Genomic DNA, 121896 nt, shown 5'->3' with positions numbered 1-121896 from the left:
GATGTAAGGAAAACAGAGAATTCGTGACATGAGCACACAGAAAGCCTATTACACTAATACACAGCTTGGCTTTACATCATAAAGTGATACACCCTGTTTTACCTGTAAGGTTAATGCATTCGTCAAGGCACGCTGGTCTGAAATGATACATTCACCTTACACACTAATGCAAATATACGTCTCTCTGAATATATGAACAGTTGAAAGATGAGTTCAAAGTTCGATAAAATATGAAATCTCAAATGTTGCAGAAAGACTTCCTGCTTCTCCCATACACACGCTGAACGTACAATGCAAGACTGTCCTCTTAATCCCGTCGCCTGGATCTGGCTGGTGCAGCGGTAATCAAATACCTGTGGCCTGATTCACTACACTGTATAGACAACAAAACATATGAGGCCAGATCTTTTTAGTGGTTTACCGATTGGGGTCCAAATTCATGTCGGTAAGTCGCATAAAATATAAAATCTTTTTTTTTTCCCGAAAAATGTTAATTAGGTTAGGGGAGCTGTGGATGCGAAGGAACAGGCATTCGTCACAAATCGTTGTTTTGAAATTTGTAAGATGAATTATAAACAGGTTTTAGTTAACATTGATAGCGACCATTTTTATTTTAAAATACTTATTTCTTAGCCTGGTTCCCTGGGTATGCTGCGCAAGCGCTACATGGAGCGCCAGCGCAGCATACCCAGGGAACCAGGCTGGTTGATGTTAACACTGTCAGACATGGGAGCCATCGTGTATAGACTCGTGGGAGGTCGTGGTGGAGTCGCGGAGGTTGACTAGTTCTGTCTTCTTGCCGTTCCTGTCTGTCTGCGACAAGTCCGTAATCCCATACGAATTAAGGTCGTACTGCAACAAAACACAACCCATTACCACACGAAAAGGTATCATGTAGTTAAGAAAGCCCTGACCCATCCACATTTCAACATGTATACAATATGCGTAATTTGATAATATATCATTGGTTTCGAAATAAAATGCATATTCATATGTATGTATGTTTGTGTGTAGGGTGGGTGAGGTTAGTGTTTTTGTGTGTGAGGTTGGGGGTAGGCTTGTTTGTTTGTTTGATTGTATGTTGTCTAACGCCGTACTCAACAATATTTCAGCCATGTGACGGCGGTCTGTAAATAATCGAGTCAGAGAATCCAGTGTTTGATATCATAAGCACCGATCCACGTTATTGGGACAGATGACATGCATCTACCAGGGTCAGCGAGCCTGACCACCCGATCCCGTTAGTCGCCTCTTACGCCTTTAACGGCAAGCTTGGGTTGCAGGGGGGTAGGCGTGCCATAGTTCTACGATCAAAAAGCAAATGATATGCCTCCATCACGAGTCCTGGTATGTCAGCACCCAATCTCATTAAAATCGGACCTTAGTTCTCGCTACCGCTAAACAAAGATCTGAGGACATCCCATTAGGGGTCACGTCAGAACGACCTTTCATCCGACCAATCAGAGCCTCACTTATCAGATCATGAAAATGACAGTCGGAATGTGATTTCTAATCATACAACCTCGAAAACATTAACACGGGATATTCCGAACGATAGTCCCGGGTTTAACGACTGAATCCATACAATCTAGACCATCTATTAGCCATTCAAGAATGTTCTTTTGTTCAGGTTTCAAATTTGTAATCAAGAATTTGTCAAAAAATGTTTCGAAGCGTAGTCGCCAATTTTAAATTAGTGCCGTAAAGTACGAGAAAGCTTCCTTCTGATTGGTCATTCCATTGGTCGGTCAAAGTTCGCGCAAGGTCGGTCTGACGTGACCCGTAATGGGATGTCCTCAGATCTTTGTTTAGCGGTAGCGAGAACTAAGATCTGACTTTAATGAGATTGGTCAGCACCATAACAACGTGGATACGTTAAAGGGGGACTTTACTCTATTAGCAACACCTGTTGATTAGATTTCAATCCCTCGAACATCCCTCTAATAGGCCTAACACAGAAACAATGTCTCAATTTCACGCAGAGCACTAATTAATGACTTAAAGAAGGCAGACATTTGGCACACCATTGGGAAGAAATATTGCTACATGTACAATTATGGACCGTGGTTTTTCTAGAAGAACATCTGATTTCACAGGTATATGTTGTTCATGCATGACAACTACTCACCTTTTTATCTGTATCAGACTTACAGCAACACAGTACATCATAGTAGGTCTCTCTGTCCACGTATCGCTTCTTATTAAAACCTTAAAATTGAACAAATAGATAAAAAGTAACGTGCATAATGGATTTGGATTTACATCTACTATGCATGTGTAATAGTATGGTAGCCTTCCAGCAACGGTTGTGGCCACACTATGCCATACAATAAACTGGTCCCGCGAACAGTTCGCATAGCAAACTTACCCTTTTACCCAACAGAATCCGGCAATCAGAAGTGGGGCAAATCTGTATCATATCCGGTTTAAAGTGCGCATGCGTACGATAAGTGACGATAAAAACTATAACGCTTGGCGGATGATAAGATAGCTGCTTTACTTCACAAACAAACATCTCGTTGTTTTCTATTGTTTTCATTCGATACCGAAGACGAGTGAATGTATGGCGTCCTACGAGAAATCGACTGCTGTCTATCAACTTCTTTAGGTAGACGAGAGCCCAGTCAAGCCATACAATAGAGAGAACGTACATATTTCTGTTCGTAGAGTTTGTTGTTTAAAGAAGCACTCAGCAATATTCCAGCTAAATGACGGCTGTAAATCATAGAGTCTGGACTAGGGCCCACTTGCACAAACCGATCTTAGCGCTAGACTATTGTAAGCCTATGCTAAAGTATGGGTGTTACGATCATCTTAGCGCTAAATCGCTTTGTGCAAGTGGGCCAAGATAGTCCAGTGATTGGTATTTTAACAACCCATACTCTGGTTAGTACATTTTAAAATATCCCAGGCATTACAAACGTGTTCAGCAAAGGCGCTGATGATCCTCTGTTTTAGCCAAATCAATGGATTCAATCTAACCCGCAAATATTACATCTCAGTGTTTGTATCTGGAAAGCCTTCCCTATTATCAATATGTCAAATCTGGACATAAAGAGGTCATGCTCAAAGAAGGACGTTTTGGTTTGTTGTTTAACGCTGCACTCAGCCATATTCCAGCTATACGTCGTAGTACATAACTTGACCAATACAAAGATAGATTACATTTAGGAAGGCATGTCCGTTCACGGACATGTCAAACGTATTCCCATTATCGACTAGACAGTGCAATACGAAAATCGTACATATCTCCATTCTATTATGATAAATACCCTGACCCTTTCGCCACCATAGCCTCGTTTTGAGCCCGAATTGAAGGACGAGACGCTAAAAATAGCCGTCCAATCAAATAACTCTCATGGGCGAGAGCAATTCTGTGCTACGTTAGTGATGGAGAGAATGGCGTCACTTCCGAAAGTGATAACTGCTAATGGGTCCAGGGTACTAATGGTAAAGAAGGGAAATATAATACACTGGATAATCGAGGGTGACGTATTTCCCCACCTGTACATGCGGAGACGAGGATCCCTACGACGACTGACACGATGAGGGCCACAGTGGCGTAGTGGAGATAGGACAGGCTGTACCACTTGGACAGGAATGCATCCAGACTGTGAAAAAACAGTTCCGTTTGTTTGACAAGGGTGGATCCAGCATTATTAGTGAGTCAGTGAGTGAGTTTGGTTTAACGCCGCTTTTAACATTATTCCAGTTATATCACGGCGTGTCAGCTTAATGTGGGAGGAAACCCGAAGTGATGCAGGTCTCAGACGTTTACCGCTTCGGTGAAACCCACGAGCACGGGTATGGTGCTGACAAACAGAGAAACATAATCGGGGCGAATCGGGATACGAACCCACAAACATAGGTTCCTGGGGTGTCCAAGGGACGCAACTCTGCACAGCGAACCGCGGCGCCTTAGACGACTGGGCAACCCGTGCCCTCTCCAGCATTATTAAAATGAAATGGAGGGGTTCAAAATATCAAAATCCTCTCTCGGTCATTTATACAGCCTACAACACTAAATAACGGGGTGTGTGTGTGTGTGGGGGGGGGGGGGGGGGGGGCTCCGTGGTCCTGTGGTAGAGCGTCCGCCCGGGGTGGGGATGGGTGCAGGTGCAGTGAGTGGGTGGTGGTTGTGTTGGTGGGTGCAGCGTTTAACAGGTAAACACAACTCCACACATATTTGGAGAAAAAATAGTTAATTGGACAACATCAAAACCTGGTGAATTTTGGATCATTCCACTATGAATCCTTTTATAGCTTGTTACAGAGTCTTCTGGTGTCCCATTTAATTGAGATAAGAAAATATAACATAATTCTAAAATGTTTAAAGACCAAAAACTTTATAACAGCCATAGACTGATAATGCACAGATTCATGGATAAGTACATAACGGAACTGAGGTAAAAGATAGCCTCCATTCAGTTCAAGTCTACATTTATAATAGTGAATGTGTTTACAAAGTTTCTTGAAGATATCTCAAAAATAATTTTCCTGTTTTGCTCCGAACAAGAAACCCACAATTTTCATTTAGTTCAGTTCCAAGTCCAAATGTATAACATTAATATAAAAGAAAAGAAATAATCGGAGAATCATAAATAGCAAAAGACATATCTACATAATATGGTGAATTTGTGTACCAAGTTTTATAAAGACATCTTTAAAAGTCTTCGACTTCTGCTCCGGAAATGAAACCCACTGCTTCCATTCAGTTCAGGGACAAAGTCCAAATTTCAAAGATTTATATAAAATATATTAAAAATGGAGGGGAAACCTCAATAGCAAAAGACACATCTACACCATATGGTGAATTTATGTACCAGGTTTCGTAAAGTTTTCTCCTATAGTTTCCAAGTTCTGGGATGGAGCCCGTTTCTTTTCCCCCGTCAACTTCGTTGTGGCGGGGAATAATATAAGACTTGTTTGTTTGTTTGTATGTTGTTTAACGCCGCACTCAGCAATATACCAGCTATATGACGGTGGTCTGTAAATAATCGAGTATGGGCCAGACAATCCAGTGATTGATATCATCAGCATCGATCCACGCACTTGGGATACCATGACATGCGTCAACCAAGTCAACGAGCCTGACCACCCGATTTCCCGTTTGTCGCCTCCTACAAGCATAGTCGGCTCTTACGACAAGCATTGATCGCTGAAGACCTGTTCTAACCTGGATCTTCACGGGTCAATATATGATGCCGACTTTCTAACGGCCAACCAAGCAACCGCCCCTAATGGAACAGTAAGACGTTCCTACCAAGCCCCATACACCACATAGGGGCAGAATCACAGCCATAACGTCATAACGCCCAATACCAAAATGACACTGACCAATCGTGTTGAAAATGGCACTCCCAGTTGGTTTTTGCACAACCGCGTACAATTATATAACAGCGGGAATCAAAGCGTCGTTTTCGGTGTTGCGTGAGTGAGTGAGTGAGTTTGGTTTAACGCCGCTTTTAACAGTATTCCAGTTATATCACGGTGTGTCACCTTAATGTGGGAGGAAAGCCCGAAGTGATGCAGGTCTCAGACGTTTACCACTTCGGTGAAACCCACGAGCACGGGTATGGTGCTGACAAACCTAGAAACATAATCGGGGCGAACCGGGATTCGAACCCACAATCATAGGTTTCTGGCGTGCCCAAGGGACGCAACACTGCACAGCGAATCGCGGCGCCTTAGACGACTCGGCCACCCGTGCCCCATTTCGGCGTTGCGAGCCAATGCTTTACCCACAGGGCTACCATATTGCCCAAGTCGGGAATCTAACCCTCGACAGTTGATGGATAATAAAAACTTTGGAATCAAATGGTAGTTTTAACCTAAACCCAACCCTACCTACCTTGTCGTCGTTGCAACGTCAGTAACGTTCATAGGCGGCGGCAGCGTCGTCGTCATATCGCCGACATATCTCGCTGTTGAACTATTTGAAGTCTGATTGACATACAACGTGTTTGTGTTGATAAATTGTAAAATAGTGTGTGTTGTGTTGATGGTGGTGTTGCTGAAAGCGATGACGGTGGTGTTGTTGATGGCGCTGGCGGCGACGACGGCATTTTTGGCTCTGTGTAAGGCTCCGCCAACTCCCAGCCACATGCACATGGACAAACTGCACACCAGCCCCGCCGCGGCTCCCTGTGCAGACAAGATGGTGGACACAGTAAATGAAGTGAAAAAATGATGTCTGTACAATTCCCTATTTAGACTTGTACCATGTATTCCAGTGTATTATTATGTGAATTGACTTGCCTTTGCATGTGTTTGTGACGGGTGCCACCGGTGGGGCAGGATACATTCATCTTGTCAGGAACACCCCTTTACGGATCACGTCAGACCGACCTTGCGCGAACTTTGACAGACAAATGGAATGACTGACAAGAAATCGACATTAGCCAATCAGAAGGTAACATTTTCGTGCTTTACAACACTAATTTCAAATTGGCAACTACGCTTTGAAACATATTTTGACAAATTCTCGGTTAAAAAATTGAAACCTAAACAAAAGAACATTCTGGAATGGCTAATAGATGATCTAGATTGTGTGGATTCAGACGTTAAACCCGTAAGTATCGTCCGGAATACCCCGTGTCAAATGTTTTCGAGGTTGCATGATTAGAAATCACATACCGACTGTCACATTCATGATCTGGTAAGTGACGCTCTGATTGGTCAAATGAAAGGTCTTTGTGATGTGACCCGTAATGGGATGTCCTCGGATATTTGTTTAGCGGTTGCGAGAACTAAGATCTGATTTTAATGAGATTGAAAATGGAACCGCGTTAAGCAGATATTTTTTTATCTTTATGGAAACTTCTTGTGACTTTTATTTACAAGAACCTGGCATGATGTGTCATAACAACAGTAGATTAATCTGTTGTTGATTTTAAATGACGGGAATGGTGTCAAAATCACCATACAGTGACGGACAAGAACTGTACTTGGTTCTTTAGGTCACCAGCTAAGTCGAGTCCTTTAGGCCTTTAGCTAGTCAATTACATGGCGACCGGGCGACTAAGATGAGCTTGGTTGAGTCATACGGAATCTGGTTAATAATAGGCGATTCATACATGCATGAGCTAGGTTGACAGTCGCACGAAAGACCAGGGTCCCGTTCCACAAAGCGATCTTTGCGCTACGTAAGCTAGTGTTAAAGCATGGGAGTTACGATCACCTTAGCGCTAAGATGGCTTTGTGGCACGGGGCCCAGACCAGCTGTATGTCTGTGGGTAGGGGATGTACAGATGCAGCAGTGACAAATATGCACCAGGCGTGACTGAAACCATGTCACACTGTATAGACAGATAACTGTGGTGTGTGTGTGTGCGTGTGTGTGCGTGCGTGCGTGCGTGTGTGCGTGCGTGCGTGTGTGCGTGCGTGTGTGTGTGTTGAAGCGCTGTCAGAGGATTCTGTGGCACAAATGTACTGAAAATAAGGACCCTCCGTTAACGCTTGTCACATTTGTGGAAGACCCTCCCCATGTCCTTGTTCGTGTTTCTCATGAACCTCTCCGACAAGACATGCAAAAGCAATTTTCATATTATCATAAAATGTCCTTACTTTCATATCCCTCCCCAAATATGCGTATTATTTTGTATGACCCTCGGGGCTGTCATATGTCTCGGGGACCCTCCCCTTATTCCCTCTCACCCACCGCCCTAGTTTATGAAAGGTTCCTAACTGAACAGGGGCGGTCGGGTAGCCTAGAGGTTAAAGCGTTCGCTCGTCACGCCGAAGACCCGGGTTCGAATCCAGATGTGGGTACAATGTGTGAAGCCCATTTCTGGTGTCCCCCGCCTTGATATTGCTGGAATATTGCTAAAAGCGGCGTAAAACCAAACGCACTCACTCACTCCTAACTGAACAGCGAGTATATCACAGGGACTACAAGAACACCCAATAACACAATGAGGATTCTTTAAGTCGAGAAGGGGACAGCGATCGGCCTAATGGTTAAAGCGTTCGCTCGTCTCTCCGTAGACCCGGTTCGATTCCAGACATGGGTACAATGTGTGAAACCCATTTCTGGTGTCCCCCGTCGTGATATTGCTGGAATATTGCTAAAAGCGGCGTAAAATCATATTAAATACTCCAATTTAATTTACCAAAAGCTGAGCAGGTTCAGATTTAACATAAAAAATGTCCTAATGGTATTACATTACTGAATACACAAACTCCTCCGTAAGCTGGTGGTGGGGGAAGGGCGGTGGTGGTGGAGTGCAGTCGTCTAAACCAAACTCACTCATTGACTCAGCCGTAAACTCACCCAAGCATTGACACAGGGGACGAACATCCCGTTGACGAAGAGCCCCAGTAGAGGTCCTCCAACCATGCCGAATATGCTGAGGGCGATCTGCAACACCGTGGCGCCCAGGAGTCCGGCAAGGTAGGCCACACCCGTCGTTATCACCCCATAGCTGATAGCTGAAGAGAGAGGCCGCGCCATCAGTACAGCGCACACACACCAGACTGTCAACTCTGACAGAACATACATAGTAGGGTACCGGCTGACGACAACCACCCAGAAGGTACGAACCAACTGTGTATTTTCAAGTCGGGAAGTGATAACATTCAGTGTCATGTTGAAAATACATTTTAGTTGTAATACGATGACAAATCAAGTATATGATTTCACCCGCAAACTAAAAGTGTTGTCCAGGTAAGTCAAGAAAATCGCCGCATGTGTCCCCTACTTTTGTCCCTTGATGCACTACTCAAAAGAAGTTAAGGAACAACCGATGCTCTTGGGATGATACTTAATTTGTCATGGCTGGTTGGTACTGCAACACACAGCCTTCCAATTGTGGGTGTTTCTTAACTTGACTTGAGTAGTATATACTATATAGATGTTCGCAGTCCTACCAAACATTGCTTTTGTACTTGGATGCTCTGAACTGTATATAAAAGTGCGTTAACCTTAATGCACGCACACACGCACGCACGCACGCACGCACGTTCGGATAACAAATTTCTGGATTAACGAGTTTTTTGAAGCGATGTAGACAGCAGGTGTCTGTTAAGGGGAGTGCCCGGGCTGTATTCAATGTTCTGAAATTGAGGATGTTGACGTTCCGTATTCAACAGGTTTCCGTAAAGGGGAGTGCCCGGGCTGTATTCAATGTTCTGACATTGCGGATGTTGACGTTCCGTAATCAACAGGTGTCCGTAAAGGTGAGTGCCCGGGCTGTATTCAATGTTCTGACATTGCGGATGTTGACGTTCCGTATTCAACAGGTGTCCGTAGAGGGGAGTGCCCGGGCTGTATTCAATGTTCTGACATTGCGGATGTTGACGTTCCGTATTCAACAGGTGTCCGTAAAGGTGAGTGTCCGGGATATATTCAATGTTCTGACATTGCGGATGTTGACGTTCCGTATTCAACAGGTTTCCGTAAAGGTGAGTGCCCGGGCTGTATTCAATGTTCTGAAATTACGGATGTTGACGTTCCGTATTCAACAGGTGTCCGTAAAGGGGAGTGCCCGGGCTGTATTCAATGTTCTGAAATTGCGGATGTTGACGTTCCGTATTCAACAGGTGTCCGTAGAGGTGAGTGCCCGGGCTGTATTCAATGTTCTGACAAGTCGTACAATTGAATGACCACAACTCCATGACTCTGAAAGTTCAACAGGGAACCTGACCACCCGATCAGTCACCTCTTACAACAAGCAACCCGAAGTATTGTCCACATGGTGATTTCCCTGTCACAGATCTCAGAGGCGACTGAATGGATACGGCGGTCAGACTCTGAGACCTTCTAGAATGCGTGACAGTGTATGCCAAGGGCGTGGCATCTGACTCAAAATATTAATCACTGGATCATCTGCTCCAGACTACAGGTAACCTACAGGTAGCCGCTACAAGCTGAAATATTGCGGAGTCGTGACGTTAAACAAACCTATGACAAGAGAGGGGATGGCGAGTCGGACTGAGTTCTGACTACCACAACCTATAAACTTGTGACAAGAGAGTGTACGTCCAAGAGACCCGTGAAGATCCGGGGTAGAATAGGTCTTCAGCAACCCATGCTTGCCGTAAAAGGCGACGATGCTTGTCCTAAGTGGCGACTGACGAGATCGGGTGGTCAGGCTCACTGACTTGATTGATGCATGTCATTGTATCCTAATTGCGTGGATCGATGCTCATGATGTCAATCACTGGAATGTCTGATTATTTATAAAGACCGCGGTCATATAGCTGACTGCAGCGTTAAACAACAAACAAACAAACGTGCATGATTCTGATCGAGGTCTGACTCCCACAACTTACCTGTGGCTAGAGAGAGGACAGCGATGAGTCGGGCCGAGGTCCGGCCTGATCTGAACTTGTCCAGGGCTGGCTTGATGAAGTCGACGATGGTGACAACAGCCAGGGAGTTGATGCCTGACGACACGGTGCTGCAGGGGGCAGAAACAACCATTAATTACCTTCACCATTGGTCAGGAGGGAGGGATATCACATGCGCTTACCTTAGTCTAGAATCGTCTAGAATCTCTGTATGTCACTACTGGGGTTACAGATTGTCCTACAGATTGTCCTGTTAGAACAGTTAGCAGATTTGCGCCATGGGGTCTTACAGCGCACAACTCCATCTCCGATTGGCTACGTATAATCAAATATTTCTATGTAACAGTCTCAACCTGAATCACTTACGCAAGCTATATTTCATCGAAAGAGAACTCTGAATACGGATTTATGGTCCCTCCCCCCCTCTGGCTTCAGTCCGTAATTTGAGGGCTATGTTTGGGTCATAACAAAGTTGTATTTGTAAACGGGACATGATACAATACAGAAAATGACACTGCCCCAAAACATACATTGATAGAACCCAATAATGTTTAGGGTATTGTTCCTTATGCCCTTGTGGATAGAGTGTCTGCCTGGAGAGTGGACGGTCAGTGGTCCAATCGCCGGCAGCGTCATACCAAAATCCGTTAAAATATGGTACTTGTTGTTACCCTGCCTGGCTCTCGGCACTCAGAACTGGTCGGATCGGTATCAATATAGTATATTGTGAGTAGGGTTTCCATGTTAAGCTGAGGTATGGTTACGCACACGTACGGACATGCCCGTAGCTATGCGAGTGCAATAACCTTGAACTTACGTTAAAGTGCATTTCATCTCACCACCGACAAACACTTCCCTTTGTCCTCATTTAACTTTAAATGTGATTATACAGGTTGCATGGCGACATGAGACTGTCGAGATATGATTCAGTCCGTCTGGGATGACCTACATCTCACCTTAACGCTGCACTGAAGACACTGGCCACGAACAATCCCGTCAACCCAGGGATGAAGCCCAATGTCTCCATCATATAAAACGGCACGATCTGTAACATTCAAACACTTCACGTAAGCCACACTCAATGAGTCGGCCCTTGAGGTCATGGGGGTGCTAGTCTACCCTGGAATGATCGGAAATTCCCACGGAAGAAACAACCTCATTAAAATCAGATCTTAGTTCTCGCTATCGCTAAACAAAGATCTGAGGACATCCCATAACGGGTCACGTCAGAACGACCTTTCATCCGACCAATCAAAGCGTCGCTTACCAGATCATGAAAGTGACAGTCGGAATGTGTTTTCTAATCATTCAAACTCGAAAACTTTAACACCGGGTATTCCGAATGACAATTACGGCCAGTACGACTGATTCCGTCGAAATTCTCGTCTATTTCTTGCTACCGTGGGATAAACATTTGAACGGAGGAGGCGTTGCAAAGTACGCGGGAAGCACTGCCATACAATCTCAACTATATATTGTACATTTCGGAATGTTCGTTTGTTCACTTTTCAAAATTTTAATCGAGAACTGTGTCAACATAGTTTTCGAGGTAGTCTGAAATGGAAGTCGCCAGGTTGAAACGAGTGCCGTAAAGCTCGAGAAAGCTGCTTTCTAATTGGCTTATGTCGACTTCTTGTTTGTCATTTCAGTGGTCGGTCAAAGTTCGCGAAAGGTCGTTCTGACGTGACCCGTAATGGGTCCAAAGATCTTTGTTTAGCGGCAGTGATAATCTAGATTTGATTTTAATGAGATTGAAGGAAGAAACAAACACTGGGAATGGGAATCTGTTCTTCAGGGAATCTACAGGGAGACATGGGAAACATTGGACGTTTTTTTCTGCTTCAGAATGCACAAAGACAAAAGCATGGAGTATTTTGGACATTTCCTGCACCGGAATCTTTACGTGAGTGAGCGAGTAGGTATGGTTTTATGCCACTTTTAGAAATATCACGGCGGGGGACATTAGAAATGGGCTTCACACATTGTACCCATGGGTAATCGAACTCGGGTCTTCGGCGTGACGAGCGAACGCTTTATCCGCTAGGCTACCCCACCGCCCCCGGACGAGCGTGAAGCAATGGGGACAACCTCTACCCCTGGATCCCAGGGTGAGAGACAAACTTCGGGGGATATATCGACGGTGGTGTTCACCTGGTCGGACTTGGTGATGCTGCCGTTCTCCAGGGGGTCGTCGTTGTGGAAGCGGGCGTAGATGACGAATCCAGTGAGGCACACCAGCGCCAGAAAGATTTCCGCCAGAGGTAGATTCAGGAGCAGAGATCTGAGGACACAGAAGATATACACTACAGGAAGATATAGACCACAGGGAGATATACACTACAGGAAGATAAACACTACAGGATGATATACACTACAGGGAGATATACACTGCAGGATGATATACACCACAGGGAGATATACACTACAGGAAGATATACACTACAGGAAGATATATACCACAGGGAGATATACACTACAGGGAGATGTACACTACAGGGAGATATCCATTACAGGAAGATATACACTACAGGAGGATATACACTACAGGAAGATATACACTATAGGAAGATATACATTACAGGAAGATATACACTATAGGAAGATATACACAACAGGAAGATATACACAACAGGAAGATATACACTACAGGAAGATATACACTACAGGGAGATATACACCACAGGAAGATATACACTACAGGGAGATATACACTACAGGGAGATATACACCACAGGATGATATACACTACAGGGAGATATACACTGCAGGATGATATACACCACAGTGAGATATACACTTCAGTGAGATACACACTACAGGAAGATATACACCACGGGGAGATGTACACGACAGGGAGATATTCATTACAGGAAGATATCACTACTGCGCAGGTCTTACATATTTACAACTTTGGTGAAACAGGCAGCAATGGCGGTGAAATAAAAACAGGGCGAACCGGCATTCCAAGCTACGATCACACTGATCATAGCAAAATTCACTCCCATTCTATTTTTTATGCCTTTCCACCAGCTATCAGGGGTGGGTGAGGATTCGAACCCCGGCCTTCATCGTGACGAGCTAACACGTGAACCACTAGGATAGTTGAGGCAACCCAAGCGCCCCTACATATTAGAGATATAGTCACATATTCCAAGTGTATTTTAATACAAGGGGGAGTGTGTGGGAGGGTGACTTACAGCTTGGCTTGTCTGGTGTCGGGGAGACTCATGTAACGTTGCAGCACGGCCTGGTTGGCGGCGAACACCGTCAGTGACGTGAAGAAGCCGCCCACAGACAGCGTCCAGAACGTGTGACGTACAAACGGATCGGGGTTCCACCTGGCGGCATATAATTCCATACATAGTCATGTAGGTATCGTCGGTTCATAGGTCTTCGGACGTCATGGGTTTTCTGATTACTCACCGGAAAGGTCACCTCACCCTGTCCCACACAGGTCATCCGCGGGGAGACCTTGCACTTGTGATAACGAATTACACGCAAACTCTAAACTTGTATAATTGTTTTGACGTTTTAGTTTGGATTTTGTGTAGCGGAACTTATCACCATCAGTATATGTACCATCTCGAGATTCATAAGAATCAGAAGCAGTGTCTAACTTCATATATACTACTCAAACAAGTTAAACAACATCCACAATTGGAAGACTGTATGTTACACCACCCACGAACCATGACAGTTTAGTGAGTGAGTATTGTTTTACGCCACTTTTAGCAATATTCCAGCAATATTCCACAGCGGGGACACCAGAAATAAGCGTCACAGATTGTACCCATGTGGGGAGTCGAACCCGGGTCTTCGGCGCGACGAGTGAACACCTTAATCACTGGGCTACCCTGCCGCCCCCATGACAGATTAACTATAGTCCTGTGACAAAATCGTGTGTCCTTAACTTCTGTTGAGTGGTATACTATTATAATTGAGTTGTGTTGTTGCAATGGGCTTCGTCAGCGTCGTGTACACACTGTGTATTAATATCTGACATACGACAACACTGTCCGTGACATCGTCACACATAACTGCAATTCGATGAGGCGTTGTAAAAATATATCATTTTTCTAAATGTACGTATCATACATCGCGGTTTACTAAATGAGGTGAGGTGAAATTGGGTTTAACGTCGCGTCCAAGATTATTGCACTTATATAGCGACGTGCATGCACGTGTATGTATGTGTGTGGCTGCTTGTACTAGTCCGGACTGATGCCGATTTATAGTGCTAGCTCAATGAGATACCATGCTGCAGTTTAACATGAATACCCCACTCAGACACAGTATACTGACTCCGAGCCGACCAGTCCTTGTTTTAGCCCCTTAATGCCGAGCGCCAGACAGAGTAACAACAAGTACCATCTGTTAACGCCATTTGGTATGACGTGGTCGGGGATCGAACCCCGGACCTTCCGCTCTCCGGGCGGACGCTCTACCATTAGACCACGGAGGCGGTGTGGCTTACTAAGTACAATCAAGACTGCTGTGTCTGCACAAACTGCAGTGTATTAGTCTGAGTGTATTCGTTTCATCTTAGTGCTATTTTGTGTTTGTTAAACAGGTTAAATTGTGTTAATCAAAACTATATTATTCAAAGCATTGTTCAAACGCAGGCGTATAAACAAAGGCGCATTGGTCTAGCAGTGACGACGCAAGAAAAACGACACTGTGTGCCAAAAAATTCAAATTTTCCCAGTGGAAAAACAAATTCGTCAAACAGGAAAGGCACAATCTAAGTAAATTATTGGATTGTTTTGAAAACAAAACAGTAAAAAACGATTAGATTTGTGTAGACTGAGCGTGTAAACAGGCTTGATTGAGCAGCACAGCTTGGGGCGTCTCGTGGTGAAGGTGCACTTGCACTTCAGTCGGTCGATAGCGCTAACATCGTTGCAGTCAGGGACATGTTCTTGGTGAATATTTGCTTCACATTTCAAATTCTCATGACCTGATATTGCTGACCTGCTGCGAAATGGGGATTTCTAGTGTGACGAGGTTTTATCGTCCGGGACCCGTTCCACAAAACGATCTTAGCTACGACGATCGTAAGCCTATGTTGAAGTGTGGGAGTCACGTTCTTACGGGCTAAGATCCCTTTGTGGAAGTAGCCCTGGACAAGAGCATACCAAAGTGAATATTGTTATACCCCCGACCTGATAGGGCGGAGTAACATAGTTATACCAAAGAATTCCGTCCGTCCGTCCAAGGACATTTTGTTTGTGTGACCTATAACTTAACAAACTACTACATGTATTCTTTACCAACTTGGTGAACACTTTGTATACCTATAGGAGAGGTTCAGTGCGAGTTTTGATTTCCCTATTTGTATTTATTGAAAAAAAAACTGGGCCAGCTTTCTTTCATTCTTTACAGAGAATTTTTTTACTTAAATATTTGTGTGACCTATAACTTGAAAATTATAGTGGATTCTTTTCGAATTTAGGGAACAGTTTCCATACTATTAGAAGAGATGCAGTGCAAAGATTGAGTTTGATATGTGTATTTTCTGGGGGAAAATATAATGTGGTGAACACTTTTTTTCACTTCAACATTTGTGCGACCTATGACTTAAAACTACTTCATGGATTCTTTTCCAACAGGAGGTACAGTTTCTATACTAACAAAGGAGATGTAATGCAAAGTTTGATTACGATAAGTTGATTTTCTGTGATTTTTTTTTTTTTAATGTTTTAGAAATTTGTTGGCGTGCCCAAGGGACGCAACTCTGCACAGCGAATCGCGGCGCCTTAGACGACTGGGCCACCCGTGCCCCCGTCTATATAGAGAAAATTACTATGTGTCAGATTCATTAACAACACATAAACCTACTCAAAGTACGGCAGCTTTCCTCCCTCCCGGACTCGATCCAGCACCACTTGCCATCCCCCCACACTCATCGCCCCCTGGATCATCAGTGCCAGCAACCCCGCCGTGATGATGCACATCTGGAAGACGTCCGTCCAGATCACTGCCTTGATGCCTCCCTAGAACACACAGACACATTACTGAAAAATAATATTTGGTTTGGTTTGGTTTGTTGTTAAACGCCGCACTCAGCAATATTCCGGCTATATGACGGCGGTCTGTAAATAATCGAGTCTAGACCAGACAATCCAGTGATTGATATCGTGAATAATAATAATAATAATAATAATTATTATTATTATTACTATGCGACAAAACCCTTTCCATATCCAATAGAAATATCTGCAAAAAGCAGAGTCGATGGTAGGATTCCAACTAAATCATGATCATGAGTTTATGAATCACTATCAAATAGTTGCTTGGTTTGTTGTTTAACGCCGCACTCAGCAATATTCCAGCTATATGACGGCGGTTTGTAAATAATCGAGTCTGGACCAGACAATCCAGTGATTAATATCATGAGCATCGATCCACGCAATTAGGATACGATGACATGCATCAATCAAGTCAGTGAGCCTGATTGGGATCGATGACCTGCATCAACCAAGTCAGCGAGCCAGACCACCCGATCCCGTTAGTCGCCTTTTACGACAAGCATAGTCACCTTTTACGGCAAACATGGGTTGCTGAAGACCTATTCTACCCCGGAATCTTCAAGTCCAATAGTGGTGATACAAGGTATTCGCGATAAGGTGAGCGTATCCTGCCCCACCGGTGGCACCCGTCGGAAAACACATGCAAAGGCATGTCAATTGTTAGTCTTAAAAATCCGGGAACACGTGGTACAAGTCAAAATATGGAATTGCATCGGACATCATTTTTGTCCCTGATGCGTCACATTGGAAATGTCCTCCACATGTCTACCATAAGACTTTGTGAAAACTTTACTGAGGCCTTGAATCATCCCAGGCAAACACCAACTGATCATGCAAAGTCGTCGTGGTCTAGCGCCAAGGACAACCGAGAGGTATTACTGTTTATAGTATTTTCACTGTTTTTGTGTGAAGACGCCAAGGTCAGATCTGAAGTCAACAATACAAAGACGTTAAAGGAACTCCGATCACATGAACTCAGCGAGGGTCCGACAGATTATTGATTAACGCCTCGTCAGCTATTGGGGAGGGGGGGGGGATATCACGCGAAACATTGCAACCAATATGTAGCGATTAACCTGCATAAGGATATTCACTTCATAATCGAGTCTGGACCAGACAATCCAGTGATTGACAACATGAGCATCGATCCACGCAATTGGGATCGATGTCATGCATCAACCAAGTCAGCGAGCCTGACCAGCCGATCCCGTTAGTCACCTTTTATGGCAAGCATGGGTTGCTGAAGACCTATTCTACCCCGGATCTTCACGGGCCTTGTACATAGTCTGGATGGCATCGTCCCCGCTGAAATCGCCCGGATTGACCTAACATTGACCTTTCAAACAGTGAGGCGAGGTGAGGCAAGGTGAGGTGAGGTGAAATGGGGCTTAACGTCGCGTTCACGTTTATTGCACTTACATAGAGACGCTTGACTCACTGCACCAAGGAGGCGGTGATTTCCAACAGTGCGAGAGTGAGTTGCACCCCCCCCCCCCCCCCCGACCTGTGAATGAGTGAGTGAGTATGGTTCTACGCCTCTTTTAGAAATATTCCAGCTATATCACACATTGTACCCATGTCGGGAATCGAACCCGGTCTTCAGCGTGACGAGCGAACGCTTTAAAGGGGAAGTGTACACGCAAAAAACACTTTCTTTCTTTTTCTAAACAAAACGCAGTTTTAGAATTAGTTAGTATCTGTGTTTGAAAATATACACTCATTTTTTTTCACAGTGAAAGTAGGAAGCTCACAATAGTGTGAAAGTGATATGCCGTTATGAGGCCTTCGTTTTACGAGCGAAATGGGCCTGAGTTATCCCCCTTAGATTATGACGTAATTGGTGCCAATTCAACTGGGTCCCTGTCTATTCTCAACGCAAAAGATATCAAGGACCAGTTTGCGGTAAAACAACATGGTCTACGACACACTCCGGCGCAGTGGTGACTCAGCATAACACAATTCTGGCTGGCATCTGAGATGCTAGAATCACAAAACTGTACCTACACCACGTGAAGCGGCTCTATCAAAGCATGATGACGTCATAATGTTTATCAATTGGCACCAATGACGTCATATTGCAAGGGACATAAGCCATGGTGTTTTTGTTATGGAAATAGAACACTTGGTAAATGTGAAAAATATAAATCATTTAAGTGCAAAAAATATGTTAATTAAATATGATGTTTTTTATATTTTTGTCTATGACACTTCTATGTTAACACTTTTAATGTGGAAAAAGTACAAGAAAAAAAGGTTCATTTCCGTGTGAACTTGCCCTTTAACCACTTTATGTAAATTTATCTCTATGCTCATGAAAGAGTTCTAAAACCCTTCATCACGATGTTAATGTAAACATGTATGTATACAATGTTTTAAATTGTCCATGTGTATTTATCTAATGTCAATTATACTGTAATCTTCTACCACAGTGGGTGGCTGGAGTAAGTAAATGAACCTGAATCTGACACAACGCGATCTCACTGGGCCGTGTTAGGACAGTCGTATAGCGACATCTGTATAACAAGGCCCTGTCCGTACCGACTGAATGTATACCGATCACTCTAGGCTCAAACGAAGCCAGCAAAAAAGGACCCTCATTTGTGATTGTCAAACACGTTCAAGACAAGGCTACAATAGTTTCGTTTCGTAGAGCGTCTGGCATGTCCGGCTGAAACACCAACTAGAATTCCCATGCTTCACCCAAAATCAACACCAAAACGTGTCATCGTTGTCCCGTGTAACGCTTTGTTCGTCACTGACGATATATTGGCATCTGCATCGTACATCAGTACTTGGTGAGGTACATCAGTACTTGGTGAGGTACATCAGTACTTGGTGAGGCACAGCAGCTGACTTGAGTGAGAACAAGGTGAACATACGGCCATAACGACAAGTGCTGTAATCTTGGACGCGACGTCAAACCCCATTTCACCTCACCCAAGGCAAGCGTGTCCACTAGATTATACCAAAGTCTGGTTTGCACTGCGAACTGGACTTCTCTATATAGGCTGGTAGATACTCCTGTCTCGGGAAGATGTAAGATAGGAGGCGTATTGTGAATACCTATCCCAGTTTTCCGAAAGGCCCCATATCAACAAGCAATCCTGGGAGAGAAGGTCTTACGCCGCGCTTTGCGTGGATCGATGTGCATGACGTCAATCACTGGATTGTCTGGTCCAGACTCGATTATTTTACAGACCGCCGTCATATAACTGGAATATTGCTGAGTGCGGTGTTAAACAACAAACAAACAAACAAACAAACAAACAAACGTTATTGATCTCAGATCTCAGAGAGTACGTATAGGAGGCTCTACACGGTAGTCATGGAGTTTAAAACTTTTGAGGGTATAGATTTACTCAATGACGGCGAACAAATTAAGTATTAATTTTGATACCACTTCTTTGTTAAAAATTCTACCATGACATTGATGAATGCTTGATTCTGATTGGTTAAAAAGAGCTTTCCTTTTTGCTACGGAAACCCCTTTCAAATATATTAAGCCTTTTCACAAAAAAACGAGCGCATGATTACATAGAAAGCCTACACATCGATTCATAAAAATGGCTGCCGATCGATCACCCCCATATAAACTGTAAAACGAATCTTTATTTCCTCTAATACACGCTGGGTCTCTAATACCAGCCAGGTCTCTAATACACGCCTGGTCAAGGGCTCTCGCGAAATTAATAGACGGCGTAAAATAAATCAAATCAAAGAATATTATATATAGAATCAAATAAAGAGGTATCCATTCTACAGTGAGACTACATCAAATTTCAAAACACAGTGGGTTTATCTCCTAATTCGATTTCAATTTCCTCTGAAACGTTCTTACTTGAAGACAAACTTCCATTCCGGATATTACTATAATTACCATGCAAACATGTCGCCCTAAATACGCGGTCTCATCACATTCTGTGGCGTAGAAATACCTGGGGGCCTAGTGTCTATACTTCTGTCTCCCGCTGTGTATACATGGGAATCGATTAACCCAACAGGTGAGAGGCTACTGTCTACACGACCCCTCTCTCTCACCTCAACCTGTCCCCCAGTCGAGACGCGGCTTAATTAGCAGGGAGACACAGGTAAGAACTGTCTTGTTTCACACAGTCTGAACTGTGACTTTAGATGCATCTAAGCTTAATCCCAATATATTCATGTTCATATCAAAAATAATTCTAAACAGAAGACTAAATATGCAAGTGCAGTCGCTGAATCGTGACTGAACTAAATCGACGTTCATCAATTTATCTACGGTCACGCATATTCTTAAGCTCTGCCCCAGGGTAATCACATTGGGCTGTGATGGGGCAAGGCATCGCCAGTCCAGGGTTCAACAGCCCCGAGACGTGACTTGCTTATTCGAACCGAATTTCAGTCTTATAAGGCTGTATGATGTTGGGATGATTAAATCCGTTCATTAATGAGAAATGTCGAACTGACATTGAGGTTAGAGAATGACGTGGCGTCGTGACGTCTCGATGTACGTATGTTGGGATTCAGACATCAGCGATTTGTCCCTCGCCCAGCTCTAACCACACTAAAATGTGTTGAAAGAAGGCAATTTCTGCCATCGAGCGTTTGTTTGTGGTTTAACACCGCACTCCGCTATATTCCAGCTAAATGACGGCGGTCTGTGAATAATCGAGTCTGGACTCGACAATCCAGTGATTGACATCATGAACATTGATCCGATTGGATACAATGACATGCATCAACCAATTCAGCGAGCCTGACCCTCCGATCTCTTTAGTCGCCTCTTTCTACCCCGGATCTTCACGGGTCCCATCGAGTGAGAGAGTGAGTTAGGTTTGGACGTTATTTCAGCTATACTACTCCATTATTGATAGGGATATTTTTTTTCTTTCTTTTATATTGGTATGTGTGGCTGCTTATACTACTCAATCTCAATTTTATAGTGCTGGCTCATTGAGATACAATGCCGCAGTTTAACATGGATACCCCACTCATACACAGTATACTGACTCCGAGCCGACCAGTCATTGTGTTGGCCTTAGCGCCAGGCAGGGTAACAACAAGTACCATCCGTTGACGTCTTTTGGTATGACGCGGTCGGGGATAGAACCCCGGACCTTCCTCTATACGGGCGGACGCTCTACCACTAGACCACAGTGGCGGTCTGGGAAATGAAAAGTAATGCATGCAGGTCAAACCCCTTTTTTGACATCCAGGAACACGATTTGGTTCTGACAAACTTAGAAACATAATCAGGAAGAAAGTGGTATTCGAACCACGATATAGGTTTCTGTCACGCCCATGGGACGCAACTCTGCACATCAACCGCGCACCTCTTGTCATTGAAATGTTGGACTATTCATACAGAGACATTCTGCGACGATCAACTGCGAGCCCAAGACGAGGCTAGACTTACTATAGAAGTGTAGAAGGTGCACACGACACCCATGATGAGGCTAGACTTACTATAGAAGTGTAGAAGGTGCACACGACACCTATGATGAGGCTAGACTTACTATAGAAGTGTAGAAGGTGCACACGACACCTATGATGAGACTAGACTTACTATTGAAGTGTAGAAGGTGCACACGACACCTATGATGAGGCTAGACTTACTATAGAAGTGTAGAAAGTGCACACGACACCCATGATGAGACTAGACTTACTACAGAAGTGTAGAAGGTGCACACGACACCCATGATGAAGCTAGACTTACTATAGAAGTGTAGAAGGTGCACACGACACCCATGATGAGACTAGACATAAGACTTACTATAGAAGTGTAGAAGGTGCACACGACACCCATGATGAGACTAGACTTACTACAGAAGTGTAGAAAGTGCACACGACACCCATGATGAGACTAGACTTACTACAGAAGTGTAGAAGGTGCACACGACACCCATGATGAAGCTAGACTTACTATAGAAGAGTAGAAGGTGCACACGACACCCATGATGAGACTAGACTTACTATAGAAGAGTAGAAGGTGCACACGACACCCATGATGAGACTAGACTTACTATAGAAGAGTAGAAGGTGCACACGACACCCATGATGAGACTAGACATAAGACTTACTATAGAAGTGTAGAAGGTGCACACGACACCCATGATGAGGATTGACATTTCAGTGGAGAATGACGTCACTGAAACAGAAAGTTCATGTTTCTAATATCGTTACCATCATGTGAGTTCAAAACGCCAAAGCCGGAGTGAAATCAGTCTCGAATATTAACTAAACGGATCTATTGTACAATAATTTATTTTTAATAAATATACGAGGTTCCCCGAACAAATTACAAAATAAAGGTTTATACTGCTGATTGCAAAATTGTGATTTCACATAGAGAGGAATGTTACCCTTAGGGAGGATAAAGTGTGAGGGTGGAGAGTTGACTGAGGCTAGTGCCGGGCAATACATCAAATGGGAAGGGGAATTCAGTGTGTGGGTGGGCGAATTCTTTGTGAGGATGGGGAAATTCAGTGTGACAGGGGTGGGGTGGGGGTGTTATTGTGAGGGGGGGAATTCAGAGTGTGGGGGAATTCTGTGTGAGGGTGGAGAGATTCAGTGTGTGTGTGGGGGTGTGGGTGAATTGTGAGGGTAGGGTGGGGGTGGGGATTCAGTGTAAAGGTGGGGTGTGGGGGGAATTCAGCGTATGGGTGGAGATATTCAGCGTGTGGGGGGATTCATTGTGAGGGGAGGGATTCATTGTGAGGGTGGGTGAATTCAATGTGTGGGTGGGTGGATTCAGTGTGAGGGGGAGGGATTCATTGTGAGGGCAGGGGGGATTCAGTGTGGGGTAGGAGGGATTCAGTGTGAGGGTGGGGGATCACTGTATGGGTAGGGGGTGGGGGGATTCAGTGTGAGGGTGGAGGGATTTAGTATGTGGGTTGGGAGTTACCTTGACTGAGCGCTAGTGCCTGGGCATACATCAGGGGTGGGGGGATTTAGTATATGGGTGGGGGGATTCAGTGGAAGGGGGTGGGGGGTGGGGTGGGGATTCAGTGTGAGTGTGGGGGATCACTGTATGGGTTGGGGGTGGGGGGATTCAGTGTGAGGGTGGGGGATCACTGTATGGGTTGGGGGTGGGGGGATTCAGTGTGAGGGTAGAGGGATTTAGTATGTGGGTGGGGTGTTACCTTGACTGAGCGCTAGTGCCTGGGCATACATCAGGGGTGGGGGGATTTAGTATATGGGTGGGGGGATTCAGTGGAAGGGGGTGGGGGGTGGGGTGGGGATTCAGTGTGAGTGTGGGGGATCACTGTATGGGTTGGGGGTGGGGGGATTCAGTGTGAGGGTGGGGGATCACTGTATGGGTTGGGGGTGGGGGGATTCAGTGTGAGGGTAGAGGGATTTAGTATGTGGGTGGGGTGTTACCTTGACTGAGCGCTAGTGCCGGGGCATACATCACAACCCCCATGTAGATCACCTGAAATATACACAGTATTATTATCATCCAAATCTGAGACTCATGGGACTGAAATTTAATCTGAAAAAATCAACGTAAACATGTCTCAAAATCACTAATCATGCACATAAGCTGATATTATATTATTTTAAACAAATGATTTACACAAAATAATTAACATCTTCAATGTTACCGGTAGCTCTTCAAAAGCCAGTTACATCCCTCGTGCATGCAGTGCCTTACGTCGCATCTCACCATTTCAATTGTAAAGGTGGCTGAACCGAGAACCCGGATGTAACCGTTGAAACGTCGCTCCAAGTACTGAAAACAGAGAACCAAATGACCAGTCTGCGTAACATATCTGATGGTAGCAGTCTACAACTGAGGGGAGGCATGCTTCCCATTGGTTTCCTGTTTTCCTCCCCAATGCAGGGATTACCTGACCCCCTGTGACGAAGTTGATTACAGGTGTGTCATGCAGAGCTCGAGATAGCTGCGTATTTGCGTAAAATATCTTTAAATAAACTGGAATACGTAGACAAATCAAATTCTAGCGATTCAAATACGCAGGACAAATTATAAATATCATATTGAAATAAAATTATTGTGTATTCTACGACTGTTATATAAAATGATTGTGTATCAACCGCTCGCCAAATTCATTTTCCGACTGTTACATTCGGGAAAGTTTGTCCGACAAACAAACTGATAGATGCCAATTTAAAAGCACATCGCCTTGTCAATGTACATGTTGTATCTTAAACAGTCGCTGATTAGTGATACAAAAAGTAACAACTTTATCACAATGCTAGGTTTTGCAAACAAAACCAGCTTCCCGGAGATGGAGCCGCAGGCAGACGGAATTACTACATATAGTTCTAAATGATTTACAGGGATTGTTACGAAACAGGTTTCAAGTTGAGATACCCAAATGTCAAGAAACAGATGGGTAAAATTTTACCCTCATAAAGTTGTGGATACCCAATCAAAATCAAACCCCTGAAGTGTGAGTGAGTGAGTGAGTGAGTTGGGTTTAACGCCGCTTTTCAGACGTTTAACACTTCGGTAAAACCCACGAGCACGGGTATGGTGCTGACAGACCTAGAAACATAATCGGGGTGAACCGAGCTTCGAACCCACAATCAAAGGTTTCTGGCGTGCCCAAGGGACGCAACTCTGCACAGCGAATCGCGGCGCCTCAGACGACTGGGCCACTCGTGCCCCCCAAACCCCTGGGTAAACAAATAGCTGATAATAGCTGTAATATACGCATTAATTTATTTTCAATAGCGTATTTATAGTTTTTCTTGCGTATTTTATACACTTGGATTTGATTTGTCTGCGTATTTCAGTTTATTTAATGCGCATTTTACGCAAATACAAGCTCTGACATCGGAACATGAAATACTGAATGTTTAAAGAAATAACGTGTTTTGAACTTTTGTTACTTCAAAAAATAACTTTGAAAGCTGAACTGTATTTTAGCTTTAAAAACAAAGATAGCTTAATTTAGTATAAGCACCAGGTCCATGTTGAGTTTTCGAGCGCCCTAACTTATCCACGATTAAGCTGGAAAGACAAGGAGGCGGGAGATCTGATAGTACCACTCAAAGTATGTGTGATATCGCCCTGCCTGTACGCCCCCTATTTTATTATAGAAAATCCAGCGTTGTGATAGAACACTGCATCGGTGTTGATATGTTCACTGTTCCTCTACTTCTGTCAACCACGTGTGAATATTCATTCCAGCACTGATTTTGTCACACATGCATGAGTACCGTTATGTCGTGTTTGTCGAAATAGCTGCGTAACTATTATCTTGAAGTGTATGTCATAGTAACCGGTGAGCACATTTCCGAGTTATGGTTTAAGACATATATACAATGTAGATGGTGTAAGAAAGCAGATATACAGTGTGTCACATCGCGCCTCGACATTGTGGTCAACCATTGTTTAACTAAACCAACATTCATTCCAAAGTCTCCGTTTGTAATAGTATCGAAGAAATATCCTTTATTTATAATTTTATAAACGTATGCTTAAATGTAGTATGCTTAAAGTTTATTAAGACTGTTGTGTCGCACCGATATATAACATTATCCACTATTATACTGGAAAGTGTTATCAGTGCGATACACCAATACGATAATCAGGACATCAGAATCCGATAAATATGCAAATGTTGTCACCGGGCAGGAACTACTTTTGAGCCACACGCATCGATACAATGTCTGCTTGATTACTAAAGTATTGACTAACGTTCTAAATATGATTAGGTAGGCATTTCCCGGCGTGTGATGATCCTGTTGACCCTCATGGCCGCAAATAATTTGGCACTATATTATAGATCGGGAGGTTTACTTAAACATTGTATTCATACGCGGTTTCTAAGGTTTCTTAGGGGCACGGATGGCCCAGTCGTCTAAGGCGCCGCAATTCGCTGTGCAGTTTTGCGTCCCTTGGGCACGCCAGAAACCTATGATTGTGGGTTCAAATCCCGGTTCGCCCCGATTATGTTTCTAGGTTTGTCAGCACCATACCCGTGCTCGTGGGTTTCATCGAAGTGGTAAACGTCGGAGACCTGCATCACTTCGGGCTTTCCTCTTACATTAAGCTAACACGCCGCGATATAACTGGAATACTGTTAAAAGCGGCGTTAAACCCAACTCACTCACTCTAAAGTTTCTATAGTGAAAATACGTCTTATATGACATTATATGGTGATTATAACCCTCGTGCGTTTTCGTAGATAAATATCATATATTACAAATAACCTATATTTGTCATTCCCGCCAAAAACTCCTGAATATTGCGACCAGAGAGTAATCTTGTTTCTACAGCTGAAGTAAATAAATAACAGCTAGGTCACTGTAAGTCACTGCTCACTGACATGTGATGGTATTTGTTGTGCCAGGTATTGATGACATATACTACCCAAAAGAAGTTAAAGAACACCCGATTCGTTCATATTACAATTAAGGATTCTCTGTTCTTCCATTCCATGACAGAGTATCTGTAGTAATATGAAAGAATACTTTTACTTATTTTGAGTAGAATATATCCTTATGAGGAATAGTTCAATTATGTTCTGACCGCCTCTGTGGTCTAGTGGTAGAGCGTCCGCCCGGAGAGCGGAAGGTCCGGGTTTCGATCCGCGGCCGCGTTATACCAAAAGACGTTAAAAGATGGAACTTGTTGTTACCCTGTCTGGCGTTGGCATAAAGGGGCTAAAACAAGGACTGGTAGGCTCGGAGTCAGTAGACTGTGTCTGAGTGGGGTATTCATGTTAAACTGCGGCATAGATTATAAATGGAATCCTGACCATCAACCTTCAAGATACGCTGACGTTTTGTAACGGCTTTGCTTGAAGTCAACGATTTTGATGAGAATTCTCTTTTACAAACAAATACATCTCTCCTATCCTGTACTGTCCCAAAATATAAGCCAGGGAATAAACAATTAAAGTATTCACGGAAATGAAAAAAACCCTGTTTTTCGCAATTTAAAAATCGACACAAAGTGTTACGTAGCTGTAAATACGAAATAACAAAACAACTCGAAAGTACTAGTCTGGATTTGCTAGTTTGATCTCAGTGAACAATGCAAAATGTACTTTACAGGAGGTAATTTGTCGGCACTTTCAACATTCAAAAATAAAACTAAGTCCAAATTGACATAGCAGAAACAGACTATAGGCATTACGCACCTGTTCTCGCCTGTCGTCAAGGTGTCATAGGTCACCTTGATCTACTTACACCTGGTTATGCCCTGTTTCACAATAGTCTGTTTTATTCACATTTTTACACACTTTTACGTTTTAAAAGGCATAAAAACATCTGATACGCTGTATTTGTGCTACGGCCCAATTAGTACTAATTTAGTTGTTTGAATATTTACATATTTTGTATATTAACTGCAATAAATTAAGATCTGAGGTCGAAAAAACAGTTTTTTTCATTTCCGTGAGTACTTTAGGCAAAAATCCCCACGGCTAAAAAAAAGATTAATCGCAAAGATTATGGGTTAGAATTAGTCTTCAGCAATCCATACATGTCGTAACAGGCGACTTAGGGGATCGGATGGTCAGGCTCGCTGACTTGATGCATGTCATAGTATCTCAATTGCGTAGATTGATGTCAATCATTGGATTGTCTGGTTCAGACTCGATTATTTACAGACCGACGTCATTTAGCTGGAATATTGCGGAACATGCCGTCTCTACATCCCACACTAGTGTAAGAGGCGACTAAATGGATCCGGTAGGTCAGGCTCACTGGTTTAGCTGTTACCGTTCCCTGTCAGCGGGGTTCGAGGCTCACAATATCAATCACGTGTTTGTCATGTCCAAACTCGACTGTTTACAGACCGCCGTCATATAGATGGAATATTTGTGTGGAGCGGTGCTAAACAACAAACAGCAAAGCTCAAGAAGTGTGGCTCAAAAGGACGTCCTTCTCACATTGGCTGTTTCAAGATGTGCGTTCTTTAGGCATGTGAGAAGCACAGATACCTTTTCTGACCCGGATCCACAAGCTATCAGAAGGGAATGAAATATGATTGTGAGATTATCTGCATGTGTTGTTTTACGGGGCAGTCAGCAATAACACCATGGCAACGAAGGGGATTAAAAAGATACAGCTATGAAGAAAACCAAACGAACCTGGTATTGGATGCTGAGGTTACTATGACAACGAAAGAAGATAAAAAGATACAGCTATATATAGTCACACAACCACACGAACCTGATGGATGTTGTGGTTACTATGACAACGAAAGTAAATATTTAAAAGATACAGCCATATATTGTGACACAAACTAAATGAACCTGGATTATGTTGTGGTTACTATGGATACAAACGCGCATAAAAATACATAGCAACGAAGACAGACGAACCTGGTATCCGCTACTGAGGTTGAGACTGGTGAACATTGGGACGAAGACAAGGGCACTGACGATGTAGACGGGGATGTAGCCGATGGCGTAGAGCCAGTAGATGCCGCCGTTGTTGTAGATCTCGGACGGTATGCCGAGGATGAAGACAGCAGACATGAAGCTGACGCAGATGGAGAAGGTGACGGGGATGAGGGTCATCTTCCGGTCTCCCGTCAGATGGGCGTCCATCGTTATGGCCTTCCGCCGAGCCTGGCATGCATAGAAGACACCGATGGCGGAGGACACTGCGAGCATCAGGATGAACAGGAGATAGTCCGCCCAATGGAAGGTTCGGCTTGACGCCGCCATTGTCGCGGAGGAAAGCAAAAGGGCGTGCTGGAAGAAACAATGATAACATCAATATGGCGAAGAGAAATGTGGACTTCCGGTTTGATATCGCATTAGACTGTACACTGGGACAGTGTCTTGGCGACATCACTTGAGTTTGGTTGTTGTTGCTCTCAGAAATATGCCAGCTATATGACGGCGGTCTGTAAGTGATCGAGTTTGAACCAGACAATCCAGAGATTGACATCATAAGCATGGGTCCACGCTATTGGAATACAATGACATGCATCAACCAAGTCAGCGGTCTGACCACCCAATCCTGTTAGTCGCCTCTTACGACAAGCATAGTCGCCTTTTAGGGCAAGAATGGGTTGCTGTTAGAGTAAGACATTGGGACTACAATCACAACTGCAAGCACTACAGGAGAAACAAGGTCTAGGCAAATCAAATTACGTGTACTTCTGTTTTACAACGGCAATAACCGATCCTGGCCTTCTTGATTGGCTAGGGAGATGTCTGAAGTGCATCTGATCTTTTACTGTGTACTATGTTACCAAGCTTCTGATCAGACACGAGCAAACTGATTGATTGCTGTAGCCATTGTATCTTTATCAGGTCAGGGACATTCGAAACCCTCCATTCATAACAAAAGAAAGGAGCTCGCAACCTACTCTATCTTATCAATATAGCAGACCTAGTTACAAGACTGTTCTGTCTATCTGTACCCCACATATATCAACAAGGTTGCTCGCAACGTATTCTACCTATTTGATCTGTATCTCACACGTATTCGTACAAGACTGCTCGCAACGTTCTCTATCTTTATCCCACATCTTGTTAATAGACTGCTCGACCCGTGAAGATCCGGGTTAGAATAGGTCTTCAGCAACCCATGCTTCCCTTAAAAAATGACTATGCTTGTCGTAAGAGGCGTCTAATGGATCGGGTGACTTGGTTGATGCATGTCGTCGTATCCCAAATGCGTGGATCGATGCTCATGATGTCAATTACTGGATTGTCGTTCCAGACTCGATTATTTACAGACCGCCGTCACATAGCTGGAATACAACAAACAAACAAAACAAACAATAATAGACTTCTCGCAACGTACTCCACATTCTGGTCTGCATTGCAAGACCATTACGTATTAAATACGCCATTTTACATAGTCTAGAGATACAGACCAGATACGTCAAGTACAAAACAATCTGTGAAAACGTAACAACTTACATTACGACAGGAATCCAATCACCACGTCTATCATGACGTCAGCATGGCCGTTGACCTCAAGCACGCCTCTACATCGTGCTGTGACATAAAGCGATGGGGTATTTCCCTCAGACGCTGTCTAAAGGCTCAGCTCGCTCCTACAAACACCGCAGTCCGATTATGTATTCCAAGGAATAATAATCGCCTCTTTACTCGTTGCCACGGCAGATTAATCCATATCGAACCCTGCATAGAAAACACGATGATTAAGGAGACTGGAATCAAGACTCGGCTGTGAAAGGCTGGATGGTCTGCGTGCCTTCATTGCCATCTGTCTGTGTGTGTCCGCGTTCATCTGTCATCCTGTCACTCACACGACACCAGGACTGCTATATATGCACACTGCTAAATGAGTGCAGTTGTTTGCAGCACAAGCTTCTACTTCAGTTCTAGCAACTAAACAATCCCAAGCACCACCTTCAGTATACAGTGCGGGGTGGGGTGAAATTTGGTTCATGATTATAGAACAGATATAGTGACATGCCTGCATATGTGTGTGTGTGTGTGCGTGCGTGCGTGCGCGCTTCTACTTGTTCTGAGTAAAGCCGGTTTTATAGAGCTCGCCCACTGAGATACCATGCCGCAGTATAACATGGATACCCCACTCAGACACAGTACACTGACTCCGAGCCGACAAGTCCTTGTTTCATCCCTTAATGTGGAGCGCAGGCAGGGTAACAACAAGTACCTTCTGTTAACTCTTTTGGTATGGCGCTGCCAGGGATCGAACCGCCGACCTTCCGCTCTCCGGAAAAGTGTAGACCACTAGACCACGGAGGCGGTCTACATTCAGTTCAATGTGACCAAATGTCATTCAGTATGTACCGTAGTAGGCCCCGCAAGTAGCTGAGGTGTGGTGAAATAGTACTGTTAAGGAAATGTGGAAAGATGGTGCTGACTGTCATTTGGATTGTGGAGACTATCGATACCACTCAAACTTATATGGGGATATTGACAGTTCATACATTTTTTTATTACCTACGAAGGCAAACATATCTGGGTTCATAAAAAACATACGTGCCCTAGGGTCATATCACGGAACGAGACAACAGTATATTGTTTACGTCATCCGGACGGCATTGTTGACGTGAATGGAATATTATTGTGACGTGGTGTACTTCACGCCTCTATATGCTTTTCTACACAGTGGCACCCGTGAAGAGGTCTTCAGCAACCCATGCTTGTGGCAAGAGGTGACTAACGGCATCGGGTGGTCAGGCTCGCTGACTTGGTCATCTTCATGCATGTTATCGTATCCCAGTTTCGTAGATCGAAGTAGGAGACATCACAAGAGTAGAGGGAGATTTCGCAGGTTTTAACTTTTATTCAGTCATCGCGATACAGAGGACCAGTCACTGTCGAAGTTAGATGGGGTGTACCCTGCGGTCCCTCACGCCCGTACATAATACCTTAGTCGTGATCTTGAACTTCGGGACTGACAGCGGCTATTAAAACTTGCAATATCAGCCATTGATACTGGATTGCTTGGTTTGTTGTTTAACGCCGCACTCAGCAATATTCCAGCTATATGACGGCGGTCTGTAAATAATCGAGTCTGGACAACACAATCCTGTGATTGACATCATGAGCATCGATCCACGCAATTGGGATCGATGAAATGCATCAACCAAGTCAGCGAGCCTGACCACCCGATCCCGTTAGTCGCCTTTTACGACAAGCATGGGTTGCTGAAGATCTATTCTACCCCGGATCTTCACGGGTCTATTGATTCTGGACATATTTGAGCTAGGTAATTAAAACATGCTCAGGCAGTAATCTGTTAAAATGGACGTCATAAACGTATTTACTCGCGCTACAGGCGAGGGGTTTCTTGTGTTACACACTGGATTGTCTGGTTCAGACTCGATTATTTTCAGACAGCCGTCATATAGCTCGAATATTGCTAAGTGCGGCGTTAAACAACAAACAAACAAACAAACAAACAAACAAACATAAGAAAGGCCTCTTCGCCTGATGAAGGCGGCTCCATACGGGCCACATAAATTTTCAAACACAGGTTTGCAAACTCCTCACGTGCACCATGTGACAAATATGTATTGCTGTTCCTCTTCACTTTTCTTAAATGCTGACGTCAGTAAAAATCATGTGATATCTACGCAGAATCCGATTGGTTGGTTGGTTGGTTTGTTGTTTAACGCCGCACTCTGTAAATAATCGAGTCTGGACCAGACAATCCAGTGATTGACATCATGAGCATCGATCCACGCTATTGGGATCGATGACATGCATCAACCAAGTCTGCGAGCCTGACCACCCGATCCCGTTAGTCGCCTTTTACGACAAGCATAGTCACCTTTTACGGCAAGCATGGGTTGCTGAAGACCTATTCTACCCCGGAATCTTCACGGGTCTGGGTTGTAAACGACTAACATACGTTTGACGACCGTTCACGCGCCAAAAACGAGTTTGAAAACACTAAATGTTGGCCAAAATATTGAGTGGTGAGTTGTGTTTAATGCCGCTTTTAACAGTTTTCCAGTTATATCACAGCGTGTCAGCTTCATGTGGGAGGAAAGCCCGATGTGATGCAGATCTTAGACGTTTACCACTTCGGTGAAACCCACGAGCACGGGTATGGGGCTGACAAACCTAGAAACATAATCGGGGCGAGCCGGGATTCGAACCCACAATCATAGGTTTCTTGCGCACCCAAGGGACGCAACTCCGCACAGCGAATTGCAGTGCCTTAGACGACTGGGCTACCCGTGCCCCCGGCCAAAATATTGGTGAGAATAGAGACTGATTCTATTTTTTGACAACAGTTTGTCAAACTAAACAAACCAGTTAGCAAATTCTTCACAATGTTTACACCCGGGACTGCATAGGTCCCAATCACCCCATGCTTGTAAGACCGCGCTATTACGAGGATAGAGTGGTAACGGAGGATATATATAGTCACGACCAGAACTCCGTTAGTCCGAAACTTGTAAAAATCTAAACGGGCTGGTTTTTTTCTGCCAAAATCTAGTTATTATACACAACCACTAGTCCGAAATGGTGTTGTCAGCGCCCTCTGTTGGCAGATAGTATCCATGCGCGCACTGTTTGAGCCACTGAGAATTTACTCACAAACCATTCATGTTTGGTATTGACAGTTTGACAGGTATTCAAAATATGTTTTTGACTTTTAAAAAATATATTTCCGTCTATGCTGTTTCAGGTAACCTCTTATCAACATCTGTCCGTGTGCTGCACCACGTGAGTCGCATGTCGCATTGCCCCGTAACACGGATACATGTCTTAAGTGCAATAAGCGAGATGATGCATAGCAACGAAAGCCTATTTGAGTAAAAACCGTAGCTAAAAATGTTTTTAACTCGTAATAAAGAGACTTAAGTTGTAATTACGAGTTCTTTAAAGTCGTTATACAGGAATAAAATTGTAATTACCAGTCCTTTAAAGTCGTTATTACGAGAATAAAATTGTAAATACCGGTCCTTTAAAGTCGTTATTATGAGAATAAAGTTGTAATTACGAGTTCTTTAAGGTCGTTATTTCATGAATAAAGTCGTTATTGAGAGAAAAAAAAGAGTTAAAGTGGTACTATTAAAACATCGTTTAGTAGTTATAGTGGTTATATTACTTTAATATGAAACCCTTGTACATCAGGGCCCACTTGCACAAAGCGATCTTAGCGCTAAGATGATCGTAACTCCCATACTTTAACATAGTCTTACAATAGTCGTAGCGCTAAGATCACTTTGTGCAAGTGGGCCCTGGACAGTATCTCTCGAAGCAAGGACAGTTGCAATTGGCTAAGCATGCGTTATATGTAACAGTAGCAGAGACCCCAATAAGCTTCGTACACATCTATTTATTGCTCACTGCTCTAGAGCTCTTGTAAACTTCATGTCTGCATTCAAACTGTAAGAATATACATGTAAAGACATACGTGTACTTAGGCAGAAAGGGCTACATACATTATATGTGTTGTTATAGTTGGGATATCTAATTTATTCATGCGTATTTAAACAAAGAAAATCAAAATCAATAGGTTTATGATTTTTCACTAACGACACATTCCAGCTGTATGACGGCGGACTATTATTAATCGAGTCAAAGACAGAATCCAGTGACATATTGAGCAAGGATCCACGTTGTCGGGGTACGATGACAGACAGGCAATCAAGCCAGTCACCAAGCCTGACCACCCTATCCTTTGAGTCGCCTCTTACGTGAGTGAGTGGGTTGGGGTTAAGGCTGCTTTTAACAGTATTCTAGTTATATCGCGGCGTATCAGCTTAATGTGGGATGAAAGCCCAAGTGATGCAGGTCTCCGACGTTTACCACTTCGGTGAAACTCACGAGCATGGGTATGGTGCTGACAAACCTAGAAACATAATCGGGGCGAACCGGGATTCGAACCCACAATCATAGGTTTCTGGCGTGCCCAAGGGACGCAAATCTGCACAGCGAATCGCGGCGCGTAAGACGACGGGGCCACCCATGCCCCCTGACTCTTACGACCAGCATAGGTTGCTGGTGACCTATTCTCACCCCGGTACTCCGTTGGGTTCACACGAGCTTGTACAAGACGAACTCCGTGGTTGGTTTATACGTCATCGGTGAGTGAGTGAGTTGGGTATAAAGGGCTTTTGGCAATATTCCAGCGGGGACTCCAAAAATGGGATAAACACAATGTACCCATGTGAGAACTGGAATCCGGGTTTTCGGAGTGACGAGAGGGCGCCTTAACCACTAAGCTACCCATCAGTGAAGATCCGGGTAAGAATAAGTCCCCAGCAACCCAAGCTCGTCGTAAAATGCGGTTAATGGGATCGGGTGGGCAGGCTCGCTGATTTGATTGATGCATATCATTGTATCCCAATTGCGTGGATCGATGCTCATGATGTCAATCACTGGAATATCTGATTATTTGCAGACCGCTGCCATATATAGCTGGAATAATCCTGATTACAGTATTTAACAACACACGGGCAACCATTATTCTCCCTCTAAGCCATTCTTGTGTTAAAAACAGATTATTTCTACATTCCATGTAATGCTATATGAAGGTGGGTTAGGGAATAGCAACCTTCACAGTAAAATGTCATGATGTGTGGTAATGGTCAGTGCACAGCATGTGGATCTCCTCGCCATATGTTACCAATTACCGCATCACGTGACTGACATGGCGTATGCACACTAATGATTTTTTTCGGGTAACAGTACCCAGTCATATTACTGGCGTGTTGATATTAATGTTATTTTTTGTCAATATTGCAATCTCCCGTTAACCTTTGGCAGTACATTTATGGATGTATGAAATATATTTGATATACAAATGCAGTCAACAAGGCTATTGAAATCTGTGTCATACATAAAGAGTATTTACGGTTATTGCACACGCTGTTAAATACATCATAATATTTATTATATTGTTATATACGTGCACTGTCCCGCTGGAAAATACATGAAAAAATATGTAATATATTGTAATATACGAGTGATGCTCAAAAAGTTCTTAGCCTGACTAACTTTCAACTCTGGGTCATAACAAAATGAACTGGTCAATGTAGTACATTGTTTATGTAGTTCATTGTAAGTGTGTTTGGTCTGTTGAGGCCGTTTGTATATTAGTGACAGCCAGTTGAACGTGATAGGGTCTAAATGGACACACGGAGCTCGAGATAAGCTGCGTGTTTGCGTAAAATACGCTTTTAAATAAACTGAAATACGTGGACAAATCAAATCCTAGCGTATAAAATACTAAAAATACGCTATTGAAATCAAATTAATGCGAATACTACAACTATTAGATACAATTATTGTGTATACTACAACTGTTATATAACATGATTGTGTATCAACCGATCACCAAATTCACTTATTGACAGTTACATTCGGAAAAGCTTGTGTGACAACCATACTGATAGATGCCAATTTAAAAGCACATCGCCTAGTAAATGTACATGTTGTATCTTAAACAGTCGCTGATTGGTGATTAAAAAAATAACAACTTTTTCACAATGCTAGGCTTTGCAAACAAAACCAGCTTCCCGGAGAGTGAGCCGCAAGCAGACGGAATTACTACACACACTTCTTAATGATTTACAGGAATTGTTACGAAACAGGTTTTTGAGTTAAAATACCCAAATGTCAAGAAACGGGTGGGTAAAAAAAATTGAATACCCTCTAAAAGTTGTGGATACCCAATCAAACCAAACCACTGGGTGACATACACAAATAACCAAAACCTTATCTATATCTCTGGACACAGAAATGGAGAAGAACGAGTACCGAGCAGGCATCAAGGTTTTGACTTCAGAGAAAAGTACTCCCCAAGAAATTCATGACCGCATGTTACAAGTGTATGGGGAAAAGTGCCCCAGCTATTCCACTGTTAAACGTTGGGCAGCTGTGAGAACAAGCCAAGATGACCCTAGGTCTGAACGCCCCTCAACTTCCATCAATGAAGATTCAGTCAAGGAAATAGGAAAACTGACAGATAGACATTTTACCCTGGCTGAACTTGAGGAAGCCACAGGTCTAAGCCATGGATCCATTGAAACTATATTCATGAACATTTACAGATGAATAATTTATCTTGCTCGTTGGGTGCCAAAGTTTCTAAATTCTGAACTTAAGGAAAAAAGAACTGTCATTGCCAAAGACAATTTAGAGCTAACTGAGGAGGATTTCGTCAAATTAAAAAGGATATTAGTAACGGGTGATGAAACATGGGTCTGCGACTATGATCACGAGTCAAAACATCAATCCATGGTATGGCACCATTCCACTTCTCCGGCACCAAAGAAATCACAGTCTTCAAGACCAGTGAAGAAAGTTATGACCACTGTATTCTGGGAAGGGTGTCATCCTTGTTGATTTCTTAGGAAGTCATAAGTCGATTAACGGTGCCTACTATGCTGATTTACTTCATTGCCTGAGAGATTATATCAAAGAAAAGCGGCGAGGAATGCTGACTTCTGGAGTTCTACTACTTCATGACAATGCCTCTTCTCTCGATCGCGACTTGCAAAGGCTGCTGTGCGACAAGTGGGTTTGAAGAGCTTCCTCAACCCCCACACTCGCCAGACCTGGCTCCAAGTGATATACACCTGTTTCCTTAACTGAAAAAACACCTTCGTGGATTGCGCTATGATGACAACAATGACCTCAAAACTGCCGTGAATGAGTTTTTCAGGATGACTTCAGAAAACTTCTTCCTGACTGGAATTGAAAAGCTTCACTATCAATACGAGAAATATTTTGAAAAGCAGGGAGATAATATTGAAAAATAAAATTTAAAACACTCTCGCAATTGTTGGTTTTGTTGGTTTCACTTAGACGTTTTTTTACCAGCCCTCGAACGTGCATAATCACACTGGAAAATGCATGAAAATATGTAATGATATAATATATATATATATATATATATATATATATATATATATATATATACGTGCATAGTCACTGAAAAAAACATGAAAATATGTAACATTGTAATGTATGTGCATAGTCACTGTGGTTTAGTTTAAGATCAGCCTAAGAATGTGCAAATCTGGCTGCCAAATGTATGTTTCAAGTCTTTGTCATATCGTGGCATCCATATTATCTGGATAAAGTCTCCCTGGTCATGTGGACTTGTGATAACAAGTTCATGCCCTAGCATTAATAAATGTGAGAACTATTGTTTATTCGTGTGGTGTACGCACTCTGGAGATTCAGTGGCATACCGTCGGCTTCTTGGTTTTAGGTAACCATGATGGTTATGTTAGAGTCATGACTTTTCAACATTTTTTTTACAGGCGGTTAATAGACCGTGTAATTCCGACCATACAAACGTGATCGGATTGAATGTACACTGTATGTTCATGCTGTGCAGTGTGACCTTCGCCTGAGAGTTTGGTCATGTAGTTCGTCATTCAGTAAACACGTATTTTTCATTTTTACCCCACATTCTATATACTCGTAGCTATTGTCTTTAAAGCTATTAGGTGGTTGGGTAGCTTAGTTTTGTTCGTTTGTTGTTTAACGCTGCACTCAGCATTATTCAAGTTATATGACGGCGGTCTGTAAATAATCGAGTCTGGACCAGACAATCCAGTGATTGATATTATGAGCATCATAATCGCCAAGTAAAGGTTGCCTAAGACCTATCCTTTCCCGGATCTTCAAGGAAAGGGAATAATTTAAATGTTGCGAATATGATGGGATATAATGCCAAACACATTGGCGACACAACCCCCCACATGTTCCCATGTTCAATGAATGTTTTGTTGAAAGTTTTAATACAATGAAATGACAGTTGTGGTACAAACTTGTGTATCGGATATTTTAGAATATGTCCTTGTTGATGGAAGATACACAAGAACATAATTACTCATAAATATAAACCGTTACAAGGTGTCGAGGGGATTCCAACCCCTAAAAGGACCATAGTCATCGGATGAAAGGAGGCCACTTCGTCTCAATACAATATGGTTGTCTAGATTAACTGCGATAGCCCAATTCCAGCAAGTTAATGTGGGTCTGTAGTCCAATAATTGTATTAGAAACTTAGATGACATCATCAGCATTTTGTAACAAGATGATTTCTTGAAAGGGCCGAATGCCATGCTTACTTTCGCAAACAATTTCATAACTATATTATTTAAAACAAAATAATATTGGACTATGTATACAGGGTTATAGCTGAAACGTCACCTCAGCAAAACGGGCGAAAACGTCACCGATAGGCGAAAACGTCACCTCGCCTCAAGCGAAAACGGCTACTATTGCCTGGCGAAAATGGCACCTTATTTTTTTTACCTTGGTCAAATAAGTGATAATAAACTTACATGGTAACTTGCAAACACAAATAATTGTGAGATGTTAAAACAAGTTTACTTTAGAAATTAGCCTCTACTCCAACTATGATCCCCTTATCTTATATGCAACGTACTGTGAAAACATAACATGCTTTGAAGAAAACTAATAGAAATTAAACTCACATCGTCTCTTGTAGCGACCAGAACTAGGATGCGACTGTAGCGACCAGAACTGGGATAAACAGTCCACACCTCACGAAGGTTATGATATGATAGACAATCAAATAATACATTTGGGAGTGATATCATGGTTAGAAAACAACAACATGCTGTATCATGTGATAACTGTGACCATGTATACAACCTTGTCGTAAGCCAATTGGACATTTGAAATTGCATCTTATACAAGATGTCAGGGACAAGACTGGGAGCGTTCTCTATTTCCTAAATGAATCTAAAAAAATAATATAAAAATCTGACATGTACGTTTCCTCTCTCCCCTGGTGTTCTGAATGCAGGAAAACCTTAAGAAAAAGAACAAAGGTTCACATTTTAGTTTTGTTTGGTTGCATTCTGTTTGGTTGTGTTATTTTTAACAAATTTATAGCAATAAAATGAATTAACTATATGAACGATAAAGTATCACGAGAGTTGCAATGCAAAACAGTATGAGAAGGAAACTTTTAGGAAATCTGCAAAAACCTATTAATTTCCATTTGTTTCATCAGAGACCATATAGATATCTATTATATGGTCTCTGGATTCATTGCATTCTGATTAAACTAAAAAAAGAAAAATGCTAATGCGTTTAACCACTATTAAATGCTAGCACGCCTTATCATAGATGAATTTAACATTTAAAATGAGCATACGCTGATTATTAAGTAAATAAATAGTGTCGTTAGTATTTTATAGGAATATTGTTTCTCACTGTTGGGCGCTCTACCAACAGGAGCAGTGCGTCACCCAGATGATTAAGAGTGACCTCCCTTAGATGTTATTACCAGAACGAAAACAGTGACTTTTCACTGGAAGATATGGAAAATCAGTATTTTTATCGACCTATGGTGTGAATTGTTATCCACAGTGACTGCACAGTCCGTACAAAACAGAATCGGGTTCGCTAATGTGTTGTCGACATTCAACACGCGAGGTCGGCCCGATCGGGAATGGCATGTTTTCCACCAGCATGACAACTACCGGTACGTGATCATGGTGATATAATAATTATAACACACACACACACCAGTCCATACAGTCTCTGGTCGCGTTGGGGTACAGAAATATCATCGTCACATCATCAACTGGTCAAACACATGGAATATTAACCGTATCACACACTAATGACAAAATATACTTACGCAGGTTATGGTACATCCCGGTCATCTGGTGCGGAGATTGAGAAGGTGAACCTACAAGTTCATGAGATTATTCCGCAGTGTTATTAAAAAAGGAAAAACATTTTCATTTGATCAAATATATATATGTGATAACAATATTATGATGTACATGTGTCTGGTTAGAGATTTGTCATGATTCTATCACAATATGTCCTCTAACATATGATAAATTAGGGAACTATTTTTGCCATGTGTTGAGTGGATATCACATGTACCAGCTGTGGCGTCGACTACTGATACGCGTTTACATCTCATCAGCAATTAAATAAGTTTCATGCTCAATTGATTATATTGTAACAACAATGCAAATTAATTGCCAACATTGAAATAATTTACAACAAATTTCTCCAATTTCAAACAAATCCAACTTTTATCATGCTCACAAGGTTTGTATAAAGTCCACATGTGAGTGAGTGAGTGAGTTGGGTTTAACGTCGCATGTAACACTATTCCAGTTATACCACGGCTGTGAATGAGAAAAAACAAATGCATGTTTAGTTTGACAATCTCAAAAAATAATTTTGGGTCAATATTAAGAATGCTTTGTTAGTCATACAATATATATTTTTGCACTGCCACAAACAATATTGTGAAATTTTTAATGCATATTTCCATAAATTTAATGAGTCACCCATTAAAAAAATACCTACAGATGAAAATTAATTCCTCCCCAACCACCCAACCCTGAAAAAAAGGGAAAAAAAGAGATATAAAAAAATTATCAAAATGTTTCAAACAAGCGAAAGAGAGTTATATATCTTTTGAAACAAGTTGGAAGGTAAATGGTATATGACAGGCATGAGGGCAGTAATCTTTTTCTTACACGCCCCCAAATCACAGCTGTTCAGCAACAAATTGATGGATATTTTGTCTTCCATCATGATCGCAGTGACTATACTCAGGCCTTGTTTGATCCTCAACAATATTTTCTGACATATCTGTGGATTACCAAGGTGATGATGATAATGCAACTAAATAAGTTAAAAAAAATATTCATTAACACTCTAAAACCATAAAGTTTTGACACAGACCAAAGACGTATATAGTGTATGTACGTCCGTGCACAGACGTAGGTAAATGCGACGAGTAATAGACTAACATTTAGTCTCTGAAATCTTATATTACACAATATCCTTCTTACCTCTAAAAAAATAAATCTCCCTATGGCTAGACTTGCTCTTGTATGCGTTTCTAGATTATTATTTTTTTTATAAAATAAATATATTCCACAGTCATGGTGCAGGACTAGACAAGAAACTTTTCAATGAATTACAGTCAGGAAAGTATTCTGTTGTAATTTGACCTAATGTCATCACCATGGAGTAGCCAGTCTCAGATCTGGAATTTGATCTCACACACAATGATACCAGATATCTCACCGGGTTTCTCACCCACACGTGTGTAATAAAGTTGTTACTACATAGTATGATGCATGGGTGCTAACTTCACACTGATCTAGGTTGCTGTGATTGCCTCTCCATTTGTCGAAACATGTTACATATTACATGTAAAAGTCTGTATATTGAAAATCTCTCAACCCGTGAAGATCCAGGTAGGTGAGGTGAGGTGAGGTGAGGTGAGGTGAGGTGAGGTGAGGTGAGGTGAGATTGGGTTTAACATCGCGTCCAAGATTATTGCACATATATCGCAACGTGCATGCACGTGTGTGTGGCTGCTTGTACTAGTCCGGACTGATGCCGATTTATAGTGCTAGCCCACTGAGATACCATGCCGCAGTTTAACATGAATACCCAACTCAGACACAGTATACTGACTCCGAGCCGACCAGTCCTTGTTTTAACCCCTTAATGCAGAGCGCCAGACAGGGTAACAACAAGTACCATCTTTTAACGTCTTTTGGTATGAAGCGTCCGGGGATCGAACCCCGGACCTTCCGCTCTCCAGGTGGACGCTCTACCTCTAGACCACGGAGGCTGTCTGAAGATCCGGGTAGAGAATAGGTTGAATATGCTTGTTGTAAGAGGCGACTAACCTGATGGAGTGGTCAGGCTGCTGACATGGCGGATGCATGTCATTGTATCCCAATTGCGTAGATCGATGCTCATGATATTAATCACTGGATTGTCTGGTTCATACTTGATTATTTGCAGCCTGCCATCATATGGCTGGAATATTGCTGGGTGCAGCGTTAAACAACAAACAGACTGAAACTTTGTCAGATCACAAGGAATTAATAGAAAAACCCATATTTCACCACTATATATAGACATCCTTTTACAATTGATTGTGAATTCAGTGACATATCTGACTTCTCTCGGATTTCGGGTTTAACTTTCTTTCGGGATCAGCAGTGACAGAGTGGGGGATTATGAAGAAATCTCTCGGTTTGACTTTTGGGGATATCATTCACTTATTGATGGGTCAGTTAGAGTTGCGTCCCTTGGGCACGCCAGAAACCTTTGATCGCAGGTTCAATCCTGGTTCATCCCGATTATATTTTTAGCTATGTCAGCACCATACCTGTGCTTGTGGGTTTCACCAAAGCGGTAAACGACTGAGGCCTGCATCCCTTCGGGTTTTTCTCCCACATAAAGCTGACACGCTGTGATATAACTGGAATGGTGTTTAAGTGGCATTGAACCCAACTCGCTCGCTGGCACCCTCGCACGCACGCATGCACGCACGCACGCACTCACTCACTCACTCACTCACTCACTCACTCACTCACATGCTTGCCGAAAAAGGCGACTATGCTTGTCGCAAGAGGCGACTAACGGGATCGGGTGGTCAGGCTCGCTGACTTGGTTGATGCATGTCATCGATCCCAATTGTGTAGATCGATGCTCATGTTATCAATCACTGGATTGTCTGGTCCAGACTCGATTATTTACAGACCGCTGTCATATAGCTGGAATACTGCTAAACAACAAACAAACAAAACAAAACTTACAGATTGGCCTTGAAGTTGTCAGGGGGCACTTGTTGGATCACGGTGCTTGATATGGTGAATACGGTACCTCACTTTGATGTACCAGATGAGCAAGAGAGCCATGTTATAGTTGTTAACATTATTACATAATTATTACATTTATGTAATTTCAGGTGTTGATGTTAGCCAATCAGAGCCAGAGTGGACACTTCACCTGTTCAGATATAACACAAGAATAAAGTTTAAGAGGTAGGTAAATTTTTTCTAGAATGTCTTCCACAGTTGCTGTTTAATTTTATATCTAAAATGTATGGTGCCATATTGTATAAAAGTTGATGAATAATTCATATTTGACTTTTTGTGTTTTATAGGACCCTTCTTTAACAGTTTTTATATCTGTTAAGCAAATGTGAAATAACCACAGACTAATAATTCATTGAAAAAGGACAAGCAAGAGTAAAATTATGAGGGTGTTATGCATCGGTGGATCGCTATTTTTTACTTCTCGATACAAGTATCGAACACAATCACATACAAAGTAAAAAGTATTGATTCTTACCTTAAATGTATTCTTCAATAAATGTTACACCAAACACTAATTACTAGTGAAAATGAGAAGTGAAAACGTAAATATTTTCATCCATTGTGCAATACTTGACACTGCAAACTGTAAATCGTTAGTGTGCCAGGTATTTGGCCATCCTGTTTATGAAAATAAATGGCTCACACACCACAGATAAGTGCACATGCAAGAACTGAGATATGTATCGGATTGTGAGCAAGGTATCGTGATACCTAACCTTGTTGTGATTGGTCAGCTTGCCCACACCCATGGTATACCACATATAAGTTAGAATAAATATTGGTCCGGAAGAAGTGTCAAGAGACAGACCCACATCTCAGCTTGGACACTTGACTAGACGTGTCCTCCCAAGCTCGTACCTCAATCACCTCAACCATGAGAGATTTATCCAAGTCCTTGCCGAGGGAGCTTGTCTCAATCCTGGAGCCCTTCGTGGTCTACCGGGTTGGGGACTACTCCCTCAAGACGTCCTTCAAGACAAGTACCTCCACCCTCTCCATCTCCTTTAACCTAGGTCAGAGAAAGAGGCCTCTGGGCAAAGCTACGGCAAAACCCAAACCTCAGGAGAACCCCACTCTGGCCCCAACCCTTCCTGCACCTCGCCCGGTACAGAAGGTCAGGCCTCCAAGGAGAAAGAAGTCCCCATCAGTCTCCGTCATGGGGATTGAGGAGACCGTTCCCTCTACCCCCCTCTACATCCCGTCTCCAGAGGCTTCCCCGCGACCAACACCCACCGTGACAGCTGAGTGCCAGACGTCCACACCGGCTCCGCCTGCACTCAAAGACAGCTGTGCCCAGACTACCCTACCAGAGCCTCCCTCGCTCAACGACAGCCAGACCCAGACCTCCCCGGTCAAGGTCTCCCCACGGAACAAGGACCTTCGGGCTACCTTGCTAGAGCGAGCGGAGGGCCTAATCAAGCACTACAAAGCTCACCCTGAACTCCAAGCGGAACTCAATATAAGAAATAAAGTTCCTTGGTTGCCTTATTAATGTTTTCTTGTTTATTTTCAAGATGTCTTAATTTTCTAATAAGACCACACCTATCTATTCTTTTAAATTACAAACCTCTGTCACTTTCCAGGCTTATTTCAAAACAGTTATAATCTGAAATAAAATTTAGTGATAAAATTAACAGTTACAATGACAATTTAACAATGTATGTTCTCCAACTTACTCCAGCCACACTGGGTGGGTGTGTGTATTATACACAAGGTGATAGGGTATAGTCATAATCCTGTTATACATTAGTAATTGATTGTTTATTATAAAAAGTGATAATTATTTATTTTTCCTCCCTGCCTTAAGATATATTTAGGATGAAAATCCTTTAAATGAATGTTTCCGTATTGTCAAATAATGTGTTTATTCCTTTGCAGACAATCAAAAAGGAAGAAATGCACTTCTGTAATTGCTCAAAGTGTTACCATGGTTACAACGGAATGAACAATTACACGGAAACTGAGAGGTAACACGTAATGTATTTGCTTCGACCCAAGCTGCATCGCCAAGCTTCAGTGGATGCTATGACATCACTGAAGTACCTGTCTGTGTGAGGCTGGGAGCACCATCATGAACAGCGCTGAGGCAGCAATCACCTTCCTCCTCAACGCCCAGTCGGGGGACCTGGAGGGTGTGTGTCGGTACCTGGATGCTGGCAGGGATATCAACTTCACTGCACCACCGGTAGGAGGGGGATACTTTTTATATACTTCAGTGTGAAAGACACTTGATATTTCACTGTCGCGAACACAACACTTTGACGGAACTATTGTCAAACAAGGGCTATCTCCACGGGAATTGTCTCCCTTTATCATAAGTGTCTGGCCCGTACACAAACTGTTGACTTCCTTTTTATGTTAGTTCCATGTTCACAAGGCAAAATAATGACAGATGGTCATTTATGGAGTTAACCATCCTTCTTTTACACTTTTAGCTATACTTTTACACTAGTGAGTGAGTATGGTTTTACGCCGCTTTTAGAAATAGATTACAGCAATATCACAGCAGGGGACACCAGTAATGGGCTTCACGCATTTACTTTCACACTATGGACACTGGGTGTTACTGTTTTAAAACAGAAAAAAGTCGGAAGAGTGATGTTTGATGACGAATAGAATCTCACCCTTGTGTCCTCCAATGTCAGATTCATCTTCCCGAGGCAAGAGAGTTAACTGACTTTAAAAGTCCAGTTTCCACCCTTGCCGAACTAGGCTGGTATTATGGAGTTACATTTTGGCTGGACTAACAAGTCTATGCATAGTCCAATTGAAATCCGGATTGTAAACTGTCAAGCAGATTTTGGACGATTGCAGGATTTGCAAAACATGTGCACCACTAACTCGTTGTCAACAGATATTTTCTAAATCTTTTCATGTTTTTAATCATGATGCTCACGTGATTTGATGCATTTCGCGATGTAAGATTCGTTTTATCTCAATATAGATCTTTATTATCGATCAGAATGTCTTGACTGGGCGCCGCCGTTTTGTTTGAAACAAATGCAAGTGATATGAGAGGTGGAATCTGATTGGTCCATAGGAGAGGCATAGAAGCCACATAACTCATAATAGCCACTGGTGGCGCTCCGATCGAGCCCAGGAATTCCAGCCTATTTTCGGCAAGGGTGGACACTGAACTTTCATAGTCAGTTAACTCTCTTGCCTCGGGAAGATGGTGTCAGATATATCAAGACTCTTTCCGCTCTCCGGGTGGACGCTCTACCACCAGACCACGGAGGCGGTTGTATACTGATGAAGTCTTTTGGTATCTGGTTGTAAGAGTCGAAAAACGGGTGAGGAGGCTCTGATTTGGATGATTGCGTGTCATCATGCCCCGATGGACCATTGCTCTTCTTCCTAGGCCAGACTTGAGTATTTGCAGGCTACCCTGATGTGTCTGAAATGTTTCTACTTGATAAAATGTAAACTATTTTTCAGAGAAATATGACTGCATTGTTGATGGCAGTGAAAGAAGGCCACACAGAGATTGTAAAAGAGTTGCTGAAGCGAGGAGCAGACATCAACTGTAGATCACAGGTGGGTGTGTTGAGGGAGGGGCAGACATCAACTGTAGATCACAGGCGGGTGTGTTGAGGGAGGGGGAGACATCAACTGTGGATCACAGGTGGGTGTGTTGAGGGAGGGGCAGACATCAACTGTAGATCACAGGTGGGTGTGTTGAGGATAGGGGCAGACATCAACTGTAGATCACAGGCGGGTGTGTTGAGGGAGGGGCAGACATCAACTGTTGATCACAGGCGGGTGTGTTGAGGGAGGGGCAGACATCAACTGTTGATCACAGGCGGGTGTGTTGAGGGAGGAGCAGACATCAACTGTAGATCACAGGCGGGTGTGTTGAGGGAGGGGCAGACATCAACTGTTGATCACAGGTGGGTGTGTTGAGAGAGGGGCAGACATCAACTGTAGATCACAGGCGGGTGTGTTGAGAGAGGGGCAGACATCAACTGTAGATCACAGGCGGGTGTGTTGAGGGAGGGGCAGATATTAACTGTAGATCACAGGTGGGTGTGTTGAGGCATATCTCATCACATATGTTTTCTTGTCAGCGAGGTGTGTCGTGTGTCCACACCGTGGCGATGGTCGGGGACGAGAAGATGCTAGACCTGCTGCTTGAGTATGGACTGAAGATCGACTCTGTGATGTCCATGTTGCATGTAAGTACTTCCATGAAGGGAGGGATATAGCTGAATTAGTGCTGACTGTGGCACAAATAAAATATATATGTTGAGTCCATGAAAACAATCATTGTCCCCAGACTTGGTGAAACAATTTGAAAAGAAATATCTAATAGAAAGAAGTTTACCTTCCACATCCTGCCATTGTGAGTTGGTGTCTTTTTTACCCTCCAGCTCCCTCATTGATGTACATTGTGTTTACAGACGAAGTACACTCCCCTGTACCTGGCAGCCCAGCAGAACCACCACAAGGTGATTGAGAAGCTGCTGTTGCACGGAGCTGACCCTCTCTGGGAGATGGAGGTGATGTGGTTATCTCCCCTGTTGTCCTGTATCCTGTGGTTACCTCCCCTGTTGTCCTGTATTCTGTAGTTACCTACCCTCTTGTCCTGTATCCTGTGATTACCCCCCGTTGTCCTGTATTCTGTCGCTACATCCCCTGTTGTCCTGCATACTATAGTTAGCTCCCCTGTATAATGTGTCATGTAGTTACCTCCCCTCTTGTCCTGTATCCTGAAGTTAGCTCCCCTGTATAATGTGTTATGTAGTTACCTCCCCTGTTGTCCTGTATCCTGTAGTTAGCTCCCCTGTATAATGTGTTATGTAGTTACCTCCCCTGTTGTCCTGTATCCTGTAGTTACGTCCCCTGTATGTGTCATGTAGTTACCTCCCCTGTTGCCCTGTATCCTGTAGTTACCTCCCCTGTTGTCCTGTATCCTGTGGTTACCTCCTCTGTTGCCCTGTATCCCGTAGTTACCTACCCTGTTGTGCTGTATCCTGTAGTTACCTCTCCTGTTGTCCTGTATCCTGTGGTTACCTCACCTGTTGTCCTGTATCCCTTAGTTACCTCCCCTGTTGTCCCGTATCCTGTGGTTATCTCCCCTGTTGTCCTGTATCCCGTAGTTACCTCCCCTGTTGCCCTGTATCCTGTAGTTACCTCCCCTGTTGTCCTGTATCCTGTGGTTACCTCCCCTGTTGCCCTGTATCCCGTAGTAACCTACCCTGTTGTCCTGTATCCTGTAGTTACCTCCCCTGTTGTCCTGTATCCCTTAGTTACCTACCCTGTTGTCCTGTATCCCGTAGTTACCTACCCTGTTGTGCTGTATCCTATAGTTACCTCCCCTGTATAATGTGTCATGTAGTTAACTCCCCTGTTGTTCTGTATCCTTTAGTTACCTCCCCTGTATAATGTGTCGTGTAGTTACCTCCCCTGTTGTCCTGTATCCTTTAGTTACCACCTACTGTATAATGTCTCTTGTAGTTACCTCCCCTGTTGCCCTGTATCCTATAGTTACCTCCCCTGTATAATGCCTCATGTAGTTACCTCCCCTGTTGTCCTGTATCCTATAGTTACCTCCCCTGTATAATGCCTCATGTAGTTACCCCCCCTCTTGTCCTGTATCCTATAGTCTTCTCCCCTGTATCATGTCTCATGTAGTTACCTCCCCTGTTGTCCTGTATCCTATAGTTACCACCTACTGTATAATGTCTCATGTAGTTACCTCCCCTGTTGTCCTGTATCCTATAGTTAACCCCCTTGTATAATGTGTCATGTAGTTACCTCACCTGTTGTCCTGTATCCTATAGTTACCACCCTGTATAATGTCTCATGTAGTTACCTCCCCTGTTGTCCTGTATCCTATAGTTACCTCCCATGTATAATGTGTCATGTAGTTACCTCCCTTGTATAATGTGTCATGTAGTTACCTCCCCTGTATAATGTGTCGTGTAGTTGCCTCCCCTGTATAATGTGTCATGTAGTTACCTCCCCTGTATAATGTATCCTATAGTTACCTCCCCTCTATAATGTGTCATGTAGTTACCTCCCCTGTATAATGTGTCGTGTAGTTACCTCCCCTGTATGTGTCGTGTAGTTGCCTCCTATATGCGTGATATCCCAGTGTACACTAGTGTATCATGTATTGCAGGTCCCCATAGACGATGCATCACCATGTTTGGCACAGTGTGTAAGTATGTATTGAGAAAAGTCCTATTTTGATAATAAATATACTGACACACATGGGACATAATCAAATTGTTATATTTGACAAAATATCCACAAACATCGAACTAAGTCCTTCTGTGTATTTAGACATGAGATAATCATACACATCAATGTGATGTTGTCTGACAGTCATCATTCTCAGTCATGCAAGTAAATATCTACTGCTTGGACTGTTTTCTTGTCCTTCGAGGTAAAGTTGAGTTTTCATTGTGTGTCAGTATAAAATGCTCTTCTGCACTGTTTAGTCTCTGCCTGGCGACCACTGTTGCGACATGAAGATAAAGTTGACTGTGGTAATCTTAATATATCAACTATAATAAGCTACCATCAAGTAGTGTTTATGTTCCAGAGGATGAAGGCATCTGACGTAGCAATGGTGTTGGGCAACGCAGAGGCTCTCAGTGTGTTCATCTTGTGGTGTCATCGTCTAGGCCCCTTCACACATGACAAGGTGGACAGGGTAATAACAGAGAGGGACAGTTAGATAGTACAAATATCCACATTCAATTGTAGTATTCAAAGAGGTATGTCTTGAGTCCAGACTTAAACACAGTGATACGAGGTACACTTTTGATGCTGAAGGGAAGGGAGTTCCATAGAGAGGCACCAGCATGAGAGAAGGATCGAGCACCGATGGACTTTAGTCTGTATTTTGGTACACCAGGAGAAGTTGGTCATTGATCGGAGATTTCTGGTAGATTTTCACTAGAGAAACATTACTTGAAGATAGGCAGGTAGGGACACACACAACACATGTTCAGATGATGAGTGCTGTGCAAAGTCCAGATGATGTTGTTGCCTCCTTAACAGATACATGTTACTCATGGGCAATGACATCATACCGGTTCATTGTCATAAAGATGATGACATGGTACCAGTGCATTGTCATAAAGATGATGACATCGTACTAGTTCATTGTCATATAGATGATGACATCATACCGCTGCATTGTCATATAGATGACATCATACCAGTGCATTGTCTTATAGATGATGACATCATACCAGTGCATTGTCATATAGATGACATCATACCAGTGCATTGTCTTATAGATGATGAAATCATACCGGTTCATTGTCATGAAGATTATGACACAAGTGCATTGTCATATAGATGATGATATCATACCAGTGCATTGTCATATATATGTTGACATAATACCAGTGGATTGTCATATAGATGTTGACATAATACCAGTGCATTGTCATTAAGATGATGACACTATACCAGTTCATTGTCATATAGATGATTACATAATACCGGTTCATTGTCATATAGATGATGACATCATACCAGTGTATTGTCATATGGATGATGACATCATAGCGGTTCATTGTCATATAGAGGATGACATGTTACCAGTGCATTGTCATATAGAGGATGACATCATACCAGTGCATTGTCATATAGAGGATGACATGGTACCAGTGCATTGTCATATAGAGGATGACATGGTACCAGTGAATTGTCATATAGAGGATGACATCATACCAGTGCATTGTCATATAGATGATGACATCATACCAGTGTATTGTCATATAGATGATGACATCATACCAGTGCATTGTCATATAGATGATGACATGGTACCAGTGCATTGTCATACAGAGGATGACATCATACCAGTGCATTATCATATGGATGATGACATCATATCAGTTCATTGTCATATAGATGATGACATCATACCAGTGTATTGTCATATGGATGATGACATCATACCAGTGTATTGTCATATAGATGATGACATACCAGTGCATTGTCATATTGATGATTACATCATACCAGTGCAAATCATATAGATGATGACATCATACCAGTGCAAATCAATTGCCACAAAAGATTCTGGTTGACTGAAAAAATAATATACAACAAATGAATGTGGCAAAGAAAGAAAATAGTATTAAAGGTGCCCAAATAAATAAATTAAGCTGTCCATCTCCATTCTGGCCTTCCAGCTGCCAAACCACACGCCCAGTACGGCCGCCACACTCCGTAGCAGCATCATGGACAAGCTGGAGAACCTGGCCACGATGGCGCAGAAGAAGGAAATGGACAGCTTCACTGAGGTACGGCCTTGCAGCCGGGGAACACCATGGCGGGGAAGTCGTTGTGACTGACAGAAGACCCAGTATTCAAATTGTAGCTGACTTGTTGCTTTGTTTTTTATGTCTTCTTTTTATTCCGGGTTGGAACAGGTCCCCAGCATCCCATGCTTGTTATACGAGGCAACTTTTGTGGATCAGCTGGTCAGGATCATTGGTTTGGTTTGTGTTGTATTTATGAATACACAATGACATTTAGAAAGTGGTCAAATGTAACAAATGTTATACTTGGGATAACAATTTCTTTGTAAAGTACAAATTCTAGTACTTTTCTGGGCCGAGTCCCCTCTCTTGTGTTGTATTTTTGTCATCCGGGAATACACTACTGTTAGGAAGAGGATTAATGAGAAATTTATTTCATTAGGTGTCATCATCAGTAATACTTAGTTGAAATTGAATACCCTGATGTGATCCAGTTGCCAGATTTACCTCTCAAAGACTTCATCAAGGCTGCAGAGGCTGGCAAAACGGACAGGATGACATCCTTCTCCAGCTGTCAAGATGTCAACGCTACTACGCCAGTAAGTGGGACACACGCGCATTTTCATTCAGATTTCCGTTTCAAACACTTTTTCTGCAAACGATTTTTTTATGTCATTTTGTGGTAACTTATTCCACAAATGATAGAAACCAATATTCTTGTTTCAGTGTTTAAAGTTTCATAGTGAATGCCAGTACACATATAGAGGAGTCAAAAGATGGATAGGTCATGCTAGTGTGTAGTCAGTGTTCTCATATCAGAATGTTCAAAAAGGGAGATTATTCATGTAAACAACTACAGTAAACATTTATAATGAACACACTTATAACGAACTGACGAATAAAAGAAATTATTTTGGTCCCAACAATTTGCTGTATATATGCTGTATATATGTTCATAATGAACTTCCCGATAATGTTTCTAGGTTTGTCAGCACCATACCCGTGCTCGTGGGTTTCACCGAAGTGGTAAATGTCTGAGACCTGCATCACTTGGGGCTTTCCTCCCACATTAAGCTAACAAGCCGTAATATGACTGGAATACTGTTAAAAGCGGCGTTAAACCCAACTCACTCACTCATAATGAACTTTGGTTATAACGAACTAAAAATAGTGGTCCCTTTGAGTTTGTTATAACCGTAGTCTACTGTACATGTATTTTTGTCTTTTCCATTGTTAAATAGTGGTTTGTGTTTTGTACATTGTCAAAGTCCATACAGATTTTTCTTCTGCTCATCCTCTGAAACCACGATGCTTGCGATGCTGAAAGTTTTCATGAATTATCCCAGTATATTTGCCCACTGAAACCCTTTTTAAATATGTCTGCCATGGCAATGTTTGCATCTCCTTATGACCCGTGATGTAGGTCTTCCTCAAATTGCAAGCATAGGCATATCTGCAAAAGGCCAACTTGTGAGGCAGACCTGTGAAGACCTGGGGTAGAACAGGTCTTCAGCAACCCATGCTTGCCGTAAAAGGCGACTATGCTTGTCATAAGAGGTGACTAATGGGATCGGGTGGTCAGGCTCGCTGACTTGTTGATGCATGTCATCATATCCCAATTGCGTAGAACGATACTCATGATGTCAATCACTGGATTGTCTGGTCCAGACTCGATTAGTTACGGACCACCATCATACAGCTGGAATATTGCTGGCATGAACAACAAACAAACAAACAAACAAAAACATCTCCTTACAACCACTGAAATTTTGTGTATATCCAGCATTGTGTCTCTGAATAGTGCTACAGAATTCTAATCTGATTCGGGGCGGTCGGGGAGCCTAGTGGTTAAAGCGTTTGCTCGTCACGCCGAAGACCCGGGTTCGATTCCCGACATGGGTACAATGTTTGAAGCCAATTTCTGGTGTCCCCCGCCGTAATATTGCTGGAATATTGCTAGAATATTGCTAAACCATACTCACTCACTCACTCTGATCTGGTACTAAATATGGCCACAATTGCAGCCATATTGAAAATATCATTTTCACCCACTTCTCAATTATGCTCACCAAGTTAGTGTTTAACCAAACCTGTTAACAATGTATTCTCTGAAGGATTGATTCAAACAGTAAAAAAATTGCTTTCCTTAAAAAGAGGTCCTTCTGTATCTCTGTTGTATAAAAACTTAAGTTACATGTTTTGCATACTTAAGATCCTTATTCATAATAAAATTTGAATATATGATGTTGCAAATATTCCATAATATGCAGGTGAACAACAGAACCTTGAGACTCTTTTATCTAAGTCACTATGCTGCTGATACATCTGTGGCTGCTATTTAGGGGGGTCTGTCAGCACTGCACATGGCTTGTCTCCGTGGAAATATGAACAGCGTCAACTTCCTCCTCACCCACGGCGCTCGCGTCAACCTCAAGACAGAGGTGAGGCAGTCATCACTTGAACGTTGAACAAATTAGTCCTCAAGTACCTTTGGACAATCTGCATCCAAAACACCTGTCTGCTCTGATAGAAAATATTCTTACGCCTATATCTCACACTATATGACACTATATCTCAGGTGTCAAATGTTTCAAAAGAGAGTGTCTGAATATTAATTGTTTTGTCCGAATCTCAGTGGAAAGGTGTCAATAGGTTATCCATTGCCTAAACTAAATATTTTTTTCTTTGTAAGACAATATTTTCATCAGGTATTAGTACATTTTATTTATGGGGCACGGTTGGCCCAGTCTTATAAGGCACCGCGATGGGTTGCCTCCCTTGGGCACGCGAGAAACCTATGATTATGGTTTCGAATCGAAATCGAATCGGTTCACCCCGATTATGTTTCTAGGTTTGTCAGCACCATACTCATGCTTGTGGGTTTCATCGACGTGGTAAACGTCTGAGACCTGCATCACTTCAGGCTATCCACCCACATTAAACTGACACGCCGTGATGTAACTGAAATACTGTTAAAAGCGGCGTTAAACCCAACTCACTCACTCACGCACTCATTTTATTTATGCTTGAGCATGGTAATCTGTCGTTCGCCAGCTGGATTGGAGGCATTGTATCTCCTAATGATATTTTTTAATTATTTTGAAGTAAACAATATGTGTATTTTGCTGAACAGGCAGGTTTCACCCCCTTGTATTTCGCTGCCCAGGAGGGCTATGATGACATTGTCAAGCTGCTGCTGAAGGCCGGCGCAGATCCATGTCTGTCAGTGAAGGTGGGTAGTCTAGTCTTATAGCTGCACCCATGGGGATTCTGGGCAGATCCATGTCTGTCAGTGAAGGTGGGTAGTCAAGTCTAATAGCTGCCCCCATGGGGATTCTGGACAGATCCGTGTCTGTCAGTGAAGGTGGCTAGTCAAGTCTAATGGCTGCCTCCATGGGGATTCTGGGCAGATCCATGTCTGTCAGTGAAGGTGGGTAGTCAAGTCTAATGGCTGCACCCATGGGGATTCTGGGCAGATCCATGTCTGTCAGTGAAGGTTGGTAGTCAAGTCTAATGGTTGCCCCCATGGGGATACCTGGGCAGATCCATGTTTGTCAGTGAAGGTGGGTAGTCAAGTCTAATGGCTGCCCCTATGGGGATTTTGGGCAGATCCATGTTTGTCAGTGAAGGTGGGTAGTCTAGTCTTATAGCTGCACCCATGGGGATTCTGGGCAGATCCATGTCTGTCAGTGAAGGTTGGTAGTCAAGTCTAATGGCTGCCCCCATGGGGATTCTGGACAGATCCATGTCTGTCAGTGAAGGTGGGTAGTCAAGTCTTATAGCTGCACCCATGGGGATTCTGAGCAGATCCATTTTTGTCAGTGAAGGTGACTAGTCAAGTCTAATGGCTGCCCCCATGGGGATACCTGGGCAGATCCATGTTTGTCAGTGAAGGTGGGTAGTCAAGTCTAATAGCTGCCCCCATTGGGATTCTGGGCAGATCCATGTTTGTCAGTGAAGGTGGCTAGTCAAGTCTAATGGCTGCCCCCATGGGGATTCTGGGCAGATCCATGTCTGTCAGTGAAGGTGGGTAGTCAAGTCTAATGGCTGCCCCCATGGGGATTCTGGGCAGATCCATGTTTGTCAGTGAAGGTGGCTAGTCAAGTCTAATGGCTGCCCCCATGGGGATTCTGGGCAGATCCATGTCTGTCAGTGAAGGTGGGTAGTCAAGTCTAATGGCTGCCCCCATGGGGATTCTGGGCAGATCCATGTTTGTCAGTGAAGGTGGCTAGTCAAGTCTAATGGCTGCCCCCATGGGGATACCTGGGCAGATCCATGTTTGTCAGTGAAAGTGGGTAGTCAAGTCTAATGGTTGCCCCCATGGGTATTCTGGGCAGATCCATGTTTGTCAGTGAAGGTGGCTAGTCAAGTCTAATGGCTGCCCCCATGGGGATTCTGGGCAGATCCGTGTCTGTCAGTGAAGGTTGGTAGTCAAGTCTAATGGCTGCCCCCATGGGGATACCTGGGCAAATCCATGTTTGTCAGTGAAGGTGGGTAGTCAAGTCTAATGGTTGCCCCCATGGGGATTCTGGGCAGATCCGTGTCTGTCAGTGAAGGTTGGTAGTCAAGTCTAATGGCTGCCCCCATGCGCAGATCCATGTTTGTCAGTGAAGGTGGGTAGTCAAGTCTAATGGCTGCCCCCATGGGGATTCTGGGCAGATCCGTGTCTGTCAGTGAAGGTGGGTAGTCAAGTCTAATGGCTGCCCCCATGGGGATTCTGGGCAGATCCATGTCTGTCAGTGAAGGTGGGTAGTCAAGTCTAATGGCTGCCCCCATGGGGATTCTGGGCAGATCCATGTCTGTCAATGAGCAGTCAATTCTAATGCTTGTCTCCATGGAGATTCTGGGCATATCAGTGTCCTCCAGTTAAGGTGAGAAGTAAAGTCTAATCATTGCCTGCAGAGGGATTCCAGTTAGTGTGCAAGGGCGGATCCAGCATTTTTAAAAGGGATAGGTCCCACATCCTCCAATCCTTTCTCAGATTAGGTTACTGCCTATAACATACTACATTTGTTTTTCAAAAGTGGGGGTCTGGCCTGTTGTGTCTGTCAGTGGGTACTCAAATCAACGTCTTCCCGAGGCAAGGGAGTAAGTTGACTATAAAAGGCTAGTTTCCACCCTTGTCAAACTGGGCTGCAATTATGGAGCTATTTTGGCTGGACTAACGAGCTATGCACAGTGTCAAATCACAATCATATAGCGATATCCAGTTTGTAAACTGTCATGCAGAATTTGATCGATTGAAGGATTTGCAAAGCATGTGTACCGCCAATTTGGTGTCAACAGATATTTTCCAAATCTTTTCGGGTTTTTAATTAAGGTGCTCAAGTGATTTGATGCACTTTGTGAAGTAAGACCCGTATTATCACAATATATATTTTGATTATCGATCAGATCATCTTGACTGGTTGCCGCCATTTTATTTCAAGCAAACGCAAGTGATATAACAGATGGAATCTGATTGGTCAGTAGAACGAAAATAGCAGGGACATAACTCACAATAGCTACTGGTACACTTCGAATGAGCCCAGAAATTCCAGACTAGTTCAGCAATTGTGGAAACTGGACTTTACTTTTTTTGTCTCGGGAAGATGTCAAATCAGTTTCTAGAGATATCTTGATCTAATTGCTGATTGGTCTCATCACTGCCCCCCCTCATGACTGGAGCCAGACTGTTTCCTGATTCGTTGATTTATATATCAGCTATAGTCTGGAAGGTAAATTAAGGTACCGACGTTTACTACAATATCTGAAAAACTATCGGACCTACTCCAGTCAAAGTTGCTATGAGATTATTAAACAGTCATACATAACTGGATATTACATTTAAATATATTGGTGCATGAATAAAAAATCTGTCTATTTAGCTATCACTATATTTCCTCAACAACCAGACTTGTTCTTCACGGGTGGAACGAGCATTCATTGAAACAGCCATCTGCATAATGCTACTCTTGCGTCACAGGGCCATATGACACAGTTGAACCAATCAACAGCACGGGAATCACGCACGCACAAATACGGTGTTAGCGTTTGGCGTCTTGACGTGCGTGATTCCCATGCACCCTTTCGAGTTGAGTTGATAGTTTTTCAGATATTGTAGTAAACGTCGGTACCTGAAATTACCTTCCAGACTATACACAGTAAAATGGTCATACGTATTCATAGATGAAGAACCCTGGATGAACTGACAATGTCCCCCCTTTGTCTCATAATGATACTCGCCACTTACAGCTGCCATTTTGTATGAATTTTATCAATCTTGTTTTCGTGTGTAAGCTGTCATTATCATACTTTATCATATTATAGAAATGGATGTGAAGTTCTTGAACAACAGGTGGAGCAGTAACCATTGTAACATGACACTAGGACTCTGTTGCAGTGTGGGATGACTCCCCTCGGCATTGCGCTGAGCATGGAACACAGCATCGTTGTAGCAACCATCTTGTCACTGTGCCCGGCAGCGCCTCCTTTAGCCAGCATCGACAGTGACTACCTGGATGAGAAGCCAGACGAGATGCTGCTGCGGGCAGCCTACAGTGGGGACTTGGATCAAGTGAAGATGTGCATCGATGAGCTGGGCTTCGACCCCAACAAAGTCACCAGTATTGTGAGTTATGACCTTCGGGGTCACTTGTGAAGATCTGGGTGAGGAATGGTCTTCAGCAACCCATGCTTGTCGTAAGACGTGACTAATGGTATGGGTGGTCTTGACAGTTACATGGATCGATGCTCATGATGTCAATCATTGGTTTGTCTTGTCCAGACTCAATTATTTCCAGACCGCCGTCCTATAGAGTGCTGAGTGCAGTGTTAAACAACAAACAAACAAACAAACAAACAAAACCTTCAGGGGTGACTCCACAGTTTTCTGTTGTTCCCGATTATGAGTTTTGAATTCGTTGGGTGCTGTTTTATTGATCATTGATAGAGTAAATGTTCTTGTGTTTGTACATGACTTTTTTGCTTTATTCATGCAGGTTGAAAAATGTCAGTTCAATAATCATTCTGTTTCTTTAAAGGAGGAGCAACCTGCATCACACTGACCTGTAGTTCTGTGTTACACTGACCTGTAGATCTGTGTTCCACTGACCTGTAGTTCTGTGTTCCATTGACCTGTAATTCTGTGTTCCACTGACCTGTAATTCTGTGTTCCACTGACCTGTAATACTGTGTTCCACTGACCTGTAGTTCAGTGTTCCACTGACCTGTAGTTCAGTGTTCCACTGACCTGTAGATCTGTGTTCCACTGACCTGTAGTTCTGCAAGGGGGCACGGGTGGCCCAGTCGTTTAAGGCGCCGAAATTCCCTGTGCAGAGTTGCATCCCTTGGGCACGCCAGAAACCTATGATTGTGGATTCGAATCCCGGTTCGCCCCGATAATGTTTCTAGGTTTGTCAGCACCATACCCGTGCTCGTGGGTTTCACCGAAGTGGTAAACGTCTGAGACCTGCATCACTTGGGGCTTTCCTCCCACATTAAGCTGACACACTGTGATATAACTGGAATACTGTTAAAAGCGGCGTTAAACCCAACTCACTTACTCACTCACTCACTGTAGTTCTGCATCACACTGACCTGTAGTTCTGCATCATACTGACCTGTAGTTCTGCATCACACTGACCTGTAGTTCTGCGTCACACTGACCTGTAGTTCTGTGTTATACTGACCTGTAGTTCTGTGTTCCACTGACTTGTAATTCTGTGTTCCACTGACCTGTAGATCTGTGTTCCACTGACCTGTAGATCTGTGTTCCACTGACCTGTAGTTCTGCATCACACTGACATGTAGTTCTGCGTCACACTGACCTGTAGTTCTGCATCACACTGACATGTAGTTCTGCATTACACTGACCTGTAGTTCTGCATCACACTGACCTGTAGTTCTGCATCACACTGACCTGTAGTTCTGCATTCCACTGACCTGTAGTTCTGCATCACACTGACCTGTAGCTCTGTGTTACAGCAAGGAGCCAAGGCTATTCACCTGGTGTGCATGAGAGGACACACGTCCATCTTGAACGAACTGCTCAGTCGGAATGCCAGCATTCACTACAAGTCAAAGGTAAGGAACCTCAAGGTCATGACCCCTGTGTACAGCCTGGGTCTGATGATAACATATACACAGTTTGGAGTTCCAAGCCCAAATTTGTCTGTCAGCAACCTTTTCTTTACTCTTCAACATACAGACAATGTTAGCTGAGCTTTGTATACCAAAAGATATTTTAACATTGACAGCTGTCATGGGTTGAGAGATATGAAGTAGTGGCTAAAGAGCAGACAGGTTAGTGCTGTTTATTTTCTATGTGATTGTTTTAATGGAGGAGGAGTGCATAGGATTCACCATCTTCCTGAGGCAAGGGAGTTAACTAACTATAAAAGACCAGTTTCCACCCTTGCCGAACTAGGCTGGAATTTCTGGGCTCAATCGTAGCGCCACCAGTGGTTATTACGAGTTGTGTCCCTTCTATGCCTCTCCTATGAACCAATCAGATTCCATCTCTTGCATTTGCTTGCAAAATGGCAGCGCCCAGTCAAGATGATGTGATCAAAAATCAAGATCTATATTGTGATAAAACGTGTCTTACATCGCAAAGTGCGTCAAATCATGTGGGCAGGTTGATTAAAAACATGAAAAGATTTGGAAAGTATCAGCTGACGCCGAGTTGGTGGTGCACATGTTTTGCAAATCCTGCAATTGACCGAAATCTGCACAACAGTTTACAAACCAGATTTCGATTTCGTTACGTGATTTTGATTGGACGATGCATAGATTCGTTAGTCCAGTCTAAATATAGCTCCATAATACCAGCCTAGTTCAGCAAGGGTGGAAACTGGACTTTTAAAGTCAGTTAACTCACTTGCCTTGGGAAGAGGCATATGACACTGTATGTGTGAACCTGACACCACACAAACACCACCCATTTACAAAATCCTGCATCTGTCTCTGGGGTTATGTTAAATATCTTGGGTTGTCAAAACCTTTTGAAATGTTGAGAAATGCTTTTTCTTCAGTTTAGCATTGGAAATAACCTGCCATTAGTATTGTGTTGATTGTTGAGTTAATTCTACCAACTGCTGTCTTCCCCAGCGTGGCATTGACCCAGTGCACTGTGCAGCGAGGCATGGCCATGTTGATATCCTCGGGATTCTGTTGAATCATGGCGCCTGCGTCAACAACCAGACTGAGGTAGGTTTGCAGAAGGGGCAGACAACTCCTGTCTCCTTCCTGCTGGTATGGTTACGGTGGGTTAGGCCCTTGACTGGCCTCGAGTTTAAACCTGTCTCACTGGTTATCAAGATCGGAGGTGCAGTGGTTCTCAACCCATTTGTGTCTGTTTTTTCAACTCATTTGGTAGTCATCCTCTGTGATATTGCTGGAATATTACTGTCACTCACTCACTCACTCACTCTCACTCACTCACTCACTCACTCACTCACTCACTCACTCACTCACTCACTCACCATAGCCTGTGTAGAATGGGATAATCTGGCTGATTATGTGTCATTGAGCCATCATGGTATCGACTATTGCTCATTGGATCAACCACTGGTGGCCAAGTGTCACATGTAGTATGGCTGATTGTCATAAAACAACATCAACAAGGTACCTCAAAATTCAAAGTGCAATGTCTAGTATTTGACTGATTTATATATTGAACTTATTCACCTTTATCTTTTTGTCCTTATTATTGGTAGCTTAAATATATACATGTATCTATATGGTAAAAAAATAGACAACTTGAAGAAGAAAGGATGTATATAATTGTGTGTATATATATATGTGTTGAAGTGTTTGTTTACAGAAATGAAAATAGAAAGTTTAAACAATGAAAATGAAGATGAATTCAGAAGGATGTTCATTACCAGATTCGTGGATTCAGTGATAACCTGCCTGTTTTGTGTTGACGTACAGGATGGCATGACTCCGCTATACATCGCCTGTCTGGAGAACCAGGCAGCGTTCGTTGAAACGCTGCTCCTTCATGGAGCAGACCCAGACATAGCTGCCAAAGTGAGTACATGTAGCACCCCCATGAGTTACAGTTGATCTTCAGCATCCCATGATGGTGTCCCCCCTGAAGATCTGGGTTAGAATCGATCTTCAGCATGCTATGATTGTCTCCCCCCATGAAGATGCGGGTTAGAATTGATCTTCAGCATGCTATGATTGTCTCCCCCCATGAAGATCTGGGTTAGAATCGATCTTCAGCGTGCTATGATTGTCTCACCCCCTGAAGATCCGGGTTAGAATTGATCTTCAGCATGCCATGATGGTCTCCCCCTTGAGGATCCGGGTTAGAATTGATCTTCAGCATGCTATGATTGTCTCCCCCCATGAAGATCTGGGTTAGAATCGATCTTCAGCGTGCTATGATTGTCTCACCCCCTGAAGATCCGGGTTAGAATTGATCTTCAGCATGCTATGATTGTCTCCCCCCATGAAGATCTGGGTTAGAATCGATCTTCAGCATGCTATGATTGTCTCCCCCCCTGAAGATCCGGGTTAGAATTGATCTTCAGCATGCTATGATTGTCTCCCCCCATGAAGATCTGGGTTAGAATCGATCTTCAGCGTGCTATGATTGTCTCACCCCATGAAGATCCGGGTTAGAATTGATCTCCAGCATGCTATGATTGTCTCACCCCATGAAGATCCGGGTTAGAATCGATCTTCAGCGTGCTATGATTGTCTCACCCCATGAAGATCCGGGTTAGAATTGATCTTCAGCATGCTATGATTGTCTCCCCCCCTGAAGATCTGGGTTAGAATCGATCTTCAGCATGCTATGATTGTCTCACCCCATGAAGATCCGGGTTAGAATTGATCTTCAGCATGCTATGATTGTCTCCCCCCTGAAGATCTGGGTTAGAATCGATCTTCAGCGTGCTATGATTGTCTCACCCCATGAAGATCCGGGTTAGAATTGATCTTCAGCATGCTATGATTGTCTCCCCCCCTGAAGATCCGGGTTAGAATCGATCTTCAGCGTGCTATGATTGTCTCACCCCATGAAGATCCGGGTTAGAATTGATCTTCAGCATGCTATGATTGTCTCCCCCCTGAAGATCTGGGTTAGAATCGATCTTCAGCGTGCTATGATTGTCTCCCCCCATGAAGATCCGGGTTAGAATTGATCTTCAGCATGCTATGATTGTCTCCCCCCATGAAGATCTGGGTTAGAATCGATCTTCAGCGTGCTATGATTGTCTCACCCCCTGAAGATCCGGGTTAGAATTGATCTTCAGCATGCCATGATGGTCTCCCCCTTGAGGATCCGGGTTAGAATTGATCTTCAGCATGCTATGATTGTCTCCCCCCATGAAGATCTGGGTTAGAATCGATCTTCAGCGTGCTATGATTGTCTCACCCCCTGAAGATCCGGGTTAGAATTGATCTTCAGCATGCTATGATTGTCTCCCCCCATGAAGATCTGGGTTAGAATCGATCTTCAGCATGCTATGATTGTCTCCCCCCCTGAAGATCCGGGTTAGAATTGATCTTCAGCATGCTATGATTGTCTCCCCCAATGAAGATCCGGGTTAGAATTGATCTTCAGCATGCTATGATTGTCTCCCCCCATGAAGATGCGGGTTAGAATTGATCTTCAGCATGCTATGATTGTCTCCCTCCTGAAGATCCGGGTTAGAATTGATCTTCAGCATGCTATGATTGTCTCCCCCCATGAAGATCCGGGTTAGAATTGATCTCCAGCATCTCATGATGGTCTCCCCCTTGAGGATCCGGGTTAGAATTGATCTTCAGCATGCTATGATTGTCTCCCTCCATGAAGATCCGGGTTAGAATTGATCTTCAGCATGCTATGATTGTCTCCCCCCTGAAGATCTGGGTTAGAATTGATCTTCAGCATGCTATGATTGTCTCCCCCAATGAAGATCTGGGTTAGAATTGATCTTCAGCATGCTATGATTGTCTCCCCCCATGAAGATGCGGGTTAGAATTGATCTTCAGCATGCTATGATTGTCTCCCTCCTGAAGATCCGGGTTAGAACTGGTCTTCAGCATGCTATGATTGTCTCCCCGCTGAAGATTCGGCTTAGAATGGATCTTCAGCATGCTATGATTGTCTCCCCCCTGAAGATCTGGGTTAGAATTGATCTTCAGCATGCTATGATTGTCTCCCCCCTGAAGATCCGGGTTAGAATTGATCTTCAGCATGCTATGATTGTCTCCCTCCTGAAGATCCGGGTTAGAATGGATCTTCAGCATGCTATGATTGTCTCCCCCCTGAAGATCCGGGTTAGAATTGATCTTCAGCATGCTATGATTGTCTCCCCCCATGAAGATGCGGGTTAGAATTGATCTTCAGCATGCTATGATTGTCTCCCTCCTGAAGATCCGGGTTAGAATTGATCTTCAGCATGCTATGATTGTCTCCCCCCATGAAGATCCGGGTTAGAATTGATCTCCAGCATCTCATGATGGTCTCCCCCTTGAGGATCCGGGTTAGAATTGATCTTCAGCATGCTATGATTGTCTCCCTCCATGAAGATCCGGGTTAGAATTGATCTTCAGCATGCTATGATTGTCTCCCCCCTGAAGATCTGGGTTAGAATTGATCTTCAGCATGCTATGATTGTCTCCCCCAATGAAGATCTGGGTTAGAATTGATCTTCAGCATGCTATGATTGTCTCCCCCCATGAAGATGCGGGTTAGAATTGATCTTCAGCATGCTATGATTGTCTCCCTCCTGAAGATCCGGGTTAGAACTGGTCTTCAGCATGCTATGATTGTCTCCCCGCTGAAGATTCGGCTTAGAATGGATCTTCAGCATGCTATGATTGTCTCCCCCCTGAAGATCTGGGTTAGAATTGATCTTCAGCATGCTATGATTGTCTCCCCCCTGAAGATCCGGGTTAGAATTGATCTTCAGCATGCTATGATTGTCTCCCTCCTGAAGATCCGGGTTAGAATGGATCTTCAGCATGCTATGATTGTCTCCCCCCTGAAGATCCGGGTTAGAATTGATCTTCAGCATGCTATGATTGTCTCCCTCCTGAAGATCTGGGTTAGAATCGATCTTCAGCATGCTATGATTGTCTCCCCCCATGAAGATCCGGGTTAGAATTGATCTTCAACATGCTATGATTGTCTCCCTCCTGAAGATCCGGGTTAGAATGGATCTTCAGCATGCTATGATTGTCTCCCCCCATGAAGATGCGGGTTAGAATTGATCTTCAGCATGCTATGATTGTCTCCCTCCTGAAGATTCGGGTTAGAATTGATCTTCAGCATCCTATGATTGTCTCCCCTTGTGAAGATCCGGGTTAGAATTGATCTTCAGCATCCTATGATTGTCTCCCCTTGTGAAGATCCAGGTTAGAATTGATCTTCAGCATCCTATGATTGTCTCCCCCCGTGAAGATCCGGGCGAGAATTGATGTTCAGCATCCTATGATCGTCTCCCCTTGTGAAGATCCAGGCTAGAATTGATCCTCAGTATCCAATGATTGTCTCCCCCCATGAAGATCCGGGCTAGAATTGATCTTCAGCATCCTATAATCGTCTCCCCTTGTGAAGATCCGGGCTAGAATTGATCTTCAGCATTCTATGATCGTCTCCCCCCCCCATGAAGAGTCGGGTTAGATTTGATCTTCAGCATGCTTTGATTGTCTCCCCCCTGAAGATGCGGGTCAGAATTGATCTTCAGCATGCTATGATTGTCTTCTCCCTGAAGATTTGCGTTAGAATTGATCTTGAGCATCCTATGATTGTCTCCGCCCCCATGAAGATGCGGGTTAGAATTGATCTTCAACATCCTATGACTGTCTCCCCCCTGAAGATCCGGGTTAGAATTGATCTTCAGCATGCTTTGATTGGCTCCCCCCATGAAGATCCTGGTTAGAATTGATCTTCAGCATCCTATGATTGTCTCCGCCCGTGAAGATTCGGGTTAGAACTGGTCTTCAGCATGCTTTGATTGTCTCCCCCATGAAGATCCGGCTTAGAACTAGTCTTCAGCAATTGGTCTTAAGCCGGGCTCTCCGGGCGGACTCTCTACCACTAGACCACAGAGGCAGTCTCTTCCCCTGTGAAGATCCGGGTTAAAATTGTTCCCTTGCAAACCATGATTGTCTACCCACCATTAAGATTTGGGTTTGAATTGTTCCCTTGCAATCTATGATTGTCTCACCCCATGAAGATCTGAGTTAGAATTGTTCCCTTGCAATCTATGATTGTCTCCCCTATGAAGATCTGGGTTTGAATTGTTCCCTTGCAAACCATGATTGTCTCACCCCATGAAGATCTGGGTTAGAACTGTTCCCTTGCAAACCATGATTGTCTCCCCACCATTAAGATCTGGGTTAGAACTGTTCCCTTGCAATCTATGATTGTCTCACCCCATGAAGATCTGAGTTAGAACTGTTCCCTTGCAATCTATGATTGTCTTCCCTATGAAGATCTGGGTTAGAACTGTTCCCTTGCAAACCATGATTGTCTCCCCACCATTAAGATCTGGGTTTGAATTATTCCCTTGCAATCCATGATTGTCATAAGAGGCATGTGGTCAGACTCGCTGACATAGTTGATGCATGTCATTGTTTACCAATTGTATAAATTGATGCTCATGATGTCAATCACTGGATTGTCTGATCAAGATTTAATTATTTACAGCCAGCCGTCATATAGATGGAATATTGCTGAGTGTGGCGCTAAACAACAAACAATCTGGCAGTGTGCAATGTAAACCAGATCTCACTTCTCAAGTCCAAGCTACCATCATGTGTTTAAACGATTGTCCCCTCAATATAATAATGAAGAAGAAAAGAGAGCCATGAAGGTTTATGTTATAATAATCAGATGAATTAATTAACTTTGTCTGGAAGGATGTTTTCTCCGAAACTTGTATGGAAAACACCTGACACTACAAGTACCATACATCAGTTATGACTTCTGTTTTGAGGGTGACTTCATCTGTGCCGATGTTGCTGTGCAGGAGCGGTGTGTTGCCGCCCTCAACACACTGCTGATGTGGTGTAACAGACTGGGACCCTTCACACCGTCAGCACAGGTAGGCCAGTGGTCTGGCACTAACAGGAAGTTATTTAACTGGTCGGTCTAGATGAACCTGTTCTAGATTTTCCATAATTACAAAAATACCATAAAATATAAAATGAAGTTTGCTTGAAAACATGTTTATTTTGAACATGTTTTGCTTTGTATCTTTTTAAATGTATAAGGCTTAAAAAAATATAACAACTGGTTCTAAGGCAATGACTTTTGAAAATATAGTGGTATGGTATTTTTTTTCTTGTTCAAACTAGTATGTAACCAAATAAACAGTTGTGTACCTTGGAAAGGGCGTCCCAACATAAACAAGCATACAAACTTCTATTGCCACCATTACCATAACACGAGATGCGCAGTAAAGCAGTAACTGCAGGCTATATTGATCGCATTGTTGTTAAGTATTAGGATTTTATATTTTTTTGGAAAGTGGAAATAAAAATTAAACGTGTGACAGATGATTTTGGCCTAAGGTCATATTTTTTATGAGTTATAAAAAATATCCTAAAGTATCATTTTTTATTTTGACTCCTCCATCTTGGTGTGTTGACTGATAAAACTCAGCTGTTGTAAAAATATAATGTGTTTGGCATTTTCTTGTATTTTTCTGTGTTTTTCTTAGACTGGAATGTGTTTGTTGTTTTTGTGAAGATGCTCTTCTTGAATCAATACTTATATTCCAGAAAATAAATTATGTGGAAGAGTCAGCAGAGAAGGTCCAGTCGAAGATATTGACTGCTATTGGTGAGGTGTCCCTTTCGCAACAGATCGAGGAGTTTGACAGCATCAGAAGAGTATGGTGCTATATAATTGTACTTGCCTGTTTGTTGGTATTTTTGAAGAGGTTCAGTTGGTTTGGATGTTGTGTGTAACTTTCTGAGTTCATTTTTGCATTACTTGTTAACCTTGTATTATGACCTATATCATCAAATACTACACATACTCCAGACACTTACATAACACATGGCTCTACTGGATCTGTTTGGTATGATCATGTTGATGGTTTTGCCCTCCTGTTGCATGTATGGACCAGCTGAGCTCAGATGGCAGCAGGCTCGTCCTAGAGGAGGCTCGCAAGGGCAACACTGACTTCCTCCACACACAGCTCTTGCTGCTCAACACTGCCATACCAGCTGCAGTAAGTAGATGCCTCTTGCAGCTCAACACTGCCATACCAGCTGCAGTAAGTAGATCCCTCTTGTTGGTTAGCACACCCATACCAGCTGCAGTAAGTAGATCCCTCTTGTTGGTCAACACGCCCATACCAGCTGCAGTAAGTAGACCCCTCTTGCAGCTCAACACTGCCATACCAGCTGCAGTAAGTAGATCCCTCTTGCTGCTCAACACTGCCATACCAGCTGCAGTAAGTAGATCCCTCTTGCAGCTCAACACTGCCATACCAGCTGCAGTAAGTAGATCCCTCTTGCAGCTCAACACTGCCATACCAGCTGCAGTAAGTAGATCCCTCTTGCAGCTCAACACTGCCATACCAGCTGCAGTAAGTAGATCCCTCTTGCAGCTCAACACTGCCATACCAGCTGCATAAAGTAAATCCCTCTTGTTGGTCAGCACACCCATACCAGCTGCAGTAAGTAGACCCCTCTTGTTGGTCAGCACACCCATACCAGATGCAGTAAGTAGACCCCTCTTGTTGGTCAACACACCCATACCAGCTGCAGTGAGTAGACCCCTCTTGTTGGTCAACACGCCCATACCAGCTGCAGTAAGTAGACCCCTCTTGTTGGTAAGCACACCCATACCAGCTGCAGTAAATAGACCCCTCTTGTTGGTCAGCACTCCCATACCAGCTGCAGTAAATAGACCCCTCTTGTTGGTCAGCACTCCCATACCAGCTGCAGTAAGTAGATGCCTCTTGTTGGTTAGCACACCCATACCAGCTGCAGTAAATAGACCCCTCTTGTTGGTCAGCACTCCCATACCAGCTGCAGTAAGTAGATGCCTCTTGTTGGTTAGCACACCCATACCAGCTGCAGTAAATAGACCCCTCTTGTTGGTCAGCACTCCCATACCAGCTGCAGTAAGTAGATGCCTCTTGTTGGTTAGCACACCCATACCAGCTGTAGTAAGTAGACCCCTCTTGTTGGTAAGCAAACCAATATAAGCTGCAGTAAGTAGACCACTCTTGTTGGTAAGCACACCCATACCAGCTGCAGTAAATAGACCCCTCTTGTTGGTCAGCACACCCATACCAGCTGCAGTAAGTAGATCCCTCTTGTTGGTAAGCACACCCATACCAGCTGCAGTAAGTAGGCCACTCTTGTTGGTCAACACCCCTCTACCAGCTGCAGTAAGTAGACCCCTCTTGTTGGTCAACACACCCATACCAGCTGCAGTAAGTAGGCCGCTCTTGTTGGTAAGCACACCCATACCAGCTGCAGTAAATAGACAGGTCTTTCTGCTGAACATTTCTTTTATCTTTGGGTGTTGCTCTGATAATAGACATGCTGACTACAGTGAATACATCCACCTCTGATCTCATGTCTGTTTTCCACAGAGACAGCTGACCCCACTCCACTGTGCCTGCTTCGGAGGTCACACGGACACGGTCCACTTCCTGGTTAATGCTGGTGTTGACATTGACAAACAAACCAAGGTGAGGAGGCTGTCAGGGCTGGCTGCCACGTGGTTTTCTCTAGAAGTCAATGGGCCTGTTAGAAACAGAGCCTTTTTTCACTTGATGTAGTGTAAGACAAGGCCTGTTTTCACTTGATGTATTGGAAGACTAGGTCTGTTTTCACTTGATGTATTGGAAGACTAGGTCTGTTTTCACTTGATGTAGTGTAAGACAAGGCCTGGTTTCACTTGATGTAGTGTAAGACAAGGCCTGTTTTCACTTGATGTAGTGGAAGACAAGGCCTGGTTTCACTTGATGTAGTGTAAGACAAGGCCTGTTTTCACTTGATGTATTTCATGACTAGGTCTGTTTTCACTTGATGTATTTCATGCCTAGGTCTGTTTTAACTTGATGTATTTGATAGCAGACTCTTGTCAACATTGGCTATGTTTCTAGGTGTGTCAGCACCATACCCAAGCTCATGGGTTTCAGTGGTAAACGTCTGAGACCTGCATCACTTTGTGCATTTCTCACTCACTAAGCCGACTCGCTGTTCTATGGCTGGAATACTGTTCAAACCCAACTCACTCACTCACTCACTCACTCAACATCCTCTTTTATGGAAGAGTGAGGTGAGATTCTTATTCATCCAAAATCATTCTTCAAGCATTTTCAGTTTGTAAATAGTAATAACCAGTGCCTTGAGTATAAAAAATATAGCAAACCAGGTTCTGCTGCAGAAAGATTAGTGATGTCATTTCATTGAGACGTCATGGTAACTGAATGACGTCACAATGGTCTGCAAAGGTCTGTGATGCAATTTCATTGCTTCCAAGTCACAATTTTCTGCAAAAATCGGTGATGCAGTTTCATTGCTTTGATATCTATAGTGTCCAGGATGGTAAATATTTAAAATGGTTTCATCTGACCATATTGAAGGTGTTGAAATGTCTTTGTGTCTGTGCTGCAGGCAGGATTCTCTGCCCTGTACCTGGCTGGCCAACAGGGACATCTAGATGTCGTAGAGATGCTGTTGAACGCGGGGGCGGACCCAACACTACACTCACAGGTGATCCGCCATTGTGCTGTATTCTGATTGGTTGAACAACATTGTTGTATGGATTGTATCATTGTTCTGCGTATGAATACTTTTCTTGATAAGTATCTTCCTTTTCTCAAGACCTGTGAATATCCGGGTAGAGAACATGTCTTCAGCAGCCCATGCTTGCCATAAGAGGCGACTATTCTTCTTGTAAGAGGCGACTTTTGAAATTTGAGGTAGTCTAACTGTAGATTAGATACCCCTTACTTACATTTTGAACATTTTAGCAAGAGTATATGCTTCTAGGCTATTGATAGGTCGTTTTCATATCTAAATTTTTGTGTGAGGTATCGAATGGAATTAGATACCTGATTTTAATCATATTTTGACCAATGAGAATCAAGCAAAATTGATTGTCATGGTAGAATAATTCTGCCTCAGTGGCTGAGTAATAATCTGTGGTCTCATTGTCAGATGTACTTCTTATATTGATGCAATGTTATCTGGGGAAGTTCAAGGTTTTATTCTCGTAGTTATTTTTTGTTTTCTCTTCTGTTTGTTTCAACTATTAGACAAGTTTTGTCTTGGGTTGTTATATTTTGTACAAATTATGTGTTCATTTTCCCATAAGTGAGGATGCCATCAGAAGAACTTTATTAGATCTGAGTGTCCATGTCTTTCCATGTATACAAGTCTTGCATGTATTATGTAGGAAATAAACATAGTTTGATTTCAATGTAGATTTACTCAGCTAAATTGAATTTGGAATAATAAAAATATAAATAATGACACCAGAGAGTGGCCCTATGTGGGCAGATAGTCAGGGGTGATGGCATCTACCGAGGCAAGGGAGTTAACAGACTTTAAAAGTCCAGTTTCCACTCTTGCTGAACTAGGCTGGTATTATGGACTTACATTTTGGCTGGATTAACGAGTCTATGCATAGTCCAATCAAAATTGCGCAACGAAAACTTTTGTGCAGATTTCAGTCGACTTGAGGATTTGCAAAGCATGTGCACAGCCAACTCGCTGTCAACAGATATTTTCCAAATCTTTCCATGTTTGTAATAAAGTTGCTCACGTGATTTGGTATTGCAAGACCCGTTTTATCACAACATAGATCTTGATTATCATTCAGATCGTTTTGACTTGGCGCCGCCTTTTTGTTTGAAGAAAATACAAGTGATACTTGAGGTGGAATCTGATTGGTCCATAACTCGTAATAGCCATTGGTGGCACTACGGTTGAGTCTAGGAATTCCAGCATAGCTCGGCAAGGGTGGAAACTGGACTTTAAAAGTCAGTTAAGTCTCTTGCCTCGGGAAGTTGGGTTGATGGAGGAACGTAGTGTAGACAGTGAGAATGACAAAGACTGACACCACAGAGCGGCTCTATGTGATCAGATAGTCAGGGGTGATGGAGGAACAAAGTGTAGACAGTGAGAATGACAAAGACTGACACCACTGCTGTTGTATTTCCAGCTGGGACTGACGCCCCTGGGCATCTGCATGTACACCAAACAACACAACGTGATGGTAGCCATCTTGTCCAACACCCCTGGCACCCAGCCCATCAGCATCAAGGGGACCTTCTTCCAGAAGAGGGAGCGTGTCAAGAGGGAGAAGAGGACTGTCTGTGTTATCACCTAATTCTTGCACGTCTATGTCAGCTCTTGCGATGAAGGATTCTATTTGAATATATACTGAGATATATCAGTAATGCCAAATGTTCTGCGTGCACAAACGAAGCCAGGGACAAGAGTCAGAATATACACCAGCTCCCTATTGCTTGTAAGAGGCGACGTAATTCAAGGGCGGATCAAGCATTTTTGAAAGGGAGGGGTAAAAAATATCAAAATCCTCTGTCAATTTTCCTGCATACAACATACTACATTTGGTTTTTAAAAGACAGGGTAACCGGACGCCCTGCCCCCCCCTCCCTATCGATCGGCCAAAGTCATTGGACCAGCTGTTCAGGCTCTGTGACTTGGTGTCATCGTGACCCGATGGTCTGGAGCGTTGCTCATGTTTTCAGTCACTGGTTTCACTGGTTCAGAACTTCAGACTCAAGGATCTAACGGCCACCCTGCTGGAATACCTGTGAGGGCTATACAACACTCACGCATTCACTCCTTGCACAAGCATCCTCATTGCAAATATGCTGATACACTTGCAAATAATGTTTGAATTAGAAATAAGAGTAGGGAACACCCGGTTGTATTTATTCGAAAATAATCTGCCATCAAATCTTGAATGAGGTGTCGACCCCTTTTGGAACACAGATGCCGAACCCGGTTACCGTATTCAACGTAATAAGCGCCTAGGGCGCTCTCAAAATTAGAAATAGGGGGCTCTTATTAGAATATTATTTTGGTGAAAAAAAACCAGCTGAAAGATAAATTTCGTGGCCTGAAATGTTTAAGTACGACAGATATATTATACGCGAATAAATAAGTCTTGTGTACATTGATCAATCGGAAGGGGTGCTAATTGGGATTGTTCACTAGCCAATATCTTAGCAAATGTCGCCATGGGCGCTTATTACAGCGGGGCGCTTATTACGTCGAATACAGTATGTTTTATTCAGATGATTCACTGCAGTACGAGGATGCCAAGAACTGTGTGATTGGTACAGGGATATTTCAATGTTTAAATTAATTTTCATCTGTTTTTGTGGCAAAGAGTGACTAATCAATAAAATATTCAGCTCTAAACTTTTCAGCACACGTGGTCATGCTTTCTATGTGAATGTTCCAGTCTAATTTACTACTACCAGCTGTGTGTACACTGATATGACTGAAGAGTTCTCAAATTGAGGCAGAGGCAAATTGAGCTGTATGTGTAGAGGGCAATCTTATTAAAATCAGATCATAGTTCTTGCTGCCGCCAAACAAAGATCTGTGGACGTACCCCGTTTTAAAGTTTTCGAGGCTGCATGATTAGAAATCACATTCCGAGTGTCACTTTCATGATCTGGTAAGCGCTCTGATTGGTTGGATGAAAGGTCATTCTGACGTGAACCCTACTGGGATGTCCTTTAGATCTTTGTTTAGCGGTAGCGAGATCTGATTTTAATGAAATTGGTGTAGAGGGGGGTGTATGCACCCCCTTGAATATTATGAAACTTGGTAAATTTTGATAAATATGTTACATGTACTTCATGCGCATGCTCTGTATTGGCAGTGCTCACATTTCAGTAGACCTACACTAACCCCTGGATTCATACCTGTGGTTCTTATGATTACCTGCCCTTGATATTCATTGGCATTTTAGGAATCAAACGACGACATAACGAAAAAGCTAATGGATAAGGGCGGTGGACATGAAGACATCCTTTCCGTCAAGATCTTTGAGGGCTTTCTTTTGGGTGTCAGTCGGTTTTTCAATGTTAAATTTCCCCAACAAACTCTTTCATCCGCCATGTTGATATCAGCAACCCAGCATTGAGGCTGGTTTAAAACTCGCATTCTGATTGGTCTGTTAGACTGAAGTGTAGCAAATCAAATTGGCTAATGAAGATCAAGGGCGGGTTATTCGAGATCGCGAAATCCAGGGAATGGATGCAGGGGTTAGTGTAGGTTGCTGGCACTGGAGATATGGAGGATGCACACACTTCTGTTGGTCTATTCTCTTTAGGATTATTTCCACACTGTTGTGGTATGAAGGCAGGGTTGATCAGACTCCGTGACTTGATTGTTTTGGTGTCATCGTATCCTGCAGCGTTCCATGTTGCTCATACTATCGACCACTAGTTTGTCTGTCCCATATTCAGCCATACCTAATTATTTACACCCCATGTGATACAATTGGAATGTTGCCAACTAGAGTGTGAAACAATAAAAGAGCTTTAGGATCATCATTATGATAATTATTATGATTTTAGCCAGGTGTATGCTTTCAAACAGCCAATCAAAACACACCAGCATGGAGGCATCTTGCGTCTGCTCAAACAGAAAGCCTAATAAAGATGATACCAAGGTTGCTCACGTTTTTGTTGTACAGAGAATATCACAAGAATATATGCATCAATACCTGGTACAGTTGACCTTGCGCTGCAGTTAACTCAGCACATTTATCTCCCTTTGTTTTCCAGGATCTGGTGAACATGGATCCAAATCCCTGACCTGCTCTGATTATTAACTGGGTCGTATGGGATTTCTCGCACATTATGCCGTGCCAGATATTCCCCAACTACTGTTCAAAACCTCTTTAACCAACTCGCCCACACTATGGTAAAGATCATATCTACCTAGGTCCTCACACTGTCAAGTACGATACAGACAAAAACTGAAAACTAAGAGTTGATGAAAGCTTAGTCACATTAATTTTATGAAATCCATACGTCCCTGTGCTAATATTGATATTTGATCAATCTGTTTCGCAATTTGTCTGTTTGTGCACGAATCTCAACATTTGGGAAATCAACCCTTTTCGGGCAATATTTAAAAAAATATATGCCTAGAACCTTTAAACAATGTGAAGAAAATATCTGCCTTGCAAACACCTCATTGAACTACAGTAGACTACGGTTAAAACGAACACGCTTATAACGAACTGACGGATACAACGAACTTACTTTTTGGTCCCGATTGTTTTCTGTAGTTATGCTGTATATATATGCTTATAACGAATTACGGTTATAACTAAGTAAATTAGTAGTCCCTTTGAGTTCGTTATAACCGTAGTTTACTGTAGTTAAATGAATGGGGTCAGAAAGCCATGCTTTAAGAGTTCGTGAAACGATACATATTTTTTTCTTTGTCGTAATATCCATCCCTTTTACCCTTTGGGTCCGGGACTATTAGACACCTCCCATAATAATTGCTTCCATTTATTGATGTTTCTGAAGACTGCACTGTTTTCTCTGAGCAAAAGCTTCTGTAACGATGCAATAAATTGGCATTCCAACCAACGGTTTCTGTATTTATTGGCGATTAATTACGACATGAGCACAGAAGAGATTGATCTGAATATTTGATAGCACATCGAGGACTATGACAGCCACTACTTTAAACAGTGATGTCGAAATTCATTTAAATTTGACCAGTCATACCGTTTCTACGATAAAACTGAAAATATGATCTTGACAATAAATGTGAATCTCCGTGTTTGAATAGGCCCTAAGCGCGTTATTGTTTGTCCCAAGATGTTTGCAAATACTATCAATCACAGGTTTTTTCAGGCCTGGTTGTTTACAGGTCATCGTGACATAGCTGGAATGATCCCACTGAGACGTTAAACAACGCTCATTCGCTCACGATGTTTTACAAACAACGTCAACAAACTAAAAGAAACGCCCGTAAAATAACGAGTTACAACCAGGGATCTTCGCACGCGTGACGTCAAATTCCCGCAGCCCTCTTCCGTGAGAGTGGTTATCACTGCCGAAATGTCTAAGAGAGATGATATTTAAGTAAATCAGTATGATTTTGAATATCACGTTACTAACAGAAGAGATGTTATAATCATAGTTACGGCAATATCCTTCTTTATCAAGAGCAGGTGGTGCGCCTGACGTGTTCCATACATAAATCAATTAAACGGGTGTGAAACTTATTTATTTATTGAGTAGTATTTTCAGATATTTATTGATATAACGAAAAAATGTCAGGAAAATTACTTTTGCTACACAACAATAACAGTTGAGAACCTTCAGAATCGTGAAACTTGTCAGGGATCGTATTTATATGTTAGAAACGGAAGAGTTCAATGTCCTTTGTCTTGGATATAAACAAACTGCTACAGCATAATTATGGTTGACAAGTCACAAACACTAAGCGTAGTGAGTGAGTATGGTTTTACGCCGCCTTTACCAATATTCCAGCAATATCACGGCGGGGGACACCAGAAATGGGCTTCACACATTGTACCCATGTGGGGAATCGAACCCGGGTCTTTTGGCGTGAGGAGCGAACGCTTTAACCACCAGGTTTCCCAACAAGCTTCGACACACATACACGGTATAAATACATTAAGGAGGGAACGGGTGGCTAGGTGGCTTAAGACAGCGATATTCGCTGTGCAGCCGGTCAGCTCCTCTCGGGTTTGCTTGCACCCGCCTGGTCGTGGGTTTGAATCCGAGATTTACCCCGACTATGACCACTGATCATCACGAGTATCAATGTTCGTCGGATTTCACCAAAGTCTCATTAAAGTCTACGACCTTCTTCAAAGTGACGTTAAACCCATCCACTCACCTATATACACAGTTAACATAACTGTAAATTAGGATCATCTTCCCGAGGCAAGAGAGTCGACTGACTATGAAAGTCCAGTTTCCACCCTTACCGAACTAGGCTGGTATTATGGAGTTACATTTTGGCTGTACTAACGAGTCTATGCATCGTCCAATCAAAATCACGCAACGAAATCAAAACCCGGTTCGTAAACTGTCACAGATTTCGGTGTATTGGAGGATTTGCTTAGCATGTGCACCACCAACTCGTTGTCAACAGATATCTTCCAAATCTTTTCATGTTTTAAATCAAGGTGCTCAAGTGATTTGATGCACTTTGCAATGTAAGAGCCGTTTTATCACAATATAGATCTTGATTAGCGATCAGATCGTCTTGACTGGGCGCCGCCATTTCGTTGAAAGAAAATGCAAGTGATACGAGAGATGGCATCTGATTGGTCCATAGGAGAGGCATAGAAGGGACATAACTCAAATAACCACTGGTTGCGCTACAATCAAGCCCACGAATTCCAGTCAAGTTCGGCAAGGGTGGAAACTGGACTTTTAATGTCAGTTAACTCTCTTGCCTCGGGAAGATGAGAAGGATGAAATAGGTCTCAAAAGGAACATGCTTCATGGAAAAAGACAGTTATTTAAAAGAAGGATTAAAAAACTAGGAATCAACAGGAATCAGGTAGTCCTAAAACGGAAAAAGAATCAAGGCGCTTCAAACACTTACTCACAATAACGAAATTCACGCGATCAGTGAATCAGAACATATATGACTCTGGTACTTCAAATACATCCGTTATAGCCGGACTACGGCTTTGATATGTCTGATTGTGATTTCTGGTCAGTCGGTCTGATGCAAGTGCTATATCAAAGCCCACTCGCGCCGTTCTAGCTAGGAACAAACTCATCAGTAACAGCCAGGAAGGTTGACAACTTGTCAATGACCTTTAACGATGTGTGAATAATGTGCTTTGAACAGCACCACAGACCCTATACAGTACGTTCTCTGGGTCATGTGAGTGATTCTTCACCCGGTTCATCTCGTTATGCGCATGTCTGTGGTGAAGGATTACACCTCGCAATGTTGACGTCTCCCAAACTTCCGCCCTCATCGGTGACCACAGCCTGCGCCGTCAGCACCGTTCACGACTGTTCTGTGTTGTTAGACTAGAGTCTGGCAATGATTAGCCACGATCGTGATTTATTTCGACCGTTGTCCGTTTATCATCGCCCATGTGGAAAATATACAATTACGAGTTCACAATGGGTGCTTCGTGAGTCCAATGGAGCCCCGAAGACTGGATTCAACTCTGATCTTTACCGTGACATTTTGCACATGCATTTCTGAAACGAAATGTGAATATTGACAGCAACCTCCAAGCACCGCCTGTTCCGCTGACTTGTCCAGATGATCTGTACCTGAATACATTTCATTAAAGAGGGGCTTACATCTCGTGTCGTGGTGCAGACGTTGTAAATTGCGTCCTTTGTGAATCCAACATTGACTCTCATTAGCGCAGTCGTTAAGTGTCGGGGTTAAATGGGGTTTATCTTTGCGATCAAGATTATTGCACTTCAATAGCGACGTGCGTGCGCGCATGCATGTTCTTACTAGTTGACTAATGCCAGTTTCATAATGCATAGGTTCTTATGCCAACCTACTGAGATACTATGCTGCAGTTTAACGGCCAGTCAGTGTTTTACCCTTTTTTAACCAAAAGCCAGGCAGGGTAACAACAAGTTTGTGTGTTCTTTAACGCCGCACTCAGCAATATTCCCGCTACATGACGGCGGTCTGTAAATAATCGCTTCCGTCGGGACCAGACGATCCAGTGATTGATATCATTGATCATCGATCCTAGCAATTGGGTAACGATGACATGCATCAACCAAGTCAGCGAGTTTGACCACCCGATCCCGTTAGTCGCCTCTCACGACAAGCATAGTCGCCTTTTACGGCAAGCATGGGTTGCTGAAGACCTCGTCTACCCCGGATCTTCGCGGGTTGTGTAACAACAAGTAACATATTTTAAATCTATTGGTATGACGCGGCCGGGGATCGAACCACCAACCTTTACTCACCGGACAGACGCTCTATCTACTAAACCACACCGACGGTCTATCGGCCATGTCAATTCTTATAAATAAGTCAAGAATAGCAACTTCACAGACCACTTACTTAACCATTCACACAACAACGATCTGTGACATTTCAGAACAATAATGCAAACCATACCCCGCCCACCCTATTAGCCAACCAGAAAACAGTAGCCGCTAGTGGGCGTGGCCAAATTGTGTTCACTCATGGAAATACAGACGCAAAATCATTGTTTGGTTAGCAAATCAAATCACATGAAATCACTTGCAATTTATTCATAATGACTTAAGTCAAAGTCTCCAGGTCTATCATATTGGTCGGAGCCTAGTGCCATGTTAAGGGAAGACAATTAAGAATTGACCTTCACTTCGTGTGAGTTCATTGGAGTATGAACCTTCATAGAGTGAGGACCAAACTGTATGAACGTCGGAGCTTGCGACGACTTTCATACAGTGTTTGGCCCTCATTTGATGGTAACCAGTGACGTCACAATGGTCTGCAAAGCATCGTGATGTAATTTCATTGCAGCGATATCTACACTGTAGATATCGCTTGATCTCATCCCAGCGATATCTCCTGTGGGAGCCAGTTTTGGATGATAAAGATAGATAGATAGATAGATAGAAAGATAGATAGTAATCATCAAACGCTAGATTGATAGATTGGATTTGAATCACATTTGGTGGGACTGTGACTGGTGCCACCCTTTAATGACTGGCCAAAGAATACACGGATGCTTGTTTATTGGAGTGACAGGCATATGACTATCATTAAAAAGATGGACCTTGATGTCGGACACCGCTGACACGGCGCATCTGACATTCTGTCGAGCTGAGGAGAAGCTAGCGCGTATATAGTAACTTATATATGTCAATCGACCTTATTTGGCTTTGTAATTTCCATTGCAAAACTATCTTTTTTTCTGAGAATAACCTAATTAGATGCTTCAGGAGGCGGGCTTGAGATTAATGGTGTGTAGATAAAGGTTACTCGTTACCATGGTGATAGTATGATTGAAATGTGATTATTCCGGTATGGAACCCACAAAGTAGAGAGGGTATACGATAAACGGAAAGTAGGTAATAGGAATAAGTAGATTATTGCCCTCTTCCATTTTTAATTTATTTGCTTTTCATCACACTCGCCTCTCGAGAGTCACTCACGGTTATTCAACTGCCTTCGGCTGACAATTCCGTCTATACAGTGAGCGCTTAACACGACACTAACAGACTCTCCACATGCACGTGACTCCAACCAACACACGCTGCAAATGTACGTGACTCTTACCAACACACGAACCACATGTACGTGACTCTAACCAACACATGATCCACATGTTCGTGACTCTCACTAACACACGATGCACATGTACGTGACTCTAACCAACACACGATGCACATGTACGTGACTCTAACCAACACACGAACCACATGTACGTGACTCTAACCAACACATGATCCACATGTTCGTGACTCTCACCAACACACGATGCACATGTACGTGACTCTAACCAACACACCAACCACATGTACGTGACTCTAACCAACACATGATCCACATGTTCGTGACTCTAACCAAAACACGAACCACATGTACGTGACTCTAACCAACACACGATCCACATGTACGTTACTAACAACATATGACCCACATGAACGTGACTCTAACCAACACACACTCCACATATTCATGACACCAACCAACCATCCGTACGGATTACCATCTACTATCTGGGCGACACCATCTCGACCATCGCAGTAGGCAAAGCTGGAGTACTAACATACCTGCTGCTGTGGTCTGGGCAGCCATGTCTCAACCTCCTGAAGCTCTAGTCGATCACATTCGCCTTCAGGGAGCAGGGGACGAAGTAGAAGAGAGACCGCTGTGACAAGGGGTTAACTGTTGGCACGACACCAGCTGCAGCGACATCCATCACGCCATCGTCCCACTCCCCCATTTTTCACAAGGAACTATTTCGTGACTGCGGGCAAAGCCTTCCCCGATGTCATTTACCAAGAGATATTACTGGTGCTGACGTCTCATTATCAATGTTAAGACCATGGTGTTGCTACTGTCAACTTGACCTGAGTGTGTGCATGATGTTCCGGTGTCCCCCAAAGGCTTTTTAACCCTTTGTCTTCTGTATTTTTGCAACTTGCTGAAGGATATATCAACATGACAGTCATGATTTTACAAATAAGAGCATGCAATGTCACTGAACATCTTAATTGTGATTGTCTGGTCCAGACAGATCGTCGTTATATGGTTGGAATGCTTGTGATGCGGTGTTAAACAACAAGCAAAAAAAACAAACAAACATCAAAGTCAAAATTACCAATATCATAACGCAAAACCACTAAAACCGTATGTCCGCATACGAAATGAAACCGCAATGAAACATTCCACTCTCTTGAAAGTAGAATATGTGAAGTTTGTTAATGGAAGAATTAACGACCAAACTATACCCTCAGTGCATAATCATACAATCTCGAAAATGTTTCTCGAACCATTTATCTTTATTTTAAATCTGGTATTCTGCCAGACTCGTTGTGCAGCTGTAAGTTTTTGTAAATACACCCCAGGGAAAAGGGTTTGAATTCTCTTCAACCACAAGTTTAGTAAACTTCTCCACAAATAGCCTCCCTTGAGGACACGGAGTGTGAAAAACGTGAACATAGATCAAACAGTTTTTGTTGTGATGTTAGCGTCTGTCGCCTGAGCCACCATCGCTCGTCCCTCTCCATCAATCACCGGCCTGCAACATTCACTGGGGCCTGATGAAACACTGGTGGAAGTCATATCTTCTCGAGAACTGTAAGATGTCCCATACAGGTCTACCAAGTCATTTGAGAAGCGCTCTGGTGAGTAAGCCTTCAAATACAGGTCTACCAAATCATTTGAGAAGCGCTCTGGTGCATAAGCCTTTACACACAGGTCTAGCCATTTGAGAAGAACTCTCAGGTGCGTAAGCCTTCAAATACAGGTCTACCAAGTCATTTGAAAACCCCTCTGGTGTGTAAGCCTTCAAATACAGGTCTACCAAGTCATTTGAAAACCCCTCTGGTGTGTAAGCCTTTAAATACAGGTCTACCAAGTCATTTGAAAACCCCTCTGGTGTGTAAGCCTTTAAATACAGGTCTACCAAGTCATTTGATAAGCGCCCTGGTGGGTAAGCCTTCAAATACAGGTCTACCAAGTCATTTGAAAACCCCTCTGGTGTGTAAGCCTTTAAATACAGGTCTACCAAGTCATTTGATAAGCGCCCTGGTGGGTAAGCCTTCAAATACAGCTCTACCAAGTCATTTGAGAAGCGCACTGGTGTGTAAGCCTTCAAATACAGGTCTACCAAATCATTTGAGAAGCGCTCTGGTGTGCAAGCCTTTACATACAGTTCTACCAAGTCATTTGAGAAGCGCTCTGGTGTGTAAGCCTTCAAATACAGTTCTACCAAGTCATTTGAGAAGCGCCATGTTGTGTAAGCCTTCAAATACAGTTCTACCAAGTCATTCATTTGAGAAGCGCTCTGGTGTGTAAGCCTTCAAATACAGTTCTACCACGTCATTTGAGAAGCGTTCTGGTGTTTAAGCCTTCAAATACAGGTCTACCAAATCATTTGAGAAGGGCTCTGGTGCATAAGGCTTCAAATACAGGTCTACCAAGTCATTTGAGAAGCGCTCTAGTGCGTAAGCCTTCAAATACAGGTCTACCATGTCATTTGAGAACCGCTCTGGTGTGTAAGCCTTCAAATACAGCTCTACCAAGTCATTTGAGAAGCGCTCTGGTGTGTAAGCCTTCAAATACAGGTCTACCAAGTTATTTGAGAAGCGCTCTGGTGCATAAGCCTTTATACACAGGTCTACCAAGTCATTTGAGAAGCACTCTTGTGTGTAAGCCTTCAAATACAGGTCTACCAAGTCATTTGAGAAGCACTCTTGTGTGTAAGCCTTCACATATAAGTCAACCTAGTCACCCGAGAAGTGCCAGAATTGGGAACGAAAGTGACATCGTATCCCAACGGTACGGATAATTGCTCACACACGCACGCACGCACGCACGCACGCACGCACGCACGCACGCAGTCACTCACGCACACATTTAAACTTACAACAGAAATGTCAACGACCTGCACCATTTTTTGCATTTGTACCAACTGAAGTTAGTACTCCGTGAGATAGCAAGGCACTCCCCAAAACTGAGCATAATATTATTTATTTTGTCATCTGCTATCGTTGCTGACACAATTGCCCCACTTCCTCTGTAGAAGAGCCGTTATTCTGATGCTGTTATTCAGAAAACAAACCCATTGCCCCTCTGGGGGGCATCTGTTTAATGATCACAGCATGCCAAACAATTCACTCCACTCAAGGTAGAGCAAGTGCATGATTAAGCCTTGATCATTCTATTGCTCATGTAAACAGATACAGAGTATTAGCCAATGGATGATGTTGTGGATCTTGGCTTCATCAAGGTTTGCTGACGGCACTACCGTTGCACTACCCGCGGAATGGTCGACTGTCCCAGCCTGTACCTATCCTAAACCAGTTGAACAGCGATGTCGCATGTCCGTATGCACCTATCTGTATACTGGCTTGCGTTCGTCGTATCTGTACTGGACACAGACGCATGTTTTGTTTGTTTGCTTGTTTTTTTTTCAACGAAGTACTCAGCAATATAGGTTGCTAGGTGGAATACCAACGGGATCATGTAACTTTTCAGTTTGTAACCACATGTGGCGTACAAGATGTACAATTTTATCTAAACAAAATAGAAAACACAAAGGAATCGATGGCATGGGTAGTTTATGCAGTAGTTAAATGCTACAGGGGCGTACGGGTAGCTTGTGGTTAAATCTTTAAACCGACGTCTCGGTTTTGAGTCAACACATAGGTTCAATGGGTGACGCCCAATCTTCCTCGCTGTGATGTGGCTGGAAAATTGTTTACAGCGGCGTAACCCCCTGTCCAGTCAGACAAGACCCAACAACGTTGGGTTCCATGTAGCGGAAGCCTTCCTTTAACCCGAGGATACATCAAACAGAGTGGGCCAGACATTCTTTGAATTCAATAATCCATTTTGTACGGGGCATATCAACTCGCCTACAGGTGCTAGTGTGAGTCAATTGAATTATGGATTGACAGTTATTATTTTTCGGTTCATCGCGGATTGAACCAGTCAGCACTTTGCCAAGGAGTCGTGCGGCGTCATTTCCAAGAAGTGTTAACTGAATATAATGTTACATTTCTGAAGGTACATGTACGATATAAGGCTTCATTTTTGTCACATAATCAAAGACGCATTGCTAAGCTGGATATTTTAACTCAACCTTACAAGTATAAAATGAAAACACGTGGACTGACAACTGAAGGTCATTATAAAGGTCATTTTGTATTTAGGTTCAACTATTTCATTTGCTATATGACGGCGGCTGTTAAATGATTGAATCTGGATCAGACACTCCAATGGTTGATATTATGAACAACGATGCACACAGTCGGGGTACGATGAGACGCAACCAACCAAGTCACCGCGCCAGACCCACCGATCCTTTATGCCGCCACTTACGACCAGCCTAAGCTGCTGGGTATCATATTAACCCAGTATCCCTATGGGACGAGGAATGAGTGAGTGAGTGAGTGAGTAAGTATGGTTTTATGCCGCTTTTAGCTATATTACAGCAATATCACGGCGCGGCGGGGGACACCAGAAATGGGCTTCAAACATTGCACCCATGTCGGGAATCGAACCCGGGTCTTTGGCGTGAAGAGCGAACGCTTTAACCACTAGGCTACCCGACCGCCTCAAAGGGACGATGAGGCGTGGATTATGATTTTGTTGATTCAAGCGTGTTTCTTCATGAGCAATACAAGGGGATGGACATATCATTAATGTATTACTTTGATTTTTTAAGGTTCTGAGTGAACGTTACGTCGTTTTGAAGACATTTTCACTTACACTAGCTACATGTGGCGGGAACGCCAGAGTCAGTGCAGATATTTGACGTTTACTTCAACGGGAAAACACACAAACCCTGGAATGGAGCTGACAGACCAAGGACAATAATCTACCATTCGATTCCACAATATTATGATCCATGCACATCAAAGGGACGCAACTCTGCATGGAGAATTGGGGCGCCTTCGACATGTAGATCACATCATTATAAAAAATAATAATTTCAAGTTCGAATTGCTAAATTTCCCAAACAAAGCGGTATATTGAGTATTGTTCGTATGGACGACAGTGAATGTATGAGTGAGTGAATGAGGGAAGTTATACATTTAGAGATTACTCCCAATATATCACTATAGAGCATTACGACACAGTGACTATCCTTACGCAAAAAAACTAGATACTCTAACATTTTGATATATGTGAAAAGGCGACTTGAAACGCCTGCAGCATGAAATGCTCTACAGAAGAAATGTCATAAATCACTAGAAGAATACTCCTGATCTTCTTAAGGTCAGATCTGATGATCAAAGTTTCCTGATGCAGTGTTTCGACATTCATGTATTCTTCCAAGAAAACTTTCTTTCAGAAAACGTTTCAACATGATGCATTTATTAATCAGACAGCTGTACACGCACGCGGCCCAGCACAGTGTTGATAGGTATAAGATGACCGATGAACTTCTTTGACATGAAGCGAACAGACTGAACGGACGGTGTTTTGAGCCAGTTCATATGTTTATATATCTTTCCCTACTATGGGAAATGCGACATAAAACATGCAGGAACTCACATCAGCGAACACGAGCTGTATTTCAGGGGGCTGATCACGTGATTTTATTATCCCTGGAAACCTGTCTCGGAGAAATCTCTGACTTCGACTGGTCAGCACATGAGAGTGAGAGTAAATTCAACTGGCCACCTGTGTTGCGATGTTTGCGATGAAACTGTTACGTATGAAATAAATGAATAATAATAACGAAGCAAGAAATTCAGGGTATTGACAACCTCACACGATTAATCATGTCAGACAATAGATCCAACAACCCTCGCTCGTTTATATTTACCAATCATTACTGGAGTGAGTGAGGGAGTGAGGATGGCTTTACGCCGCTTTTAGCAATATTACAGCAATATCACGGCGGGGGACACCAGAAATGGGCTTCCCACATTGTACCCATGTCGGGAATCGAACACGGGTCTTTGGCGTGACGAGCGAACGCTTTAACCACTAGGCTACCCGACCGCCCCAATCGTTACTGGAGGGCGTGGCTTGATTAACGTTGGTGTTTTCATGACAGAATTTTTTGTGTGCACTTTTGCACACATTTGTTTGTCTGAAGATTCTCTTGTGAAGCATTTCAAGACTCGTCATAAAAACAAGCCATTCCACAGTTTTCGTAAACGACCCAAGGATGTGGGACATAATCTCAATGTTAATGTTGATTTTGTTGATGGTTGTGTACTGCTGGACGGTACTAGAATGAGTGTCAACCAAGAGAAGTGCCATATCAAATCGGCCCAGACTCAGTTGCTAGGAGAGGCTATCTGAACGACCACAACGTCGAGTTTATGTGCAGTGTGTTGAGAAGGTCAGCAGCCCTGCAGAGTCCTTCCCTTGGATGAAGTCGGCTGGCATAAAAAAGTGAAACAGAAGGTTTTCTGTTTGCTGCTCAGGGCCAGTCACTTCCCACTCAAAACCATCAATGTGTGATTTTGCATCAAAACGTAAGTATGAAATGTAGATTATGTAATGAATTTAATGAGACTGCCCAACACATTGTCAGTGGATGCCCAGCTTTGGCACAGACACAGTATCTTAAGAGACTGCTCGAGTGGCTCGATCCTTTTATTACCGTCTTCGCAATGTTTGTGGTTTTGACACAGAGGTCCATCCATGGTACGACCCGGAATATGTAGAGGGGGTCATGGACAATGATAAATACAAAATTCTTTGGAACAGGCCCGTATACAGCCTCAGACGTATCCAAGCCTACAAACTTGATCTTGTCCTTTTTGATAAATCCAATGAAATCATTTTTATTATTGAGTTTTCTGTCCCTTTTGACAGTAATGTGATTGAAAAAAAACCATGTCAAATATACGGACCTCGCTTTCGAAATGTCACGCTTGCATCCCAAGTACCAAGTTGTCCGACTCCCCATTGTTCTCGGTGCCTTAGATTTGGTACCTCCCAATCTGTTGACTGACATTGGGAGAGTGTCCGGGTTTGCTACCAGGAGTACAGCTCTTCTGACAAACTGGGTATTGCAGAAGGCTGTAGTGTTGGGGAGTCTTCATATTCTTCGAAAAGTTCTCAGCAGGTTCGACGAGGCAGCGCTTCCTGGGAGAATTCCCATTCGCTGTCTGGGCTGCGTGTAGAGGGGGCAAGGGCCCTGAGCTGATGATGAGCCTAACCAGCCTGACTGCCAGGCTCACCCGAACTCTCTTTGATGCATTTATGTATTTTATCTGCAATTAATAATAATGATGATGAACAACAACAAAAACAACAACCATGTTGTTCGATGCGGTTATGATGATGAAGACAACAGTGATGATATCTGTAGTGTATCTCAACACTGACATTTCAAGTCCTAAACGCGAGATTTCACATCTGCGCTGTAGTATTGATTACGTTATATGGGCTGAACGTCAATCGGTGTTTTCTGAACAGTGCCTATACTATGCAAGTGAGTGAGTTGGGTTTAACGCCGCTTTTAACAGTATTCCAGTTATATCACGGCGTTATACTATGCAAGAGTCGAATAGGAAATAAGTTTATAAATCACTTGTAGCAAATTAAGTTTTACACTATGAAATATTTATCAGGGCGATGCACCCTGCATGGAAAAACTTATGACAAAAGTCCCTAAGGAAATAAGAGATTTATTAAAAAACATTCTCCAGTACGAGAGCACAAACAAAAGCCAAAGCCAAAAGCAAAATGTGTTTGTCAGAAGATATTGCTTTCGTAAACATGTTTGTTGTTTAACGCCGCACTCAGCAATATTCCAGCCATATGACGGCGGTCTGTACATAATCGAGTCTGGACCAGACAATCCAGTGATTGATATCATGAGCATCGATCCACGCAATTGGGATCCATGACATGCATCAACCAAGTCAGCGAGCCTGACCACCCGATCCCGTAAGTCGCCTTTTACGACAAGCATAGTCGTCTTTTACGGCAAGCATGGGTTGCTGAAGACCTATTCTAGCCCGGATCTTCACGGCACATAAACATTTTCAATGAATTAGTCATAAATGTCTATTGATGAATAGAGGTGTGGTCAAATTCAGTGTTGGGAAATTCCCCAATCACTCTGACAACCTTGCGATATTACATGATTACCAGCCTGTGTAATAAACTTTACTTTTCGATACTTTTTGACGAAGGTGACAGTTTAAAACGTATTGGCAAAAGAGATCCTTTGGTACACACCACCTGGATCCGCTAGTCTAAGGTTCAAATCAGAAAATCGCCCAGATTATGACCCTTGGTCTGTCTCAACGCTACCTGTGCTTGAGGGTTTCCTCTAATTAGTAAACATCTAGGAATTGCACGTATACCTGTAAATATGTAAGAAATACTGTTCACGGTAGCTATATAAGCAATCTACTCACTCACACATTCATAACGACCATCTATTATGCTCTTTGTCGAATAATGTTTTTTCCTTTTTATGTACACCACTCAACGTTTGATTGTAAGGGAGGGTCAAGGAAGGGGTTGTTTCTCTTGTGCATAGCCATGTTGTCATAAATTATGATGTTAACTTAGTGGATTTCACAGTCCACTCAAACACTAGAATGCTTTACTAAACAGCTCGTATTTATTTACAAGGTGGCCTATCGTCACAAACTGAAAAGGGTTAACTAGTAATCAGATATGCTTTGATTGTCAGTTTCCTGAATGAGAGAGGCGTACAGCAGTGAGTGAGTGAGTGAATGAGTGAGTGAGTGAGTTGGGTTTAACACCGCTTTTAACATTATTTCAGTTATATCGCGGCGTGTCAGCTTAATGTGGGAGGAAAGCCCGAAGTGATGCAGGTCTTAGACGTTTACCACTTCGGTGAAACCCACGAGCACGGTTATGGTGCTGACAAACCTAGAAACATAATAAACCATACTCACTCACTCACTCTTGCTTTATCCAAGGGTTTGCTTGAAATTCTCAACATAAAACAACTCACATTTGTTTAGACGTAGAGTAATATTATAAACTAAGATTTTTGTTGGTAGAATACGTGAACTGATTCAACCCACCATCGGCAATGTACAAGCTGCAGTATATGTAATACTAACCGAAAGAAGTAACTGTGCTTCAAATAGACGTCAATACAAATACATTTATCCTGGAATTTGTTATTCCACATTTATCTCCCCGATTCGCAATTTGCACGGCGCACAATTTGGATGTTTGCTTGATTGTTTGGAGTAAAAAAACCCACACAGAGATTCTGCAAGTGAGCAGCACACAATAATTGTTTGCTACCAGCTATCGGGGGGCTCATATAAACACACTGCTGTTTAACCGCAAATAACGCTTACGCAATGTCACGGCTCGCTGCAAACATAAATTGCGCAAACTGATGATGCCAGGCATTTTATTGTTCATCGAAACATAATAGCATCACTTTGGAGACGTTATCAGCAGGGCAACACTCAGGGCCGGTCGTCCACGTGTGACGTCACATCAACAATACAGCCATAATCGTATGGTACATCTACTGAATCGATAGCAAACGGCCACAGCTCAGACAATTCCTGAGTTGAGACTAATTAGTGGCAGAACCGTACGCTGCCGGTTGAGGAAGCACAACATCCGGCAACCGCCAGGTACGCCTGGCTTGGTGTAGACAGCATCTGAGGTTCAGAAGACAAGACTGGGACAGTACTGTTCACAGATGTCTAGGTTTAATCTGGCCAGCTCTGATGGTGGTGCAAGGGTACATGCGTCCAGGAGAACGTCTTCGTGACGCTTGCGTTACTCAGCGTCGTCAGTTTGGGGATGGAAGTGTAATGGTATAGGGTGGCATCACTACTCATTGAGAACACAGGGCAGCATTGTTAACGGCAAGGTGAATGGGGAACGTTACCGGGACGATCATGTTCTACCTTTTGTGCAAATGCACGGTGAGGTGAAATGGGGTTTAACGTCGCGTCCAAGATTATTGCACTTATATGCATGCACGTGTATGTGTGTGTGTGTGTGGCTGCTTGTACTAGTCCAGACTGATGCCGATTTATAGTGCTAGCTCACTGAGATACCTTGCCGCAGTTTAACATGAATACCCCACTCAGACACAGTATACTGACTCCGAGCCGACCAGTTCTTGTTTTAGCCCCTTAATGCCGATCGCCAGACAGGGTAACAACAAGTACCATCTTTTAACGTCTTTTGGTATGACGCGGCTGGGGATCGAGCCCGGACCTTCCGCTCTCCGGGCGGACGCTCTACCATTAGACCACGGAGGCGGGCTGCAAATGCAGGGAGGTAACGTTCCGTTGTAGCAGGTTAATGCCCGCCCACATGTTGCACGTGTTGTAACAGACATTTTTAGGCGCCATGACATCGCTTTTTTCTCTATAAAGACGCCAATGACAAGACCAGAATTAGCCGTCACGCTAACTCAGGTGGGTCAATCTTTGGTTGACATTTAGAACAACATCAAGGCTGTTTTTAACCAAATGGTGTCTTAAATGCGCCGCCTCTGCCGCTCCTGTATCAACGCAAATAGATGTCACCACCCATATTGACATTATTAATTGAGTTTACTTGGGTGTATTGCCCTGTTACAAGGTATGGGTTTGTCAATGAATTTGTTATGATAAAACATTGATCAGACGAATAGCCAAGTATTATTTGGTTATTTGAATAACATGACATTTACACCACATTATATGAAGCACAGTTATTTTCTTCCGTTAGTATACATACACTGAATTATGCCGATGTGCCTTCAGCATATGTCGACAGCTTCGTTTGTCATTCCGACAGATCACTGACCGGATAATGGCTATAACTTATATATAGTATCTCATGAGTGTTGAAGAATTTTGCGGAACGTTTTAAAGACGTTTTAATGAAAGTTAAGGAAGCATTTTCTATAACATGTCACCTGGTCTTTGACTACATTGTGATATCGCGGTACCTTTACGCAGGTTGGTTTTAAATCACGCACGCACGAATACGGTGTTAGCGTTTAGCGTCTCAACGTGCGTGATTCCCGTGCACCCTTTCGAGTTGAGTTGATTGGTTCAACTGTGTCATATGGCCCTGTGACGCAGGGGTAGCATTTTGCAGTTGGCTGTTTCAATGAATGCTCGTTCCACCCGTGACGAACAGGTCTGGTTGTTGATGAAATATAGTGATAGCTAAATAGACAGATTTTTTATTCATGCACCGATTGTCTTTAAATGTAATATCCAGTTATGTATGACTGTTTAATAATCTCATAGCAACTTTGACTGGAGTAGGTCCGATAGTTTTTCAGATATTGTAGTAAACGTCGGTACCTTAAATTACCTTCCAGACTACTTGGCTATCAGCTAACGCCAGACGACAGGTGTCCAAGAGGTACAGGTCCCAATGTTTCAACATCACATTCACTTCCAGTCTATATGTTTCCACTCAACATATGGTGAACAAGATCACCGTCGGACTGAATATTGATACTCGCGTTTGCTGGAGTTTATGTTGTTAATCATGTCTTATGATCTCCAACCGGCGTGTGATGACAAGTATTGGGTGCACTTATGTCGTTCTTTCTCTCGTTCTCCATGATTACATTCCTTAAGAAATTAACTGCATAGCCTTAACAGGTGATTGAGGAGAAGCCAAGATAATGACTGCTTTCCTTAAAACTTATAATTAAGTTTTATTCAGACCTATACAGATAGGAAGGGGCACTTGCAAGGCGCACACAGTTGCGTCAGTACTGATGTTATAGATGATGAAATATATTGACTGAGGATTTGAAAAAAAGGCATTTGAAGTGCCCTGAGTGGTTGTGAAAAGAATGTCCGCTTTTTTAAGAATTGTAAAACAGAATAGGAATCCTTAAGAAATCGACAGCGATTGGGTTCTTGCACCATGTTGAGTCGTTGCCTCAATAGTAGAATTTAGGGAAGGCTGGATGTAATATCTTACCAAATATTTATCAAAAATTCAACCGATTTTCCTTCATTATTTGCTTTTGTCAAACAAACGCATTATAGGCACTGAGATTTCAAGATTACTCGCATTTTCTTGTGTAATATTGTAATATATCATTATATAGAATGACCGATTTGATATAGGCAAATAATAAAAAGCTCTGGGAGTAGTATTGCTAAGAATCGACTTCTTTGAAAAAAACCAAGGTACATGTTGTAAAGTAAACTGGTTGGAAAAACGTCTTGAAGAATCGATGAGTTGGAGATGCCACGGCGATGCTGTCTCCCAGCTGTGTGGACGTGGTGCACGTTCAGGTTGCAGCACTGCGGGGTCGCTTGGCTCAATGTGAGGACGCCTGGGGAAACGATCAAGGAGAATTAGTCGAGGGAAAATCTGTATGACGTAATCTGTCTGTCATCTTGTCTGGTCCTGTTTGGGGGGATGGTCAATGCATCTTGAATATGTGTGGGGCATGTATGTACATAGTAGATCCAGTAGAATTCTAGATACACTTACACATAATATAAATATAAGTATCACATGCCTGGAGAAGGTCAATACGCAGTTTTGTGTCACATGCCATGAGAAAGTCAAAACGTAGTCTTATGTCACATGTCTTGAGAAGGTCAGAAAGTAGTTTTATGTCACATGACTTTAGAGGGTCAACACGTAGTTTTATGTCACATGCCATAAGAAGGTCAAAAAGTAGTCTTATGTCACATGTCTTGAGAAAGTCAATATGTAGTTTTATGTCACATGACTTGAGAGGGTGAATACGTAGTTTTATGTCACATGAATTTAGAAGGTCAATACGTAGTTTTATGTCACATGACTTTAGAAGGTCAATACGTAGTTTTATGTCACATGCCACGAGAAGGTCAACACGTAGTCTTATGTCACATGAATTTAGAAGGTCAATACATAGTCTTATGTCACATGACTTTAGAAGGTTAATACGTAGTTTTATGTCACATGACTTTAGAAGGTCAACACGTAGTTTTATGTCACATGCCATAAGAAGGTCAAAAAGTAGTCTTATGTCACATGTCTTGAGAAAGTCAATATGTAGTTTTATGTCACATGACTTGAGAGGGTGAATACGTAGTTTTATGTCACATGAATTTAGAAGGTCAATACGTAGTTTTATGTCACATGACTTTAGAAGGTCAATACGTAGTTTTATGTCACATGCCACGAGATGGTCAACAGGTAGTCTTATGTCACATGACTTTAGAAGGTCAATACGTAGTCTTATGTCACATGAATTTAGAAGGTCAATACATAGTCTTATGTCACATGACTTTAGAAGGTTAATACGTAGTTTTATGTCACATGACTTTAGAAGGTCAACACGCAGTTTTATGTCACATGCCATAAGAAGGTCAAAAAGTAGTCTTATGTCACATGTCTTGAGAAAGTCAATATGTAGTTTTATGTCACATGACTTGAGAGGGTGAATACGTAGTTTTATGTCACATGAATTTAGAAGGTCAATACGTAGTTTTATGTCACATGACTTTAGAAGGTCAATACGTAGTTTTATGTCACATGCCACGAGAAGGTCAACACGTAGTCTTATGTCACATGAATTTAGAAGGTCAATACATAGTCTTATGTCACATGACTTTAGAAGGTTAATACGTAGTTTTATGTCACATGACTTTAGAAGGTCAACACGTAGTTTTATGTCACATGCCATAAGAAGGTCAAAAAGTAGTCTTATGTCACATGTCTTGAGAAAGTCAATATGTAGTTTTATGTCACATGACTTGAGAGGGTGAATACGTAGTTTTATGTCACATGAATTTAGAAGGTCAATACGTAGTTTTATGTCACATGACTTTAGAAGGTCAATACGTAGTTTTATGTCACATGCCACGAGATGGTCAACACGTAGTCTTATGTCACATGACTTTAGAAGGTCAATACGTAGTCTTATGTCACATGACTTTAGAAGGTCAACACGTAGTTTTATGTCACATGCCATAAGAAGGTCAAAAAGTAGTCTTATGTCACATGTCTTGAGAAAGTCAATATGTAGTTTTATTTCACATGACTTGAGAGGGTGAATACGTAGTTTTATGTCACATGAATTTAGAAGGTCAATACGTAGTTTTATGTCACATGACTTTAGAAGGTCAATACGTAGTTTTATGTCACATGCCACGAGAAGGTCAACACGTAGTCTTATGTCACATGACTTTAGAAGGTCAATACGTAGTCTTATGTCACATGACTTTAGAAGGTCAATACGTAGTTTTATGTCACATGACTTTAGAAGGTCAATACGTAGTTTTATGTCACATGACTTGAGAAGGTCAATACGTAGTTTTATGTCACATGACTTGAGAAGGTCAATACGTAGTTTTATGTTACATGTCTTGAGAAGGTCAATTCGTAGTTTTTAGGGAGTAATATCAACATTTACCCTGAAAGGTTTTATAATGAACCTCTGTATATACAGCGTTGAAAACACCTGCTTGAACCACCGCCCGAGTCAGAATCTTTTATCTCGGGCAGTTAACTTTTCGAAAATGCACGCCCGATGGTCGTGCATATTTTTCAAACCCGTATATGTAAAATATATGAATAAAATATTGTTTAAAACTCGTTTAACTGACAGGATAATCTAAGAATACAACTAAGTGACCCATTTGCAGCTGCACGGAATCGTACTAAAGTCAGTGCTAGCGTTTAGAAATGCATGCATCCTTTGTGTGTATTCCCAAGTCTACAACAGTGCACTGGGTTGTACTTAGTATACTGACCTTATTTCAGAATGTTCATTTTACAGAAGGAACTAGTTTCCATTGAAAATTGGAACCTTTCGCTCGTTGTTCTCAGCATTTTCACTTTCTATACCCTTAATTAGCACTGAGACCCATTGGACCCTGGACTCCCCTGGCTGTTGTTACCAGTAGGGTGGTAACGGGTCGATACATCGTGAGTGTAGGTACCTGTACGGAATGTCGTGTTGCTACATTAATCTAGATTGTATTGATATGAAATACATTCAAGGATCATGAAAACATGCTTCTAACTGTGAATGTGCACATCCACACGGTCAAGGCCGCAACGCGATTCATATTCGAATCTGTCAGGACAAAGAAAGAAAATTAGAGTGAAACAAGAGTGATGTGATGTGAAATTGAGTTTAAAGTCGCGTCCAAGATTATTGCACTTATATAGCAACGTGCATGCACGTATGTGTACCTGTGTGGCTGCTTGTACTAGTCCGGACTGATGCCGATTTATACTGCTAGCACACTGAGATACCATGTCCCAGTTTAACATGAATACCCCACTCAGACACAGTATACTGACTCGAACAGTCCTTGTTTTAGCCCCTTAATTGCGCCAGACAGGGAAACAACAAGTACTATCTTTTAACGTCTTTTGGTATGGCGGGGCCGGGGATCGAACCCCGGACCTTCCGCTCTCCGCGCGGGCGCTCTACGACAAGACCACCGAGGCGGTCAGTAAAACAAGAGTCCAAACCATATGAAAGTAGGAAATTCAACGATCCACACTCTCGAGCAACTATAAGGTTATTGTGATTACACCATTTGTTCGCGAAATGGTTGAACATGTCATTCTCTACTGGTCTACATCGTCAGTGAAGGCCACGTTGAACTTATACGGCAGTCTAACTTCAGAACATGGCTCTCTCAAGAGCACTGACGATTTTCAATAAGATCTAAGAATACAGTCGCGAGTGCATCATTTACGAGTGTATATGTTTATATGTGTAGATGTGTATATGTGTATATGTTTGCCGTCGAAGATAGAATGAGGTACATTCTGATAGGGAGTTATCCAGTATGTTCACGTTCTCTCTCTCTCTCTCTCTCTCTCTCTCTCTCTCTCTCTCTCTCTCTCTCTCTCTCTCTCTTCTTTTACGTACAGATTTCTCGGTTAACATATTGTTTCAATTTGGGACAGAGGATCAGGGTTGTGTTGATGGAAATGACAACATCTGGCGGGATATTCTCCAGTATCATCTCAAACACAGGTATTGATATTTGCGCCAGCCGTCTTGGCTTGTTCTCTGTAAAATATGGCTCTTCCAGATAATTGACCATAAAACAGCATCTAATCAATTAATAATTCCAGAACATCAAAGGAAAAGAGATCATTGTTTTTATGCTTACATCATATTTACCCCACCCTACATAACATATGTATGGTTGGCGTGGCGTGGCGTGGCGTGGCGTGGCGTGGCGTGGCGTGGCGTGGCGTAGCGTGGTGTGGCGTGATGTGGTGTGGTGAGGTCTGGTGCGTGCGGTGCGGTGCGGTGCGGTGCGGTGCGGGGCGGGGTGCGGTGCGGTGCGGTGCGGTGCGGTGCGGCGCGGTGCGGTGCGGTGTGGTGTTGACGGGACAGGATGCACGGGTAACATAGTCGTCGCTACGTGTACAGTTGAGTCCCATGTGATCCGCCAAAGTGATTAACGTGCAACACCTGTTTCATTACCAGGTTTCCTTCAAATTAATCCTATTAAAATTGAAATACTGTTCAAAGCGAAATAAAACAATACTGACTAACCTACTCAAACATAGCTACAAATCTCGGACCACATGTTGTGCGTTGATGTTGACATGGCTAGCTTCAGAATAAGTGGCCCCTTATGTCATGATAAGTGTCCTTCTGGTGGTGGTGTTTCCATTTTCGCAGAAGGATTAGATCCGCTGCCCCTAAGTCTACTGGAAGACAGACACAGATGCAATGTATTAAACCGATGTTAGAGGGATCAAACTCGAAAGGAAGAGAAGATATAAAAATGTCCACCTCTACAAACCATGAATGGAAATGAGATTGGAGATTGTCACCAGGAACCATCAAATTGTGTTCCTTTCAGAGAAATGGTATTTTCCACTCGGAAGACCTGCGTGGAGATCTCAGGTTCATCGTCAGACTGTTTCATGGTGGAGGTTATGACAGGAATTGATCTCCTCACACTCTCACTCCGACAATAAAGAGCAGGCCACATCGCCAACAGGGGACTTCCTTATATGTCAGTTAATAGGACCGGTGACTGGTTGCTGATAGTACACAACTTCGATATGGATTGGTTCGATAACATCAGCCGAAATATGGATGAAAATCTATTGACATTCATCTACACAATAAATTCGACAAAATTCTTTTCATGATTATAGGAAATCTCTGCCAAAAACAGAGCCGATCGTACGATTCCGGCTATATCGTGAGCATGTTTTAATGAATCACTATCAAATAGTGATGACACCAGGTGTTCACGAAAAGGTGAGCTTCGCCTGTCCGACCGCTGGCACCAATCACAAACACATGCCAGGACAAAACAGTTGTTCACCTGACAAAAACATGGAAACATATAGTACAAGTCAAAAAAATGAATTGTATCAGACATCATTCTTGTCACCGAGGCGTCAAATTTGGAAATGTCCTCTCTCTCTGTCTAATAAACTTTGTTTCTCTGTCCAATAAACTTTCTATGTATATCCAACAAGACACGTTTGTTTTACAGTCATTACCAAAGTATTCAGTACTGGCACTGTATAAAGAAAATAGTATGTCTCTCTGTAATCCAATATATGTTGTAAATAGCCCTGCGGCCCATAAACGTCTGCTGAATAAGAACATAGTTGATTGAGAGCATATCATTACAAATCTCCCATGTATATAACACATTTTCCCCGATGTATTTAATTTTCCATCTCTTATAATACGCAGGCACTGCCTCATGCGCCAGTCAAACTGTTTTAAGCAACACATTTTCTATGAATCTTAAAAGAATCGTGTTGATTTCCAACTTGTTGAGTTTGTGGCATGTGTGCTGTACAAGGCTAATCATGCCAAGCACCTACTGCCGGACTGTCTTCACAATGAAGTCACATCCTGATACAGCAATAAAATACAACCTTCCTTTCACCAGGACCTGCATCTTCGCTGGATGCATACCAGATGTTGAATTAACATCTAAATCTAACCAGAGCATCTTAATCTTCATGTCGGTAATCCAACTAGAAATTGCCCTAGTGGAACGCAAAACATCAACCCAAGAGAATAACCAGTCTCCGAATCGGATTCCATTGGGAGTAAACGGCTAAAAAGCGATGAAAATGATATGAACGGATCGCTTAAAATCAATGATGACACCAGGTGTTCGTAAAAAGAAGAACGTGTGAAATACTTTCTTTCTTATTGCAAGTACAAGCGATTGATCTGTTCAACAAAACATTCGAGGGCATAATCATTTTGCAATTTACGTTTGTGACGTTTTCTCTTTGTTCGACTGCAATGTTGCATGCTAAAGACATGCTTTATTTACGTACGTAAATCCTCAGTTCCGTCGACGATTCTTGCAATAGAAGATATATAGTTTCTGATACAAAATTCAAACCTAGTCTGGGTATTCCTTGACATTGAATTATTCCCCTTTATTTACGTTTTAAAGAAACAACTCACACGTGTTTACAGAAACAGATCCTTAAATGAATTCACGTTGCAGAGAACAGCCTTTTCATCCTGTCCCAAAGAACGGACTTACCCATTCAGGTCTTTTAGAATGGACATGGGTTTTCGTGAATAGTATTTATTAGTAGGACGGCCTATTTGTAAACTAATATATTTATCGTGCTCAAGTCGAGTTTAAGAAGGTAAAAACAAATTTGTGCAATCCTGCATTGGTCACATAGTCACACTGCACAGATAGAGGCAAGGTTAATTTCTGCTAATGCGTTTTTATGCCAACGGGATATACCAACACCAAACAGATTATACCTCAGCTCTTTGGCTTTTAGTTTTGCCGAAGAAGTGTTCGTAGAATGATAAAATCTCGTTGCCTTCCGTGACTCCGATACTCATGCTCTGAAATATTTTTCCACAGGGATTCTCAAATGATCAGCTAATCAGCTGTAAGTCGATAGCAGTTAATCCTCAAAATAATGGAAATACATTTTGTAACTGATATGTCACTTAATTAAAAGATACAGGTAGGCAGACATGATAGCCTTCATACAACCTGTATCTGTCCTCGGGTAATACACACCGATGCCATTATGATTAAGTTGAATTCAGCTGAATGTTCATAATTTTATTTGGCGATTTTAGGCCAGTGTCCTTTAAGCCATACACAGTTTGTTCTTAGTTGATGAATTAATATGCTTTCTTTAAAAGCTAAGCAAGAAAGATATGTTACAATGAACAGATTGCTATCCAAATTCAGATGGTCGGTGTGACGAAAAATACATAATGAGAACAAGATTCAATGTTTTTTCTATACAACCCTTTAATTTTATCCGAACATTGAATATAAACAAATTTGAATTGAGAATATCTTTTTAATTTGAAGTTTGCGCGATATACGGTTTTTCCATTGGACGAGAGGTCGGTGATATGACCTCGAAACTGACGTTCATAAGTGTGTGAACGACACATTTTGACGTTCATACGTTTTTCACGAGACCGTATTCTTGAAATGACGTTAACACTGACGGAATACTTCTACATTCCTGGGAAATCCATGGGAAATTCCTAGCACGAATACAAACAGAAGCGTTGTTTCTGATCATTTAGACCCTTTAATCTTAAACTGAGCGTTTTGCGTTCATTGAGAAAAGTCAGAGAGTTTGACTGCATGACCATTCACGAATATCCTCGCTACGACCCACCCTATAGATCAAAACGATGAAATGCACATCCAGCTCTCGCAAGCTCCGACGTCCATACAGCTTGACCCTCGCTCCCCTCAAACTCCAATGAACTCACACAAAGTGAAAGTTAATTCTTAAATGAGTTAAGTGTGAACTTCCTTCAAATAGGAACTGTAGTGTTTGAAGGATGGGAAATATGTTGCGTTGTCTTAGGGTGGTGAATGCGTGACTAGGAAATATATTTGCCCAAACACATTGCTATCCAACAGACATCGAAACATACAGATGACAAGGGATGACTGGTCTATACTAAAACAGGCAATATGAAAATCACGCCAATGTATATCTTGGTCATGTCTATATGTTGCACTAGGCAACACACACACACTTAACTTTTTATGCACTTTATGTGAGTCGCGGTACCTACAGGTAGGGCAGGACAGGCTTTGCCTTTTGTGAACACCTGGTGTCTTCCCTGATCTTCAGTGATTCATTCATAAAATTACCACTACTGTTTTACCTTTTACGCCCAATGGAATCTGTTTCGGCAGGTAATCGAGGCTGGTTGTTCTCCGGCGTTGACGTTTCATATTTAATGACGTAGCCTCACACTCTGACTTTAATGTGACAGCGGATTAAATATGAATCAAACTTTGGTCGACATAATATTGAGATCTTTGCGTACAGGACGGAAAATATCTTGTCGCTTGCACCCATCTCCTTCATCAGTGTGCAACAAATGTAGTCCCTACCGCTGGCTTGAGATTTTGATTTCCATCATACCAGGATACAGTCAAGGATTAGTTTGACTCGCCAAGTTTTAAGATTGTCGTCAAACAAGATTCACCCGAGAATAATTCCATAGATCTTCATAGTTGTAGATTGATCCATAGGAGGTGATTATTTACTTTGGTCTCTTACTTAGCGAATGCAGGGGCAGCACCACTCGGGACACGAGGTGAGTATTAGGTGCATTACAGTCAGCAATGTTGCAGCTTTAAGACGACGGCCTGTAATTAATCGAACCTGATTGGCCACGACATACCAAAGAATACTACAAGGTGGTACTTGTTGTTACCCTGCCTGGTGCTCGGCATTAAGGGGATAAAATGATGACTGGTGCGCGCGCGCGTACACACAAACGCGCGTCTGTATGGTGTGTCTGAGTGGGGTATCTATGTTAACCTGGGCTGGCAACACACAATCAGCTGGTACAAACAGCCAAACACACACCTGCATGCACGTCGCTATACACGAGCTATATGAAATATCCTTGAACGGCGTTAAACCCCATTTCGCTGGCACCCGTCACAAACACATGCAAGGACAAGTCAATTGTTCACCTGACAAAAACACGGGAACATATGATACAAGCAAGAGTCGTATGACGCTCTTTGAAATCTTGGTAGAAAGGGCATTCTCAGTTGTACCTTATAAGTTGTTATACAAAATGTAACGTAAGTTGATATATGCAACAACTTCTGTAAATGTCAAACGGTAGGTTCGAGTTTAAATAAGTCTTGTTCAGATATGATTATTGGATATTCTCAACATAAACCAAGTTACATATTGATGACATTTACAGTAAATATCACATAGTGTAACCTTTCAACGTGGATGTTTTTTGGTCATCTCTTAATACGAGATCTGACTCTCCTTTCAAACAACAGTGAGTGAGTGAGTATGGTTCTACGCCGCTTTTAGCAATATTACAGCAATATCACGACGGGGGACACCAGAAATGGGCTTCACACATTGTACCCATGTCGGGTATCGAACCGGGTCTTCGACGAGACGAACGAACGCTTTAACCACTAGGCTACCCGACCGCCCCCTTTCAAACAACAGCTGTGTAGAATATAATTACACCTAGAATTATTGTGCTCCACATGGGGGTTTCTTTGTGAGCATGTTGAGAACTTCAGTTGCCATAAAATCCGACAGAGGCGGTAACTTTCAGGCTGTAACCAGTGGTGAAGGGTTTCAATCGCAGCGACGAACGACGAACGATGAACACACAATGCAGCGAAGAACATTTAATTATTTTGATGCCTATCGCTTTGGTTGCCTTCAAACCCGACGATGCTATGATGAAAAAGAGGCTATAACGTCCAGATATATAGCTGCAGCTGAAGTAATTTGCCTGCACTTCTGTGGTAATTCAAGATCTAAAAATACAAACTGAAGTTGCGGAAAGCCATATTTGTGTCATGTCACCATGGATGTAACCTTTTCATGTGTGTGTGTCTTACAGCATTGTCGTAAATATAATGATGACATCAAACTTCCCAAACTGGGTTGTAAAACGGACATCTTAAACCTTTTTTCTTTACTTAGGAGCAACAGAATATCTGTACTACATAGCAGACGTAATTTGTTTTTTTTAAACAAAATCAGTAAATTTGCCATCGTATGATTGGATTTCAGGTCCTTCACTTGATTGTCTGGTTTGTTTATAAACGCCGTCACATGGAAGGAATACCAGTTAGACAACAAAGACATACTTTATTATGCAAATTATGTGAGTATTGGATGCTTCCGGTAGGACAGGAAATGCTTACCCTTTTGCCTTGTGTCATCGCTGACTTTCAGTGATTCTTTCATTTTTCACCGCATTTTGACCTTTACTCCCAATGCCATCTGTCAAACGGAAACATCGAGTCTGTTTATTCTCCGGCGCTGATGTTACATATTTATCACTGTTTTAAAATTTGCATTTCTTATATATAAAATATAAGTGAAGTTTCAATCATTAGTGGAGGAGATCAGAGATGTGCGTAAATGATTGATCACGTTATTTTCAGAGCCTTTCGCACTAAATGCACTTTAAAAAGCTTAAATATCTAATATGTACTGACGCAAAGACGCACAACGTGCTTCCAAGGAATTATTTTTTTTAAGACTGGTATTACAATGTATGGAAATTATTCTTGTTTGCTAAACACCATAACATATGAAGACGTTTCGACCGATTCACTTTAACACTATATCATGTGAGTATCTTAGTATCTAAGATCGTCAAACTGCAACTCGTGATGAAGCTTCAGAATTTGAAATACGTGCATGCTGACAATCATTTGAAGTTCTAAAGCATGTATTAGTATTGATACGTTTCTTAAAAGAAACTGCAGTAAATTCGTTTGAAATGACACCCCTTGACGACTCAAAACTTGTTTCCCTTCATAATCAGCTCTTTATATCATGTTTGGACTTCCAAGGAACTGAGGTATCAAAGCTGCATCTAGGCTTTTTGAACATTTGCTATAAAACAAATTATGTTGCTTTTAGTTTTTAAGGAATGTATTACAGTATCAAAGCACTGATACCTCTAAAAGCACGACTACAATTAAGTGACATGAATTGAAACGAGTTAGAGGATGTTCTGCAATATGATCTCAGAAGTTGGTACTGATATTTCCCCGAGTGAATACGACACTGGATGTAGGCTCTCTGGCTTCCTTCTCCTTACATGAAAGAATACCCAGGGAATTGATCACAAAATATTTCCACTTTATCGCCCATAGCATCAAAAGAAATAAGATTAATGATTGTCTTTTATATCGTACCATCTTATACATCACCACATAAGTATGAATTACTCGTGTTATTGATTCACATGCTCCGTGTCTTGGATTTATGATTCAGTGGAACATCTGATAAATGTCAGACATACTCCTCATCAATATGGATTCAGCACAGGGTAATCAAATATATTCACTGGTTCGCAGTCAGCAAAATACCACCAAATAAGGTGGTTCATGAATGTGGCAGTTTCTAATTAAGCCACGTTAGCCTGGCTGGATTCAGAATGTGAGAACTCTCCTAATGGTAAAGAGCTTCGCTGGTGTGTAACCTGAGTATTTAACTCTCTGTTCAAGATAGTTACTTTTCATACATATTTTCCAAATTTGGCATCCTTCTCTCCTCATCCAACGCTGGTTAGAATAACTTGTTAGTTACAACATCATTCTAAAGTAAACAAAACTTTTGAAAAACCGAAAATTTCATATTCAAGAACAAAAGTTGGTTTCATAGCTGTAAAAACAACTCCTAAAATGTCAGATTCTCCATGTAACTGATTAAAATTAATCATTAATGGAATGTTCATGTTCTTTAGACCAGAGACTGTGTCTTTGAAATGGTATAATTGATTGGTTCCAAAGCTGTAAAAGCACCTTCTAATCTGTCAGATTCTCCATGTAACTGATAGGCCTGTAAAAATTCGTTTGAAAGCCATGTGCAGCAAACATAATTGACTGTAATGCTTTTCACAATACATACATTATAAATGTTGCTTAGTAGGCCAACTGTCTAACACTAAGAGGCAGATGCAGGGGAATTGATAAGTATACATAATATGCCACTTTAAGGGTTGGGATAGACGAACAAAGGAATTCCGTTGCTTTAGACATTAAGGCAAGAAATAGGCTTCCCCATTGGGACAGATTGCTGAACTGTTTCTTTATGTATATGAAAAATAATTTCTGCTCGAATTAGCAAAGTCAAAACAAGGGAATTTTGCCAAGAAATTTAACTAAAGCTTGAGGTATATCGATGATCTGATATCTTTCAATAACCACCAAATACCCAATGCCCTTCCAGCGATTTACCCACCTGAACTAAAATATAGGAGACCAGTGAGACCGCTTCAGATGTTTCATATTTAGATCTATGCATTAGGATTTAGAGTGACAAAACACAAGACATAGTGCCATATGACAAGAGTGAACTTTCTAGTAGTCAACTTTACGTTGTGACGAACAATATTCCTGCAGCTCCAGCCCTTGGTGTCTACCTTTCATAACTCTATCGAGCATGCTCAGACGTTGTCTGGTCAAGGTTGCAACATTCAAATCCTCAGCAAAGGTTTCAAAACGTTTTATGGCAGACATGTGGATGACATTTCCAAATTTGACGCCTCGGTGACAAGAATGATGTCTGATACAATTCCTTTTTTTGACTTGTACTATATGTTCCCGTGTTTTTGTCATGTGAACAACTGACTTGTCCTTGCAGGTGTTTGTGATTGGTGCCAGCGGTCGGACAGGCGAAGCTCACCTTTTCGTGAACACCTGTGCCATCACTATTTGAGAGTGATTCATGAACACAACCTCACAATATATATACTGACGTCCAAAAGAAACTTTACCAACTGAAAATATAAATTTCAGACAAAGTATACATTTTGTTTCATGAAGTCTATCTAAAACACATAACCTAAATACAACAATAGTGTATGCAGAAAATGTTAATCGTCTATTACATGTTTGCGAGATAACACGCGAAAAAGTGAAAAACGCGTGCACCACGGACAACTGCAAATGCATGTGCGGGTAAGGGTATAAAACGATTGCAACGGCAAGTCAGACATCCATAGTGATATAAAAACACAAAAGAAATGCCACGACTCACAGTCGAACAACGTGAACGAGCCTTGGGTATGGTACAGATGGAAGCCACCCACGCCCATACTGCACGAACCTTCTGTTGCTCCCTTGTTGCCGTTACCAACTTGATGCAACGTTACAGACAGGGCGGACCGCTGACAGGCCAAGAACAGGCAAACCCAGGGTGACCACGCCCCATGATGACCGGTACTTGCGTACCTTGCACCTCCGAAATCGCTTCATGCATGTATGTTTTGTTGTTTTTGAGCAAGAGTGATTTCAAACTCTGGTTTCTTTTATACGTCAGTTTAGTTGGATTCGTACGATCGACTGTGTTTTGGGCAGAGATTTGTTATGAATATGGAAAGGGTTTTGTCGCTATTGTGTATATGAATGCCCATAGATTTTCATCAAAATTTAGACTGATGTTATCAAAACAATCCAAGTCGAAATAGTGTTTCATGAGCAACATAAGATTTCTTATGAATATGGATTCATTTCTAGTTGGGATCCTGGTATAGAATAGGTCAACAACCTTTGCTGGTCACAAGAAGCGACAATTGAACAGGGTTGACTTGGTTGGTTTAATGTCATCGTACCCCTACGGCGATGTATAAAATGCATCAATGGCTTCTCTGGTCGTACAAGATTATTTGCAGGCCGCCGTCACGTAGTTGGAATATTGCTGAGTGCGGCGTTAACAAAGCATATATATCGGAATAAGCGAATTATTTGTCATTTAGGTCCCTTCAAACAGCTACCTGGACAAACATCTCATCTCACCCCAAATAGAAATGGCATCTGGTTCAGCCTCAGTAGTGTTGTCCGGATTCTATTACACGCGCAATTGAAGAATCATCGATCTCCAGACCAGGTAGAATTAGAACAATAAAACATAATTATCTTCTGTTATCCCTGATGTCCATACTCTGAAATTTAATTCCTATCGGATTCTTCGTTGATGACGTTATATCGACTTGACAGCTTTATTCAAATAACAGGAATGTAAGGTAAATACATTCAGTATTTCATATGATATTGAACGTAAACATACATTGAGACAGACATGCCATGATAGCCGTTATGTCAGGAAAATCGTTGTCCAAAAGGTGAATATTTTACACGTACAACTATGTAAAATCAGTTTTTTAATTTGTCATTGCAGGCAGTATAAATGTCAGATTTATACTTACATTGACCAAAACTAATTATGGAACTGATTTCATTTTGAAATATTGCTTTCAATCAGATTGTTTTCGGTGCTACGAAAGAGTATTCGAAAAAGCATAATTGAAATTTGATATTATTTTTATTGTTTTCATTTAACAGATTGATAGCGTAATTAGAGTGTTCTGTTTTTCGATAGACTTCATTCTGAAAAGCATGATTGAAATTGGAAAATGTTTTTATATGTGTTATTGGAATTATATTCCCATTTCAGGCTTTCTTTAGAGTCACAAAACAGATTGTTATCTTTTATTAATGGGAATACAATTCAATTAAAAGATTGAACTACATTTTAAATAGATACGTGTGTGTTTGAAGAAATGTAAAATGTGTTTTGTTGAATTCTTTTTCGTGTTTGAGGGGTTGTTGAACGAAACTTAGAAGAATAATGTTTGCCGTTAATATACAAAGCGCAGTGATTTCTATAACAAAGCCTAGATGATGGAGACGAGATAACAGAATAAAAGCACTATCGTGTCACTGGATTTTCTCTTCCATCAATCACTTGATTGTCAGGTTTGTTTTTCATGCCACTGTCTTATGGCAGGAGTACTGCTGTGCCTCGTCAACCAAGAAATACTGACATGCTTACCCTTTTCGTGAACACCTGGTGTTATCACTTGTTTTCAGTGATCCATTCGCCATTTTGAAATTTGTGTCATACGGAATCTGTTTCGGCGGATTACCAGGATTCGCTTGCATGGAGGTTATTTATATTCCTAACAGTGAGTGAATGAGTTTTTACCAAATTCACAATAATGGCCTTTTATGAGGTAATGAGCGAACGTTTTAACGACGAGCTTACCCCTCCCCTTGATTTCATCAGAAGGCCAGATGCACATTCATGGGACATGACATCGATTTCCTGACATTCCAGGCAAATATAGAATATGTATTTAATTCTCATCTAGCAGATTGAGAGCTTTAGTGTAGGGAATGCTTTCATTCCATATGAAGTAAATTAAATAGGAGTCGACATTATTTAAATTACTTTTCCATTTCTGATTTATTTAACAGATTGATATAGTAAGGCATTATGTGTATACATTTCCTAGAACACGAAGTTCCAATGTTAATATTCTAATCTTTCTGTTTGAACGAAGGCAGGCAATGTGTGTTGCATAATAGTTATAAACCTTGATGACGTCCTAATATAATGTTCGTAGAAGCTTGGACTGAAATACAGTTGAACGTTGGGTTTAGATTTTAACTCACTCGCTGAACATGAATCATTGCAAAAATGTACTTCGATATCCGCTATCCTTATGCAGTTTTACTGTTGCAAGAAGCCAACTGCTCCGTCCATTTCTAACGTTCTTGTACAACGACCTCTCCTAACACGGTACTATAAGCATATACTATATAAATATACACCACGACCTCCTTCAACACAGGATTTATACATATTCAGACAATCACCATGATCACTTACAACACAGTATTCATACACTCTACATGTTACAGATAGTCACCACGACCACTTCCAACAAAACATTAATACAACTTACAGATAATCACTACAAACACCTCTAACACAGTGTTACTCATGTTATAGATATAACAAATGTTATATTTGGAATAACGCTTTCTTAGTAAAGTACAAATTCTAGTACTTTTTGGGTTGCGTCCCATCCGCGATTCGAACCCACATTGTCAAAGTGAGGCACCTTATAACAAGTCAGCGATCCAACCAACTCAGCCACCGAGGCTTCCACACAAAATGGACGTCCTACCACCAGCCTCGGTTGCTGTGTGAGTAATCTGTTCGAGGACATTGAAGGTTCATATGAAGATCACATGAGGTTCAAAGGATATGTGTCTGCATTAAATATATGTGGTAAAAGTCAGTTGGTCTATGGATTCAGGCTAGTGAGTGAATGTTCGCAGTGAATTGAATATTATGCTGCTTTTGGCATTACTCCAGACAAGTCACAGCGGGAAACACCAGAACGTGTTTCCACAGTGGAGAATCGAAACCATTATCATGCCAAGGCTACCGCCCCAAAATTCGAAACATAAACAATTTTAAAAGCTCCTATGTTTTTCAATTGATCGTCTACTTTTTATTGTAGGCAATTTTAACTTCTTTCAATGTTCCGCACAAAGAGACCTTCCACAGCGGTTCATTTCACCTCTTAATGTGGAGGGGAAGGAGGAGAAAACAAGGAGCAGAAACTAAATAGGAGAAGACAAGACAGGAATAAGAAGGAGAGGAGAAGAAAGAACGGGCGATGGAAAGAAGTCAAACCCAATCTTTTCAGTCCACAACACTGCACAGATGTCAAATGATAATGCTGAACTTACTTTACCTAAGCTTCCTTGCCTCGAAGTGTATGTTATAATTCTGTTAATGGTTCCCTGACACGTTCATGTACCAAAGTGCTTGATAAAGTGGTTGAGAACTATATAAGATATCCTGGATGACAGTTTTGTATTGAAAACGATTTCTGATCGATCAATAATCAAATCCAGAATTGTAAAACGCCAGCTTTTGTCTTTATGGGATGTTATACAGTGTTCCCTTGAGCTGGATTTGCGCGTGTGTCTGTATAATGGAATCTGTCCCCAGTGACGAATCAGAAGGTGATGTGCGCGAAGGCGTCACGACAGAAGACTCATCGTGTGAGTGCAATATGGGCGCTTGTACAATGATGAAGTGCCGTGTTTTATCATTGGATTATTTTCAGTTAGTTGTGACCTATAGTTCTATATTCCCCGACTCCAGACAAATCTATCATTACACTCGTTTATAGTCGTCTCGTCGTTGTTTAACTTAACTCATGAAATAACTCCTGCGAACACATTTGTCACATTCCACTATTAAAAATGGAAAGTGTAGTTTAATATCGCATTATTACGAAGCGAATAGCTGGTTATATTTAGAGTACACGTCGTGTGTTTTCAGATTTTCGTGAGTTATTGATTATTTGATTCGAACCGGTAGCGTTAACCAGAGCTTTCCAGAGAAACATAATATTTGACGAGACACATGGAATATACTATTTATTATATACTTTTTTTGTGTGTGGTGTCCACCGGAAAACTGTAAAACCTTGAAACGTAAATTCTCCTTAGCTTACACGCAGGGACGTTCCATCACCCCTTATAATTGCACCTTAAAAAGTAGTTCGGAGTTGGCAAAATCTTAAAAGTATTTGAGGTCACTAAAATTCTTCAGCACTCATTTGGATGTGATTATATACATAACAGCTACGCGACCGCGAGAAGCAAAGGAATACGCCCTGGTCAAATAACAAAAATGGCGCTTGCGAAACAAAGTCTCGATTGACAATTTAAATGTGAAATTTATAGTTTACAACGAAATATTTCCAAGAGAATAACAAACGTCAAGAAAAGATATTAACTCCATAAATGACCATCTGTCATTATTTGCCTTGTCAATGGGGAACTAACGTGAAAAGGAAGTCAAGTCAACAGTTTGTGTACGGCTAGACACTTACAATGAAGGGGGACAATTTGAGGGGAGGCAACTGTTACATGACAAGAGTTCCGTCTAAGTGTTATGTTCACTGCAATGAAAATATCATACTGAAGTATAAAATAAATGTCATAGTTAACGAATACATCTTTAAGAATGACTGGAATTTTCTGTATCCGGAACTGAGAGCACAAATGTGTATCACATCACGGCTTTTTGCCATTAGAGTGCCCGGTCGATTGAATATTGTTTACACGGCCGTCAATTATATTACAGCTACACCACGTAGGCTTGTAAATAATTATGTCTAGACCAGATAAACCTGGTATCAATATCATTAACAACGATGTCCTCTGCTGGATTACGATCAGTTAGATGATACACAGTGTCCCAACCCGGCTGCTATTACGAAAAGACGTTAAAAGATGGTACTTGTTACTCTGACTGGCGGTGAAAAAACAAGTCAGTGTACTGTGTCTGAATGGGGGTATCCATGTTAAACTGCGAGATAGTAACACTAGCACTATACAAAAAGTGCAACAATCTGGAACGCAACGTTAACCTCCATTTCACTTCTCCTCACAACCCGATTCCTCTTTACTAGGATTTTACAATATCGAGGGAACCCGGGGAGCTAACCTGAAGACTCTAGGAGACATGGGTCTTCAGAGCAACGTCTGATATGCAAAGATAGCATATGAGGACCGAACCAGTATGACAAACGAACCCACACTGGCCTGCCTACCCTTAGCTTCAGGCAAGATAACCGCCTTTTGTCGCCGAAGATTCTTGCTGAAATCACTTGAAGTTCTAAAGGGTGCATATAGTAATGAAACCTTTCTCAAAAGGAACCGAAATTAATTCGTTTGAAATGACACCCCTTGACGTTTCAGAACTGGTTTCACTTCATAATTAGCTGTGTATAGAATGTTTAGACAAAATAGGAACGGAGGTATCAAAGTTGCATGTATATTGTGGCACGATGCTGTTGTCGGGAATCATATGGGGATGTTGATTTTAGGCTGTAATTCATGTAAAGTAGCAATCATAGATACCTCTTAAGCACTACTACAAATAGTGGCATGAAATAACATGAGTTAGAGGATGTTCTGCAATATGATGTCAGAATTTACTGAATGTACTGATATTTCCCCGAGTGAATACGACATTGGATGTATGCTGCCTGCCTTCCTTCTCCTACATGAAGGAACACCCAGGGAATACCACTTTATTGCCTATAAAATCAAAGGAAATAAGATTAATGGTTGTCTTTTATATCGTACCATGTTACTTACCAGCACATTCTCCACGCTACCTAAGTATGGGTTACTCATGTAATCGACTAGCATGATCCGTGTCTTGGGATTATGAATCAGTAGGAAAACTGATAAATGTCAGAGATGCGCCTGATGAATGTGGAGTCTTCAGAAGGTAATCCAATATATTCACTGTTTCTCAATCTGTTATTTACCACCTAATAAGTGGTTCGTGAATCTGTCTGTTTTTAATTAACGTTGCCCTGGCTGGATTCAGAATGTGAGAGCCCTACCAGGGTTAAAAACTCCACTGGTCTGTATCCAGAATATGTAACTCTCTTGTTTGAGATAGGTATTTTTTATTTATGTTTCCAAACTTTGGCATCAATGTCTGCAGAAATGTTCTCTTCATCCATTAATGCTGGTTACACCAACATGTAAGTTAGAGGATCAAATTCTAGCGAAAAATGATACTTTGGAATAACCGAAGGATTCATATTCAAGAACAAAAGTTAAATCGAGATATATGTTACTCGTACCCTGGCTGGCTGTATGTCCCATCATACAGTAGCATCCGGTCTGGTCCACGCGGCGTGAAGGGAGGAAACTAAGAACTAGATCCCCGCTTCTTGATATGAGGATTGCCGAGATGTTGTATGTGGTTCTTCTGTGAACATCCTAAAATTAATCATTAATGGAATGTTCATGTTCTTTAGACCAGAGACTGTGTCTTTGAAAAGGTATAATTGATTGGTTCCAAAGCTGTAAAAGCACCTTCTAATCTGTCAGTTTCTCCATGTAACTGATAGGCCTGTGGAAATACGGAATTAATTTGAAAGGTTCCATGTACAGCTGTGACTTAATTAAGCGTGATGCTTTTCACAATACATACATTATGAACGTTTCTTAGCAGGTCAACTATCTGACACCAATTGGCAGATGCAGGGAAGCGATCAGAATATATATGTCACTTTAAAGGTTGGTATAGACAAACAGAGGAATTCCGTCGCTTTCTGGCTGGGATCCTGGTGTAGAATAGGTCCCTCAAAACATTACTAGTCGTAAGAGGCGATATTTATATCGAGCGACCAGGACTGACTTGGTACATTGAATGTCACTGTACCCCGACGGCGGGGGACGTATTAAAATCAATCACTGGATTGTCTGGTCACACTAGATTGTTTACAGGCCGCCGTCATGTCGCTCGAATATTTGTTGAGTGCGGCGTTAACAAAGCACATATATTGGGATTGGCGAGTTCTTTGGCATGTAAGTCTATACAAGCAGCTACCTGGACAAACATCTCATCTCACCCCAAATAGAAATGGCATCTGGTTCAGCCTCAGTAGTGTTGTCCGGATTCTATTACACACGCAATTGAAGAATCATCGATCTTTAGATCAGGTAGAATTAGAACAATGAAATGTAATTATCTTGTGTTTTCTCTGATGTTCATACTCTGAAATTTAATTCCTATCGGATTCTTCGTTGATGACGTTATATCGACTTGACAGCTTTATTTCATATAACAGAAATGTGAGGTAAATACATTCAGTAATTGATATAACGTTGAATGTAAACATGTAGACACATATGCCATGGTAGCCGTCATGTCATTGTCCAAAAGATGAACATTTTGCACGTCTTTTAATTTAACATTAGTTTCATTTGTCATTTCAGGTGCAACCAATATCAGATCCATACATGCATTGAACCATACTAATGAATGTTTATTACCGGATTGTGGAACCAATTTCATTAAAGGTTTTTTTAAAATCGTTTTCATTTAACAGATTGACTGCTTAATTTGAATGTTCGAGAGATATTCTAGCAACATCGCGTATGGGGACACAATAATGGGCTTAAGGCATAATACGAACCCGGACCTTTGGCGTAACGAGAACGCTTTAACCGCTAGCTTACCCTACCAATCCTGGCTTACAACAGGAGGCCAGATTCACATTCATTGGTCATGATATCGGTTTTCTGTCTCTTCAGACAAATGGAGAATAAATATATTTATTCTCATCTGACAGATTGATAGGTTGATATCTATCTAATGTACGTAGTGCTTCCATTTCCTAGGAAAACAATTAAAAAAGAATCGGCATTATTTAAATCGTGTTCTCATTTCAGATTTAATTAACTGATTGATATAGTAACACTTTGTGTGCATACATTTCCAAAAAGCGTTAATATTATAACTGTATTGTTTAAAGGAATGCATTTCATTTATGAACCTTTATAAATTGACGACCACACTGAAAGATCGTTGAAGCTTGGATTGAAATATTGTTAAAAGTTGCGTTCATTTAACTCGCTGAACATGAATCACTGCAAGCATGTACGTTGACATGCCCGCTTCTAATGCAGTATTTTTGTTGCAAGAAGCCGTCAACCATTTCTAACGTTCCCAAACAACGACCTCTCCGAACACGGTACTATTAATATACGTTATACAGATATACACCAAGACTTCCTCTAAAGCAGCATTTAAACATATGTCAGGCAATCACCACGAAAACTTTCCAACACAATATTAATGCCCTGTACATGTTACAGACAGTCACCACGACCACTTCTAACACAGCATTAATACATGTTACAGACAGTCACCACGACCACTTCTAACACAGCATTAATACATGTTTCAGACAGTCACCACGACCACTTCTAACACAGCATTAATACATGTTACAGACAGTCACCACGACCACTTCTAACACAGCATTAATACATGTTTCAGACAGTCACCACGACCACTTCTAACACAGCATTAATACATGTTTCAGACAGTCACCACGACCACTTCTTACACAACATTAATACATATTTCAGACAGTCACCACGACCACTTCTTACACAGCATTAATACAAATTTCAGACAGTCACCACGACCACTTCTAACACAGCATTAATACATGTTACAGTCAGCATTAATGCAACATCTTCAACCGACAAAACAGCCACTTGTCCGGGGTGTTTTTGTTTTATAAAAAGAGAGAAATACAAATTGTCTTGACCTCTGATATTAATGTTTTTGTTAAGGTTGCAGGGAAGCGTTCTAAATTCGTGAGATTGTTTTATACGTGCAATTACAACGTTTTTATTGTGATTTTTATTTTTCATCAGTCTGGTGGATTATATTTAAAATAAGAACAAAAATCCAACGATCTGTTTTATATAATGAGCAGTAAACATAGAAATGACTTGGTGAGGAGAAAATATAATTAAAAAAAGCACCTTAATAAATATTCCCAACTATGTTTTGTACATCATGTCTGCTATATTTGTAAGTACCTTCAGCCAAGCAAATTCTTAATAACGATCGAAGATGACATGTAGCTGACAACATGAAAGATAATGACATGCTAACATTGCTGCTGGTTGACAATCTGCCATTCATTAACCATTAGGCCTCTGCCATTCCTTGTTTAGTTAAACAACATGACAACGTGACAACATAACTGCCAGTCGGATCAGGGACTCCATGACATATATTTATCTGAACGAATATGACACCAGGTGGTAATTTGATTACTCCCAGTAACCCTGCAGATCCCTGCAAATAGATGCTATTAGTACGGTGCTTGATCATCTGAAAATTAGTTTCGAAAATGTAAGGTTTCGATTGATCTAGAAATCCTCAGATCCTGTTCTCGGCAGCAGATGCATATTACCAGAAAGCTTCTTCATCCCTGAACAAACACAGGCTCTTTATTAGTAGTGACGTCAATGTAATCGCATCCATGCTGCACGTATATACATGCTATGATGCTGATGCTATGGAATATCCCAACATTGAAGTTGTTGGTGAGGTACAGACATAACGTATTGATTACACAGAACAAGCGACAAGCTATTTCCCCCGAATTAGTTTGATCCACCGAACGTGAATGCGTGTCATTACAATTATGAAAGGAAGACCTTCATATATGGCGTGTAAATATATGTCAATGCTGTCAAAGTCTTATTAATACCGTTGTATTACAAGACCATGTATGTGTTACAGATTGTGTCCAAGGTTCGTGCTTGGCAAGGCTCTCATAACCCACATTATCCTTTACATGAATGGTAAGAGTTAGCAGACAACAAGGCAATCAAATAAGAAATACAAGCCAAACTATGAAAGGCTTACTATCAGCTCTTAGAAACTACAGGAAATCAGCGTATAGATTCCATTAGTTTGAAGCGAGAGGTTATTGTCCAGCATGTGTACATGTAGACAATTTCTTTCAGTTACAGGCAACCGGTCCATAATACACCAATACATATATTTTAAGAAAAATCTATAAAAGAACATGGATACAAATGAAAAGAGGGTACATCACCTACAACATAGCGAAATGATTGGTAATGACGTCTTCTGTAGCCCCTGAAGCACAATATCTTACGAGTTCAAGTCTTCTTCTTCCTTTTAAGCTTTACGAAACACCCGTAGCAGTACCCACCTGAAACCAGACAACCAAGTCAGCGAGCCTGACTGTCCGATCCTGTTGGTCGGCTCTTACGACAAACATGGGTTTTGTTGAAGATCAATTTAAACCCAGATCTTATGGGTATTTTGAATTCAAGCGAGGACGGGAATGCCTTGAAGATTGTCAAAGGTCAATTAAGTAGAGTGCATAATCTCTCACGGCAGTGTTTCAATAATAACACATGAGTTGTGTAATGTCTGAGGTGCCGACATCTCAGTACGCAAGATAAGTGGATGGAGTAAAGTCGCGATCTCATGGAATTGTTCTGTGTTGACCCAGCCACCTTGCACGCTGATGAGCCATGAGTTCACCACTGGGATCCTGAAATCAACAGGAGCCTTTGCCATGGAAGCATCTTGCGTCCCGCTCTGTCAAAGAGTGAGTGAGTGAGTTGGGTTTAACGCCGCTTTTAACAGTATTCCAGTTATATCACGGCGTGTCAGCTTAATGTGGAAGGAAAGCCCAAAGTGATTCAGGTCTCAGACGTTTATCACTTCGGTGAAACCCACGAGCACGGGTATGATGCTGACAAACCTAGAAACATAATCGGGGCGAACCGGGATTCGAACCCACAATCATAGATTTCTGGCATGCCCAAGGGACGCAACTCTGCACAGCGAATCGTGGCGCCTTAGACGACTTGGCCACCCGTGCCCCCCTCTGTCAAAGAATTTCAGAATTCAACCATCAGCAGGCAAGGTTTTGTCTCCTACAAAATGAGTTCTGGTCGACTACACAGCTACAGTCACGGCTACCTATGATGCTTATTTGACGACAAAATGTAGGTAAACAATCAAATTGAAAAAGGGGCTGCCCCTGCTCCATGACAATGCGCTAATATGCAAGACGAGGATGACTGACGCTGCATCTGTACTATGTCCCTCATTCAGTCTTGCTTGACAACGGTATAGGGATCGATACCGAAACGTCGCTTTTCACAGTATTAAAGAAGTTGTTATCCATAAAATTGTGTCTATCTTGTCATCCGTCAACTTCTAAGCAATGCCTATCAAACATTTTGTGGCTTTGAGCAGCTTATAATTAACCACCTGGCAACACGTTCCGGGATTTGAAAGCCTACCTTCGAGGTACTTGCTGTGAAGATGATGAACGTCTGGGGGCCTCCACAGAAAAGCAGTTCTCGGACCAGGCAGGAGAGGTCCGTGTTTGCTGGCATAAGCAACTTGAAGGATACATGTGTCAAATGGATTGAGTTTAAGGGGGATTATATTGAAAACTGATGTAGAAACTATTTGTCTGCCTAATCTACGAAATCTTTAAATCTCTCTCAGTATCAAATTGCTCACACTAGGCTGGGAGGATCCTAATATCTTGCCATATTGTTAATTGAAAACGTAATATTCTCAAAAGGAAAAACATTTCCCTAAAATGCATTTTCTCCTTTGTCCATTGTGGACACGTTAGTGCAGCAATTTAAGGCCAAACAAACATTTCTTTTCTTTTTAGTGTCTACACACATCTTTATTCGAATCAGGCGTTCGATCTATTTTCAGGAGACTGGTAGGCATCAAGGATATGTGACTCTGAGTCCATTGAAGGTCCATGTGAAGAGCACATATGGTTCAAAAGATTTGTTCAAACAGTTCTGCATTGAATGCATGTAGTAAGCTTCAATAGGCCTAAAGATTCAGTTTAGTGTTGATTTATGCTTTTTGCTGCTTTCAGTATCACGCCACATATATCAGAGCAGGGAACACCAGAAATTTGTTTCCCGTGGTGGAAAATTGAACCAGGGTCTCCCACGACGTTCCAAGGCTTTAACCACGAGGCTACCAATACCGCCTAGATTCTAAAGAAATATAAACTCATATAAAGGCTCCCATGTTTTTCAATTGATCGTCTACTTGTATGACATTTCAACTATTTTTAATGGTTCGCGTAAAGAGTTCCTGAAAAACGATTCACGACAGCTTTTAATGTGGAGAGGCAGGATGAGAGATAGAAGCAGAGTAGAAACTAAATAGGAAAAGACAAAAAGGAATAAGAATAGGAAAAAGAAAATCAGGAGTAGAAAAGAAATGGAAATGGAAAGAACAAGCCAGCCACATGTCGCGTATGGATCGACAACAATTGACGACATTGCACTCAAAAGGACGAAAAACAGAATTACCTCATCGAAAAGAAGACAATCCAGCGTTCAGACGTCCTTCAGTACACAGGGGAGAAGAGGAGGGGTGAAGAAGTATGATGACAGGAGGAAGAGACGGATGGAGGAGGAGGGGAAGTAGCTTTTTTGAGAATAGGGCAAAAGAAAGAAAGAGGAAGCATCATATTAAAGTTGTTTAAAATAAATTTACACGAACCAAAACAACCGAATTCTCCAGGCCTCAACACTGCACAGATGTCAACTGATACTGCTGAACTTACTTTACCTAAGCTTCCTAGCCTCGAAGTGTATGTTATAATTCTGTTAATGGTTCCCTAACACGTTCATGTACCAAAGTGCTTGATAAAGTGGTTGAGAACTATATAAGATATCCTGGATGACAGTTTTGTATTGAAACCGATTACTGATCGATCAATAATAAAATCCGGAATAGTAAAACGCCAGCTTTTGTCTTTATGGGATGTTATACAGTGTTCCTTTGAGCTGGATTTGCGCGTGTGTCTGTATAATGGAATCTGTCCCCAGTGACGGATCAGAAGGTGATGTGCGCGAAGGCGTCACGACAGAAGACTCATCGTGTGAGTGCAATATGGGCGCTTGTACAATGATGAAGTGCCGTATTTTATCATTGGATTATTTTCAGTTAGTTGTGACCTATAGTTTTATATTCCCCGACTCCAGACAAATCGATCATTACATTCGTTTATGGTCGTCTCGTCGTTGTTTTAACATAACTCATGAAATAGCTCCTGCGAACATGCTTGTCACCTTCCATCATAAAAAAGAGAGAGTGTGGTTTAATGTTGCTTTATTACGAAGCCAATAACACCACGGAGGCTTGTAGATGTATGAGTTTTGACCTGACAGACCTGGAAGCAGTAACATGGTGATCGATGACTTCTGCTGGAGTACGATCATACGCAATCAAACAAATCGCACAGTGTCACAACTTCACCCAACCGCTCCGTGGTTTGGTGGATAGAACGTCTGCTTGGAGAGCGGAAGGTCGGGGTTCGTAAGAAGAAGGTACATGTTGTTACCGTGCCGGGAGTTCGGCATTACCTAGATAAAACAAGGACTGGTCGGCTCGGAGTCAGTCACACTGTGTCTGAGTAGGGTATCCACCGCGACGTTAAACTGCGGAATGGTGTCTCGGTGAGATAACATTATAAAACTGACATTAGTTTGGGCTAGTACAATCAGCAAAACAGACAGACATACACGCACGCACGCACGCACGCACGCACGCACGCACGCACTCGTTTCGAAATACGTATAATAACCTAAGACCCCAATTCACCCAACATCCCCTCACAAGCCAATCTCCCTCTATTGACTTCTACAATAATGGTGTGTTCTGAGTCCGAGGATATATGTGTCTGTGGCACGACTTGCTTACCCTTTACGGGAACACCTGGTGTCATCACTGATATTCAGTGATCCATTTATAAAACGTCACCGCTATTTTTGCATTTTACGCTCGATGGAAACCGTTTCGGAGGATAATCGGAACTGGTTCTTCTCTGGTCTTGATGTTTTGTGTTTAAAGGAACGTCTTGTGTGCAAAGATAGCGGGACCGAACCAGTATGGCCAACAAATCCATTATCTACCGCCCTACCCTAAGCTTCTAGCAAGGTAGACAGCCATTTCACGCTGACATTTTTTGGATTGGCGAAATTTCGTTTTTCTCATGAACTGATAATGGCGGTCTTTGAATGACATTTAGGAGTGATACACACGAGAGAGAAAATGTGTGGACGTCAATTTCCTTATTATGAGGAACAACGTTTCGGAGTATATATTTACTTCTTCATCAGGTGAATGAGTGCTAGGATAAAGAGAGTATAGTTAAATGTGTAGATGTAAAACATCAAAGGTAACAAGATAAGACACCAAAGGAGGGATCTTCAGCTGAGCCAACGGTATAATTAGCGATGATTGGTGATTAGCATTGGATAAATGGAAGCCAGGAGTTAAATGGAAGTGATTGGTAATAAGCAATCGTGATAATGGAGGATGGCAGCGAATTCTCGACAGTTTATTGAAGTTGATGGGAACGTTTTATTGTTTCTACAGATTCGGGGGCACGTGTGACCCAGTTGTCCGAGGCACCGCAGAACAGAATTGCGCACACAAGCCGTGCCAGAGGCCAAAGATCGTGGCTTCGAATCCTAGATTCTGATTCTAAACTTCCGGGCAAAAGAAAATATGCATCCTTGTTTGGTGGTGACTAAACATGAAATAAACAAGAATGGTAATTCGATGGCGGTGTATTTGATTGGGATATCATAGTTGTATTTTTGACTTTGTTTTTGCAGTGTTTCGAAGACTGTTTCAGAGACTGTTTCAGCCTCGTAACGATTTGATGACGTCAAATCCAATTTTGAAGTGTACCCTTTCTGGTACCCGGTAGTTTAGGTATGTTAGCACCAAATATGTTTCACCAAAGTGATAGCCTGCATCACTTCAGCGTTCCTCCTACACAACCTGAAAGGCTGTAACTTAAAAAATGTTCAAAGTGGCGTTAAACCCAACTTACTCATTCACTCACTTCTTCAAAATCGATGGCGTATTTCTAACGCAGGGTTAAATAATTACATTACAATCCAATTATGACGTTTGGTGATAAAGATTTGATAAAGCCAGGTTAATACTCCAGTAAACTTCAGAAAATATCTAACTGGTCAGAATGAAATAAACTTCTTGGAGAAAGGAGACGCCCCAAACGAGAAATTGATGTGCAGCTGATTCTCCAGTAGTTATCAACCGCCCTCAGCTGTATTCACACACAATACACGGACGGAAGGTAACTCTCGGCCGCTCTGTCAAGCGTGAACTCTAGACCTATTTCTTCTACTTATTCCCACCCAGTGGAGTATACAGTAGCTGTAAAAATGCCAATAAACCCATCCAGTTAAGGAAATAAGCAAAATATAAAATTCTAAGGATCTGGGTTAATTGATTCTTGAACATATAACTAATTCCCTTGGCAGGAGACGACCCAAATTTCCTTTATGAATTCTTTGATTCCCTATTCTTAAAGCACATTAATCCACACCTCATATGAATCTGGGAAATTCACCGAGTGAGTCAGTGTGTGAGTTGGGTTTAATCCTTTTGTGAATGTTATTTAGCTAATATGACGACAATGCCGCTGAGTTGTCGAGAAATTATCGAAGTGACGCATGTCCCAGACGTTTAGCACCATCAGGGTTTGCACATCTATATCAATTATGCGTCAAATATGTGTCCAGTATGTGTCAACTATGTGTCACATAATTGACACAGTTGACACATTTTTGACACGTTTGACATACATTTAACACCTACTTGAAACATAGTTGAAACTCAATTGACACATACTTGACACATATTTAATACATACTGAACACATATGAGACACATGGCCGCCTCCGTGATCTAGTAGTTGAGCGTCCGCCCGCAGAGCAGAAAGGTCGGGCGTTCGATCCCCGGCCGCGTCATACCAAGAGACGTTCAAAGATGGTACTTGTTGTTACCCTGCCTGGCGCTGGGCATTAAGGGGCTAAAACAAGGACTTCTTAAAACATTGGCATAAAACAAGTACTTTGCCATATTCGTATTGATAATAGGGTCTTGCAATGACAGTAGTGCATTAAACTTCAGAATATTTGGAAAGATGTAAAATTTAGATTTTATGTACCTTTGCCTAAGATGGCTATAAGCTGGACAAATTAACAAAAAGTGATGCTTTTCCTATGGACCAATCAGATTCCACCTCTAGCATCAGACCGGTGCTACCGGTAGAGCAGACTGAACCAATCTCATTAAAATCAGATCTTAGTTTTCGCTACCGCTAAGCAAAGATCTGAGGACATCTCATTACGGGTCACGTCAGAACGACCTTTAATCAAACCAATCAGAGCGTCGCTTACCAGATCATGAAAGTGACAGTCGGAGTGTGTTTTCTGATCATGCAACCTCGAAATATTTAACAGAGGGAATTCCGAACGACATTTACGGGTTTTATGATTATATCCATACAATCTAGGCATTCTTCAAGCCGTTCCTTTGATCAATTGTAGAATTTTTAATCGAGAATACGTGAAAATATGTTTCTAATCGTAGTCGCCAGTTTGAAACTAGTGTCGTAAAGCTCAAGAAAGCTGGCTTCTGATTGGCTGATGTCGCTTCTTTGTCAGTCGTTTCATTGGTCGGTCAAAGTTCACGTAAGGTCGTTCTGACGTGACCCGTAATGGGCTGTCCTCTTTGCTTAGAGGTAGCGAAAACTAAGATCTGACTTTAATGAGATTGGTTCTGCTCTACCGGTAGCACCGTCAGAAACATAATTCTAAAACGTCTGAATGGTGCATGTCCTATCTTGCACTACGTGTTCTATTGAAAGACTACGTTGAAGTATGCAGACATTTTTATAGGACCAGGATATGCATGGATTGTAAATGAGACCTATTGCATAATGCATGTTATCAGGTTTGTGTGAGAGTTTATCACCGGCCACGTGATATTAACAGGTGCCATCACAATTTCCTGTGGCGCTGCACACAATGTATGTATGAACCATAACGTTATTTCCCCTGAGCATAAGATCAAACACGTGAGAGTTCCTGTTATATTTGCTGCCATATCTCCCGCTGTGTCCAGACAAACATCATGCTTGTTCACGCAGCCACACACTGGGAGCAGCCCGTTCACCCAAAACAGACTTCCAGACTACAAAACCCCACGTAACATG

At 42.2% G+C, this 121896-nt stretch overlaps 3 protein-coding genes across 4 annotated transcripts in view; 1 reads left to right on the top strand and 2 right to left on the bottom strand.

The window, feature by feature from the left end:
• Window positions 1–658: 658 nt before the first annotated feature.
• LOC139453991 (sodium-coupled monocarboxylate transporter 1-like) lies at window positions 659–40384 on the bottom strand. Of its 2 annotated transcripts, XM_071235464.1 has the most exons (16): window positions 40335–40384; window positions 30161–30385; window positions 28604–28978; window positions 23965–24030; window positions 23679–23730; window positions 22379–22446; window positions 16129–16283; window positions 13488–13628; window positions 12442–12571; window positions 11247–11335; window positions 10273–10400; window positions 8273–8430; window positions 5852–6144; window positions 3505–3611; window positions 2129–2208; window positions 660–852 (listed from the first exon to the last, which is right to left on the bottom strand). In XM_071235464.1, exons 3-16 carry the CDS (start codon window positions 28949–28951, stop codon window positions 721–723), a joined length of 1947 nt encoding a protein of 648 aa, XP_071091565.1. In that variant the 5' UTR covers window positions 28952–28978; window positions 30161–30385; window positions 40335–40384; the 3' UTR covers window positions 660–720. The 2 variants fall into 2 exon arrangements, with proteins under 2 accessions (XP_071091566.1, XP_071091565.1); XM_071235465.1 differs by lacking the exon at window positions 30161–30385 and having other exon boundaries at window positions 659–852; window positions 40335–40354.
• Window positions 40385–45418: 5034 nt separating this feature from the next.
• Window positions 45419–72151, top strand: LOC139453990 (ankyrin-3-like). The gene is made up of 20 exons (XM_071235463.1): window positions 45419–45532; window positions 46786–46884; window positions 47415–47522; window positions 47748–47846; window positions 49472–49510; window positions 49898–50008; window positions 51507–51617; window positions 52070–52174; window positions 53918–54016; window positions 54709–54807; window positions 57958–58185; window positions 59541–59639; window positions 60666–60764; window positions 61491–61589; window positions 66503–66610; window positions 67290–67400; window positions 67640–67744; window positions 69122–69220; window positions 70152–70250; window positions 71704–72151. Exons 1-20 carry the CDS (start codon window positions 45419–45421, stop codon window positions 71869–71871), a joined length of 2199 nt encoding a protein of 732 aa, XP_071091564.1. The 3' UTR covers window positions 71872–72151.
• Window positions 72152–115287: 43136 nt separating this feature from the next.
• The window catches only part of LOC139446366 (fap1 adhesin-like), a 16663-nt gene continuing 10054 nt past the window's right edge, over window positions 115288–121896 (bottom strand). The window contains exons 4-5 of the mRNA XM_071227705.1: window positions 116117–116205; window positions 115288–115356 (exon numbers count right to left, since the gene is read on the bottom strand). Of these exons, the coding sequence (XP_071083806.1) occupies window positions 115288–115356; window positions 116117–116205 (158 nt within the window). The remainder of the gene's footprint in view (window positions 115357–116116; window positions 116206–121896) is intronic.

Source organism: Haliotis cracherodii, unplaced genomic scaffold (assembly GCF_022045235.1).
Source record: "Haliotis cracherodii isolate W230 unplaced genomic scaffold, xgHalCrac1.p SCAF_10, whole genome shotgun sequence".
NCBI lineage: Eukaryota > Metazoa > Mollusca > Gastropoda > Lepetellida > Haliotidae > Haliotis > Haliotis cracherodii.
This window is presented reverse-complemented; position numbering and strand designations above follow the sequence as displayed.

Bases quoted from the DNA above. Each gene is read 5' to 3' on its own strand.
- LOC139453991 (XM_071235464.1), bottom strand. From the start codon at position 28,951: ATGGCGGCGTCAAGCCGAACCTTCCATTGGGCGGACTATCTCCTGTTC. The intron at 13,629-16,128 runs GTAGGTTTATGT...ATATGCCGCCAG, and splicing joins GGAAAGCTGCCGTACTTTGA to GTGGAACCCCGATCCGTTTG. The intron at 2,209-3,504 runs GTGGGGAAATAC...TTCAATTTTAAG, and splicing joins CCTCGTCTCCGCATGTACAG to GTTTTAATAAGAAGCGATAC.
- LOC139453990 (XM_071235463.1), top strand. From the start codon at position 45,419: ATGAACAGCGCTGAGGCAGCAATCACCTTCCTCCTCAACGCCCAGTCG. The intron at 52,175-53,917 runs GTAAGTGGGACA...GCTGCTATTTAG, and splicing joins ATGTCAACGCTACTACGCCA to GGGGGTCTGTCAGCACTGCA. The intron at 58,186-59,540 runs GTGAGTTATGAC...TCTGTGTTACAG, and splicing joins CCAACAAAGTCACCAGTATT to CAAGGAGCCAAGGCTATTCA.